The 144,179-nt window shown below is 44.7% G+C and overlaps 2 protein-coding genes and 2 pseudogenes across 2 annotated transcripts; all 4 read right to left on the reverse strand.

The window, feature by feature from the left end:
* Positions 1–14,504: 14,504 nt before the first annotated feature.
* LOC126030807 (ferritin light chain-like) lies at positions 14,505–15,567 on the reverse strand (annotated as a pseudogene).
* A 1,988-nt stretch (positions 15,568–17,555) lies between these two features.
* LOC126029793 (dnaJ homolog subfamily C member 25-like) lies at positions 17,556–37,791 on the reverse strand. The gene is given in 7 exon segments (XM_049788088.1): positions 17,556–18,250; positions 18,252–18,328; positions 18,331–18,699; positions 18,702–18,732; positions 35,339–35,449; positions 36,090–36,138; positions 37,673–37,791. Coding segments are annotated over 7 exon segments (1,140 nt in total). The 3' UTR covers positions 17,556–17,866.
* A 12,513-nt stretch (positions 37,792–50,304) lies between these two features.
* Positions 50,305–92,365, reverse strand: RNF185 (ring finger protein 185). Its single transcript, XM_049789022.1, has 7 exons — positions 92,287–92,365; positions 71,974–72,189; positions 66,466–66,484; positions 64,212–64,324; positions 61,995–62,049; positions 56,815–56,932; positions 50,305–52,644 (listed from the first exon to the last, which is right to left on the reverse strand). Exons 2-7 carry the CDS (start codon positions 72,141–72,143, stop codon positions 52,547–52,549), a joined length of 573 nt encoding a protein of 190 aa, XP_049644979.1. The 5' UTR covers positions 72,144–72,189; positions 92,287–92,365; the 3' UTR covers positions 50,305–52,546.
* Positions 92,366–98,912: 6,547 nt separating this feature from the next.
* Positions 98,913–99,637, reverse strand: LOC126030767 (40S ribosomal protein S6-like; annotated as a pseudogene).
* Between the last annotated feature and the right edge of the window lie 44,542 nt (positions 99,638–144,179).

Below are 144,179 nucleotides of genomic sequence, written 5' to 3' on the forward strand. Positions count from 1 at the left end.
CTAATGCCCTTAAATGCTGTTTTTCACATTGATTATGACTTTCTGCATAATATAAGTGCCAATCAGAAATTTTTTGCAAGAGTGGAAATATTTGAATATCTCCTTCTAAGACACAGCTATCCCAGAATCAGATTCTTTTTGGAACAGATTCTTATGTCTCACTGCAAAAACTACTTGTGAAACTCCCCTGCAGAGAAATATTAAGTTCATAGAGAATATGAGCAATGTCTACCAAATACACAAGCTTAGCTACCCATTCCTTGTCCAACTGGGGCTGTACAAAGTCAGAGTTCTGCTCTCACAGGAACTGCACTACTCCTTCCCTCTTGCCAACAAGGCGAGAGAGCACCCTTCCCCTGAACAGCCACTTCACTTCTTCATGGAGAAGATGCTAGTAGTGGGCACCCATACTCTCACCTAGGGTGGTGAATAGCCTAGATTTGATCACAATTGTGAATTTAACAAATTATCTTTACTGTGTCATCTGTCACAGAGTTTAGTTCAGCAGGGAGTTTTTTTTTTTTAATCCAGTCTATCATACAATGAGTGGATACAATGTATGGGTGTGCAACTTCTGTTTCTTGTGACTACACAAAAACACTGAGCCATGCACAATGCATCATCTGTACATACATCAACACATTAGATTATTATTCTGAGTAAAAATGAGTCAGAAGGAGAGGTGTAGACACAGAATAATCATTGTGGCATATAAGAATAATAAATGGCAATATGGTAATATCTAGAGAAAATAGGGATGAGGGACAGGAGGACTAGTCCATGATAGGATGCTTGCCATAAAAAGTGGTGAGTTCAGTTAGAATAGAGAAAGGTACATTATGAAGTTGGAACTTATCACTCTGGACAAGAACTGGATGCTGAAATGGATAAATGACATGTATGGTACCCTTTAATTAATAATATTGCAAACCACGGTGTCATAAAGGAAATTTTGCAAGCCTCAGTGTCATAAAGAAAAAGAGAGAAAAAAGGGGCCGGGCGGTGGCGCTAAAGGTAAGGTGCGCCTGCCTTGCCTGCGCTAGCCTTGGACGCGGTTCGATCCCCCGGTGTCCCATATGGTCCCCCAAGCCAGGAGCAACTTCTGAGTGCATAGCCAGGAGTAACCTCTGAGTGTTACCGGGTGTGGCCCAAAAAACCAAAAAAAAAAAAAAAAAAAGAAAAGAGAGAAGAAAGCAAAATGCCTGCCCCTGACATAGGCAGAGGAAGGTGAAGGGGAAGGAAACAAGGGACATTGGTGGTGGGGAAAGTGCACTGGTGAAGGGTGGTGTACATTCTATGATTGAAATACAAGTATGAATAATTTTGTAACAAATATGCTTAAATAAAAATTATTTTTAAAATGTTTCAGGCACTCTATCATAATTTCTTTATGATATGTCATATGCCTTTAACAAAGTGCCGTTTTTGTTTTTGTGTGTGTTTTAGTTTGGTTTCTTGCAGGACACACTAAAGTGTCAATAGATTTTTTTTTCTTTTCAGTGAAATCATTACTTTTCTCTGGAACACTGTTCTTGCTTTTAAAAATTGTTAAAAGGTTTTTCTCTTTACCTGTTTCATCTCCATATGATTTTAAATTCTCAGGACATTTTGGTTATCAAGAGGAAATGTTTTGAAACGTTTTGCTTCCTTATTATCAGAAATCAAAGCATTTTTCCTTGAGAAGGGTGTTCACTATCCAGAATTAACAGTGAATTCAAAAACTGTATTTCATGGTGGATGTTACTTCACATTTAAATCAGCTTAATCATAAACTACAGGGGAAAGGAAACACAATGTTTTCGATGTTAGAAGAAGTTATTTGGTTTGAAAATTATCTGTTTTTGCTCAAGATTTTGACAGAGAAATTTTGATTTACTTTTCTTTTTTTTTTTTTTTTATGGGCCACAACTGTTTGACGCTCAGGGGTTACTCCTGGCTATGTGCTCAGAAATCGCCCCTGGCTTGGGGGGACCATATGGGACGCCGGGGGATCGAACCGCGGTCCGTTCCTTGGCTAGCGCTTGTAAGGCAGACACCTTACCTCTAGCGCCACCTTCCCGGCCCCTTGATTTACTTTTCAAGCCTGTTGACACATCGCCAAGAAAACAATTCTGATATTGACATTACCTATTTTAAAACAGCACTTTTAAATATGAGGGAAGCTTTTCTCAAGAGGTTTCAGGATTTCAGAAACAGCAAAGCGATGTTGGCCTTTGTTAAAAAACCTCTGGATGCCACTGTAAAGGAATTACATTTTTCTCCCTTTAAAATCGACATTGGCGGGCCCGGAGAGATAGCACAGCGGTGTTTGCCTTGCAATCAGCTGATCCAGGACCTAAGGTGGTTGGTTCGAATCCCGGTGTCCCATATGGTCCCCTTTGCCTGCCAGGAGCTATTTCTGAGCAGACAGCCAGGAGTAACCCCTGAGCACCGCCGGGTGTGGCCCCCCCCAAAAAGAAAGAAAGAAAGAAGGAAGAAGGAAGGAAGGAAGGAAGGAAGGAAGGAAGGAAGGAAGGAAGGAAGGAAGGAAGGAAGGAAGGAAGGAAGGAAGGAAGGAAGGAAGGAAGGAAGGAAGGAAGGAAAGAAAGAAAGAAAGAAAGAAAGAAAGAAAGAAAGAAAGAAAGAAAGAAAGAAAGAAAGAAAGAAAGAAAGAAAGAAAGAAAGAAAGAAAGGAAGGAAGGATGTAAGGAAGGTAGGAAGGAAGGAAGGAATGAAAGGAAAGAAAAAAAGAAAGGAAAGAAAGGAAAGACAGGAAAGGAAAGAAAGGAAAGAAAGGAAAGAAAAGAAAGGAAAGAAAGGAAAGAAAGGAAAGAAAAGAAAGGAAAGAAAGGAAAGAAAAGAAAGGAAAGAAAGAAAAGAAAGAAAGAAAAAAAGAAAGAAAGAAAGAAAGAAAGAAAGGAAAGAAAGAAAGAAAGGAAAGAAAGAAAGAAAGAAAGAAAATAAAATCGACATTGGCAACTTTAAAATGCAATTGCTGGGTTTAAAAAACAAGAACTGTGGAGCTCTAAATTTGAATGTCTTTGTGCTAATTTAGAAAGATTGGAGAAACGCAAATGTGAACTTAGTTCACAGCAAAAGTGGTCTACTTTGAAAGACCTGGAGAAGGAAGATATGTTGATTTTTAACACCTGGAATAGTATTCCTGACTCATTTAATCAACTAAAAAAGCTAATGTTTGCTGTTCTTTTTTTTTGGGGGGGGGGGTTTTGGGCCACACCCGGTAACGCTCAGGGGTTACTCCTGGCTATGTGCTCAGAAGTTGCTCCTGGCTTGGGGGACCATATGGGACACCGGGGGATCAAACCGCGGTCCATCCAAGGCTAGCGCAGGCAAGGCAGGCACCTTACCTTTAGCACCACCGCCCAGCCCCATGTTTGCTGTTCTTTCCTTGTTAGGGTCTACATGTTTATGCGAACAATCATTTTCAAGCATAAATCTTATCAAGAGTAAATTGAGAAAAAAATAAAAGAGTAAATTGAGAAATTGTCTCATTGATGAGAACCTGGAATTGTGCCTAAAATTAAAAACAACAACATACAAACCTGACGTACTCAAACTATCCAAGGAAATGCAAGGCCAATGTTCACATTAGTGTTTGTGACTTTGTTAGTCATTGTCAGGTTGTAATTGTCTCTACATTGTAAGGCAAATTTTATGGAATTTAACGTTATTGGTAAATAATATTGTTTTAAAGTTTTTGTCTTATTAGTTGTGTTATTTGTATCCTCCTGACCTATGTGGATACTTGCATGCAGACTATTCTCAATAAAAATTTATTGAAACTAAAAATAGTGTACCATCCTATGTATTTTCGGTTTTAAAAATGTGGCTCTCAAAAAATTCAATCGTGGTTTTGGTGAGATTTGGCTCAGTTGAATAAAAAGGTTGCCCACCACTGCCCTAGCCTGCCTGGAGTGATTTCTGAGCATAGAGCCAAGAGTAACTCCAAGAGCACTGCCGGGTGTGACCCAAAAAACAAAACAGAAAACAAACAAACAAACAAACAAAAACAAGATAGCAGCCCAAAGGGTAAAGGAGGGAGATATGAGATGCATGCTGGAACAGGGGTGGATGGAGGACAACATTGGTGGTGAGAATACCCCTGATTCAATGTCGCTATGTACCCATGCACTTCCAAGGACTGAACTTGATTTAACCATGTGCAAAGCAAGCACCTTATCCCCTATCCCAGTGATGGGCAACCTTTTTTTTCAACTGAGTCACATCTTGCCAAAGCCACGATTGAAATTTTATTTTGAGAGGCACATTTTTAGAGACTCTTTTTTTTTTTTTTATTTCAATTATGACAACAAAGATGCAAGGAAAGAGGACAGGGTAAAGTTACAGTGGAAGCACAATCACCCATAAACAGAATTCTCGGTAGTCCCATCGATGATATCGCAGCCTTGAACTTTCAACCAAAGAACATTAAGAAAAACAAAACTGAACCCAGGTACAATACAATTACTTTGTCCCTCAAATCCCCAGTTGAAAATACATAGGATGGTATACTGTTTTTAGTTTCAATAAGTTTTTATTGAGAATAGTCTGCATGCAAGTATCCACATAGGTCGGGAGGATACAAATAACACAACTAATAAGACAAAAACTTTAGAACGATATTATTTATCAATAACGTTAAATTCTGTAAAATTTGCCTTACACTGTAGAGACAGTTACATCCTGACAATGACTGACCAAAGTCACAAAAACTAATGTGAACCATTGGCCTTGGTTATGATCAGAGCTGTGTAGAGCCGGCCGCCGTGGCTGCACACAGGCGCGCACTGACAAAGGCTAGTAAGCTGAGTCCTGACTCCCTAGAGCGGCCACCCAGCACACCAGAAGAGGGCCCCATTAAAAAGTGGTAAAGAGCTTCCTGGGAGCCAGGAGTCTAGCAGGAGGAGGTTTGGCAGGCCCCCGCCATGCCGGAGGGCCTGCTTGACCAGGCCCTAGTGGGGTGCGGACTTGGGTAACCCCCAGCACCCCCTCTACCGCCTTGCTCCAGATCTCCAGGGCTTCCCCTGGGGCCACACGCCTGGGCAAGCCGGTGAGTTGGGTCCCTTGGTGGAGCTTGAAGGTACCCTAGGCCCTTCACCCCACTATCCATGCAGCTCCTTAGGGAGGGTCTGGGTGGGGCTCTGAACTTCAGGTCTCCCAGCTTCTTGAAGGATCTCTCCTTCCTGGGAGCCAGGAGTCTAGCAGGAGGAGGTTTGGCAGGCCCCCCGCCATGCTGGAGGCCTGCTTGACCCAGGCCTAGTGGGGGTTGCGGGACTTGGGTAACCCCAGCACCCCTCTTCCCGCCTTGCTTCCAGATCTCCAGGGCTTCCCTGGGCCACACGCCTGGGCAAGCCGGTGAGTTGGGTCCTTGGTGGAGCTTGAAGGTACCCCTAGGCCTTAGCCCCCACTATCCATGCAGCTCCTTAGGGTGGGTCTGGGTGGGGCTCTGAACTTCTGGTCCTCCAGCTTCTTGAAGGATCTCTCCTTCCTGGGAGCCGGGAGTCTAGCAGGAGGAGGTTTGGCTGGCACTGGTAATCTCTGTCTAGTCTATATTTTTCAAAATCGCACGGGGGCAATAGCCCCCGCTGCGCACAAAAACATTAATAGTACTCTCACAAGAAACATTAATAGTACTCTCACAAGAAACATTAATTGTACTCTCACAAGAAACATTAATAGTACTCACTATCATTGAATTATGTTTTATGCATGCAGAATGTCCATTTTGTACTCTGCCCTTTTGCATACCCCTTCATAAGTTTATATTTCTCTTTAACTTCTTTAACTCCTATCATCATTACTCCTTTTTTACCCTTTCTAACTTTAGTACTGTGGAGTCCTAAGTCACAGACCAAAGTGGTGCCCTAGAGTTAACACCCACCCAACTATTTTTAAAAGGCATAAAAAGGACACATATCTTTTCAACATTTTATGGGTGTTTTCTTTGACGGCTATAACTTTTGCTAAATACTTTCTTATACAGTAATGATCCCCCCCCCCCATGTTTTTATCTTCTCTTTGTGAACTGCTCAATATGGAATTTGGTGTGTAAGAATCCCTCAGTTTAATACTTATGTTTTGAACCAAGTCATGGGTTCTTGTTGGAAATGTTCTTACGCCCCCATATATCTGATAGCACCACGTGGCTTTATATCTTGTTTGCGTAGGCACACTAACATGGGAAAATACTATACATACCAATAAGTTCTTATCTAATAGAAATAGGAACACACAAATCTTGTAGTGCAATGAGACCTTACACCCTGAGCATTGACATAAAGACCTGGCACAGGCCTCAGAAGAATGGGCATTTTCCATTTACCCCTTGATCTACAGAAGACATTTACAAAACATCCAAGGTTGTATATAACATCACCCGGAGGCATTCCTGTACCAGGGACGACCCTACAGCTGCTCTGACATCGATCTACTCAAAAGAGACACCCCTTAACACTGAGAAGACAACAAGAATAATGACCTGCTTACTGGACAGGGCTTGCTGTATTGCCCCTTAATGGTGAGGTTTGTCTATAACATCACCTGGAAGCAATCCTCTACCACGGAAGACCCTACCACTGCTCAGACATCGTCCTGCTCAAAAGAGACTTCCCTTAACACTGAGAAGACTTAACAACAACAACCTGCTTACAGGACAGGGCTTCCTGCATTGCCCTTTCATGGTGAGGTGAAACGAGAAGGCACTCCACATCATGACTTCAATGTAGGACATGCAGATTCCAGAATCTTTAATACAGAAACATGAGACCAACAAACAGAGACTGTGTGATAAGTGTGTTGGCGCTACGGACAATGTCTTGGAATCGAACAATAACTTGCCTGAGGCCTAGAGCTGGTCTTATGCCAGGAAACTTCAGGGGTAGGATCTCTTTGTATTTAGGCCAAGGTTATTCCTTCCCATGCCTCTCATATTTTGGTGGGCCTATGCAAACAATTGCCACTCTAACACCGTTTTTACTGTGCTCCTTTGACTCTAATCCTTAAAACGCACACCACTTAAAATTTGAGGTTAACTTAAGCTAATATGCATGTACATGGAAACGTAAAAAAATACTATGCCTCTAATGTTTAAGGAGTTACGTAAGTTTGATGGCTTTAGATTGCCTTGTGTGCTGTTAAGAAATATTATAATGTGCTACAATCTGGGAACTTGAGGGACAAAGTAATTGCACATGGATTCTGTTTTATTTATCTTAACTTTCTTTGGTGAAAGTTCAAAGTTAAGATATCAGCAAGGGGACTTCTTCTGATAATTATGTTATGGGTGATTGTCCTTACACTGTAACTTTACCTTATCCTCTTTCTTTGCATCTTTTGTTCTCATAATTCAAAATAAAAAAATTATAAAAAAAAGTGTAAAGAGCCGCACGCGGCTTGCAGACCACTGTTTTAGAGCTTTGAGCATCTCATTGTTTCCAGGGTTAGGACTCTGTTCTGAACAAACATTATGATTTCTGGCATTTAACCTACATTTTCTACTCCTCCATTTTTACCACATTTATTCCTATTAACTACATTTACTAATACTTTTGGCTAGTCCAGCACTAAAGGAGGAACAACACATTTGATCCTAGCATCTCATTTTACTTTTCTCTTTTCTTCCGTTCAGATAAAAATTGGTGACAGAGGTGAAGTTTGTTAGGCCTGCCATTAACACCTGATGAACAGAGATCATTGCCCTTCCTTTCTAAGAAATCAGATCTTCTCTTGTGATGAAGCACTCCAGCGCTTCTCTTTGTATCTAAAACTTCATACAAGTAGAACCACTGGGAACCTGCCATTTCTAGGAACAGCCTGTTATTGTGGAAAGCCGGGACCTCATCAAGAAACTCAGAGTATAAAACACAAATGTTAGTCTTTTTTTTTTTAATTTCATAATCCAGGCTAAGACTATTATCGTTGTTCATTTGATTACCCACTCTCGTGATTGATAGTCATGGTAAATTGAGAAAAGAAAAGCTTAAATTGAGGGGGAAAGCCATTCTTTCAGAACTTATTAAATGATTGTGTGTGTGTGTGTGTGTGTGTGTGTGTGTGTGTGTATATGAGATTCACTGGCTAAAGTATGTAAGGGGAAAAAAAGGATGTAAGGGGACATATAACCAAGTTCTCTCAAACATAATCTGCTCAGGAATGTTATCATGCTCACAATTGTCCCCACAAAGGAATACCCCTTATGCACACAGTAACCTATACAGAACACCCCTTGGAGCACAATGAAAATTACATACATTTTCATCATTTAATTTTTAAAACAGTCTTAGAGCATTTTTTATTAATCAACTTTACTCCCCACCAGCTGTTTTCTTCTATTTTTATGGGGTTTTTTTGCATGTAAAAAAGATCCTGTGAATGTGTATAACTGCTCCAGGAGGTGGAGAATGACTAACTTCAGCGAAATTCCCATGCTCTGTAAAATCTTTAAGAGTTTGGTAGAGAGAGGGCAGAGTTTTCAATCTGTTTATCCAGGCTTTTTTTTTTTTTTTTTTTGGTTTTTGGGCCACACCCGGCGGTGCTCAGGGGTTACTCCTGGCCGTCTGCTCAGAAATAGCTCCTGGCAGGCATAGGGGACCATATGGGACACCGGGATTTGAACCAACCACCTTAGGTTCTGGATCGGCTGCTTGCAAGGCAAGCATGGCTGTGCTATCTCTCCGGGCCCTATCCAGGCTATTTCTAAGGCAAAATATGACATTTTGTACTGTAAAAAATCACTTCACTGTGCTGTTTTTGGCCATGGGAAGAGATGGCGATATATTTAATCCCACAAAGATTCCTTTTATATAATGAATTGGGATTCTATCACAGATAGTACATCTCTGCAGGAAGATGAAGCCAGGAGAATTCTTCCCAGTGAGAGAGCTTGAGGGTCCTTTAATGGCTACAGTAACAATAAGATGGGATAAAAAGTCATTATCACTGTCATTATTTTGCTAGTCTACTGGTAAATGATTGAACTTTATAAAAACTTAAGACCAAGAGGGATCTTCTTTATGACTCAGAAGAGCCATTTTTCACTGGAGGTGAAATACACCCTGGAAAAGAAAAGCACCAGAATAAGGATAGGAGTCTTTCTGCCACCCCAATTGGATGTGAATCAGCTGCACAAACCTAATAAACTGAGGCAGACAGAAACAACAGTGGAGGTGCTTTCTTTGTGACTCATGGAGCATTTATTACTCCAGGTCCATATCCCCAAGAAGTTCATGGCTACTCCACTTCACTCTGTGGCCACACATTTCTTCTGTCAATGAGCTTCACAACAACACATTAAAAATGCCACTGCACTGCAAATGTCACAATGGGAAATAACCCCACCACTCTTAGCATATAAAGATGATAGTCCGGGGCCCGGAGAGATAGCACAGCGGTGTTTGCCTTGCAAGCAGCCGATCCAGGACCAAAGGTGGTTGGTTCGAATCCCGGTGTCCCATATGGTCCCCCATGCCTGCCAGGAGCTATTTCTGAGCAGACAGCCAGGAGTAACCCCTGAGCTCTGCCGGGTGTGGCCCCAAAACAAAACAAAATAAATAAATAAATAAATAAATATATAAATAAATAAATATGATAGTCCTGTCCACCCAACTAGCCCCAGACACTTATATAACTCTTTAGAGAGGAAATATTGAGAATATTCTTGGAACTCAAAGAAACCATCAAATTAACAGCCAATAAAATTCAAGAGGATATGAGAAAATTTCACACAGAAATGACAGAACAGAAAAACTTGGTAGACTAAATTTAAAAAGAACTCACTGGAAGGCCTCATGAGCAGAGTAACATCTTCTGAGAACAGATTCAGTGAGCTAGAAGATGAGCTGCATAACTCCTGAAGACTACAGCAGAAGACAGAAAAGACTTTTAAACAAACAGAAGATGAAAAAAAAATCCTAAAAGCTATTGAACGGATACAATAGAATTTTGGATAAATTCAACAGAAACCATCTTAGACTCACTGAGGTCCCAGAGAGCCATGTGAAGAAAAACCCTATGAAGAAACAGTAGTCAAAGACATCATTTCTAAAAAGTTCTGAAGAGTACTTGCACCCACATCCTGGATGCCCAAAGAATTCTAGGTAAATGACACCCAAATGACACATCCTAGTCACAGTGAAGAAAATCACAGATGGAGATAGATTATTGAAAGTGGCAAGAACAAAAGGAAATTACATACAAAGCAGCATCCTTAAGATTTACAGTAGATTTATCACAAGAAACCTTTCAGGTCCATAGGCAGTTATAGTATATAGTGAAAGACTCTTAAAGAATTGGATGCCTCACCAAAATACTTCATTAAACCAGACATTTATTCAGGTTTGAAGGAATAATACACAGCTTCACAGATAAAGGTCAGGAACTGTACAGACTCCAAAACAATTTTTTATCCCTAGCATCTTTTCATTTTCATTTTTCTTTTATTTTTATAACATCTTTATTTAAGCAACATGGTTACAAACATGTTTATAGTGGGTTTTCAGTATACCCCCCATCACCAATGCAACCTTCTTGCCACCAGTGCCCCCCATCTCCCTTCTACCCCACCTGTCTTTGAGACAGGTATTCTATTTCTCTCATTCACTACAATTGTCATGATAGTTGTTGGTATAGTTATTTCTCTAACTGCAGTCACCAATCTTTGTGATAAGCTTCATATCATGGGCTTGTCTTCCAGCCCTCATCTCTATTTTCTTGGGTATTATTATCAGGCTGTCTTTTATTTTTCTTAAATCCCACAGCTGTGTGAGACTATACTGTGTCTATCTCTCTCCCTCTGATTCCAAAACAATTTTGAAATAAGATAGTATAAGGTAAGATAAACCCCACAAAACCACCAAACTTCTAGAAAAAGAGGACACAAAATTTCATGATAATCATCTCAATGTCAATGAATAAATACACCAAGTAAAAGACACATAGTGGCAAAATGAATCACAAAATTGGCTCCAACATTCTGCTGACTGCAAGAAACACTTAGAGTTAGAGCAAACACAGACTCAAAGTCAAAGATTAGAAGATTGAGGTGGCCATACTAATATCTGACGACATAGACTTCAGGTTTAAAAAGTTATATGAGGGGCCAGAGCAAAAGCATAGTGGTAGGGCGTTTGCCTTGCATGAGGCTGAGCCAGGACAGACCTCGGTTCGATCCCAGGCGTCCCATATGGTCCTCCAAGCCAGGAGCGATTTCTGAGAGCATAGCCAGAAGGAACCCCTTAGCATTACTGGGTGTGGCCCCAAAACAAATGAACAAACAAAAGTTATATAAGAAAAAAAGGGTTATATATATATATATATTTTTTTTTTTGTTTTTTCGGGCCACACTCGTTTGATGCTCAGGGGTTACTCCTGGCTAAGTGCTCAGAAATTGCCCCTGGCTTGGGGGGGACCATATGGGACGCCAGGGGATCAAACCTCGGTCCTTCCTTGGCTAGCGCTTGCAAGGCAAACACCTTACCTCTAGCGCCACCTCGCCGGCCCCAAGAGGGTCATATTTTAATAATTAAGGGATATGTACATTTGAAATAAATTACAATCTTAAACATATATGCACCCAATGAGTTTCCAGAAAAATACTTAAAACAACTGCTAAAAAATACTTGAAGAAAGACACCAATAGTAATAAATATTAGCACACAATAGTACTTGGAGGGGTCTGAGCGGTGGCACAGCGGTAGGGCATTTGCCTTGCACGCTGCTCAGCTCGGATGAACAGCAATTCCATCCCTCGGCACCCCATATGGTCCCCAAAGCCAGGAGAAATTTCTGAGCTCATAGCCAGGAGTAAACCCTAAGCGTCACAGGGAGTGCCCCCCCCCCCCCAATAGTACTTGGAGCAGCACACTGTAGTACTTGGGAATTTCAGCACTTCTCTGCACCTATTGATAGATTAAATCAGGCTAAAACTCAACAAGGATATACTGGTTTTGAAGGAGGAAATAGATAAAAGGGGCTTAGTAAATATACATAGGGAGTTTTATTGCCCAATGCCAAATATAGGGACCAGAGAGAAAGCACAGTAGGGAGGGCATTTGCCTTGCACACAGCTGACCAGGATTTGATCTCCAGCATCCCTTACTGCCTCCAAGTCTGCCAAGAGTAAATTTTGAGCACAAAGCCAGGATTAATTCCTTTGTACCATCTGTTGTGACCCCAAACAAACAAACAAATAAAAACAAGCAAACAAAAGCAAATGCCAAATGCATATTCTTCTCTAATGCAAATGGGACATTCTCCAAGATAGATCACATGCTGGGTCATAAAACACACCTCCATAAAATCAAGAGGATAAATTGTATCAACTACCTTCTCAGATAATGATGCACTGAAAATAAAAGTGAATTACAAACAGAAATGGAGAAATAACTAATATCTAGAAATTAAACAGCTCACAACTGGACAACCATTGGACCAGAGAGGAAATCAAAAGATCCCTGGAAAAATATGAGAATTAGTGTACAAATTATCAGAAATAGTGGGAGGGAGCAAAAGAAATATTAAGAAGAAAATGTATAGTTTGGCCAGCATTCATCAGGAAGGAGAGCCTAGTTAGCTTAATGGCACAATATAAGAAATTTAACAATGACCAGAACAATGAGCCAAAAGCAGTCAGAAGGAAGACAATGACAAAACTTAGAGCAGATATCAATGAAATGGAAATACCAAAAATTCAAAAGATCAATGACAGCAAGAGTTGGTTCTTTAAAAAAAAAAAAATCAGCAAGACTTGCAAAGAAAGAGAGAGAAACCTAGTAAATTGTATCAGAAAGAAAAGAGGGAAATCACAACATCTTAGAAATTCAAAGGATCCTCAGATATTATTTTGAGGATTGTTATGTCAGAAAACAAGATAATCGGGCCGGGCGGTGGCGCTGAAGGTAAGGTGCCTGCCTTGCCTGCGCTAGCCTTGGACGGACCGCGGTTCGATCCCCCCGGTGTCCCATATGGTCCCCCAAGTCAGGAGCAACTTCTGAGCACATAGCCAGGAGTAACCCCTGAGCGTTACCGGGTGTGGCCCAAAACCCCCTCCGCCCCCCCAAAAAAAAAAAAAAGAAAACAAGATAATCTAGAAAACACAGACAAATTCTTAGACTCCTATAACTTCCAGGTTTGAACCAAAATGATTTGGAATACCTGGACAGATCAGATCTATCACTATCAAGAAAATGAAATGGTAATCAAAAGGTTTCCCCTAAAACAAAATTGCAAGCCCAGATGGATTCACTAGTGAATTCTGTCAAGCCTTGAAAGAGGATCAACTGCCAATCCTTTTCAGACTTTTCCAGAAAATTGAAGAAACAGAAACACTCCCAAACAGTTTCTGTAAAGCTAATATAGATACCCAAAAGAGAGACACCACAAAGAAAGAGAATCATAACTGATATCCTTGATGAACACAGATGCAAAGATTCTCCACATATTACTAGCAAATAGAATCCAACAATTTATTATAAAGTTCAAACACCATGACAATGTAGGAATCTTTCCAGGTATCCAAGATTGATTTAACATACTTACATCAATCAACATAATACACCATAAAAATAAAAAGATAAAAATCAATAGATGTAGAGAAAGCATTTCACAAAACTAGCACCCATTTATGATCATTCTTAATAAGATGGGAATTGAAGGTACTCTGTTCAATATAGTCAAGGTCATTTACCACAAGCCTACAGCAACTATTATACTCAAAGGGAAAAAACTAAAAGCCTTTCCTCTAAGATTAAGCACAAGAGGGGCCGGAGAGATAGCATGGAGGTAAGGTGTTTGCCTTTCATGCAAAGGACTGGTTGTTCGAATCCTGTCATCCCATATGGTCCCCAGTGCCTGCTAAGAGTGATTTCTGAGCGTGGAGCCAGAGTCGACCCCTGAGCACTGCTGGGTGTGACCGAAAACAAACACAAAAGAAGATTAAGCACAAGAAAGACTAGGTTGCCACCTCTTGTCCCTGTTATTCAATACATGGAATTTCATATCTGAAATATATTTTATTCAATAATGGAAGCACTTGCCCATTGAATTAGGCAAGAAAAAGATATCAAGGAAATACTAATAGATAAGAAGTCAAGCTTCCCACTTTTTGCCAATGACAAGTTTACTGTGTTTAGAAATCCTAAAGACAACAGAAAAGCTCCTAGAAACAATAAATGTATATAATAAAGTGGCAGGCTACAATATTATACACAAAAGTCCATTGCTTTTCTATATATAAATTAATGAGAGAGAAGAAAGAGATACTACAAAAATCCCATTCAGAAAATCAAGTATCTCAGGGGCTGGAGTGGTGGTGTAAGTGGTAGGGCGTTTGCCTTGCACGTGCTGACCTAGGTTGAACCATGGCTCGATCCCCCAACGTCCCATATGGTCCCCCAAGCCAGACGTGATTTCTGAGCACATAGCCAGGAGTAACCCCTAAGCATCACCAGATGTGGCCCAAAACCAACCAACCAAACAAACAAACAAAAAAAAACAAGTATCTTTTTTTTCTTTCTTTCTTTCGCTGCAAGAACTTTAATGGTGATTTGGTCCACACATCAGAGGCTGCTCTGGAAACAGCCGGGAGGACTCAGGCCTGACCAGGGGCACCATTCAGAAAAGTCAAAGGCCACAGGGGTTCGGATGCTCCTAGTCGTGTTTGAGAGTGAGCCTTTCGAAGAGGTATTCGCCCAGACCGGCCTGGGGGTTCGCCAGCCTGCAGATGTTGGTCAGGTGGTCGCCCATCTTCTTGATCAGCTTCACCTCCTCGTCCAAGGAAGTCACAGAGGTGGGGGTCAGTGCAAGCAGAGCCCAAGGCATGCAGATCCAACAGGGCCTGGTTCAGGTCCTTCTCCAGGACCAGGACAGCTTCCATGACATCCTGCGTTTTTAGCCCACTTCATCCCGGGAAGGTTTCTGCACGTCCAGGAAGAGGGCGGGGGCCGCTGCGCTGGTTTTGCATATTTTTTTTTTTTTTTTTTTTTTTTTGGGGCCACACCCGGTAACGCTCAGGGGTTACTCCTGGCTATGCGCTCAGAAGTCGCTCCTGGCTTGGGGGACCATATGGGACGCCGGGGGATCGAACCGCCGGTCCGTCCAAGGCTAGCGCAGGCAAGGGCAGGCACCTTACCTCTTTGTGCCACCGCCCGGCCCCTGGTTTTGCATCTTAAGGAGGTGCTCGGCGCCCTCGCGCTTCTCCTCGGCCAGCTCTCGGAAGAAGTGGCCCACGCCCTCCAGGGCCACATCGTCGCGGCTGAAATAGAAGCCCAGAGAGAGGTAAGTGTAGGAGGCCCGCAGGTGCATGTTCACCAGGCGGTTGACGGCGGCCTCCACGTCGGTGGAATAATTCTGGCGGATCTGGGAGCTCATGGCTGGGCTTGGTCGGCAGTGACAGCTGGAGCCTCAAAAATCGACGCTGGGTGATCCCGGTGGGAAGAGGGTGGCCGAGGTGTTGGTCCCTAAGTTTGCAACTGAAAATAATAAAGGCTGGAAAAAGGAAGGTGGAGGGGCTCGGTGGGGCGTCCCGGGTCTGTTCCGTCCAAACACTGTTGAAGCAAGACACAGAGCCGCGGGAGCGCCCTAGCACTTCTGCCAAAAACAAAACAAAACAAAACAAAACAAAAAAAACAAAAACCCAAGTATCTTAGAATCAACTTAACTAAATAAGTGGTTTTATTGGTTGGTTGGTTTTTATTGTTGGTTTTTTTTGGGGGGGAGGGGGGGCTGCACCTGGTAGTACTCAGGGGTTACTCCTGGCTCAACACTCAGAAATTACTCCTAGCAGGCTCATGGGACCATATGGGATGCCAGAGATCAAACCAAGGTCGCTCGCATGCAAGGCAAACACCTTTCTCACTGAGCTCTAGCCTCAGATTTTCAGTTTTTGGTACCTGAACTCAGAACCAGAAGGCATTCATAGATATTGCTGATTTCTAATTTCATAGCATGGTCTTTGATGTTTCATACAGAGATTTAGTGGGGCTGATTTGTTCTTTCTGCCTACGGCAGATGCCATCAGTATCTTCAATTTGACAAGGCAGTTTTCTACCTAGATCTAGGTATGGCAACAGTATGACATCATGTTTTTCTCATTTAAAGATACTCTTTGCTGGGTGCTCTTATGTGTTCATTTGAATGGCTGAGAGTAATAGTCAAACTTTTAATAAATAAAACTGTTCTCTTTATTGTGAGTGGGTCGCAGTCAATCAGTTTACGGCCTGATGAAGCAAACAAGCAAACAACAATTTTCTTAAGCAAGAGGAAATAGTACAACAACAGATGGCTTTCAGACTTAATCCGCATCCTTAACTCTCTTGGGACTCAAATTGCTATTGCACTATGTAGACATCGACATCATAATTTCATGACTAACTCTCTCTCTGTATATATTGGTATATATATTGGGGCCATACCTGGTGATGCTCAGTCGTTGCTCCTGGGTATGTGCTCAGAAATCACTCCTGGCTTGGGGGGACCATATGGGATGCCAGGGGATCAAACCGCGGTCCGTCCTAGGATAGATGCCTTACAGTTTACATGCCACCGTCCCAGCAACATTCACCCCCCCCCCCAAACAAAAAAAATACCACACTATCACCAAAACCCAATTTAATTTCCAAGGAGAAAAATTTTAGGATTGTCCATAGAATTGTCAAATAAATAATCTTCAAACCTGTTTACATTTATTTTTAAATTCTTGGCATGTATAGAGTAAAATAAATCTAATAGGGTCAATTTATTCTCATATCTGAGTTAATATTATAAAAAATATTAATGTCAATGAGAAGGAGCAGAACGTGAGTTTAGGACCTGACTATAGTTCCCCATATATACTGATGCCCTGGAACCATGGAAGAGCATCCTCCTACTTAAAGTTTGCTTCTTTTGACATCAGAGCTGATTCTGTCTAGAGTGACAGAAGAATCCACAGCACCAATGAAAACATGAAATTAGGGTTGTTCATCCAGCAGGTACTTGAATGCATGGATTGGGACAAGTACCATGCTCAGGTAGTCAGTCTTCCCACCTTCACAAAGCTTATGGGTCAAATAATCTTTTTTTTTTTTTCTGCTCCGACATTTTCTTTAATTTGAAATTGAATGGGACAAGGGGAAAGAAGAGAAAGCATTATTATGGTATACGCAAGGTCTTTTCTCAAGATCTCTTCTGGAGAAATATTTGAGGATACAATTATAGTCCTATAATGACTGTAACCAGGCTCATCCTACAAGGACATGAAGGCAGATTCACTCTCCTGGAGAGTTTCTGATCTTATTTAAGAATTTCATGACTGGTGGGGGAAGAGTAAAAGATATTCTAGCAGAAAACTCTCCCAGAGAGAGATTTTTGAAGATATTTCAATCCTAGATTGACTGGAATAAAGATGGCTTGATAGTCAAAATCATTTGAGGAAGAAGTTTGTGTCTAAAAAGACACAATCACATCATTAAAAGCTGCTATAATTTATGTTCTGTGAAAATATTAGAGGCTATGAAAGCAAAAAAATAATGTTGTACTATAACAAAGAATTAAGGAAACATTTCGGAAGAATACCTTAACACGAAGAAATTTTAAATGGTATCTAATCAAATTTTTTTGTCAAATCTTTAAATTAAACATAAAAAATTTTTAATGGCAACTGAAAAATCTTCATGTCAAATCTTTTAACAATATCCACAAATTGATTATAAAAACTGGATAATCATAAATGTCTTAGAAATTTTAAGTGTAAATTTACAATTTTATGTTCTTTTGTTTTAATCAGACTTGAGGAACTTTCATTCCTTGCTGAGGAGCAGTTGGTACATGTCTAAGAGAGCTGAGTAATGAAAGGAATGACAAGGAAGGCCTGGCCCAGCACTCCCCTAACCTCTCAGTCATCCACAAAAGTTAGCCGGCCTGGCCCTTCATTCTTCATCCACCGTCTGTATCTCTTCCAGCGAGGGTCATTTGCTAATTTTTTCTTAAGTTCTTCTTCTTGTTCTTGTTTGTAAATCTCATAATTCTCCTTTATCCAGAGCTCCCATTTAAGGAAAGTTTTTTTCTGATGATCTTCTAGACTATCAAACTGAGACTTTGACATCTTCATAGATTTACGTATAATATATAGTCTTTCTTCTTCTCCATATTCTTTGCCTTTGATGTTAAAGTTGTAGATCCACCGGCAATACCACACTATATATGAGCATACGTGGAAGGGGGCTAAGAGAATCTGAAACAGCAGAAGGTCACGGATCTGGGGTTTCTGGTAGCCCCCCCTTTATATCTATTTTACTTTTGATAATGTTCTTTATGATGTTCTCCTCCTCCCCACGAATCTCCTCTTTGGACTTTTCTTGCCTTTCTCTTTGGCTTTTCTCAGCAATCCCTGTTGCTTGGCAATCTCCATGGCTTGGATGCGATACTTAGGCACTGTGGCTAGGTAGCTGATGGCCTTATCGTAGCTATTCCACCAGCTGAAAAACTGAAACAAGGATATGGCACACACGCTGATCACAATCACCACGCTGACGTCCACCTCGGGGGCCAAGCGCCAGCTGTAGTAGTGGTAGTAATGTCGAAAGTATTCTTCCGGGTGATCCAGCATGTAGTCATAATCACGCCGTGCATCTTCATCCTTGAGCGTCTCGTAGGCGGTGGCCACGAGCAGGAAAGCCTCCTCGGCGCTCTGTGGCGTCCCGACGGGGCCCTCGTCGCCGGGCTCGCCCGGTAACGATCGGGGTGGTAGCGCTGGGCCAGCTCGGGTCAAATAATCTTATGAAGGATAACTGTGATGCTGTCTACTACGGAAGAGCAGCAAAGAACATGTAATCTGTTCTGGTGCTTGCTTGATAAATGATGTGTCAGAGATACCTTAAAAATGTGGAAAATTGGGCCCGGAGAGATAGCACAGCGGCGTTTGCCTTCCAAGCAGCCGATCCAGGACCAAAGGTGGTTGGTTCGAATCCCGGTGTCCCATATGGTCCCCCGTGCCTGCCAGGAGCTATTTCTGAGCAGATACCCAGGAGTAACCCCTGAGCACCGCCGGGTGTGGCCCAAAAACCAAAAAAAAAAAAAAAAAAAGTGGAAAATTGGGGCCGGCGAGGTGGCGCTAGAAGTAAGGTCTGCCTTGCAAGCGCTAGCCAAGGAAGGACGGCGGTTCGATCCCCCGGCGTCCCATATGGTCCCCCCCAAGCCAGGGGCAATTTCTTTTTTTTTTTTTTTTTTTTGGTTTTTTGGGCCACACCCGTTTGACGCTCAGGGGTTACTCCTGGCTATGTGCTCAGAAATCGCCCCTGGCTTGGGGGGACCATATGGGACGCCGGGGGATCGAACCGCTGTCCGTTCCTTGGCTAGCGCTTGTAAGGCAGGCACCTTACCTCCAGCGCCACCGCCCGGCCCCGCCAGGGGCAATTTCTGAGCGCTTAGTCAGGAGTAACCCCTGAGCATCAAAACGGGTGTAGCCTCCCCCCCCCCCCAAATGTGGAAAAGTGGGGCCGGAGAGATAGCATGGAGTAAGGCCTTTGCCTTTCATGCAAGAGGTCATTGGTTCGAATCCCGGTGTCCCATATGGTCCCCCGTGCCTGCCAGGAGCAATTTCTGAGCCTGGAGCCAGGAATAACCCCTAAGCACTGCTGGGTGTGACCCAAAAACCACAAAAAAAAAAAAAAAAAGTGGAAAATTAACCCAAACAACTTTCTGAAAGCTTCCTGAGGGAACATTACATAGGAACCTTGAGACAGGAGAAAGTGGGCAGAAGGTAATGTGGAATAGCAAAAGATTGTGTGTTTGAGAGAGTTAGTGTGTGAGAGAGAGAGGAGAGAAGAAAAAGAGATAGAAAAGAGACACACAGGGGGCCGGAGAGATAGCATGGAGGTAAGGCGTTTGCCTTTCATGCAGGAGGTCATCGGTTCGAATCCCGGCGCCCCATATGGTCCCCTGTGCCTGCCAGGAGCAATTTCTGAGCATGGAGCCAGGAAAAACCCCTGAGCACTGCCGGGTGTGACCCAAAAACCAAAAAAAAAAAAAAAAAAAAAAAAAAAAAAGAAAAGAGACACACAGAAAGAGGCAGAGAAAGAACCAGAAAGATAGATAGTAGCCAATATATTATGTTAAGAATTTTAGACTTGGGCCTGGAGAGATAGCACAGCGGCGTTTGTCTTGCAAACAGCCGATCCAGGACCAAAGGTGGTTGGTTCGAATCCCGGTGTCCCATATGGTCCCCCGTGCCTGCCAGGAGCTGTTTCTGAGCAGACAGCCAGGATTAACCCCTGAGCACCGCCGGGTGTGGCCCAAAAAAAAAAAAAAAAAAAAAAAGAATTTTAGACTTGAGCAGAGTCTATTACTCAAAACTGTCCCAGAACATTTAGAACCCCATTGGCATCCCCTACAGACTTCCCAGTACCATTGAGTGTGATTTCTGTAGAATCACATTCTCTAGGAGTTTGAGGTTAGATTCCCACAGAGCTCCCAGGGAGGGAAGGTGCTTCCCATTCCTCTGTCCACCTGAGACAGGAAAAGCTATTCCAGTTAAATAAATCCATGGTAGATAATCCACACAGACAGAAAGGTAAGAAGAGGCAGGAAGGTAGGACAACAAATCCTTTTCCAGCTGCCAGCTGCTCCAAAACTCCTTGGCCAAATGTGTTGACTCTGGCAAGACCAGACACAGACACCTCCACCTCAGGGACCCATTCATTATTTTTGAAAGGGGCCATACCTGGAGGTGCCAGGCTCTGTGCTCAGGGGTCACTTGGGAGGCCATAAGCAGTGCCAAGGATCTAACAGGAGCCTCTTGAGTGCAAGGCAAGAGGGCCTTAACCCTTAGACAATGTGTCCAGTCCAGGATTTATATTCATTAAGCTGGTTCCATGTGCGAGGATCTGAGCGAGACATCTTCAATTCCAGATCTGTCCTAAGCCCTTCACTTCTACAAAAGAGCTAAAAGGGCTCATCCTATGATTGGAACAAATTCCTTAGCCTCTCTGAGTCTCAGAATCTTTAGCCTTAATCATGTCACTCTGTGATAGATGCTGCAGCTGGCTCTTAAGACTTGGCATTCATTCTCCACTAGACCCTTTACAGGAGCCTGCTGAAAACAAGCCTCGAACCTCTCCATGTTGGCACTGGTGACCTCTAGATGCTCGGTCCAAGTAGCATCACATGACCATGCTGGGCTAAATATCACTGAGAGTGGTACCCAAGCCCCCTAAATACAGATTGAGAGGTATTCACAGCTTCCTATCATCATTAAGGTATATGGACTAGACCTAATTAGGTATATAAAAAGTTTGCTGAAAAATGAACTGCAAGTGCAAGAAAGCATAAAAAGTTTGATCTGGGGCCTGAGTGATAGCGCAGCAGTAGGGCGTTTGCCTTGCACACGGCTGACCCAGGACAACCATTGGTTCAATCTCCAGCATCTCATATGGTTCCCCAAGCCAGGAGTGCATTTCTGAGTGCATAGCCAGGAGTAATCTTTGAGTATCACTCGGTGTGACCATAAAAATAAGGGGGGGGACAGAGAGAAGAAAAATGTATGCCACAGAAACAGGAAGGGGACAGGGTATTGGAAGAGTGAGGGGAAAACTGTGGAATTGGTGGTGGGAAACGTGCACTGGTGAAGGTTGTTGCACATTGAATGACTGTAAGTCAATCATGAACAACTTTATCTGTGGGGGAAATAAAACTATTATGAACAACCTTGTAACCATAGTATTAAACAATAATAAATAAAAAGAAAAAAGAAAATATTCATCTAGTTGATAGAAGTATGGACCAGTTTAGCTCTTTTTTTTTTTTTTTACCATTTATTGTTTAGAAAGATTAGTGGTCATATGTTTTATTCAGAACCTGTCCTCCTCTTAATTTGTATGTTCAGATGCTCACTAAACTTGTTACAGCCATGGATTGGGAGAAATTCTTTACTCACCAACCATCTGATAAGGGGTCAATATCAAAGATATAGAAGGCACAGTCACATTTCTCCTCTGTGCTACTTCCCATGAACACTCTGGTGACATGCTGTCTTGATAAGGGGATGGGCTGTGTTGGGTTACACCTTATTTTACCCAGAACAAAGATCATCCCTGTTTCTTTGTATATTTGTTTACAACTTGGATTTACCCCCAAACAGAGATTGTCTTACTTGTAAGACAAGTGGGTGGGTTTACTGCCCCATCCAAGGTGGTCCCTGTACTCAATAAAAAAACGGTAGTTCTAGCAGGCAGGAGGAGCTCCTACTAAGTAGAAGACTGCCAGGCTACACGGGTTTCACCCTCAGCCTGGTTTGGATTATTTCATGCGCAGCCTGATTCAGACACATTCACCTGGGCTTACAGCATGTGAGGTGATTTTACAGGGCTGTCATAATGGGCCTTAGAATCACATGATGATGTCACAAAAAGACAAGTGATAAACAGCAGGTGCAGGTCCTGCTCAGACTCATTCTTTCATTAGCACTAGCACATACTCTAGTCACGTCAGAGAAAATCTCCTGAAACCCTCTTTTCTTACCTTCTTTATCCCCCTCCTAACCTGCCACTCACTACCCTACAACAGCCTCAACAACCCTCAACCACACACTTACAAACCTAAACTCAACTACCTTTCCCCAACTAATTCCCTTATTGTCCCACATTTGTCACCTCTCACAGTACATCCTCCCCAGGGAGTTCAGTATTTCCATCTATTGCCAGACCTTCCTCTAAGAGATCTAATCAGCCTGAAGGGTGACACTTTCCCGGAGGCTTACCCACCTACAATCCCCACCCTGTCCTTCCCCTTCTTCCAAATAGTTCCCCCAGCTCTAGCTCTCTCTTAGTCGCTGCGTCACTGAAATGGGTAAGTCAATCTGCAGCCTGGGGAGGTGGTTTCACCCCTAGACTGACAGTTGAGTAGACACTGCTATTGCCAGGACTTAGTGGAGTCAAGTGTTTATTGAGCTGGGGGTGGTCTGCCAGGGCACAAAGATCACATTCTCCTCTCATCCTCGAGACTCTTTGCAGTTAGCAGTATTTATATTTGTATGTTTATATTTGGCCAGTGAAATCATGCCTTTGAACAAAGGCAATTAAAAGGGGGTGAGCCTATTCGGCTTTGTTTTCCAAGGGAGAGCCCTGATATAGGAAAAAATTTTAAAAAGACTTCTTAGGAGTAAAAACAAGATGACTAGATTAAGCTAATGATATTTTTGTGTCATAGCAGTTACCACTAAGAAGAGGAGCTAGCCGAAAGGCCCCTGTACTGAACACTAGGGCAGGGGACTGAGACCCCACCATGCCAGAGCAGCCTTCAGGGCAAGACCAGGCAGCTGGGTCTCTGGGGGGTTGAGGGGTGTGTGATCAAACCCCTCCCCTTTGCATAAACAACAGGGAGAGGCTGGAACCTGGCTCAGAAGCCCCACATGCCAGGACTTCACCTTTACCGTTGCTCTTTCAACTGGTAAGTGGGTGGTCACTGAGCGGGGGGAGTGAACAGAAAGGCGCCCTGTACTAAAATCTAGGGCAGGGGACTGAGACCCCCACAAGTCATACCAGCCTTCAGGGCAAAGGCGAGCAGCTGGGTCTCTGGGGGGATTGAGGGATGGGTGATCAAACCCCTCCCCTATGAATAAACAACAGGGAGAAGCTGGAGCCGGGTTAAGCAAAACTCACATGCCAGGACTTCATTCCTCTTTCAGCTGGTATGTGAGGTCACTGAGCGGGGAAGCTTGCCAAAAAGGCCCCAGTATTGAACACCAGGGCTGGGGACTGAGACCCCCCACGCCAGACCAGCCTTCAGGGCAAGGTGGGAAGCTGGATCTCTGGGGGATTGGGGGTGGGTAATCAAACACCTCCCTATGCAAAAACAACAGGGAGAGGCTGGAGACGGGATCAGTAGACTGACATGCCAGGACTTCACTGTTCCTCCATCAACTGGTATGTGGGGTCACTGAGTGGGGGAGCTAGCCAAAAGGCCCCTAGTACTGAACAGTAGGTCAGGGGACTGAGAAACCCCCACGCGAGAACAGAATATAGGGAAGCCCGGGGAGCTGGGTGTCTAGGGGGGGGTTGAAGGGTGGGTGATCAAACCGCTCCTCTCTATATATACAACAGGGAAAGGCTGGAGCCAGGTTTGATAGACCTCACATGCTAGGACTTCACAGTTCCTCTTTCAACTGGTATGTGGGGGTCACTGAGTGGGGGAGCTAGCCAAAATGCCCACTGTACTGAACACTAGGGCAGGAGACTGAGACACACCCAAACCAGAGAGCCTTCAGGGCAAGGCTGGGAAACTGGGTCTCTGGGGGGGTTCAGGGGTGAGTGATCAAATACTCCCTTATGCATAAACAACAGGGTTAGGCTGGAGCATGGCTCAGCCAACCCCACATGCCAGGAATACACCGTTCCTCTTTCAACTTGTACGTGGGGATCACTGAGCAGGGGAGCTAACCGAAAGGCCCCTGTACTGAACACTGAGACCCCCCCATGCCAGACAAGCCTTCAGGGCAAGGCCGGAAATTGGGTCTCTGGGGGATTGAGGAGTGGGTAATCAAACCCTTCCCCTATGCATAAACTACATGGAGAGGCTGGAGACAGGATCAACATACCCCACATGAGGCCAGAGATATAGCATGGATGTGAAGCTTTTGCCTCGCATGCAGAAGGTCAGTGGTTCAAATCCCAGCATCCCATATGGTCCCCTGAGCCTGCCAGGAGCAATTTCTCAGCGTAGAGCCAGGAGAAACCCCTGAGCGCTGCCGGGTGTGACCCAAAAAACAAACAAAAAACCCAAAAAATAAAAAACAAAAACACCCATACCCCACATTCCAAGCCTTCACCATTCCTCTTTCAACTGGTATGTGGGGGTCACTGAGTAGGAGAACTAGCCGAAAGGCCCCCTGTACAGAACACTAGAAAAAGGAAATGAGACCTCCCCCAAGCCAGACCAACCATCAGGGCAATGCTGGGAATTGGGTCTCTGGAGGGTCGAGGGATGTGTGATCAAACCCTCCCCTTATGCATAAACAACAGGAAGAGACTGGAGCTTCGCTCAGCAGACCCCACATGCCAGGACTACACCGTTCCTCTTTCAACTGGTATGTGAGGGTCACAGAGCGGACGGAGGAGCTAGCCGAAAGGCCCCCTTTACTGAACACTAGGGCAGGGAATTGAGATTCCCCCCCCCCCCACACACACACACACACACACACACGCCAGACCAGCCTTCAGGGCTAGGCCAGGAAGCTGGGTCTCTGGGGTTTGAGGAGTGGGTGACCATCCCCTCCCCTATGCAAAACCACTAGGAGAGGCTGGAGCCGGGCTCAGCAGACCCCACATGCTAGGACTTCACTGTTCTTTCTACTGGTAAGTGGGGGTCATTAAGCAGTGGAGCTAGCCAAAATGGCCCCTGTACTTAACACTAGGGAAAGGAACTGAGACCCTCCATGCGAGACCAGCCTTCAGGGTAAGGCTGGGAAGTTGGGTCTCTGGGGGTTGAGGGGTGGATGATCAAACTCCTCCCCTATGAATAAATCACAGGGAAAGGCTGGAGCCAAACTCAGGGACCCCCACATGCCCAAACTACACTGTTCCTCTTTCAACTGGATGTGGGTGTCATGAAGCGGGGGAGCTAGCCGATAGGACCTTGTACTGAACACGAGGGCAGGGGACTGAGACCCCCCCACCCCCATGCCAGATGAGACTTCAGGGGAAGCTCATGCACCTGGGTCTCTAGGGTGTTGATGTGTGGGTGATCAAACGCTACCCTAGGCATAAACAGCAGGGAGAAGTTGCTCTGGAGCCGTGCTCTGGAGTCCTCACATGCCTGGACATGCATAAACAACAGGGAGAGGCTGGAGCCAGGCTCAGCAGACCCCACATGCCAAGACTTCACTTTCACCGTTCCTCTTTCAACAGGTATGTGGGGTCACTAGGCAGGGGAGATCGCCGAAAGGCCCCCTGTACTGAACACTAGGGCAAGGGACTGAGCCCCCCCCCAACGCCAGACAAGCCTTCAAGGCAAGGGGCAAGCAGCTGGGTCTCTGGGGGGTTGATGGGTCGGTGATCAAACCCCTCCACTATGCATATGCAACAGGGAGAGGCTGGAGCCAGGCTCAGCAGACCCCATGTGCCAGGACTTCACCTTCACCATTCCTCTTTCAACAGGTATGTGTGGTCACTGAGTGGGAGAGGTAGCCAAAAGGCCCCCTGTACTGAACACTAGGGCAGGAGACTGAGACCCCCCCCACACCAGACCAGCCTTCAGAGCAAGGCCAGACAGCTAGGTCTCCTGAAAGTTTAAGATTGGGCAATCAAATCCCTCTCCTTTGCATAAACAACAGGGAGAGGCTAGATCCAGGCTCAACAGACCCCACAGGCCAGGACTTCAACTGTTCCTCTTTCAACTGGTATGTGGAGGTCACTGAGCAGGGGAGCTGCCCAACAGACCCCTGTACTGAGCATTAGGGCAGGAGACCAAGAGCCCCCTGACACCAGACCATACTTAGGGCAAGGCCGGGCATAATGGGTCTGTGGGGGGTGAGGGATGGGTGATCAAACCTCTCCTCTTTGCATAAACAACAGGGAGAGGCTGGAGCCAGGCTCAGCAGATTTCACATGCCAGGACTTCAAGGTTGTTTTTTCAAATGGTATGTGGGGGTCACTGAGTGGGGGAGCTAGCCAAAAATGCCCCCTATACTGAACACTAGGGCAGGGGATGGAGAACCGCCGATGCCAGACAAGCCTTCAAGGTAAGGAGAGGCAGCTGGGTCTCTGGGGGGTGGATGGGTGGGTGATCAAAACCCTCCACTATGCACAAAAAGCAGGGAGAGGCTGGAGCAGGGCTCGGCACACCGCACATGCCAGGACTTCACCTTCACTGGTCCTCTTTCAGCAGGTATGTAGGGGTCACTGTGCTGGGAAGCAAGCAGAAAGGCCTCCTGTACTGAACACTAGGGCAGGGGACTTGAGACCCCCAATGCCAGACCTGCCTTCAGGGCAAGCCGGGCTGCTGAGTCTCTGGAAGGTTGAGAGGTGGGTGAGCAAACCCCTCCCCTTTGCATACACAACAGGGAGAGGCTGACGCCGGGCTCAGCAGACCCCACATGCCAGGACTTCACGGTTCCTCTTTCAAATGGTATGTGGGAGTCACTGAGTGCGGGAGCTAACCAAAAATACCCCTGTACTGAACACTAGGGCAGAAGACAGAGACTCCCCACACCAGACAGCCTTCAGGGCTAGGCTGGGAAGCTGGGTCTCTGGGAGTTGAGGGGTGGGTGATCAAACACCTCCACTATGCATTAACAACAGGGAGAGGCTGGAGCAGCACTCAGCAGACCCCACATGCCAGGACTTCACTGTTCCTCTTTCAACTGGTATGTGGGGGTCACATATAGGGGGAGCTAGCTGAAAGGCTCCCTTTACAGAACACTAGGGAAAGGGACTGGAAACCCTCCCCCCCCACGCAATATTGAAAGATCCGGACGTCCTAATCTAGCTGCCCGATGCAGAGAAATGAAGAGGCTGAGGCCCCAGCAAATGCTCCAGTAAGTCCTTTATTTCTGACCGGATCGGTCAGGGTCAATGCGTGCCCAGAATAAGACAGAGGCAAAGACCTCGTGGCTTTCTACATCCCTCCTTATATACTGTAGAGGAGAAGGGGTAGTGACGACTTCCTTAGGGGCGGGACATCCGCCAAGGTTGACTTCCCTTTTCAATATCAGCCTTCAGGGGGTTTGAGGGGTGATTAAACCCCTCCCTTATGCATAAATAACAGGGAGACGCTGGAGCAGTGCTCAGCACACCCCACATGCCAGGACTTCACCTCACCATTTCTCTTTCAACAGGTATGTGTGGTCACTGAGTGAGGGAGTCATCCAAAAGGCCCCCTGTACTGAACACTAGGGCAGGGGACTGAGACCCTCCCCCCAACATGAGACCAGACTTAGGGCAAAGCCAGCCATGTGGGTCTGTGGAAGTTTGAGGGTCTGGGTGATCACACTCCTTCCCTTTGCATACACAACAGGAAGAGGCTGGAACCCGGCTCAGCAGATCCCAAATGTCAGGACTTCACGGTTCCTTTTTCAAATGGTATGTGGGGGTCTCTGAGAGGGAGAGCTAGCCAAAATACCTCCTGTACTGCACACTAGGGCAGAAGACAGAGACTCCTCCACACCAGACAGCCTTCAGGGCTAGGCTGAGAAGCTGGGTCTCTGGGTGGGTGGGGGGATTGATGGGTGGCTGATTAAATCCATCCCCTATGCATAAACAGCAGGGTGAGGCTGGAGCATGGCTCAGCAGACACCAGATGTCAAGACTTTACCGTTCCTCTTCAACTGGTATGTGGGGATCACTGAGCGGTGGAGCTAGCCTAAAGGTCCCCCCCTACTAGTTCAGGGGACTGAGACCCCCCCCAAGCCAGACCAGCCTTCAGGGCAAGCTGAGGAAGCTGGGTCTCTGGGTGGTTGGAAGGAAACCATATCCTTCCATGGCCATAAAAGGATCTATTTGGTGGACCACCTTGCATGGGTGGTCCTTTCTTACTAGTTTCATTTTCAAAAGCGTGCGGGTGCTTACATTTTAACCTTTATCCAACATTGTCCCTAATTTTAGAATGGAATGCCCAAGATTCATAGTTTAACACTCGAATAGATCTCTTTTTTTTTTTTTTTTATAAATCAGTCTATATATGGGCGTGAGTTTCTATACAGTGGTTATCTCTGATTGCCAAACCTAAACCATAAACAATCCTTCTATATAGGGCATATAGCCCCTCTTATATATTTCCCTTCCCCCCTTCAGAATCCCTTCTACCCCCTTTACCCCCATTCCTGATTTGTTATCCCTCCTTATTTAACTCTCTTTACCCTCAGTCCTTAATTCATTAGACACCAAGACCAACCTCCTGCCCAACAAACCACCACTCAACTCTTCAATGAAAAGACACCCTCTCAGTCCACCATCTCGTGCCCCGGCAAAAAAACTACAACCAACACGTCTGCTGACTCATGCTATGTGGCCCTTCTCAACCCCCTCAAATCATGGACTGTTGCATGGTACCAGATTCAGCTTCAGAAAGACCCCCAGCTCAAGGACACTACATGATTCCGTAATGCTGCAAATCATGTCTCAAACTCAAGATCAATATGTGTGATAAAAAAGGGCCTTGGATTTTACCCCCCACAAGAATATCACAGAAGACCTAATTGGGAGGCCTTTATTGCCTTTGTATGTTTAATATCTTTATAATAATGCATCTTAGGATGTTTATTCCTAAATATAAAGGTAACCTCCTCCACTTGTTTTCTTCAATTACTATTTTTTAAACTCAGATTTATTTATTCTATTTTATATATATACATATATCTTTATTCTCACCAGTTTTGGTGCTGCTTGGTACAAAAACCAAGAAAAAGTCTTGCCTGGGATAAAAGCTCAGGTCAAAACCCAAGCACAGAGACTGTAGCCTGTCATTCTTACCCAGAATAGCACCAGCAATACAATATGACACCATACGCTTTTGTATAGACAAAGTAAAAAAAGGGGAAACCATATACACAGAAACAAGATCTTATCTTCTAGGGATAAGAACTCATACTTTTTATAACACGGGGTGCCTCCCACCTTGAACATGTGTCATGGGGATACAACTCAGTCTCCATGAGATGGACAGTGTTAGTCCAACCTTGAACCCCAGGTCCCAGGCGTAGAACTGCAACAACACCAGGAACCAAACTCCGCTGGGAAATTTCTAACACCACTCTGGCACCAACTCGCGCCAGTTCTGATATGACATCCCGACAATGAGGAAACGACAATGTTATCTAAAACCAGGTTGTCCTAGCACATCACCTAACGGTAAGAGGAAATCAGAGATGTATCATCCTTTGATCTGTGTAAAAACCAAGAGTGCTAACTACAGAAAACTGACTTTGACAACCATGACTGGGCAGAACTTACCTTGGGACCAATAAGAAAAACCCTACCCCAGGCTGTAGCCTAGGACTTGTGCAAAAATCAAGATCTCTAATTGCAGAGGCTCGACTTTGACAACAGAGTCTGAGCAGAACTTTTGGAACCATAATGAAGACTTTGTCCTAGGCTTTGGCCTAAGATCTGAGCAAAAACAAAGAACATTTATTACACAAGACTGATTAGGGGCCAGAGAGATAGCATGGAGATAGGGCATTTGCCTTACATGCAGAAGGATGGTAGTTCGAATTCCAGCGTCCCATATAGTCCCCCGAGCCTGCCAGGAGCAATTTCTGAGTGTAGAGCCAGGAGTAACCCCTGAGCGCTGTCAGGTGTGACCTAAAAATCAAAAAAAAAAAAAAAAAGACTGACCACAACAATGTTCTTAGAACCATAAAGACTCTGTCCTAGACCTTGTCCTATGACCTGCTCAAATACCAAGATCTCTAGCTACAGTGGCCTGATTTTATCATCCACAACTGAGGAAAGTTTCCTGGCACCACAAAAAAGCCCTTGGGATGTGGTAATGAGCATGTATGGAGCCAGTAGTTGTTCCCATGACGGTATGCTTCAAGGGTGAAGAAACCTTGAATCTCTTAGGCCAAGGAATTCCCTTTCTTCCATTATACTTACTGTGCCTATGCAAAAGAAAAAAGAAAAAAAGGGGGGTGGTGGTGTCACAAAATCTTGCCACACCAGCACTTCTTGTTTTGGGCTTTTTGTTGGTGGTTGTTGTTTATTTTGTTTTCCCTCTTTTTCCTTCCATGTTTTTCTTGCCTTTTCACTCTTGTGGTTATTATTTGGTGGGGTTTTTTTTTTTGTTTCTGGGTGCATTTTTTTGGTAGTTGCTATTTTTTGTTTGTTTTTGTTTTTTTGTTTTGTTTTGTTTTTTTCTTTGTCTTCCAGAAGAACCACACAACTTGAATCACCTTGTTCTGCCTCATGAATTGAGGGAGAAAATAAAAATATACGGTACCAAGACCAAACAGCCGTATGAACATTGAGTGGAATTAAAAAATGATCTGCTTAAACATCAAACCTAAAGTCAACAACAGAATAGATACCCTATCTACAATAAGCTATACCAGGGGGTCTCAAACTTGCGGCCCGCGGGCTGTTTGCGGCCCTTTGTCCAACATTCTGTGGCCCTGCCCTAGAGGAATCTTTGTTTTGTTTTGTTTTAGTTGTTTGGGTCACACCCCCCAATGTTCAAGGCTTACTACTGACTTTGCACTCAAGGATCACCCGACTTTGCCTCCTGCAGCCCCCAGGTAAATTGAGTTTGAGACCCCTGAGGGAACATTTTCACTAGCACTCCAGGGGATAAAGGGGAGATATGGGACACATGCTGGGAAATGAGGTGGAGCGAGGACAGCCCTGATGGTGGGAATGGCCCTGATTCATTGTCACTATGTACCATAAATACTACTGTGAAAGATTTGTTATTCACTCTTTGGTCACAATAAACATTATTTAAAAAAAAAGAAAAAGGGGCCGGGCGGTGGCGCTAGAGGTAAGGTGCCTGCCTTGCCTGCGCTAGCCTAGGACGGACCGCGGTTCGATCCCCCGGTGTCCCATATGGTCCCCCAAGCCAGGAGCGACTCCTGAGCGCATAGCCAAGGAGTAACCCCTGAGCGTCAAATGGGTGTGGCCCAAAAACCAAAAACATTTTGTAGATGATTTAGATACATAAATGCTTAAAATGAAATATATAAAGCAACTTAAAATTTGAATAGGATCATGATTGGAAACACAACGATAAAAAAAGTGGGCTAGAGGAGGGGCCGGAGAGATAACATGGAGGTAGGGCATTTGCCTTGCACACAGAGCATTGGTCCCCATCTGGTCCCCCGAGCCTGCAAGGAGCGATTTCTGAGCATAGAGGCAGGAGTAACCCCTGAGCGCTGCCGGGTGAGACTCAAAACAAAAAACAAACAACAAACAAAACGTGGGCTACAGGAGCTAGAGAGATGCTACAATGGGTAAGGCGCTCTGACCCAAGTTTGATTCCCCGCATCCCATCTAGTCCCCTGAGCACTGCAAGGAACAATTCCTGAGTGCAGAGTCAGAGTAACCCCTGAGCACCACCAGATATGGCCCAAAAACTTAAAAAAAAAAAAAAAAAAAAGGAGAAGAAGAATTGAGGCCAGAAACTGCAACTCCTCATTCTCCCCACCACCATCTTGCCCCATTCACTTTCTCACTTTCTGTAGAAAGAATAAACATAGTCCTGGAGGGGGGGGGCAAGATTACTTGTAAGTAGTAAGAGTCAGAAACCACTTGGGGTGCAGTTTAGATGTCCCTTCCGACCTGAAGCCATTATAGGGCCAGCCCTTGAGTGCTCGTGCCTACTCAGAGAAGCCCTGCAGGTGAGGGAGGGTAGGCTGGTGCTTTCTCCAAGTCATACATGAACTTGGTGCTGCTGTCCAATGGGCCAGCCTGGAGGGAGTAGGACCCAGTCTGCCCTCATCCAGTTGGAAAGTGTGACTCAGCCATGACAGTTGTTCTAAGTTGCCTGCTGTTTGGCCTGTCAGTGGGGCAGCTAGAGCCCTGAGCTGTGAGCCCTGGTGTAAACAATGGCTATAAGGTCTCCAGAAAAGATATTGAGTGTGGGAGGAATCTCCACATTGGGAGAGGGAGGCTGGGATCCCAGGGAGATAGCCACAGCTGGAAAAAAACTGCAGAGAGAGCCTCAGGAAAAGCATTCACAAGGGGTGGGAGGCCCAGCACACTCTCACTCCTCTGAATGCATCCTAGACCTCAAAGGAGACACACAGAGGATGACTGGCTAGACTGTAGATCAAAGGAAGAGTAAACTGAGTCACCAAACAGAGGAGGGCTTTGTCATGCTTTGGATGCCATCATGGCTGGTGAAGATTAGAGAATGGCCTCAAACAGGTCTCCTGCCTCCCTGGCTTTCCTAAAGCAGTCACAGTCTTGGTGAGCCAGGAGGAGACACTTGCAGCCTTCTGTGGGCAACGTGGGAGGAACAAAGATGGAAGGAACAAGGTGGAAGGAACAAGATGATGGGAGGTCATGCCAGACCCTGGATGTCTGGTAACAGGAAAACTTCCTGCCGTGCGGGTGTCCTGTAAGCCCCCCGAAGGGGCCCAGCCAGCGGAGAGTGGACAAGAGGCTCACGAACAACCGCACCTTTATTTTGCAAAGCTCAGATCACACAACCACACCTTGAAAAAATCTAAGAGAGGTTAATAATAAGGCCCAGGACAGGATTTCCGTTCAAAGGCGTTTTAATGTGACCCTGCATTTTCTTATATAGACAAGGTAAAAAGGGGCAGGCATAGGTAATGCCAATCACTCTTTTTGGTGCACAGACCATCTCATTATTCCAAATAAGGTATAAACACAGGACAGGTAGGGTGGAACAAGGAACATAACATCATTCCCCAAATATGGAAAGTGGGCAGTGGGGCAGGGGGCAGTCATGCTAGATAAGCAGTTTCCTGGGTAGAGTCTGTTTGACCACATTCCCAGGCTCTTAACAGATTTATGGTGGGGCAAAGTTCTTAAGGAATAGCTTTGTAAAAACCCAATGTTGCACAAAAGAGTACCTTGTTAACTCAAGAATGTGGGCTAGGGGAATCTAGCTTCATTCCAGGCTGTGTTCCTCTCCCCTGGGCTAAGAAATTATTTATTACTTTTGTTTCCTGCTGGCCCAGGGGCTTTGTAGCAAACAGCACGTAGGACTGGAAAATGGCAGAGAGGTTTTTGCAAAAGTGGCCACTGTCAGGTCACGGTAGCCAACACTGCCCTTCTGTCTTCCCCACCCAAGGAAACTTGCCACTCCTGCCTGGAGCATTTCCTCATGGCAGATGGCTGGGGACAGGCAGAATGGCCTGCTCTGAGACAGGAGGGGACATGGAGGCAGGGAGCAAACTCCAGCTTTAGGGCCCTGGGGCTTGCAGAAACTTAGAAACAGCAGCTACTGACTCTAGAGTTCCGACAGGCATCAAAACCCTGTGTTGGGGGTGTGTTTTCTTAGTATGGGGAAGGCAGTCCCTAAGCAGTGCAGTTTGAAACAAATGACTGTGTTTGGTGATTCAATTTCCAGGTTATACTCTGAAAGCTAGTTGTGACCGAAGTGTTGTGTAGATAGCTCCAGTGTATCAACTAAGACCTCTTCTGCATCCCCTGCTGTACTCAAGTGGGTTTAATTTGAAACCTCCCCCCCCAAAATTCCCTTATACACACACAACTCTTTTTGTCTACTAGGGCAAGGACAGGGGTGACTGTCCTCTGCAAGAAGGTCCCAGGCAAGGCAGCTGGCTGATAACCTGACGCCCAAAGACTCACTGCTGCAGGCAAGAGCTACTTGAAGTAAAGGTCCTGGGGTGCAAAAAAACTAGCTTTGAGGTGGTGCCATGCCAGGTGACCAGGACGTGGTGCTCCAGAGAGGCCTGGAGCAAGGACCTTCCCGGGACTAGAAAGAGACCCAGGCCCATCCTGGTCTAAAAGAGCCTTTGCTGTTCCAGCCACAGTGTGGGCCTCCTACCCACCCCACCCCTCAGCGGTGCCTCCAGGCTTGAGTGGGGCTTGGGGTTTTCTGCCTTCCTGGTAGGCTTTGTACCCCGGAGGCGGTTCGAGTGGAGTTTATGGAAGACCAGCCACCCATGGCCATGGGAAAGACCTTGGAGGAGAGGGTTACCTCGAGAGGGGAGCCAGAGCTGACCTCCCTCATGCCCCATTCTGCAGGATACAGAAGTTTAAAGTATGGCAGTACTATCATTTGATACTTTCTGGCTATTGTAGCCTGGCCTGGTGAGCGTGACATTACCGAGGATCAATGGTCCACCCACCACCCAGGTTAGCCGTTACCACCACTCTGGGAGGGACTGCAGTGTGAGATCAAAACCAGGGTCATCAATGCAGAGCCTTCAGGACCCCGGACATTTCGAGTTCCGGGCTCAACCAAGAGGAGGGAGAAGAGAGCGTGAGAGGGGCCCCCAACTGCTTCAGATCACGGAGTTTAGTGTATGGCAATGCTGCCATTTGATAAATCCTGACTGTTGTAGCCCAGCCTGGTGAGTGCGTCATTAGCCAGGGCCAAGGGTCTCCCCATCCAGCCAGGTGAGCCAGGTTCCCACACTCTGGGAGGGACTGCAGTGTGGGATCAAGCCCAAGGCCATCAGCACAGATACCACAGAGGACCCCAGACGTTCACAGTCCTGGGTTCAACCAGAAGAGGGAGGAGAGGCCTAGTAAGGGGCCCCACATGCTTCCTATCCGGGTCCCGGTCTCAACTAAGAGGAGGGAGGAGAGGGCGAGAGAGGGGCCCCAACTGCTTCAGATCACGGAGTTTAGTGTATGGCAGTGCTGCCATTTGATAAATTCCGGCTATTGTAGCCCGGCCTGGTGAGTGCGTCATCAGTGAGGTGCAAGGGTGCCCCACCCACCCAGGTGAGCCAGGCCCCAACACCCTGAGAGTTACTGCAGTGTGAGATCAAGCTCAAGGCCATCAGCGCAGATACCTCGGGACCCCGGACATTCCAGGTCCCGGGTTCAAACTAAAGGGGGAGGAGAGGCCTAGTAAGGGGCCCCACTTGCTTCCGATCACAGAACTTAGACTAGAGTATGGAGTGCTGCCACGTGATACATTCTGGCTATTGTAGCCCGGCATGGTGAGAGCCTCATCAGCGAGGCCAAGGGCCCCTCCATCCAACCAGGTGAGCCCAGGTCCTGCCACTGCGGGAGCAATTGCAACGAGGAGCCATCAGTTCAGGGCCATCAGCTCAGACCCCACAAGACTCCGGTAATTCTCGGTCCAGGTTCAAAGAAGGGCGAGGAGAGTCCAAGATAGAAGCCCCCAACTGCTTCCTATTGCAGAGTATGGCAGTCTTTCACGTGATATTTTCCGACTTTTTGAGCCTGGCCTAGTGAGCATCTCATTAGCGAAGGACAAGAGTCTCCCCATCCACCCGGGTGAGCCCAGGTCCCACCACTCCAGGATGCACTGCAGCATGAGATGGAGCCCAAGGCCATCAGGGCAGACCACTCATGACCCGGGACATTTCGGGTCCCAGAATCCACCAACAAGAGGGAGCCGAGCCAAGAAACGGGCCACCCAACTCTCCTGATCACCAGTTTAGAGGTGAGTGTTTTGTGCCCATGTGGCAAAGGGGGGGCTTTTCAATGCCCAGTGCTCACCTGGTGGGGGCCCTGGCTCTTATTAATGTGACACTCATGCAGCCGGTCACTAGAGCCAGAAAATAACAAGAGTGTGCTTAGGGGACCGGTGAAGGGCAGAGTGGGTGGGGAGCCCTGATGACAAACATGGAAGGGGGAAAGTGCGCCCCCTCCCCCGTGCATGCTGCGGTCACAGTTCAGGACCCCAGAGAGCCTCTGGGTAGGCTGGCTGGCTGGGTGGTGGGCGGGCATGGGCTGCTGTCCTGGTTTCCTGGCCCTGATCCCACCTTCACAAGACACTGATTCTGAGAGCACAAGCAGGGGAAGAAGTCTCATGTCTCCCTAGATATGAGGTCCAGCAGGCCCAAAGACCAGGTAAGTTTCGTGTCTAAGCCGCATAGCATGAGGACAAGGTCCTTTTTCCTTGGAGAGGAAGCTCTAGAATGAAAAGCACAAGGGCTTAGTAAGGCACTTGCCTTGCTCCTCAGCACCTCATACAGTCTCCCCAAGGACTGCTCTGAGTCACCACTGAGCAGGGCCAGGAGTAAGCCTGGAGCACCCTGGCTATGCACACATACCCTCCCTATATAGTGTAATAGAATACTATTTTAAATAGTATAAGAAATAGTGAGTTCTTTGAAGCACTCCAAAGGCAGTACTTGGTGTTGTGATTCTGCAGACCCCAAAACGAGGTTCTAGGACTGATAAGTTCGGGAATTCCACAAGCACCCCTCTAATGACTCCAAGAGGCAGAGACCATGCAAAAGCAACGGGTTTTATTATACAAGCATATGCAGGGGCTCTCAATGTGGCCTATCATAAGCCAGAGGATGAGGGCCCCGAACCAGATTTAACAAGCCTTTATATAGCTTTTCAGACAGTGGAAAATTACAGTATGGTGGTCCATTTCAGGAAGTACATGACACTTGACATTTGCTCAATTACATTTTGGCAAGATTTAGATATCCACAACTCACAAGGTTTGCAACAGTTAAAATGTATCTTTTGGTCAAGGGCAAGTTCTTGGAATTTAGAAAGGGGTGGGGTCCAGGGCATCAAGGGCGAGTCCTCGGGAAGCTGCAGAGAAAAATTATTTTATTTCTTTTACCTTTCAGGACTAGGTTTGAGTTGAAAGCCATCATAAGCTGTGTCAGCCCCCACAAGCACGGTGGGTGGGGGAGGGCCTCCCTGTGGCTGTCAGGTGCCTCGGGACAGGCACTGCTCAGAACTCTCAGGTGTGGGGGCAGCCTTCAGTTGCCTTCCAGACCACCTGCTCGAAGCCTAGTACCCTATGGTGGCTGGCTGTGCAGTGGGACACCCGTAGGCTCGTCCTCTAGGGAGAGAAAAGTAGGCTCTGGTTCCCCAGCCAAGGCCCTGCGAGGAGTATGGCATTCCCAGGCTGGGAACTAGATGGCGCCCTGGGCGCAGTGTATCCCATTCCTATCTCTCCCATTCCTGAAAGTATCCCTCCCACTGCTGACCCTCATTTCGTGAGGGGGGATTTGGTGTCATTGGGGGAGGAGGAGACTATGGTCATAGACCCTGCCACTCATGTAGCTTTGCCTTTCGGGAATGTTCCATGCATAGGCTTGTTCCAAAGTCACCTTGCCAGCCCCTTCCCTGGAGCTTGGGGGTCCATGCTGCTGCCAGGGGGCATGTGGGCCCCCGCATGGACCCCAACTCTTGAGAGGCCTGTGGGCAGGTGCTGCCGGGGCAGCCCCATGGCTGGCCTGGGCCTGGGGCCATGGCCCTGTGGGAGTGCCAGACCACGCCCCCCCTCCCCCGCGTTCCTGATCCAGAGGCAGGACTTGGGGTGGGCCAGTCAGTCCCAGGGCACTGGGATCCTGCAAGCAGCTCCAGGTGTAAGCATCTGAGGCTTCTACATCCTTTTTTTGGTTTTGATTTTGGTTTCTGGGCCACACCAGCAGAGCTCAGGGATTACTTCTGGCTATGTGCTCAGAAATTGCTCCTGGCTCGGGGGACCATATGGGAAGCTGGGGATCGAACCCAGGTCAGTCCTGGGTCAGCCACGTGCAAGGCAAACACCCTACTGATATTCTATTGTTCGGACCCCCTTCTACAAGTTCTGGGTGGGTATGCTGAGCTACAGTGGAGGGTGAGGGAGTTGAGCCCTGGCTGCCCTGTTCTTTCCAGTACTACTCAGATGACCGCCAAAACGAAGGGGAACCCGGTGCTCTGGAATTGAACATGTGAGGCAGCGACCATTCCAGGTGGCTGTGGGTCCCCTGGGCTCCAGCTGTCCAGAAAAGGCCATAGCGACTTCTGCTTCTCTTGCAGTCAGGAAGAGGGGCATGTCTGGGCCCAAGGGCCCCGGAGCCACGGGAAACCGTGGCAGCACCTATGTACTTCCAGTTTTACCATCAGCTAGGGGCCAGTGGGGGACCTGAGCACCAGCAGATGACTGAGGATGATCTCGTCCTGTCCTGTGCTGCCATCAGACAGCTGGGTGAGGTCTGAGTGGGCTCAGGGATCTCCCGGTGTGGGGACCAGCCATCCAGGTATGGCAGCTTTTCTCGGCAGGCTCTGCTTGTAGGAATCGGTGGTGTCCAGCTGTGACCTCCATGTGGCCATCCCAGGTTTGATCCCAGGCATCCCATATGGATCCCCAAGCCTGCCAGGAATACCCCAAGTGCCGCTGGTGTGATCAAAAACCAAATAAATTTTAAATAAAATAGAGTATATTTTGGAAGTTGACAGTTTCCACTGTTCAACCATTTTACACTGTAACCTTCTAAGTACACGAAGGTTCATATATTTGTTATTTAAAATACTGCCACTTATAAAACTATATTTCTAAGTAAGTTGAGACCAGTTCAAACATTTTTTTCAATATCCAAAAACTTTTCATCCATCTTAATTTCAGGTGTTCTCTACATATATGCTGATTATGGAGTCGGAGAGATAGCATGGAGGTAAGGTGTTTGCCTTGCATGCAGAAGGTCAGTGGTTCAAATTCTGGCATCTCATATAGTCCCCTGAGCCTGCCGGGAGCAATTTCTGAGCATAGAGCCAGGAGTAACCCCTGAGCACTGCCGGGTGTGACCCAAAAACCAAAAATAAATAAATAAATAAATAAATAAATAAATAAATAAATAAATAAATAAATAAATAAATAAATAAATGCTGATTATGTGGTTAGGAGCAGTAGAACAAGGTAGGGTGTTTGCCTTGCATGCGGCCAACCAGGGTTCAATCCCAGCATCCCATATTGCCATGCCATGCATAAGGCACCTCCATTTTAGAGTAATTCAGCAGGCCCACCAGATGTATCTCTGGATTTTCCGGAGTAGATAGCTGTTAATTCCTCAAGAAATATTTGTCCAAGCAGGCCCATTTGTGGATGTTAGTTATACCCCCTATGTGGATTAATGGTAATATTTCTGAAATTCATGCCATGATAGTGACATTACAATTTCATATTATCTGGCATATTCTCTCCCTTGTAAATCACAGGCTGAAAGACTGCCTCAAACTCTGTTGCTCAGAGAAATGCAGCAACCAAAGATTACTAAGAAAAGTTTTCCCTCTGGCCAACAAATAATTTACATCTCTAAAGCAAGTCCGCCAACTGCTTGCAAATCCTGCCTTTCTGGGTTCAGCTTCTAAGTAGTAAGCAAACAATTTCTTTTCTTTTCTTTTTTTTTTTTTTTTTTTTTTCGGTTTTTCGGGCCACATCCGTTTGATGCTCAGGGATTACTCCTGGCTAAGAGCTCAGAAACTGCCCCTGGCTTGGGGGGACCATATGGGACGCCGGGGGATCGAACCACAGTCCGTTCCTTGGCTAGTGCTTGCAAGGCAGACACCTTACCTCTAGCGCCATCTCACTGGCCCCACAGTTTCTTCACTATCATCTACCACCCCACAGATCCCCAAATTGTTTTGGGTCACACCCTGCAGCAAACACGTTTTTCATCTTTTGTCATAAAATCCTCCTTTCTAATCTAGCTATACCCCCTTCTCTTTGTTATGCTACTTCCTCCTTCCTAACTCAGGATTTCTTAGTCAATTCTTTTCACCTGTACTGGCTAGTTTTGATATGTACATTTTAGCAGAGCCTGCTGTTATTATTTCTGTTTTTCTATGACTCCTGCCTTTTGTCAACACAGAAATTCCTTTCATGCCTAAGATTGGATTTGCCATGAATATATACAACCAATATAGAAGAGTAAAATTATCTCACATCTGCCATAAGATGAGGGACCCCACATACAATTATTTTTGTGTAGTCTCATCATTTCTTCAATATTATTCTGCCTGGCCACTCGTGTTTATCCGCTTTTCTCTCATGAAAGATATTTTCCCCCACTAAGTTACTGAGATGCAAGACACCATATAGTCCCCCAAGCACAGCCAAGAATGACCCCTAAGCATAGAGCCAGCAGTAAACCCTGGGCAATGTTGGGTACGACCCCAAAACAAAAAAAATTTTTTGATTGTTTTGGGAAAGAGGGAGATTCTATAAATCTTAGCTTTCTCAAAGTATTTCCAATAATTGGCTAAATGTTATAATTATCAAATCAATACTGATAAAAAAAAAATCGAGGTTGGGGCCGGGCGGTGGCGCTAGAGATAAGGTGCCTGCCTTGCCTGCGCTAGCCTTGGACGGACTGCGGTTCGATCCCCCGGCGTCCCATATGGTCCCCCAAGCCAGGAGCAACTTCTGAGCGCATAGCCAGGAGTAACCCCTGAGCATTACCGGGTGTGGCCCAAAAAAAAAACAAAAAAAAACAAAAAAAAAAATCGAGGTTAACTATGGTTTTTTGTTTGTTTATTTGTTTTTGGTTTTTGGGTCACACCCTGCGGCAACACTCAGGGATTACCCCAGGCTCAGAAATAGCTCCTCTAGGCTCAGGGAATCATATGGGACGCTGGAATTTGAACCACCATCCTTCTGCATGCAAGGCAAACGCCCTACCTCCATGCTATCTCCTTGGCCCCAAGGTTAACTATGCTATTAGATGAAACCTACTTTCATCGCTGCTTTAACTCACCTCTACATGCATGCTGCTAATTATCTTTGGATTTAGTTGCCATTCAGAAGACAGCATGACTGACAGGAATGTTTAAGACAACAGGCATCAGACGGATCACATTCAGTGAAAATACATTCCCATGTAATAGTGAAAACACAAACGGCAGAGGCAAAATAAATAAATAAATAAATAAACTTTAAGAAAACACCTTCAATGACATTTTATTTTTGTTTTGTTTTATTCTGGAGTCATACCTGGCTGTGTTTGTTGGGACCACTCCTAGGTATGCCTTAATTGTATCTGGGTCAGGCATATGGGCAGCATGAAGAGCAAGGGATACTGAGGACTCAATCGAGAGCCTCAAAGATGCAAGGCATGAGCTCTACCCCCTGCACCATATCCCCTCCCCATCCAACAGCTTTTAGTTGTTGGTGTTTTTTGTTTGTTTGTTTGTTTGTTTGGATTTTTGGGCCACACTCAGCAGCACTCAGGAGTTACTCCTGGCTCTACACTCAGAAATTGTTTCTGGCAGTCTCGGAAGACCATAGGGATGTCGGGGATGGAACCCAAGTCCTTTCCAGGTCGTCTGCATGCCACGCAAATGCCCTTCTTCTGTGTTATCCCTCTGGCTCCATGTTGTTTTCATTTTTATTTAGACACTGTGATTAACAGAGTTTCAGACAAAATGCGCCAACTCCAATCCTGATAGTATCCTCCAATGATCCCAGGTTCCCTCCGACCCTCCAAACTCTCATCAGCAGGCACATTTTGTTTAAACATTGCAGTTTGGGGCCTATGCTTATGGTAATATTGGGTCTACTGGTTTCAATATATATAGCTACATCACATCTATACCACAGAGGAGCCCAAGAGCCCTGCACCATGTCCTCATGTTATCATTTGACCTCTTCTCCCCTCACCCTCCGTTTCTCTCCTTCCCTGGCATATTTGTTCCTAGAGCCATTGGTCCGCCCCATTTTTTATACCTTGCCCCGCCTCTTGAGCCCAGCCCCGCCCCCGGCCGAATTAGACCTCGTCTCTTGGCACCCCGTCCGGATTAGGCCACGCCTATTGGCGCTCGGCCCCGCCCCTTGGTGGGGCTCCTTGGTGGCCCGAGCGCCCCCTGCCGGGCTCTCGAGAGGAGGCATCGCCTGCTGGAGGTGACATTTCAACCCTCACCCCCAAAGGCCCATTCCACAGATGGGGAAAGACAAAACTCCGAGAAAACGAGTTTGAGTACCTGCATTGGCTTTAGCATCTTCGAAACTGACCTGGGCTAGGTTCTCCAGCACCCAAGTTTCCCGACTCTCAGTAGAAACGTTTATATTCTTTTGTTTTCTTTTTTTTTACTTTTATTGTGGCCAAAGTGAATTACAAATCTTTCACAGTGATATTTAAGTTACATAGTGACAATAAATGAGGGGAAATCTCACCACCAGTGTTGTCGTCCCTCCTCCCAGTTTTTTCTTTTATCTTTTTTTTTTTTTTTTTTTTTTTATCTCCAACAGAAAGAACCATGTAACTTGAATCATCTTCAGCATCCTAAATTGAGGGGGGAAATGGATGGTACCAAGAACAGTCATATGAACATTTAGTGGAAATAAAAAATGATCAAACATTAACACCAAACCCAAAGACAACAACAGAATCGATACCCAATCTACAACAAGGTGTGTAAGTGGGAACCAGTTACACTAGCATTCTGGCGGATAAAAAATTTTTTTGAGTGTGGGACTGGAGATATTCGGGGGCCCTTGTGACTGGTCTCGAACCGTGGTTTGTTGCAGGCAAGGCAAACACTTTCAGCACTGTGCTAGCCTTCTGGTTCTAAGCTGTTTTCATAGTGTGGAATCAAGAAAATCAGCATGGAGAAGCCAGATCTACCATCAGTTTTTAGGGAATGGAAACAGAGGGCTAGCTCTGGGGCCGGAGAGATAGCATGAAGGTAAGGCGTTTGCCTTTCATGCAGAAGGACGGTGGTTCGAATCCCGACATCCCATATGGTCGCCCTGCCAGGGGCGATTTCTGAGCATAGAGCCAGGAGTAACCCCTGAACGCTGCCAGGTGTGACCCAAAAACAAACAAACAAACAAAAAAAAAACTTCTAGCTCAGAAATTCTACTGCTTCTCTGCACAGTATGAGTTATCTGATAGATAGTAGTTAATCTTTAGGTCAAAGATGAGAGATGTGGTGTCACCAGCATTCCAGGGCCCAGGTCAAGAGAACCCACAATCCATCTTTCAAGACAAGACAAAAATTCAGGTATTTATTTAGATGAAATTTCCTCTCCTTTGAAAATGGATAATGCATGATGGTATTCCAAAATTAAAGGCATACCATGTAGATGATTTGCAATTTGCCCTGTGAACTCTGGAAAAGAAAAAAATTCAAGGAGCGAGGTCAGCCAGTTGGTTTCAGGCAGTGGCCAGCTGGCTGAAATGGTGGAAACCCAGGCAAGGCAAGCCTGGATGAGAGAGTGGACTGGGTTCTCCCTGGGATGAAGGGCCCTCACATCAGCTGGTCCCCGAGGTCCCTCCCATCTGACTCTCTTGTACTGGATCTTTGGCACTATCATTTTTTAATTTTTTTTATTTTATTTTTTGTTTTGTTTTTTTTTGGGGGACACACCCGGCGTTGCTCAGGGGTTACTCCTGGCTGTCTGCTCAGAAATAGCTCCTGGCAGGCACGGGGGACCATATGGGACACCGGGATTCAAACCAACCACCTTTGGTCCTGGGTCGGCTGCTTGCAAGGCAAACGCCACTGTGCTATCTCTCCGGGCCCGGCACTATCATTTTTTAAGATCAGATTTAGGTTGTGGGAAAGTGTCCAAATGACCAGGAAGAGACTGGGATGGGGCTCAAGAAAATGGATCATGACACCCCATCAAGGACAAAGTTCAAACCAACTACCTCTGGTGCCAGCTCTTGTGTAAGCAAAGGTGATTACAACAATTATCTTTCTCTCAGTCCTGTGCAGCTCAGTGTAGACACAGTTCAGATTTTTCTCTTCTGGGTGTATCAGGCAGCTTCAGATGTATGTCCGAATGTGTAGAAAGACTGGACACAGAGAAGGTGTAGTGGATGGGCCTGACGTCTGTTTCCTAAGAATATCCTTTTTGTTTGTTTGTTTTTGTTTGGGGGTCACACTCAGCAGCACTCAGGGGTTACTCCTGGCTCTGTGCTCAGAAATCGCTCCTGGCAGGCTCGGGGGACCATATGGGATGCCAGGAATCAAACCAGGATCCATCCAGTGTTGGCCACGTGCAAGGCAAACACCCTACTGCTGTGCTATTGCTCCAGCCCCTCCTGGGTATATTCTTTAGCAACAAGTTTTACAATATCTAGGAAAATATCTACTCTGATTATAGCAACCACCAGATTGTGTACTGTATTGAATGTGCAGGGCTGAAACAATAAATAGTACAGAGGGTAGGTGCTTGTCTTGCATCCAGCCAACCTGGTTTTGATCCCTCATACCACAATAGAGGGTGTGGCCCCAGGGCCCCACCAGGAGTGGTCCCTGCACAGAACCAGGAATAAGCCTTGAGTACTTCAGGTATAGCCCTCAAATAAATACATTTTAAAAATAAACTGAACTGCCGGAAGATAACAAAGCACTACGGCATTTGCCTTGCATGCGGCCGACCAGGAAGGGACCTGATTTGATTGCTGACATCCCATATGGTCCCCCAGCCTGCCAGGGGTGATTTCTTAGTGCAGAGCCAAGAGTAGCCCCTGAATGCTACCAGGTGTGGCCCAACACCAATCAATCAATAAAGTTAAAAAAAGAAAAAATAAACTGTATGGTAATGAAGACTCCTATCAAACCATTTTATGGTTAGCAAAAAGGGGACAGAGATTTTATTTACACTACCACACGACTTAGGGAAAGAAATGACAAATTACATTGTTTTCTCAGACTCCACTTACTGGCAGCTCTGAACAAAGTCCTCTCATCTCTCTCTGCGCCAGGTCTATCTCATCTCTCTCTTCACTCTCATTCTACTCCTTCCCCAAACACAAAAACAAAAGGAAGTTAACTCGGACTCACCTTATAGCCTTGTTGACTCTCTTCATTCCAGAGCTCTTGATCCTAAATATATTCCTCCCTGTGCCAATCTGCCTTTTTTCCAACCACCAGCCTCTCCCACACCATGTTGTTTCTTGGTTTCTGGTTAAAGTAACTGGAAATATAGTCATTGCTAAACCCTTAACATTAAATTATGTTTTGCAACCCCTATTAATTCATCTAAGGAGCTCTCTCATCCTGTGTGGCTATGAATGAGCATTTGACACTGGCATCTACTACTAGAGGCTCACACCTGGATGTTCAATGACCACTGGTGGCTCACATTTTGGGTAACATTTTTAGACTATACTACCAAATATGAACAATAGTTTCTTAGAATGATTTTCTTCCTCAGTTCTCTAGACGTATTTCACATTCTTTGTTTGTTTGGTTTTTTAGGGGGCTACACTCGGTGATACTTATGGGTTACTCCTGGCTCTGTGCTCAGAATTCGCTCCTATCTCTGGGGATCATATGGGATACTTGGGATCAAACCCGAGTCCATCCCAGGTCAGCCGCGTGCAAGGCAAACAGCAGTAGTAACACTGTGCTACCAATCCAGCCCCCCATATTTCACATTCATGATAGCTTCATGTGGCTAGTGGGACTACAATGGACAGTGTGGATAAAGATGACTCTTCATGGCCAGATAGTACAGTAGATAAGGTAATTGCTTTGCAAGAGGTCAACCTGGGATGTTCCCTGACCTCTCCCCTCTAAGAGTGATCCCTGAATAGATTGCTAGAATTAAGTCCTGCACAGCAGTAGGATGTGTCTCCAAACCCAAATACATCATCATTAGTGTAGAAATACCGACTGGACAGATCTTTGTTTGGGTGTTACACCTGGAGGTACTCCTAGTTTATTCCTGGTCTATGCTCAGGTGTGATCCCGGGCAGTGCTGGGGGTCATATGTGGGATCAGAGATCAAAGAGAAGTCGGTTACAAGGCAAATGCCTTACCTCCTATAAGACATTACTCTCTATCCTGAGCTATCCTATTTTAGACAATTATCAGTTATGGCTCTTAACATCACAAAGAGGGACTGACTTCCAGATTGTATGCCAGTGGACATGATACAACAAACAACATACACTTCCACTTATAATAGCTTGACTTAAAAAAAAAGAAACAAAGCCTCTGGATATAACAAGCAATCTACTTTAAGAGTATGAGGAACTTATTAGGCACCACAGTTTTGCAAGTCGCAAAACTGATTTGGACAACTCAATGGGATAAATAACATGGGCTAGAAAACTACAAACTACCAAAAGAAATAGTTAAGTGGAACTTGACACAACCAAAGAGACTCTGAATCTGGATTTTTTTTTTCTTTTATTTGGCAGGGAGAGGTGGTTTGGGCCAGACCTGGTCATGCTCTGGGCTTACTTCTGACTTGGTGCTTAGGGATCACTCCTGGCAAGCATAGGAAGCCAATATGGAATGTCGGAAATGAAACCCAGAAAGGCTGCAAGCAGGCAAGCACCCTGCCCACCCACGGTACTCACTCTGGCCCTCATTTGTATTTTAATTCAAACTGCACAAAATAATTAAGACAAGAGCAATTATCAGAAATATATCATTAAGGTTGGAGAGATAGCATGGAGGTAAGGCGTTTGCCTTGCATGCAGAAGGTCATTGGTTCAAATCCCAGCATCCCATATGGTCCTCCAAGCCTGCCAGGAGTGATTTCTGAGCGTGGAGCCAGGAGTAACCCCTGAGCGCTGCCGGGTGTGACCCAAAAACCAAAACCAAAAAACAAAAACAAACAAACAAACAAAAAAAAAAAAACACCAAAAAACCAGGAGCCAGGGGCCCAGAGAGATAGCACAGTGGAATTTGCCTTGCAAGCAGCCGATCCAGGACCAAAGGTGGTTGGTTCGAATCCCGGTGTCCCATATGGTCCCCCGTGCCTGCCAGGAGCTATTTCTGAGCAGACAGCCAGGAGTAACCCCTGAGCAACACCGGGTGTGGCCCAAAAACCAAAAAAAAAAAAAGAAGCCGGAGAGATAGCATGGAGATAGGGCATTTGCCTGGCATGCAGGACAGTGGTTCGAATCCTGGTATCCCATATGGTCCTCCAAGCCTGCCAGGAGTGATTTCTGAGTGTAGAGCCAGGAGTAACCCCTGAGTGCTACCAAGTGTGACCCAAATACAAACAAAAAACCAACAACAAAAAAAACCAATAACAAAAAACCAGAAATATGACATTAAGGAATTACTATTTAAGGTATATAAAATACGGCTGGAACATAGCACAGTGGTAAGGTGTTTGCCTTGCACACTACCAACATAGGACAGATCGCGATTCAAATCCTGACATCCCATATGGTTCCCCGAGCCTGCCAGGAGCGACTTCTGAATACAGAGCCAGAAATAATTTCAGAGCACCGCCTGGTGTGACGAAAAGAAAAAAATGAAAAAGAAAAAAGGTATATAAAATACAACATTTTTTTTTCTGTGAAGCAAGATAGCTTTTTTTTTTGGTTTGATTTTGGTTTTAGGGCCACATCCAGTGACGCTCAGGGGGTTACTTCTAGCTATGTGCTCAGAAATTGCTCCTGGTTTGGGGGACCATATGGAGCGCTGAGGGATTGAACTGTGGTCCCTCCTACGTCTGCGCTTGCAAAACAGCTTACCACTTGCGCCACCGCTCTGACCTCGCAGGATAGCTTTTATTGAAAGAAATTTATTTAGAAAGATGGGGTAGAATGATAATGAAGCAGATAGGGTGCTTTTCTTTTGCTTTTTTTTTTTTTTTCTTTCTTTCTTTTTTGGAACATCCAGTGACGTTCAGAGGTTTTTCTTTCTTTTTTTTTTTTTTGGTTTTTGGGCCACACTCGGCGGTGCTCAGGGATTATTCCTGGCTGTTTGCTCAGAAATAGCTCCTGGCAGGCACAGGGGAACCATATGGGACACTGGGATTCGAACCAACCACCTTTGGTCCTGGATCGGCTGCTTGCAAGGCAAAGGCCGCTGTGCTATCTCTCCGGGCCCCAGAAGTTTTTCATAGAGGATCATATGAGATGCTGGGAATCGAACCTGCATCAGCCATGTGCAAGGCAAAAACCTACCTATACTATCACTCAGGCCCCAAGGTAGGATGCCTTTTTTTGGTTTTTGGGCTACACCAGGCAGCGCTCAAGGGTTACTCCTGGCTCTGTGCTCAGATATTGCTCCTGGCAGGGCACTATATGGGATGCCGGGAATCGAACCAACATCAGTCCTGGGTTGGCTGCTTCAAAGGCAAATGCCCTACTGCTGTGCTATCACTCCGGCCCGAGGTAGGATGTTTTTTTTGTTTATTTATATATCTTTTGGACAACCGCCGACACTCAGGGGCTACTCCTGACTCTCTGCTCAGAAATCATTCCTGGCAGGCACGGGAGACCATATGGGATGCCAGGATTTGAACCATCATTGGTCCTGGGTCAGTGCTTGCAAGGCAAACGCACTACCGCTGTGCTATCTCTCAGGCCCCACATGATTTTCTTGAATGTGGCTGACTTGGGTTTGATCCCTAGAACCCCATATGGTCCTGAATTCCAACAGGAGTGATCCCTCAGCTCATAGCCACAAGCCATGAGTTCCACTGAGTATGGCAGGAAAAGAATATAGTACGAAGGAAGGAATGCGGGAGTGAAGGAAGGAAGGGAGGAGGGAAGGAAGGAAGGAAGGAAGGGAGGGAGGGAGGGAGGGAGGGAGGGAGGGAGGGAAGAAAGGAAGGAAGGAAGGAAGGAAGGAAGGAAGGAAGGAAGGAAGGAAGGAAGGAAGGAAGGAAGGAAGGAAGGAAGGAAGGAAGGGAAGGAGGGAGGAAAAATAACAAAAAAACATAAGCCTACTATGTTGAGCCCAGTATGTTCTCTCTGGCCCCACCTACACTATCCTAGAGTTATTTAGCCTGATAAATATTATGTCCAAATTAAGAGCACTTTTTTCCCTGTTTTTTGGGGCCACACCCAATGACAATCAGGGGTTACTCCTGGCTATGTGCTCAGAAACCGCTCCTGGCTTGGGGGACCTATGGGACACCGGAGGATCGACCTCAGTCCATTCTAGGTCAGCACATGCAAGGCAGCCAACTTACCAGTGTGCCACCGCTCTGGCCCCTAAGAGTTCATTTTAGAGTAATGACCAGCCTTGGTTTGCTGGGGAGCTGGAGGAAGGACCAAATTTATAACCTCAACATCATCTTTTCTCTTGATTGGAGAGATAGTAAAGAGACAGTATAGGGCACAAGCTTATCTTGCATGTAACTGACTCATTACAATAGCTGGCACCTAGTCCTTCAGCCTAACAACAGAGATCCCTGAGTGTAGAGTCAGGAGTTAGCCTTGAGCACCACTGTGTATGGCCCCAAAACAAATCAAACAAAAAATCTCCATTTCAGGAGCCAGAGCCTGAGGGGCTCCATTTTCAGGGGCCAGAGAGATAGCACAGAGGTAGGGTGTTGCCTTGCATGTGGCCAATCCAGGAAGAACCTGGGTTTGATTCCAGGCATCCCATATGGTCCCCCAAGCCTGCCAGGAGCAATTACTGAGTGCAGAGCCAGGAGTAACCTTTGAACAACACTGGATGTGCCACCCCCCAAAAAAAATTTCCCTTTGGGCCTGAAGAGATAGCACAGCGGCGTTTGCTTGCAAGCAGCCGATCCAGGAACAAAGGTTGTTGGTTTGTTGCTTCGAATTCCGGTGTCCCATATGGTCCCTCGTGCCTGCCAGGAGCTATTTCTGTCTGAGCAGACAGCCAGGAATAACCCCTGAGCACCGCCGGGTGTGGCCCCCCCCCAAAAAAAAATCTCCCTTTTATACTGAGAAACCTCAAGTACTCTCACAGACCTAATTGACCTCGAAGTTGTAGTTTGTAATTTTAGGTATTCCATATACTGAGGGGGACTGGGCTGCTTATCCAACAAATCATATGCAGGGCAAGGTTAAGTTCTCAGTCTCTACTAAAACTCTAATTAGCAAGCATTAGTGCTTCTCATTATTGTTTTGGGGCCATACCTGGTAGTAGTCAGGGGACCATTTTCATTGCTGAGAATTGATTTCAAGTCAGCAGTGTTTGCCAAGGAATGCATTGTACTTCCCAGAGGCCAAACTAATGTAACTGCCCACCAGCCATTCTCCACACACCTTTGCCCTCTCCCCAACACAGACAAGATCAGAGCTCACAGTAATGTAAAACCATTTAATTCTAAATCAAATCACTTTCACAACAGTGAAAATTAGTGACTGGTTAAGGTGTGTCACTATACATGGTGCCATTTTCTGACGGGTTGGGATCTGGTCCTGATCCACAAATGTGGCAGGAGGAAGGTGAAGACCAAGAGCATAGAAACATGTATGAAAGGAAAACTGCCTCGGCAGGGGGTTAGCCTGTGGGAGGGGGGGAAGGGGGCTCCCAATTGGAGCTGGGCCAGCAGCTCCAAGTGGGATCCCTGCTTCGACTCCTGGCAGGGTTGAGTGGGGATATAGAAAGTTTAAAATCAGAGGGCACATTGGCTCACTTGGCTCTACTAACTGGTTCTGGAGATGCTTTCTCTCGTGGAGTTCTCTGGGCTCACTCCATTTAATTAATGAGTCCAAAGAATTTGATTTTCTATCTGTTCTATAACCTTTCTGGAAACCCAAGTGTCTGTTGGGCCTATCTGACTGACATCTTTTTTTATCATCACTAGGGGTCAGCACTGTACTGAGCCATCTCACCAATGTTCTTAGAGATGAAAAACTATAGGGACACTCCATGTTGGGATTTTCAGATGATAAAAAACACTCTCAAGCAGGTGTCTCAAGAGTGTTTAAAATCCAGCAGTATACTGAAAGCTGGTGGCTTATTCCTATGAAATGGATTCGGCAAACGAACCACCTATTCAATACTTATATTTCATCAATTTAAACACTGACAGGCGCAAAGGGGTAAGGTAGGCCATATGAAGAGAAGAGAAGGGCTTTCCTCATTTTTCTCAAGGTCTTGGTTTCCTCTTGCTCTAAAGAGCCATTTTTCAAAAGTATAAATGAAAGGGCTTTCTATGATGGGTTATTGCTTTGGGTGACCCAGAACCAATATAAACAAGCCAGGTAGCTATGGATCTTGGAGAGGTAATTTCTTTCTTCCTACTCCAGGTCTCTGGGAAAGGCTGGATTTCTATGAGGCCTGACTGGTGAGTGAGAATCAGTCCACCAAGTAAACTGTCCTTCTCACCTGGTATCACATTCCCTCAGAATCAGAGGAAGAGGCTTACAAAGTTGAAAAAAACAATCAGTGTGGAAGAATAAATCCGTCTGGGAATTTCCAGGGGAAAGACTCTTACAGGAAGATCATATCATTATTTTCAGGTTGAGGCTGCACGGGCCTTGTTGACAATCAACAGGAGTTGCCTGTTCTCAAATTTCATTCTTCCCGGGTCGTAGAATACAGATAAAGAGTTTTCAGGGGAATCCATCAAGCATTAACAAATTCAGGGTAACATAGGGGTGTCCCCACTCTCTGCTTCTGCATACAGGACAACGTGGCATTTGAAGAGGATAGACAAACATGCAATTGGGCTGACTTGAGAGGAAGATGAACCAGAGCTTCTATAGTGTGCAGAACAGGGTTTTTGCAGCTGTTTCTGCATCCAAGTCCCAAATCTCACAGGAGTCATTTATGTAGCTCTTTCCACAGGTACAGCAGCCAGTTCCACATCAGGACAGAGAGAGGAAGATGCAGTTTGGAACGAAGGTCAGTCAGCAATCTGTGAATAAAGCCATGGCCTGTGGGACTAATCTATGCCTTCAAGTCAGAGACCGTTGGAGCTCTCTTGATTTCATGAAGCAACACCAGTTTCAGCCATTGCAGTTATGATTTTTAAAGGACATTACAATGTCTTACATTTCCATTGAGAAGGAGAAAGAGGAGGAAGAAAAGATCAGAGAATGGTACTGAGATCTGGAAGGAGAGCTTCACTATTGTGGAGTGCTGACTTCGAAGGCAGATGATAAAGGAATATCTTGAGAGGAAAGGAAGTTTTTGTAAATATCATTTGGTGCATCCCTTGTCTTTGTGCTTCATTATAAAGCTCGGGTAAAATGTACCAACGGTCTCCCCCTTCCTGCCTCTTCCCTGTGCAGTCTGGAACTACTGATATGGCTGGAACAAGATTTCATGAAGTCACCCATGAAAGACAATGCAATGCCAAGGCCTGAGGTTTTTAGCAGGGCATTTACAGCAGAGATCATGTTCCACAGTCCTCACCACCTGGTCTTGCTTGAGTCCCAAAGCTCTGATGGAGAAGCAACTCCTTGATGTGTTACTGCCCCCACTGATTCCAGGGATCAGATTAGCCAGAAAGCCAACACCAAAGAGTGTGTGGGGTAGTATGTTACTAGTCCAGAGGCGCCATCACAAATGTAGGCTAGGAACCCAACATGTTAGGCAATCAGGAGCCAGAACATGATTACCAGGGCCACAAACAGGAAGAGACGTGACAGGAACTGTTCATCCACATACTGAGGTGTTCCAGGGACAGCTGGAAAGACAGAAGGAAGAAAGGCTTTCAGAATGCTGCAGCTGGTACACAATGTTCATTTGGGTCAGAAGTCAAAAGCATTCATCTTTTAATAGACTATGCAATATTCCCGCACATTAAAAGATTTTCAAGTCCCAAATGATCTCAGGTCAAAAAATAATTATTTTCATAATGTGTAGTTAATAAATAAATATTAACTAAAATCGAAGAAGTTTTTGCTTGCAAGCACAGATAACACAGGAAACAGAGGAAATAATAAAAGACAATTTTCTTGGCATCCCTCATGTGCTAGGTACTATGTATAATTAATGCATGGCAGGTATTATTATTACCATTTTGTGGTCAGATGAAAACAATATTAGGTGACCTACCCAAATCATAAGGTTCACAGATTGATAGCAAACCCTCTAGTCTTCAGTCGTGCTCCAGCCTCTTAGCACACTGCCACCTAGGCTTGAGTGTATTCTGTCTCTATTGAGCCAGGAAGGATTTCATAGGGCACTCTACGGAATGCCAATCTTTTCCAAAGAATAGAACTGAAGTCCATGCAGGTGATATGACCTCCACTACTCACAATATGTAAACTAAAGACAGAAATGGGCTAAAATTCTGGGTCTTCACTCCTCTATTTTAAGAAAAAAATACCTATTGAGCTGGAGAAATAGTATAGGGGATAAGGAGCTTGCCTTAACCATGGCCAATCCAGGCTCGATCCCTGGCACCATGTCGTTCCTCAGTGCCACCACAAATGAACCCTGAGCACAAATGAACCATGAGCCTACTAGATATGATCAAACCAAAAAACCTAAACACAGGCCAGAGAAATAGCACCATGCTTTCCTTGCACTTGGATAAACCAGCTTCTATTCCTGGCACCACATATGGTACTGTGAGTACTAGGCTCTAGAAACAAGTCCTAAGTACCAGTTGGTATGACTCAAAACCAAACCAAACCAAACCAAACCAAAAACCCCTACTATTTAGAGATCACTGCTCTAGTTTTGGGGATAAGGGGGAAGAATACAAAAAGCTGTACTTATCCTGGAATGGGCAAACTGCCAAACATGATGAGAAAACTGTGATTATAAATAATTAAAATGATTAGTGTTGGGCCGGAGCGATAACACATTGTAGAGCCTTGCATGTGGCCAACCTGGCACAGACCTGAACTTGATTCCCGGCATCTCACATGGTCCCCCAAGCCTGTCAGGAGAGATTTCTGAACACAGAGCTAGGAATAACCCCTGAGCGCTGCCAGGTGTGGCCCCCAAAAAACTAACTAACTAACTAACTAACTAACTAAATAAATAAATAAATAAATAAATAAATAAGAAAATGATTTGTGTTCGACCTGATTGTTGGAAGTGTGTTTCACGGGGGGATCCAGAATGAGCCCTATATAAAGTTAGAGACAAGTAAATTTCCAGCTAAAATCTGTGGGATCTACCCTTCCTTCAGAGTAGAATACAACCAGTCTTCTGAAGTCATCTATCTCTGAGAACAACATATAAACAGGAGACACTAAGACAGATAAGGCAAGTAGGCGTTCCCAAGATATCCTGGTACAGCAGTATTCCTCAATGAGCTCTGATGAATCCAGGCAGGCAGGCATTGACATAGACTTACTGACTGCCTGCTATAGGCTATGCATCTAGCAGGACAAAGAAAAACTGGGATCTAGGACTGAAGTACCCAAATTTATTCGATCTATGGGCTCACTGAAACAAACAAACACTCTTGTTGCTGGAGCAATAGCACAGTGGGTAGGGTGTTTGCCTTGCATGTGGCCAACCAGTGTCCAATCCCTGGTATCTCATATGGTCCTCCAAGCACTGGCAGGAATGACCCGAGTGCAGAGCCAGGAGTGATCCTAGAGCACTGCTGCGTGTGTCCCCAAATGCCGCTCCCCCCAAAAAAATCACTGAGAACCTCCCTGGAAATCCACCTTCTTTAACTGAACAAAGTGAATCCCAATTACAATCAAATATACTACTGCCTCTGCTTGTTTCACAGTTTGGGAAATACTGACCCAACAGCAACTTTCTATTGTTTGAGCAGTGTTTTGTTTTGTTTTGCTTCTTGGCCACATCCGGTGATGCTCAAGGATTACTCCTGGCTATGTGCTCAGAAATTGCTACCGAATTGGGGGACCATATAGGACACTGAGGATCAAATCAAGGTCTATCCTGGGTCAGCCGTGTGCAAGGCAAATGCCCTACCACTGTGCTATCATTCTGACCCCACTTTATTCTTTTTTTTTTTTTTTTGTGGTTTTTGGGTCACACCCGGCAGTGCTCAGGGGTTATTCCTGGCTCCAGGCTTAGAAATTGTTCCTGGCAGGCACGGGGGACCATATGGGGTGCCGGGATTCGAACTGATGATCTCCTGCATGAAAGGCAAACGCCTTACCTCCATGCTATCTCTCCGGCCCCCACTTTATTCTTTATTTTAGAAAATTTACTTATTTGGGGCCAGAGAGATAGCACAGCGGTAGGGCGTTTGCCTAGCAAGCAGCCGATCCAGGACAGATGGTGGTTTGAATCCTGACATCCCATATGGTCCCCCTAGCCTGCCAGGAGTGATTTCTGAGCACAGAGCCAGGCATAGCGCTGCTGGGTGTGACCCCCACAAAAAAAAATTTACTTATTTTTGGTTTGGGGGCCATATACAGCAATGCTCATAGATAATTCCAGGTGGGCTCAGAGAATCATATAAAAGGTCAGGAATAGAAGTCAAGTTGGCTTCATGCAAAGTAGCTCTCTATATGCTCTACTATCTCTCCAGCCCAAATTTTGTTTTGTTTATTTTGTTCTGTCTATTAGCCACACCGGATGACGCTCAGGAATTACTCCTGGCTATCTACTCAGAAACTGCTCCTGGCTTGGGGGACCATATGGGACGCCAGGGATTAAACCTAGGTCCAACCTCGGTCAGCCTTGTGCAAGGCAAACGCCCTACTACTACACTATCGCTCCGGCCCCATAGCCCAATTTTTAAAATTTTTTTCTTTTCTTTTCTTTTCTTTTTTTTTTTTTTTTGGTTTTTGGGCAACAGCCAGTGATGCTCTGGAGTTACTCCAGGCTATGTGGTCAGAAATATCTCCTGGTTTGGGGGACCATATAGGACGCCGGGGATCAAACTAAGATCTGTCCTGGATCAGCCACATGAAAGGCAAACAAACACCCTACTGCTGCACTATAGCTCTAGCTCCCAATGTTTTTTTTTTCAGTGCTGGTGACTGAGTACATGTCCCTCACACACACCAGGTATATACTCTACTGCTATGCCAACACCCCTGGTCTATACCTACATATTTTTGTTTTGTTTTTTTAAACAGTTTATTGACTGGTTTTTGGGCCATACCCAGTGATGCTCAGGGGTTACTCCTGGCGCTGCTCTCAGAAATCACCCCTGGAAGGCTCGGGGGAACCATATGGAATGCCAGGAACCGAACCGGGTCCATCCCGGTCGGCCACATGCAAGACAAATGCCCTACTGCTGTGATATCTCTCCGGCCCCCATATTTTTGTTTTGTCACACTCAGCACTGCTCAGGGCTTACTTCTGGCTCTGTACTCCGGGATGACTCTTGGTGGGATTAGGCATCCATATGGAGATAAAACCTGGGTAGGCCATATACAAAGCAAGCACTCTATTGGTTGTACTAGAGCTCCAGCCAACAGGTCCTATAGTTTTTATGGGTCTGGCATAGTTTTGGGAAAACATTTCTGAGCATTTCCTCATTTGTAAAATACAGCTAATCACATATTTATCCCATAGGATGTTTTTGGGTTATTTTTTTTTTCTTTTCAGTTTTTTGATCACACGCAGGGGTTCATCTGGCTCTACACTCAGGAATTACTTATGGTGGTGCTCAAGGGACCACATGGGATATTGGGAGCGAACCCAGGGAGGGCACATTCAAGGCAAGTGTATTACATGATATACTATTCCAGCCCCTAATAAGAGTTGTAAAAATACCTAGATTATAATGGAAAGTGACTTAAATGAGCCTAAAACTTGCTAAGCATGTGCTATCATTAGCATGACAACTAGCAAACTGCACAGTTTGGCATATTTTGAAAAGCTAGCCATGTGGTAGCAATGGTCATTATGTATATATCTAATTCCAAAGGAATTCCCAGTACAGTTCCCAGAAATAGGGTCTTACCAGGAGGAGGCCGTCCATCATTTATGTTAAATGCTGTTGCAAATATCCCAAAGGGAAAGGCCCCAATTCCAAAAGACATCTGGAAACCACCATCTCCAAATCCAAATCCTTGAAATCCCTGTATGGGACAAGAACAATTATGAACAACAACAATCAGTACTGTAAACTATGATACCACAATCTCTCTCTCTCTCTCTCTCTTTTGTTTTTTTTGGTTTATCGGGCCACACTCATTTGATGCTCAGGGGTTACTCCTGGCTAAGCTCTCAGGAATTGCTCCTGGCTTGAGGGGACCTAAAGGGACGCTGGGGAATCGAACCGCGATCCTTCCTTGGCTAGCGCTTGCAAGGCAGACACCTTACCTCTAGCGCCACCTCGCCGGCCCCACCACAATCTCTTTTAAAAGGAACGAAAGAAAACAGGTTTTCCTTACATTTGTCAAACACATGGTTTTGACTATAGCAGTCATTTCCACTTAAGGGGGAAATTTTTACTCCCATCTGGTCATCAAATCAAAGATTCCTCTTTCCTTCAAGCTTTAGAGGGTTCCAATTAAGGAGCTGTGCATGACAGAAAAGGACTGACTCTGACCCAAAGTAAAATATCTCTGCTGACTTTTATCAAGGTTCTTTGAGCTCCAAGTTTTGTCCCCAAAGTCCCACACTAGCTAATAAAATTTTCTACATGCTTTACACAGCAATAGCAAGAGTGGAAACAGCAGTTAATGAGCTACACGGCACTGTGAAATTCTAATTAGCCAACAACAGAAATCACTATAGAAACCATATATGTTCTTAAAAATTACCATATGGTAATAGAAAAACTTCTGACCACTTACAGGACCAAACTGTTCAACAGAGTCATGAGTACATAACGACATACAAGTATATAGTGAAGCCTTTTCCTTTTTCTTCCTTTCTTTTACTTTCCTCTCCCCTTACTGACAAGGGCTTAAATAGAATCTGGGTATGATGCTTCTATGAAGCTGTGGTGCTTGCACACTTGGCCAGACCTGCATTCCTTTATATGTACTGCTTTATACTCTTAATTGAGGCAGACAAGTTAAGGTGGGTGCTGCTTATTAGAGCTGGCTGTGGAGCTCACACATCTTTTTAGTTGCAATTCGCTTTTATTGTTTTGTTCTTGAGCCACACCAATGATGTTCAGGTATCCTGGCTCTACATTCAGGAATCACTAAGTGGTACTTCAGTTACCATATGGAACGCCAGGGATCGAACATAGGTAGGCTGTGTTCAGAGCAAGCACCTTACCCACAAAACTATCTCTCTGGCCCCTATTTTTTGGTTTTGTTTTAATTGGTTGAGTTTTGTTGACTTGTATGTTTTAATTTTTTGGAACACACCTAGCAGTTTTCAGAGTTTACTCCTGGCTCTGTGTTCAGAGATCACTCCTGGTGGCATTTGGAGAACATACGAGGTGCAGGAATCAAACTCAGGTCAGATGTGCACCTTAACACTGTGCTATCTTTCCAGACTTCTGTCCAATTTGTTGCTGGACAGTACAACCTATAAAGGCTAATTGCTAAGTTAATAAGAAAGAAAACCGACAAGGAAGAAAGCAATGGCTTCCATTTCCGCACTGCAAAAATGCTTCCTTCCTTCAGCATAGCTGAGTCTTCAGGACTCTTGGGAGTGCACCTGCCTTACCTAGGAAGGTGCAATTGTTTCATCAGTGAAGTAACCCTTGACTCCCTCCCATGAAAACCTGTACCATCCCACAGGACCTCATTTTTGGTGGATTCATGTTCCATAGGCAAAGTATGCAAAAAGGCACTTTCCAATGCCTATAAACAGCCAGATTCTGGCCTCCCAGGGTCTCATTCTCATTCCCAGGTTAAGACCTATCGTTTCAGTGGGAACCAGATTCTGGGAACTGAAAGTATTTCTCCTGTAGCTATGAGAAAGAACTTTAATTTCAGCAAGATATAAGTTTCAGCCCTGTCCATATGACTATGATTAGTCACTGATCTAGGTCTCTCACAGAATTTAATTAGATTAAAAATATGAGAAGGCTCTTAATATATAACTCATTCAACAGCACTTAATGCTATTATTATTATTATTATTTTTGGTTTTTGGTTTTTGGGCCACACCCGGCGTTCCTCAGGGGTTACTCCTGGCTGTCTGCTCAGAAATAGCTCCTGGCAGACATGGGGGACCATATGGGACACCGGGATTTGAACCAACCACCTTTGGTCCTGGATCGGCTGTTTGCAAGGCAAACACCGCTGTGCTATCTCTCCGGGCCCTTAATGCTATTATTTTAAGAGTGATTTGGAGGGGCAAGGAGATGGCTTGGTGGCTTCGATGCCCGGCTTGAAAGTCTAAGGCCATGAGTTCCCTGAGTACCGCCAGGTGTGGCCCCCAAACTAAACCTCCCTCAAAAAAAAACAAAAACAAAAACAAAAACAACCCTGAAATAAATGTTGGCCTTTAAAAATCATGGTAGGGGGACAGAGACAGTACAGCAGGCACTGTCTCACATGTAGTCAACCAAGGTTCGATCCCTAGCATCCCATCTGGTCCCTCGAACCTGCCAGGAGTAACCCCTGAGCATCACTAAGTGTGGCTCCAAAATAAAAAACGAAAGAAAGAAATCATGAGGGGTAGGGCTAGAACACTAATACAATGGATAGCACTTGTCCTGCATGCAGCCAATCCGAGTTCAATCCTCAAATAATCCCAAACCCTCCAGGAGTTATATCCTAAGCACAGAGCCAGAGTAAGCCCTGAGCATCACCAGATATGACACAAAACAAAACAAAAAACAATCTGAGCACTGGTCTTGCAAACTTTTGGTCAGAAGTTCAAATTCCCAGTATCTCACCTGTACTAAATTCTATCCTAGTAGTTCTACTGTCCATGATCCTTGGTGCTGCAACTCCCAGGAAGTAACACAGCTAAAAAAATATGTGAACATGATGTCTAGGAAGTGAAAGCCCTGGTGAGCACTACTCAAAACTCATGTGCTTGACTAAGAGCACCTTCCCTGGCAAGTATGTGGACGATCATAGCAATCATAACATGTGCATAAGCATCACAACTGTGTGCATGCAGTGCAACCTAAAGGGAGATCCCTCATGAACCTACACTAGCCTAACAGAGTATGAGCACTATGCAACCACACCCATCCATGTGCACAACAGTCACTGTAACATTAGCATAACATCACCATCAGATGAAGGGAAGGGAAAACAGGAAATAAAACAAAAAATTTTTTTTATTTTTATTTTTTTTTTGATTTTTGGTTTTTTGGGTCACACCCAGCAGCTCTCAGGAGTTACTCCTGGCTCTGGGCTCATAAATCACTCCTGGCAGGCTCACAGAATTATACGGGATGCTGGGATTTGAACCGGGGTCCATCCTGTGTTGGCCACATGCAAGGTCTTATGGCTGTGCTATCACTCAAGCCCCGAAACAAAAATTTTAATTAAAAAATGGAGCCAAAAAAATAAAAAAAGAGGGGCCAAGAAGGTGGCACTAGAGGTAAGGTGTCTGCCTTGCAAGCGATAGTGTAGGATGGACCTCGGTTCGATCCCCCGGCGTCCCATCATATGGTCCCCCCAAGCAAGGGGCAATTTCTGAGCACATAGCCAGGAGTAACCCCTGAGCGTCAAACGGGTGTGGCAAAGAGAGAGAGAGAGAGAGAGAGAGAGAGAGAGAGAGAGAGAGAGAGAGAGAGAGAGAGAGAGAGAGAGAGAGAGAGAGAGAGAGAGAGAAAGGCCAGAGCGGTGGCGCTAGAGGTAAGGTGTCTGCCTTGCAAGCGCTAGCCTAGGACAGACCATGGTTCAATCCCCCGACATCCCATATGCTCCCCCAAGCCAGGAGTGATTTCTGAGCACATAGCCAGGAGTAACCCCTGAGCGTCAGCAGGTGTGGCCCAAAAATTAAAAAAAAGCGAAGAAAAATATGGCCAGAGCAATAGCACAGCAAGTAGGGCATCTGCCTGCCTGCTTCTCCTGAGTCTGCCAGGAGTAATGTCTTAGCACTGCCGGGTATGGCCCAAAAACAAAAAAAAAATTGAAAAAAAAATATTAAGACACTAAAACACAACATAACAAGTACTGGAAAGGGACCAAAGTAACAGGACAGTGGGTAGGCCAATTGCCTTGCACACAGCCAACCTGGATTCAATTCCCAGCATTCATTCTGGTCACCTGAGCACCACAATGTCAGGAGTGATCCCTAAGCAGAGAGCTAGGAGTAAGCTCTGAGAACCACTAGGTGAGAACAAAAAAACAGGGGACCGAAGAGATAGCATGGAGGTAGGGTGTTTGTCTTGCATGCAGGACAGTGGTTCGAATTCCAGCATCCCATATGGTCCCCTGTGCCTGCCAGGGGCGATTTCTGAGCGTAGAGCCAGGAGTAACCCCTGAGTGCTGGCGGGCAGGACCCAAAAACCAAAAACCAAAAAAAAAAAAAAAAAAAAAAAAAAAAACACTGGAGAATGTAAATTCCAGTAAGGGTCTTAGCTATGTTCACTGTAATATTACCAGTGACTAGAATAACACCCTAACATAGAAAGGTATTTAGTATAGAATAAATATTTGAAGAGCTATAATCTAGGAGTCACCTATTATAAAATAATAACTAATATCTCAATGAAATGAACACAAGCTTTGCATGTAGGGTTTGAGCCCTAGCACCAAAGTCCCCTCAGCACCACCAGAAGCAACCCCCAAGCACTGAACCAGGTGTGACTTCACACACCACCAGATATGCTCCCAACAAAAAACAAAATTCACACATACAACAGATCTTTAAAATCTGCCAGGATTATGGCTCAATAGAAAAGAGCATGGTTCAAAATATATGAAGGACTAAGTCATCCCTGGCACTACAAAACTATTTGACAGAGGTATTTCCAGTGCTCTGATAGGTATGATTAATCAGTAATTATTAATTAGTGGTGGGGCCAGGATGATAGTACACTGAATAGGGCGCTTGCCTTACACATAGCTGACCTGGATTCAATTTCTGGTATACCACATGGTCTCCCGAGCAGCTCCAGGGGTAATTTCTAAGTGCAGAGCCAGGAATATAACTCCTGAGCATCACCAGGTATGACCCCCCCCAATTAATAAGTAATGGCATGATTAACCATCATTTTACTTTCTATAGTTGAAACATCTCTACAAGTTTCCCTAAAATGTTCCTTACCCCTCTGTTCTCTGGCTCTGGCCTTTGTCCTTGAGGACGGGGAGGAGTCTTCTCTCTGAAACAAAAACAGTATAAAATAAGTCCATTATGGGAGTTGGAGAGCTAGCACTGCGGTAGGGCGTTTGACTTGCACGCAGTCAATCCAGGACTGACAGTGGTTCGAATCCTGGAATCCCATATAGTCCCTCAAGCCTGCCAGGAGTGATTTTTGAGTGCAGAGCCAGGAGTAACCCCTGAGTGCTGCTGGGTGTGACCCCCCCCAAAAAAAACAAAAACAAAAACAAAAATATGTCCATTACAAAATGCTTTGAGCTAGTCCCCAGGTGAAATGAAAGTTCTCTACCAGCAGGCCATAGTCCCCTTTTCTGCCCACACATGAACCAAGTGAAACCAAATATAAAGTCTTCATTTTCCCAGCAATTAACATTTTCTCAACTATAGAGAAAGCCAGGGAAGAAACCAGCTTGCTGTGAGATTTACTAGATTGCCCTCCAGTCTATTCCTCTCATAGGCATCTTAATCCAGACAAGAAAACAGCTAGCTGTTTTCCCAAGGCTTTATTTATTTTTTTTTTTTTTGGTTTTTGGGTCACATCCGGCAGTGCTCAGGGGTTACTCCTGGCTGTCTGCTCAGAAATAGCTCCTGGCAGGCACGGGGGACCATATGGGACACCGGGATTCGAACCAACCACCTTTGGTCCTGGATCGGCTGCTTGCAAGGCAAACACCGCTGTGCTATCTCTCCGGGCCCTTTTTTTTTTTTTTTTTTTTTTTTGGTCCCAAGGCTTTATTATAGAAGTCACTGATAATAGGAGAAAATTCCTAAATCCAAATTCAAACAGGGTTTGTTAGCTGGAGAGCAGAAACTCAGGATCTCTTTGATCTGTCCTATAACTCAGCTATACCTCTTACTACTTTGTTTTGGGGCCATACCAGCATGCATGCTCAGGGATACTGCACTCAGAAATCAGTCCTGTTGTCAAAACAATGGTACAACGGGTAGGATGTTTGTCTTGCATGCAGCAGAACTGGGTTTGATCCCTGGCATTCCATATGGTCCCCTTAGTACTGCCAGAAGTGATTTCTGAGTGCAGAGCTAGGAGTAACTTCTGAGCACTGCTGGGTGTGGCCCAAAAACAAAAACAAAAAAAACAAAAAAAACAAAAAAAGGAAAATTTAGCAGAAGTATAAGGAACTGAACAGAAGTTGAGCTCTCCCTTTTGGCTAAATAGGAGTTGAGCTCTCCCTCTTCTGGGTAATAGCAGAAAAGCCAAAAGGGAAAACAAATACAAAGGGATCATGAATATGAAGGGACTAATTAAGTCCCTTTAAAAGAAATCCAATACTTGGGGCTGGAGTGATAGCAAAGCGGTATGACATATGCCTTGTACCCTGCCGACCCAGGACAAACTGGGTTTGATCACCACCGGTATCCCATATGGGCCCCCAAGCCTGCCAGGGGCAGAAGTAACCCCTGAGTGGCACCACATATGGCCCAAAAACAAACAAATATATAAATTTAAAAAAAGAAGAAGAAAAAGAAAAGAAATCTAATATATGGGGGCAAGAGAGAGTACAGAGAGTAAGGTGCTTGCCTTGCACAAAGCTGATCAGGATTCCATCCCTGACATCCCATGGGAACCTTCAAGCACTGCCAGTATTGATTCCTTAGTGCAAAATCAGGAGTTACCCCCTGAGCATCACCAGGTGTGAACTCAAAAGCAAAACAAACAAAAGAAATCCAATATATGTGGGATGTCAATTATCTGTAAGGGAATGCCGGAGTGGGGTGGAAAAGGTATGTGATGTTGCCAGGTTTTGTTGTTTTCCTTCTTTTTTCATCTTTTTGGGGAGATGTCAGACCATCCAAAAAAGGCTGTTACAGTAGGTTTCTTCCTTCCTTGCCCCCAATCCCCTAGATTCTCCTGCTGCCCACTCTGCTCCCAGACTACTTCCTCAGACCAATTTGTATATTTGCCACTGTGGTGACTTATATGCTGCCAAAGCACACTGCCTGCCCACTGGCAGAGGCCAGTGGCTATCAGTGATGAAATCCAGAGCTCAGCTTCCCCTGACTCTCCCTTGCTCACTCCTATATGGATGCTCTGAACTGAGGACTGAAAGAAGTAGGAAAGACTATGGAAAAAGGTGATAAATGGAATAAAATTCACGTTGAAGGGAAGGGAAGTAGTGTGTAAGAGATACTCCAAGGCCTCACCTGGGATCCTGCTGCCCCGTGCTGCCCCTGCCATACAGGGGGATGACCTTGTCTCGACTGATGCCGGCTTTGCAGACTGGACACACTTGCCTGTTAGGTCTGGTCTCTAACCACTAAAAGCAGGAGAGAAAAAGGGATAAATGGCCCAAACCAAAACCAAACAGTCCTTCAGAACAACATTGACAGAGCCCTCAAAATGGAACACCTCAAGGAACCCAGCTCTGACTCTTGCCCCTGACAAATAATAAGTATTTACTAGTGGTGAAATCAAAATTGGCTTTAAACACCATTATAATTACACAGGCGTCTTCACAATTCATTCTTTCTAGGGGTTCCCAGCAATAGTACAAAGAAAAAGCATGCCAAGGAATCTGACACTAACAGATGCAGCTTCAGTTTGGGCTCTGGTGCATTTGTGTAGCATTTTCCCAACAATTCTGGATATAAGCTGACCATTTTCTGGTGACTTATTGTTTTGCTTATTGTCTAAATCCACCTGATTCAGCTAATTTCTTTTTCTTTTTTTTTTTTAATTCAGCTAATTTTTAAAATATACTTTCATTGACATTTGCATTGTTATCGCTTTCAATATGAAAAAGACCACAGAGGCTGGAATGACAGCATAGTGGGTAGAGTGTTGGCCTTGGATGCGGCTGACCCAGGTTCAATCCCCAGCATCCCATATGGTCCTGACCCTGCAGGAGCGATTTCTGAGCACAGAGCAAGGAGTAACCCTTTGACACTGGGTTTGATCCAAAACAAACAAACAAAAAACCTCTAAAGGTTCCACAAACTTTTTACTAGTTGTATAAAAAATACTTTTTTATCCTGTATTTTTGGACCACACATGGCAGTGTTCATGGCTTACTCTGGGTTCTGTGCTTGTGAAATCACTCCTGGTGGAGCTCAAGGAACCTAGCCTGGGGTGCTAGGGACAGAACCCAAGTCAATCAAGCACTATACTACTATCTTTCTGGCTTCCTACTGTAATATCTTTATAGACCTTAATTACCTGTATTTTTCTCTACAGAAATTGATTCCTTGAGCCCAGTAAGGCTAAATTTATTACATAAATGTGAACCTAGGACTTCAATGCTGTGAAGGCAACATTTTTTGTTCCACATCCAGGAAGTGCTCAGGGGTCACCAAGGCTACATTTGATGGTAATGAAGGGAACAGTGGGGGCACAACCATGACATGAGAAGCCAGGGATCAAACCTAGGACCTCACATGTTCAAGAAGTGTACAACTACTTGAACTAAAATTCTGATCCTTCTATTCCTGAAAGCATAAAAATGTATGTATTTTGTGCTGCCTGTAAATGTGCTCTACTGGGCTCCACTGATACTAGAAATGCAACCCATAACAAACCAGAAATACCTCTTTCTCTCCTCTTTCATCCAGGTTTGGAGATTCTATTGGTCTGCAACTTTGTCCTGCTCCCACATTTTTATTTTTTTTTTGGTTTTTGGTTTTTGGTTTTTTGGGCCACACCCTGCTATGCTCAGGGGTTACTCCTGGCTGTCTGCTCAGAAATAGCTCCTGGCAGGCACGGGGGACCATATGGGACACCGGGATTCGAACCAACCACCTTTGGTCCTGGATCGGCTGCTTGCAAGGCAAACACCGCTGTGCTATCTCTCCGGGCCCTGCTCCCACATTTTTGTCCTCCTAACCACCTAATGCTGTGGGGGTGTCTACTACAGACAGCAGTGGACATAGACAGCTGTAAATCCCAGGCCTTGTTCCATCCCAGCAGGCAGGTGCCTGGTCCTAGGAAATACTGACTAATTTTCATAGTGATCTAAAGTGGGCAAAAGACACTTCCCTGCTCATAAAAGCTTTTTTTTTTTTTGGTATTAAACATGTTTCCCCTTCTAACACTTACAAGATCTATAAAGATGGAGGGAGTAGTGATGTGATTCTTCCTATACTGGCAAAATCTCAAAAACAAAAGCCTACCAAACTATCAAATCCAACACAATTTCCGAATGAGGAATGGGGATCCCAGAGGTACTGGCCTGCTAAGGCCAGAGAGGCTCTACATAACAGGAGTATCCTGGGAATTACATTAACCAACTCACTAGTTTCATCAAGTTCTGTCAGTAGGCAGATAGATTGGGGGGGGGGGGGGACAAGCAAATGAATCCACAAGCAAGAGAGATTGCAGTTTCTGACAGCAGTCTCCTGAGACCAGGAGTGTATTGTGCAACGACAGCTGATGAAAGACAAAGTAAAGTGAAAAGCATCTTACCTGATGTAAACATGGCCAACTGCCAGAGTCCCCCAGGGCAATCAGTCATCAAGGAGAAAGAAAACGGGGAAAGAAGAAAAATGCTTTTATTAGCAGAAACACTGAAGGTGGTAGGCGAAGAAAAATGGGGGAAAACAATCACTACAATCCACTGAGCACCTGTGGGGATCACTAGTGCTAGCAACAGTAAAGACACTGATGTTAGAAAATAATCAATAAAAACCATGAGGCCATGGAAACAAAAATACCAGCCACCACCCTGGGACTCCACTACTTGAGAAGACCTCCGGGATCCCAGATTCACACACACCCAGGTTCTTTACTTCAACAAGTAAATCACTGAAGTGTTATGGCATCTGAATTATATAAAAGTTAAGGACTCTACAAGGAAAAACAGCTGGGAGCACATGCATGCACTTAGTCTCTGAGGGCTCTTAAGTTTCTTTATAGGCTTCATAGTGCATGTGTAAGTTTACATCTACATCTAGTTTAATAAAATATTCAGGATGTCCTCAACTGAGAATTCTGCTGGCAGGAAGTGGCATGGATGTTCAGGTTTATGTAAAAGCATCTTTATGTAATGGAAAAGATGGGGATGGTAGAAAAGCTTGTAGTAAATCTCAGATTAGTGAGTTATAAGACAGAGGCTGCTGTCCAATCTTTTTATAAAAGACTCATTTTATTTATTTGGCTTTTTAGCTTCCCAAGCAGTATTCTGGAAAGCTGGGAGCTACTCAGCCTGGTTCTGAAGGCCAGAAAGTTCAGTGCTTACCAGCATTGCTGAAGATTAAAATCAGTGTTCCTGCATGTATGGCAAGTGCTCTAGTCCTTAGAGCTATCTCTCAAGTCCTAAAGTCTCTAGTTTTTCAAATGAGGAAATGAAATTCAGGAACATGAAATAACTGGCCTCAAGTACCAAGACTAAAAAATTAAATCTATGGGGCTGGAGAGATAGCACAACAGTAGGGCATTTGCATTCCACGCAGCTGACACAGGAAGATCTGGGTTCGATTCCAAACATCCCATATGGTCCCTCAAGCATGCCAGGAGCAATTTCTGACCGCAGAGCCGGGAGTAACCACTGAGTGCCGCCACGTGTAGCCTCCCCAAAAAGTCTGTTGATCTTTCAGTTTATTAATCCTTCTCTAACCTAGCACTGAGTACAAAAATATTTATTGCAGACTGAGAGATAGTATCATGGGTACGGCATTTGCCTTGCACACGGCCAACCTCGGTTTGATCCCCGGCACCCCATATGGTCATCCAGGACTGCTAAGAGTGATTCCTGAGTGCAGAGCCAGGAGTATGTCCTGAGCACCACCGGGTATGACTCAAAAAACAAAACAAAACAGAATCTGTTGTTTTAACACTATAGATATTGGGGGCCTGAGTGATACACAGTGGTAGGGCATTTGCCTTGCACGCTGCTGATCTGGGATGGACCCAGGTTTGATCCCCGGTATCCCATATGGTCCCCTGAGCCTTCCAGGAGCTTTTTCTGAGCAGAGTCAGGACTAACCCCTGAGTGCCGCCAGGTGCCCCCCCCCCCCAAAAAAAAAAACAAAAAAAAAAACCCAAAAAAACAAAAAAACACTATAGATATTTTTGGGGATCTGGAAGGTCCCTCCCAAGCAGTGCTCAAGGCCAAGAGGCATCTCCCAGAGAAATTCAGTCTGTGTAGGCCTGCTGGCTCAGTGTTGGCCTGGTGATGCAGTGCCACTCATGTCCAGCAAGACTAAGAGCCATTAAGGCCTCACTGGCAGTGCTTGGGATCACTCGTGTGGGGCTGGGATTAAATTTTGCATCTTGAGAATAAAAGGAATGCATTCCAGCACTTCATGCTATCTTCTGGCCTTAACAACAGATTTTCTGGTCTCTCTTAATTGATTCCTTCATACAATCATTCACTCACTCATCTAAAAGTGTACATACTGTACATGCCAGGATAGTGGAAAATGTAGTAAGATTTCTGTTTCATCAACTGCCTCTCCTTCTGTGTCAAGTTTTATCTCAGAGGATCTTAATTCTTTTTTTTTTGGGGGGGGGGGGCCACACTTGGCAGTGCTCAGGGGTTACTTCAGGCTCTGTGCTCAGAAATCGTCCCTGGCAGGCTCAGGCTATCAAATGGGACACCGGGAATCAAACCCGGGTCTGTCCTGGGCCTGTGTCAGCCATGTACAAGGCAAATGCCCTACCACTGTGCTATTGCTCCAGCCCCAGGATCTTAATTCTTAAACAAGTCAGCCTCAAAATTTAAAAGTACAAACTCACTAAATATAAAAAATATCTGGTATCTACCTCCAAATGAACCTTGCAATACTATTATACACTGAGTTAAGGAACCCCAAAGGATGGCAAATCTCCATCTTCTGTGGGAGAAGCAGAAGTGACTTTCCTGGGGCCGGAGAGATAGCATGGAGGTAAGGCATTTGCCTTTAATGCAGAAGGTCATTGATTCGAATCCCGGCGTCCCATATGGTCCCCTGAGCCTGCCAGGAGTGATTTCTGTGCAGAGCCAGGAGTAACCCCTGAGCGCTGCCAGGTGTGACCCAAAAACCAAAAAAACAAAACAAAACAAAACAAAAAAAGTGACTTTCCTGTAGAGAAAACTTAAGGATTCAACAATGATGATAATTATTGTCATTTCCCCCCTATTTTGGTGAAGGTGTTGGGGGCAGGAAAGGGCCAATTAGAATGATACTTAAAGGGGCCCGGAGAGATAGCACAGCGGCGTTTGCCTTGCAAGCAGCCGATCCAGAACCAAAGGTGGTTGGTTCGAATCCTGGTGTCCCATATGGTCCCCCGTGCCTGCCAGGAGCTATTTCTGAGCAGACAGCCAGGAGTAACCCCCGAGCACCGCCGGGTGTGGCCCAAAAAACAAACAAACAAAAAAAAAAAAAGAATGATACTTAAAGATCACCAAGTACCAAAGATCAAACCCAGTGCCTCACAAATGCAAGACATATGCATATGCTCTACCACTTAAGTCATGTCTCCAGTTTGCTGTCATTTGTGCAAAGTGTTGTCAAATGACTTTTTATTAAAGCTACTGAATGAGGGAGGACAATTATTTCCATTTTAAATATGTGAGGCACAGAAAGGCTAACAGATTTCCCCCCCAAAAAAGCTGACTGAAAGCATTTGTTTCATTTTTTAGTCTATGATCATTCCAATTGTATTCTAAGTCTGATTTTGGAGCCACACCCAGAGAACTCTGAAGCTATTCCTGGCTCTAGGCTCAGAAATGACCTTTGGTGATGCCTATAGGCCATATACAGGACTGGGGATCAAACCAGAATCGAAAGCATGCATAGCAAGTTCTTTACTTCCGGTTCTTACTCTGGCTGTCCCCTAATTCTTAATTTTGTCACTTGCATTAAGTCCCAGGTTATGATACTCCGGATAATCACCAATTTTCAGGAGGGCTGATAATAATTTTCTAAATCAAAGTAATCAGAGTCAGATAAATAGTTCAAAGGATTGGGTGCAAGCTTTACATGAGGGAAGCCTGGGAGTGATCCCTGCACCACCAGCAGCAATCTTCCAGCACTGTCAAAAAGAGCCCAAATACTGCAAGTGTGGCCCAAACCTTTCCCTCAAAATAATCAAAATTCAAAAATTACTCCCCATTCTACTCATTCACCAATTTCTTATCTTATATATGTTAACTAGTGTAATTTAAATAATCACAATAAAATTACCTTTCCATAAGTTTTTTATTCTAGTACCCAACTTAAACGTTTTAAATATTGCCTATAAGTAACCTTTTCTTTTTTTTTTTTTTTTTTTTTTTTTTTTTTTGGTTTTTGGGCCACACCCGGTAACGCTCAGGGGTTACTCCTGGCTATGTGCTCAGAAGTTGCTCCTGGCTTGGGGGACCATATGGGACACCGGGGGATCGAACCACGGTCCGTCCAAGGCTAGCGCAGGCAAGGCAGGCACCTTACCTTTAGCGCCACCGCCCGGCCCCAAGTAACCTTTTCTTAATAGCACTTCCCTGATGAAAAATATTCAACAGTGTTATATTCTATTCAGTCAAATTTGGGTTTACTAATCTGGCATAGTCTCCCATAACTATTCTTGTTTTCTTTTTTTTTCTTTTTTTTTTTTTTTTTTTTTTTTTTTTTTTTTTTTGGTTTTTGGGCCACACCCTGTGACGCTCAGGGGTTACTCCTGGCTATGCGCTCAGAAGTTGCTCCTGGCTTCTTGGGGGACCATATGGGATGCCGGGGGATCGAACCGCGGTCCGTCCTAGGCTAGCGCAGGCAAGGCAGGCACCTTACCTCCAGCGCCACCGCCCGGCCCAACTATTCTTGTTTTCAAATACTCTCCAGCCCCCATCCAGGATACTATTAATCAGATAGTAGACTCCATGTCTTGGAAGAATACAATAACATATATGCTTGTCCCTGGCAATTATCTGCCCTGAGTGGGGCCCAGACTCCTTTCCTTAACTATAATTTATTCCTTAATTCACTTCTCAAGGCCTAGTTTAAAATCAAGAAGGGAAAAAAAGTTAATATTCACCCAGAATTTGAGCCAGGAGAGAACTTCTGGAAGCATGGTACTTCATTCTCACAGATGTTGAAATATTGTGATCATTATTAGAACCATAGCTAACATACTCTATTTACTGGATGCTATTTACTGGATGCTATGTGTTGTTCTAAATTTTTTACATATTTTAAGTGACTACTTTTCTTTTTTTTTTTGGTTTTTGGGCCACACCCGTTTGACGCTCAGGGGTTACTCCTGGCAATGTGCTCAGAAATCGCCCCTGGCTTGGGGGGACCATATGGGACGCCGGGGGATCGAACCGAGGTCCGTTCCTTGGCTAGCGCTTGTAAGGCAGACACCTTACCTCTAGCGCCACCTTCCCGGCCCCCAAGTGACTACTTTTCACAAAATACCCTGATAAAAGGGGCCAAGTACTGTTTACGTTTTTGTCCAAGGTTCATCCTGTGAAGTAGCAGAGTGAGGATTTAGAACAAGGCAGTCTGGCTTTTCTTGCTCCTAACCACTGTGCATACCACCTCTTTTTTTGTTGTTGTTTTTTGGTTTTTTTTTGGGTCACACCCGGCATCCCTCAGGGGTTACTCCTGGCTCTACACTCAGAAATTGCTCCTGGCAGGCTCAGGGGACCCATATGGGATGCTAGGATTTGAACCACTGACCTTCTGCATGCAAGGCAAATGCCTTACCTCCATGCTATCTCTCCAGCCCCTCATACCACCTCTTAGTTCAGCACAGTAAGTGGCACAGTGATCACTAAATAGTAAGTATAAATTTAGAGAAGCAAAATGGAGCTCAAGGTGAGGACATGATTTGCAAAGGTCACTCAGGTCATGAGCAGCAGATCTGGTTAGAGTATCCAGACCTCCTGTCTCTTGGGTCTGAATTTATCGGGAACCAACGTGGGTAGAAAAACACCTGTCCCATGGTAGTCCAGGGCCCCTGATTTTCAAAACTAGGCAATGTCTCCTCTGGGATGGTGGTGAAGATACTGACCAGAAGAGGTGGCCACACAGGCTAATAACTGCATCCTTGGCTGTGTCCAAGCAGATGTTACACTCGAAGGTGCTGTCCTGCCCTCCACTCTCACCAGCACCATTTCCACTAGGACCCCCTGCACTGGAGTTCTCAGGTGATGCTGAGGTTGAGGGTCCCTTGCTTGCCATCCTGGAACGTCAGAAGGTCTTAGTGAAGATCTTATCCAAGCAAATCCTGAAAAGCAAGGAATCCATAACTGCCCATTTCTGCAGAATAGCCTCACCCTACCTCCAGGCTAATGTCCCTATCTGCTCTCAGTTTCAGAATGCAGATTATGACTGAACCCCTAAGCACACATGCCACAGGCTTTGGAGGACAACAGCATGGGACCCATCAAGAGAACAGTGATTTAAAAACCCATGAAAATAACCCAGAAGATACTACTAACTGCACAAATTACAACACTTTCCAGTTATCCAGAACAACCAAGTTCCTGTCTCAATGTGCAATTTATATTATCCCAGGATCAACCAGCTCAATCAAAAAAAAAATTTTTTCTTCTGGTGGTCCTTGGTACTGCAGGGTCCAAAGCAGCACTACATCCTTGGACCCTAGGGTTGGACTGAACCACCAAGTTGGCTTATATTGCTGGTGGTGGTTTCTAGATCTCCTGAGAACAGTGGTGAGGCCCTTCCCCCAAGGTGAACTTCAAAATTATTTCTTGGAGTTTTGGAAGTCTTAAGATTCTGACAGACTTGGAGGATTTTTTTTTCATATTATTGTAAAATTTTGTTTTTACATTTTTAGGTCCATTTTGAATTGCTTCTGATGGTGTGAGATATAGTTCAACATTATTTTATTACACGTATGTATATAATAATTCCAACCATTTGTTGAAAAGACATTTATTTCTCCTTCAAAATTCTCTTTTGTCTTTGTAAAAATAAAGCAGTTGTTTATGGGAAAAAAAAAAAAAAAAAAATTTTTTTTTTGATTTTGGGCCACAACCGGCGATGCTCAGGGGTTACTCCTGGCTGTCTGCTCAGAAATAGCTCCTGGCAGGCACGGGGGACCATATGGGACACCGGGATTCGAACCAATCACCTTTGATCCCGGATCAGCTGCTTGCAAGGCAAATGCCGCTGTGCTATCTCTCCGGGCCCTGCTCAATCAAATTTAACATTCATTTGGCCAGTAAGTCTGTGATTGGTACACTCCAAAATATCTGCCATAGAAGCAGATTGGGGGTAATGAGGTGGGGCAGGAGGAAAACTGGGGACACTGACAGCAGGAAATGTGTACTGGTAAGGGGATGGGTGCTGGAACATAGTATGACTAAAACTTAATTATGAACAACTTTGTAATTGTATCTCATGCTGATTCAATTAAAAAATTATTAAAATAGGGCTGGAGCGATGGCGCTGTGGTAGGGCATTTGCCTTGCATGCTTCTGACCTAGGATGGACCTCAGTTCAATCCCCCAGCATCCCATATAGCCCCCAAGCCAGGAGTGATTTCTGAGCACAAAGCCAGGAGTAACTCTTAAGTGTCACTGAGTGTGGACCAAAACAAAACAAAACAAAACAAAATTAAAATAAAATTAAAAAACTTTGGCGCCAGAGAAATAGTATGGTGGGTAAGAGGCTTCTTACCTTACACACAGCTCACCCATGCCTGCCAAGAGTGATTCCTGATGCAAAGCCAGGAGTAAATCCCATACACTGTAGGATGTGGCCCAAAATATCAAGAAGACAGACTTCCAGTATAGTACCACTGAATGCCTCCCCATATAGGTCAAATAAATTTGGGTTTTGTTTTGGTTTTGATTTTGGGTCACACCCAGCAGGGCTCAGGGATTACTCCTGGCAGGCACTGGGGACCACATGGGATGTAGGGATTCAAATCACTATCTGGGATTCAAACCACCATCTGTCCTGAAATAGCTGCATGCAAAGCAAATGCCCTACCATTGTGCTATCTCTCCAGCCCCTCAAGTAAATTTGGGAACCTCTGGAAATAATCAGCTTTTTAGTTGTAACACTCATTTGGGGGGGGGGGGTGGTGGTGGGAGGGGTTACACTTGCCAATAGGTTTTGTTTTTTGTTTTTTTGGTCACACCTGGCAGCACTCAGGGGTAATTCCTGGCTCCACACTCAGAAATCTCTCCTGACAGGCTCGGGGGGACCATATGGGATGCCAGGATTCGAACCAATGACCTTCTGCATGAAAGGCAAAGGCCTTACCTTCATGCTATCTCTCTAGCCCCCTTGCCAGTAGGTTTATTCCTAACTCTAGTGATCACTTCTGGTGGGATTTAGGTGACTATATAACAGGGGTCTCAAACTCGAAGTCTGCAGGCTGTTTGCGGCCCTCCAAACATTTTGTGGCCCTGCCCTAGAGGAATCTTTTTTTGTTTTGTTTTGTTTTAGTTGTTTGGGTCACACCCCCCCAATGTTCAAGGCTTACTACTGACTTTGCACTCAAGGATCACCCCGACTTTGCCTCCTGCGGCCCCCAGGTAAATTGAGTTTGAGACCCCTGCATAAGATGCCAGGGATTGAAACCCTCGTTAGCTAGGTACAAAAGAAATACGGCATTTGCTGTATTAATACAAGCAACAGCATTACTTTTTTTTTTTTTTTTTTTTTTTTGGTTTTTGAGTCACACCCGGCAGTGCTCAGGGATTATTCCTAGCTGTCTGCTCAGAAATTGCTCCTGGCAGGCACGGGGGACCATATGGGGCGCCGGGATTTGAACCAATGACCTTAGCAAACGCCTTACCTCCATGCTATCTCTCCGTCCCCCAGCATTACATTTTTTAAAAAAATGACCTTTCATCTCTGTTGTAAAGTGAAAACTATTACAATAAGTGAAAATAATTAAAAATATAACTGTGAGGGGCCAGAGCAATAGTGCAGCAGTAGTGTGTTTGCCTTGCATGTGGCTGACCCAGGACATCCCATATGGTCCCCCAAACCAGGAGTGATTTCTGAGCGAAAAGCCAGAAATAAACCCTGAGTGTCACCGGGTGTGGCCCAACACCCCCTCTCCCAATAACTGTGAAAAACTTTTTCTTAATAGCCCTGAAAATCATCAGGCACACTCAGACCATGCTTTGAGCAACAGGATCTAGCCCAGCCATGTATGAAACTAACATGGTAACTAATTTAATGTAGGAGTATAGTACAGTGGAGTGCAGTATAGTATGGTAACTAATGTAGTTACTACTGTAGTGTGGAAACTAGCTTCTGGCTTACTTGGTGGTTTGAGGAGCCTCTATCTCTCTGGCTACAGTCTTCTTGTTTGTAAATGGACTACTGCCCCTCTCCTGCTCTGAGAATGTGTCATGTCCCATATCCTTTCACCCACTCTCCAAAGCAGGCAGCCCCTCAAAGGACTCAGACTCACCAGTGGAGCACAGAAGTTTCTCTGATTGCCGCTTCCAAAACACAGAGATGAGGAAAAAGCGTGAGTATTCTCACACCAAGAAGCTATCCTACACACGACCAACCCCAATCTCTGGACTGACGAGCATCCCTCACAAAAGTGGCTCACAGACTTGAGTAGGGAAAGAAGAGCTGCTCGCTGCCACTTTTTCACTCAGTTACATCATTTTACGTAATGTCCCAGAAGGGCAGCTGGCCGCCAGCAGCACCAGTGCCTTCAGCATTTAATTCTAGGATGTTTCCCTTAACCCGGTCCTCCTTTCGCTTTCTCTCTTTTCTTTTCTTTTCTTTTCTTTCTTTCATCCTTCATTTCTTTTCCTTCTTCCTCCTCCTCCTCCTCTTCTTCTTCCCCCCTCAACATACACTCTGGTTTCTTCTAAAATTCATGCTAAGGTTTTCCTTGCTTTGGTTCAAGTACCTAACATTTCTCTTAAAAGGGGAAAAATTAGAAAATTAAAGACTGTGGGGTAGGCCAGAAAGAAAGCACTGCAGTGGGGCATTTGCCTTGCATGTGGCCAACCTGGAACTGGTTTGATTCCCAGCATCCCATAAGGTTCCCCAGGCTATTAGGGGCGATTTCTGAATGCAGAGCCAAGAGTAACCCCTGAGAGCTTCTGGAGTTAATCAATAAATAAAAGTTTGTTTGTTTGTTTGTTTTTTTAAAAAAAAGACTATGGGGTCAGGAAGATGGCTCAAATGGCTCGAGTGCATGCTTTTCATGTGGGATCCCCAGTCTAAAAGCTAGCACCACCTGGCTCCAGCAACAAGTGATCCTGGTACACTATTGGCTGTGACCCAAACTACCCCCTCCCAAATAATTTCATCTTTTTATTTCTATTTGAATTTGGGGTTGACATCAAGGGTCACTCAGGGCTTTTCTCTGGTGGGGTATAGTGGACTCTAGAAGATGCTAGGGTTCGAACCCAAGCCCAGTTGTGTGCAAAGCAAGCACTCTACCCACTGTACCATTACTCTAGCCCACAAATTACTTTAAAATTATATATACAGATGTGGAAAGACAGCCATAAACATAACATAAAGACAGTCATGTTCACTGAGCAATCTTAATGACAGACTCTTGATGTGATTCAGTAAGTACAAGGGTACTTATTGACAGCAGTAAGGTGCTTGCCTTGTATACAGCTCACTCAGGCTCAATCATATATACAGGTACTGCAATAGAGTCCCCAGTACTACAAGTGATGATCCCTAAGTACAGAACCTAAGTACAGAATAAGTCCTGAGCACAAATGAGTGTATCCCAAAAACCAAACAAACAAAAGGTATCTAGATTTCTTTTCATTTTTTTTGTTTTGTTTTGGATTGTTTTTAGGTAGCGCTCAGGGCATTCCTGGAAGTGTCTGGAGGGATATGCAGTACTGTAACTGATTAGGAGCAGTACTGTAACTGATCAGGAGCATGCACTAAAACCTGAGCCACCTCTGTGGTCCCAAGAACCTACCTTGCAGGGGTAGGGGGGGACTTCCAAAATGATGCTCAAGAGGCCTAGGGACTCCAAACTAATTCTGAGCCAACTAAGCCAGTGATTCAATGGAAGATGGAGGACCCTGCTTGGGCCCTGCAGTCCTGGTGCCAGGAACAAACCCAGATGGGGCACATGCCAAGCATGTATCCTAACCCATTATACTATCTTCTAACACCAATAATTTTTTTTTAACTTGTTTGATTAGTATTTGGGGTTTCTAGTCATACCTGGCAGTGCTCAGGTATTAGTCCTAACAGGACTCATGGGACCATACGGTGCTAGGGACTGACAGGGTTGGAAGCACTATGGTTCTGGTCCAAGAATCTGGTGGGTTTTTTTTTTTTGGGGGGGGGGTCACACCCAGTGGCACTCAGGGGTTACTCCTAGCTCTGTACTCTGAAATCGTTCAGGGGACCATATGGGATGCCAGGATTTGAACCTACCCATCGTCCTGGATTGGCTGCGTGGAAGGCAAACGCCCTACGACTGTGCTATCTCTCTGGCCCTAGAAGCTGTTTTTAATCCTCCAATTCAGATTTCTCTACTAAAAAATTTTCGAAACTCAACTCTCTAACAGAAAACCTCTAACAGTAATCAACCTAAAGAGTTATCCAACAGACTGCATACTCTCCAGCTATAGTTTACCAGGGATTCTAGGGGACAGAAAAGTAGGGAGGTAGGGAGAGCTAAGTTGGCTGCCACCTCAAACCACCTAGCATCTGGTCTACCTGGGACAGAGATGGTTATTTAAGATACAAGCTCACACCTAGTTTTCAAAGATATTCCTAAATTTGAGGTATCCAGAGAGGCATGTGGCGATGGGAATAAGGCAGAATTGCAATATATGCTAATGTATTAATAATGCAATAACTCCTTAGGAACGCAGAGCCTAGCAGCTAGAAAATTGACTTCTTAGCAGCCTCACTTCTATTACCTTCCCAGCGCTGTCCTGGCCCACCTCACAGGAAATGAGCAAGGAAGAGAATGCCAGAGCTGAGTAATCCTTCAGGAACCACCATGGAACGTGAACCTATGAAGAAATCTCCTTGTAGCATTCTTGTTTTAGGTTTTCAGTTTCTAGAGAATGCAGGTATTATCTGCCTTCTTTGTTACTTTAACGATATCCAAAAGCACCTAGATATATTAATCTTGGTTCTGAAGATTATAAATTCGGGTGATAAGAAACTATCATGGTCCAAGAAGGATTCCAGCAGAGGTCTTGTTCTTGTGGGCACATTTGTTAATACAAATGAAACTTTCTGCCAGGAACTGTGGTATACCTTAGCCTGTCTGTGCTGTTCATTAGGCTGTGCCTGGACCACATGTAGTCAGACAATTCCTGCATTCCATGAACATTACATCACACTCACAGAAGGTGAGTGGGAAGAATCTGAGTACATTCACTGGAACATGGAACACACAGAAATCTGTTTTATTTTATTTTATTTTTGGCTTTTAAATATTTAATTAATGTATTCATTTTCTTTTTATTAAGGCACCATAATTTACAATATTATTCCTAGTTGGGTTTTAGGCATACCAAGTTTGAATTCCAGAGTTAGTTTCTCTCTACCATTATTCCCATGTTGCCTTCCATGCCCTACCTGGCACATTGATAGGTACTTTTAATTTTTGGAGCCACATCTCAAGGGTTATTCCTAGCTCTGAGCTCATAAATCACTCCTGGAAGGCTCAACGGACCATGTGGGATGCCAGAGATCGAACCTGGGTTGGCTGCATGCAAGGCACACACCCTACCTGCTGTGCTATCACTTTGGTCCCTGATAAGTACATTTTTTGGGGGGGGCCACACCCGTTTGACACTCAGGGGTTACTCCTGGCTATGCGCTCAGAAATCGCCCCTGGCTTGGGGGGACCATATGGGACGCCGGGGGATCGAACTGCGGTCCGTCCTACACTAGCGCTTGCAAGGCAGAAACCTTACCTCTAGCGCCACCTTCCCGGCCCCTGATAAGTACATTTTTTAAAAATAATTTTATTTTTACCACAGTGGATTATAAATCTTTCACAGTTATATTTTAGGTACATAGTGACATTGAATCAGGGGCATTTCCACCACCAATGTTGTCCTCCCTCCACCCCTGTTCCCAGCATGCATCCCATATCCCCCTCCCTTGTCTCCATATTTTATTTTATTTTATTTTGATTTTTGGGCCACACCTGCTGGCATTCAGGGGTTACTCCTGGCTCTGCACTCAGTAATCTCTCCTGACAGGCTCAGGGAACCATATGAAATGCCAAGGATCAATCCTGGGTCTGTCCCAGGTCGGTCGCATGCAAGGCAAATGTCCTACCGCTGTCCTATTACTCCAGCCAAGTACTAAAATTTAGAGGCTCAGAAGAGTTTAATTTTAAGCTCAGAGAAACCTGGCTCTCAAAGGCCCAAGCACAACAGCTCCAGAAGCAGGAGGCCCACTAAGGTTATACTGGTACTTTCCTCTATTACTATCTCTTCTCCCTATCTAGGCAACCAAAACCTACACTGACTTAGCAATTCTATATGTCAAAAGTTCAGGCTACAGAGGATGGAGTAACAGTGCAGCAAGTAGGGCACCTGTATGTGGCAAACCTAGGTTGGATTCCCAGAATCACTTACAGTTGGCTAATCGCTGCCAAGAGTGAACCCTGGGCACAAAGCAGGGGTAAGCCCTGAAGAGAGCTGGGTGTGCCTCCCACCCAAAAAAAAAAAAGTTGTTTAGGATACAAAAGGGATTTCAGACTAAAGAGAGGGACAGAACTCAGTCTGCAGCTTATTTGTAAAGAGCTTGCCTTACATGTGTGAAGTCCTAAATTCAATCCTCAGCACCCCTCTGCCCCAAATAAAAATAAAGGAAACACATAAAACAAACTCTGCTCCCAAGACAGAAGGTCAACTTTACCAGAGAGAAGTGCAGATAAAACCATGGGTCATATGGAGTTGGCACGGTAGCAAGAGCCGATTTCAGGCAGAAAGAAAGGCTTTGGATTTCTTGAGCCCTTCAGATCTGGCCTGGCAGGCTTATACCCTTCTGAGGTACCTAACTACCAGAGCTTCAATAATTCCAGCATTCCTTTCTCCTTCCAGCTCCCATGATTGGATTAAAAAAAAACTAATGTAGGAAAAAAAAAAAAAAACTAATGTAGGGAGCCAGAGCAGTAGAATAGTGAGTAGGGCATTTGCCTTGCAGATGGCTAATCCATAATGGACCAGGGTTCTATCCCTAGGGTCCCATATGGTCTCCCAAGTCAGGAGCGATTTCTGAGTGCATAGCCAGAAGTAACCCCTGAGCATCACTGGGTGTGGCCCAAAAACCAAAAAAAAAAAAAAAAAAAAAAAAAAAACTAATGTAGGGGACCAGAGCGACAGTATAGTTAGTAAGGCATTTGCCTTTTATGCAGCTGATCCAGGTTTAATTCCCAGCATGCTATATGGTCCCCCGAGCCTGCCAGGAGTAATTTCTGAGAGCAGAGCCAGGATTAACTCCTGAGAAGGCAGAATAATAACATCAGGAGACATTTATTTCATTTCCTATCACTATGGATGACATTCTTATTCTTTTTAATACAAACTATTTAATCTTTAGAGTCTATATTTAAGGTAAGCCCTTGTATCACTGCTAGCATCACCCTCTGAAATGTTAAGGTTCAAAGTAATTAGGTCATTTGTATAGGGTCACAGAAACAGTCAGAACCAAACCTCTCCAACATGCTTACCAGATATGCTTAGTAATGTGTTGGCACATTTGGTCTCAAGTCTGAACTCAAGTTCCAGGTGCCCTACTCAGCACAGGACTAGGCACCACACAAATGTATGTGGGCTGATAGATCTGAAGCCCAAGGAATGCTAAGAACTGTACAATGCAATAGGAATCAACCTAGTCAACTAGGAAAATCAGTATCCTAAAAGAATTCAAGAATGACTGTAAGATATTCATTAGAATAGGCAATGTTGAGACCAGAGCATAGCACAGCGGTAAGGCATTGGCCTTGCACGCAACCAACACAGGAAGGAACCTGGTTCAAATTCCAGTATCCCACATGGTCCCTCGAGCCTGCCAAGAGCAATTTCTGAGCACAGATCCAGCAGTAACTCCAGAGTAAGGCCAGGTGTGACCCAAAAACAAAACAAATAAACGAACAAAAAAGAATAGGCAATGTTATGGAACTGGATAGTACAGAGGGTAGGGCATCCTTGTATATGGCCTTGCTGGGTTTGATCCCTTGTATTCCATATGCTCCCCCAGGTAGAACAGGAGTAACTCTAGCATTATCAGGTGTTGGCGCCCCACAAAAAGAACAGAAAACATCACTTTTTTTTTTTTTTAGGGTCACACCCGGCAGTGCTCAGGGGTTACTCCTGGCTCCATGCTCAGAAATTGCTCCTGGCAGGCACGGGGGACCATATGGGATGCCGGGATTCGAACCAATGAACTTCTGCATGAAAGGCAAATGCCTTACCTCCATGCTATCTCTCCGGTCCCAGAAAACATCACTTTTAAAAATAGGAGTGGAAGGGGCCGGTGAGGTGGCGCTAGAGGTATGGTGTCTGCCTTGCAAGCGCTAGCCAAGAAAGGACCGCGGTTCGATTCCCCTGGCGTCCCATAAGGTCCCCCCAAGCCAGGGGCAATTTCTGAGCATTTAGCCAGGAGTAACCCCTGAGCATCAAATGGGTGTGGCCCCAAAAACAAAACAAAACAAAAAAGATAGGAGTGGAAAGGCGGGAGATATAGCACAGTGGTAGGGCATTTGCCTTGCACCAGGGCGACCCGGGACAGACCCGGGTTCAATTCCCAGAGTCTGCCAGGTGCGATTTCTGAGTACAGAGCCAGGAGTAACCCCTGAGTGCCACCTGGTTTGACCCCAAAACACAAATAAATACTCAATATTAAATTTAAAAAATTACGAGTGGAGTTTGTTTGTTTTGGTTTTTAAGACACATCCCAATGATGCTAAGGGCTTAATCCTGGTTCTGCACTCTGGAATCATTCAAAGGACCTTATGGAGTGCTGGCATCAAACTCAAGTTGACTTCATGCAGAAAAAGCACCCTACCAGTTGTCCTATCTTTCCAACCCCTAATAAGAAGGGTTTTTTTTGTTTGTTTGTTTGTTTTTGTGGGTTTTGGGTCACACCCGGTTGTGCTCAGGGGTTATTCCTGGCTCCAGGCTCAGAAATTGCTCCTGGCAGGCATGGGGGACCATATGGGACACCGGGATTCGAACCGATGACCTCCTGCATGAAAGGCAAACACCTTACCTCCATGCTATCTCTCCGGCCCCTAATAAGAAGTTTTTTAAAAGTAGATATTGGGGGGCCGGGCGGTGGCGCTAAAGGTAAGGTGCCTGCCTTGCCTGCGCTAGCCTTGGACGGACCGCGGTTCGATCCCCCGGTGTCCCATATGGTCCCCCAAGCCAGGAGCAACTTCTGAGCACATAGCCAGGAGTAACCCCTGAGCGTTACCGGGTGTGGCCCAAAAACCAAAAAAAAAAAAAAAAAAGTAGATATTGGGTGGGAGAGATAATATAGAGGTGAAGGACTTCTATGTGGTCGACTGTGGTTCTCAATGACTAGTTCCATATATGAGCCCCCTTGTATTAAAGGACTGACCCCTGAGCACTAGAGTCAGGAGTAAGACCTGAGCACTACTATCTGTGGAAGGAAGAAAAGAAAGAAGAAAAGGAAAAACAGATGAATGGCTTTTGTTTGGCCCTTCACACACAGCAAAGTGGGCAATCTCGGTATATCAGGTGTGCCTGAGCAACACAACAGAAAAATGTGCAAACATTTTGGTCAGTAGTTTGACCTCTTGTTAAGCACAAGTCTGGGCATCACAGTAACTTTGTTTTTGGTTTTTTGGGACCACATTCAATGATGTTCAGAAATTACTTCTGGCAGGCTCAGGAAACCATATAGGATGCCAGGGATTGAACCCAAGTCAGCTGCGTCAAGGCAAACACCCTACCTGCTGTGCTATCACTTCAGCCCCAACCCAGTAACTCTTGATGATCACAACAACCAGAATGTGCATGCACAAGTAAAGAGAGTGCAAACCCACTCTAGTACAACAAGCACAAGTGCCTTTGGTTACTTAAGAGCAACAACAAGAGGGAAGAAAGATGGACAAAGGATTCTAAGAGAAAGCTCAATAGACTGAGCTCAGCATGTGGGAAGCTTGGATTTGATCCCTGGCATTATAATTCTCCAAGCAGCACCAGGAGTGGCCCCCACCCAGCATTGAACCAGGAAGTAACCCTGAACAATGTCAAAACGACCCCTCCAAATAAATAAATAAATAAATAAATAAATAAAACAAAAATGATTCAGACATTTCCCCAAAGATGTGCAAATGGGACTAATAATACAATGATATTCAACATCCCTATTAGCAAAATATAATAAAACCTATGAGAAACTAACAGGCTGGTTAGTTGTCTACTCTCAAAATAAAGCTTTTTTCCTAATAAAGCAACACTTTTAAGTGTATAGGCTCTGGACTGTAGGTACTGACCTACGTTTGATTCCTGGCACCCCACATTGTTCTCTGAGTTTGGCAGACTGATCCCTAAGTGCAGAGACATGATTAAATCCTGAGCACCAATGGATATGGTGCAGTTGTAGGGGAAAACAGTGAGATAGCCCTCTAAATAATAAGAAACAGAGAGCTTGTCAACAGGCTGAATACATGTTTTGCATGCAGGCAGCCTGAAGTTGATCCCCAGCATAGGTTTCCCAGAGAATTGATGTGAGTGACCCCCCAAGCTGAGAGAAGACCTTGACCACTGTCAGGTGTGGTTTAAAAAACAAAAAAGTGGGATGGAAAGATAGCATGGAGGTAAGGCATTTGCCTTGCATGCAGAAGGTCATTGGTTCAAATCCCGGCATCCCATATGGTTCCCCGAGCCTGCCAGGAGCGATTTCTGAGCGTAGAGTCAGGAGTAACCCCTGAGCGCTGCTGGGTGTGACCCAAAAAAACAAAAAAAATTAATTAATTAAATTAAATTAAAAGCCCCATAAATAAGTTAATGATATAACTATCATGTGATTAAACAATTCATTTTTGGGTCGACAAACTAGTTAAAAATGGCAAAATGGCATCAAATATCTAACCATTTCATAATTGTATTATGCATAATTGTTAAAATGTAAAAGCAATCCAAGGTTCTAATAACTAATGAATGAATAACCAAAATGTGGTATATGAGGTAAATAGATATAATGGAGTACTATTCAGACTTCAAAAGGAAATTATGGGGCCGGAGCAATAGTACAATGGGTAGAATATTTACCATATATGCGGCCAACCTGTGTTCAATCCCTAGCACCCCATGCTGTCCCCTAAACACTGCCAGGAGTAATTCCTGAGTGAAGAGCCAGGAGTTAACCCCTAAACATTGCCACATGTGGTCCAAAAACCAAACAAAAAAGATAATAAGTAAAAAGGAAGTTAATTCTGAACAAAGCTGAGAACACATTGCTAAGAAAAATAAGCCAGTCACATAAAGACCAGTACTAGATGATACCACTTATGCATTAACAGTGTAGTCAATATCATAGACAGGAAGTAAAATTTTTGTCAGTAGTTGAAGGGAAGAAGGAAAAGGCTATTAGTGTTTACTAGAAAGTTTCAGTTTTGCAAATAAAAAATTTTGGAGGTAGATAGCTGTGCAATAATATGAATGTGTTTAATTCCACTAAACACATTTTGGGGGGAGCACACTTGGCAGATCTCAGGTGTTACTACTGCCTCTGCACTTAGGAATCACTTTTTTTTTGTTATTGTTTTTTGGGCCACACCCGGCGGCGCTCAAGGGTTATTCCTGGCTCTCTGCTCAGAAATCATTCCTGGGGGACCATATGGGATGCCAGGATTTGAACCACTGTTGGTCCTTGCAAGGCAAACCACTGTGCTATCTCTCTGGTCCCAGAATCACTCTTGATGCTCAGGGGACCATATAGGATGCCGGGGATCAAACTGGGGACTGAACCCAGGTCAGTCACATGCAAGGCAGGCACTCTACTTGCTGTACTAGCTCTCTGGCTCCTAAATTGTACCTTTTTTTTTTTTTTTTTTTTGGTTTTTGGGTCACACCCGGCAATGCTCAGGGGTTACTCCTGGAGAAAACGCTCCTGGCAGGCTCGGGGGACCATATGGGATGCTGAAATTTGAACCACTGTCCTTCTGTGGCTAAGGCAAACACCTTACCACTGTGCTATCTCTCCGGCCCCTAAATTGTACATTTTTAAAAATAACCAATAGGCAAAGAAATAGTATAGTGGCTAGGGTGCCTTGTACATGATTGATCCAAGATTCAATCTCTGACCCCAGCTCTTCAAGGAGTAATCCCTGAACACAGCTGGGATAGGTCTCACACACACACACACACACACACACACACACACACACACACACACACACACACACACAGAGTTACATGTAATGTATTTTTTACTACAAAAATTTTAATTGGTGGAAAAAATGCCTTTATTTTTACAAAACTCAAATTTACCATGTTTTTCTTGTAAAAAAATATCTATAATATGTAAGCTCTAAGACTGGAAGCGGATTAGAGGTTATCAGAAACTAGGAGGAAGGGAAAATAAGCTATTGCTTAATGGGTACAGAGTTTCTATTGAGAGATAGTTTTGGAAATTTAGTGGAGATAGTTGCACAACATTGTGAATGTACTTAATGCTACTGAACTGTATACTTAAAACTGTTACACAGGGCCCGGAGAGATAGCACACTGGTGTTTGCCTTGCAAGCAGTTGATCCAGGACCAAAGGTAGTTGGTTCGAATCCCGGTGTCCCATATGGTCCCCCATGCCTGCCAGGAGCTATTTCTGAGCAGACAGCCAGGAGTAACCCCTGAGCAATGCCGGGTGTGGCCCAAAAACCGAAAAAAAAAAAACAAAAACAAAAAAAATAACCTGTTACACAGGGACTGGAGAGATAGCATGGAGATAAGGCATTTGCCTTGCATGCAGCAGGTCGGTGATTCAAATCCCAGCATCCCATATGGTCCCCCCAGCCTGCCAGGAGAGATTTCTGAGCATAGAGCCAGGAGTAACCCCTGAGTGCTGCTGGGTGTGACCCATAAACAAAACAAAACAAAACAAAAAGTTCTACAAAGCCAGAGAAAGTATAGTGGGTAAGATGCTTGCCTTGAAGACCCAAGTTTATATATATGTTTGGGGTTTTTTCGGTTTTTGGGCCACACCCGGTGACGCTCAGAGATTACTCCTGGCTATGTGCTCAGAAATCACTCCTGGCTTGGGGGGACCACAGGGGACACCAGGGGATCAAACCAGTCTGTCCTAGGCTAGCGTGGGCAAGGCAGATGCCTTACCACTCCGGCCCCCCAAGTTTACATTTTAATATTTTTACTTAAGCACCATGGTTACAAACATATTTGTAGTTGGGTTCAGTCATAAAAAACAACACTCCCTTCATCAGTGCAACCTTCCCACCACCAATACCCCCCTCATCTCTCTCCTCCCCCACCCCCTGCCTGTCTTCGAGAGAGGCATTCTATTTCACTCACTCACTACCATTGTCATAATAGTTGTTGGTGTAGTTATTTCTCTAACTGTACTCACCGCTCTATGAGCAGTAAGCTTCAAAAGGGCTGGTCCTTCCCAATCTCATCTCTTTGGTCTCTGGGTAGTATTACCATACTGTCTTTTTTTTTTTCTTTCTTTTTTTTGGTTTTTGGGCCACACCCGGCGGTGCTCAGGGGTTACTCCTGGCTGTCTGCTCAGAAATAGCTCCTGGCAGGCACGGGAGACCATATGGGACACCGGGATTCGAACCAACCACCTTTGGTCCTGGATCGGCTGCTTGCAAGGCAAACGCCTCTGTGCTATCTCTCCGGGCCCTACCATACTGTCTTTTATTTTTCTTAAATCCCACAGATGAGTGAGACTATTCTATATCTATCTCTCTCCCTCTGACTCATTTCACTCAGCATAATAGTTTCCATATCTATGACCCAAGTTTAATCCTCAGCACCTCAAACAATACTCTAAACACTACCAGGAGTAAACCTTGAGCACAGAGCCAGAAATAAGCACAGACCACTGCCAAGTGTGGCTTTCATTACCTCCCCTCCATAGTAATGTTGGGTCTGGAAGGATAGACGGGGAAGGTGTTCCCCTAGTATTCAGATAATCTGATCTTTAGCACCCCATTTGGTCCCTTGAACCCCACTAGGAGTGATTCCCAAAGCCCAGAATAAGAAATAAGCCCTAAGCTCAACCGGATATAGCCTCTCAAATAAACAAAACTAATGTAGTATGGATGCTACAACATGAATAACCACGAAGATATTATGTTTAAAATTTATATCACATGTGATTCCATTTTAGTGGTTGCCAGGGGAAATGCTAATGAAGTACTAGGAAGTTACTGCTTATATGTCCAAGATTTCTTTTCTTTTTTTGGCTTTTGGGTTATACCCAGCGATGCTCAGGGATTGCTCCTGGCTCTACATCAGGAATTATTCCTGGCAAACTTGGGAACCTGAGCCATGTGTAAGGCAACTGGTATACTCGCACTAATATTGTTCCAGTTCATTGTTGGGTTTGTTTTTTAAAACTTTTTATATTACAGGCCCTAGTAGAGGGTAGGGCACAGAGGGTAGGACATTTGCCTTGACCGAGGCCTACCCGGGTTCTATCCCCGGCATCCCATCTGGTCACCTGATTATTGCCAGAAGTAACTGCTGAGTGTAGAGCCAGGAGTTACCCCTGAGTATCACCAGGTGTGGCCCAAAAACAAACATTTCATATTGAGAAATATTAAAGATATTACCAAATTAAGGTCATCCTGCCTAGAATCTGGATAATATCTACCTAAACATTTCCTAACTTTAAAAAGAAGTCCTAGAGCTTACTAAACTTTCTGCTGGTGCTTCAATGAATTCATTGTAAGTCAATAGTTCTCAAAAATATTCTTCCTTTTTCTTCCATCTCTTTAGATTATTCTTTCCACTTTCTATTTAAAAAAAAAAAAAAAAACATGTGGGCCCGGAGAGATAGCACAACGGTGTTTGTCTTGCAAGCAGCCGATCCAGGACCAAAGGTGGTTGGTTCGAATCCCGGTGTCCCATATGGTCCCCCATGCCTGCCAGGAGTTATTTCTGAGCAGACAGCCAGGAGTAACCCCTGAGCACCGCCGGGTGTGACCCAAAAACCAAAAAAAAAAAAAAAAAAAAAAAACATGTTGCTTTTGGTCTTTCTAAAAAAAATGTATTATGTTTTGTCAACTATGTAATGCATTTTCTTTAAGTAAATTAAATTAAAAGAAAAAAAGATATCCTATGAAGCAGATATGTAAATAAACACTGATAGGTAGTCCTAACTCAAACCCATCAGTTTGGGGGAGGTATTGGGGGGGTGGAGGGGAAGACGGCCCATCAGTAGACCTGGGTCATGAAATTTCTGGCCATAAAAATACTATAGCAGGTTTTGAAAATATTATTTATTTGGAATTTTGCAAATCACAAAATAAGCAGCAGCTCTGATGTTTGTTGTTTTGGTTTGGTTTGGTTTTGGCTTTTGAGCCACACCTGGTGATGCTCAGGGGTTACTCCTGGCTATGTGCTCAGAAATCGCTCCTGGCTTGGGGGATCATATGGGACACCAGGGGATAGAATCGCAGTCTGTCCTAGGTTAGTCGCGTGCAAGGCAAACACCCTACCACTTGCACCACCGCTCTGGCCCCTGATGTTTTTTTTCTTATCAGAAATATTCTAATATTCTAGAAGCATCATCCACAAATTACATATAAGTAATAATACACTGGCAAGTCAAGTCCATAAAGGTCTGGTTTTTGTTGTTTTGTGTCACACTTGGCAGTGCTTAGGGCTAACTCCTGACTCTACACTCAAGGATCACTCTTGACAGGGACCATCTTGGGTGCTGTGAATCAAAACCGGGTTGGCCTTGCACAAAACAAAGGCTACAAAGATCTATTTTTTGTTTGTTTGTTTGTGGCTTTTGGGCCACAACTGGTGATGCTCAGGGGTTACTCTTGGCTAGGGGGACAATATGGGATGCCGAGGATCGAACTGAAGTCCGTCCTGGGACAGTCACGTGCAAGGCAAACAAACGCCCTACCACTGTGCTATCACTCCGGCCCCATAAGATCTAATTTTTAATGCCCATGGGGAAGTCAGTGAATAGACTGCAAAAATTCTTGGCAGACCACACATCTATATACAAAAAATTGAAAATAGGATGAAAGAGTGATTTATGTATCAGGAAAGAAAGGCTGGTCTGAAAAACCTCCAAGGAGTTCTCCAAAGACTCCTCAATTCTATGATCCGAAGAGATCACCAGAGTCTGAACAAACCAAGTCTGCGGAGGCATTTCCTCAAATTGTCTAAGGGGGAAAAAATAGCTTCAAATCCATGGGTGGGGAACCTGTTTTGCTATTTCTTCAACAAACATTTAAGAACCTTTACCAGACCAAACCTTTCCAAAGACTTAGAAAAGAAGTACTAGGCACAACCCAGAAGATGATCTAATCATATCCACAGGCATAGAGGATGCAGCATGGGAGGATGGAGATGTGATAAAAAGAAAGCAAAGGGGCCGAGAGATAGTATGGAAGTAGGGCATTTGCCTTGCATGCAGAAGAATAGTTGTTCTAATCCCGGCATCCGATATGGTCCCCCGAGCCTGCCGGGAGCGATTTCTGAGCGCAGAGCCAGGAGTAACTCCTGAGCGCTGCCGGTTGTGACCCCCCCCCCCGGAAAAAAAAAAGGCAGAGGGGAAACAGTAAAGTGGGTAGGCACTTGCCTTTCATGTGACCAATTCAGGGTTCAATCCCTGGCACCACATATGGCCACCTGAACCCTGCCAGGAGGGATCTCTGAGTACAGAGTAACAAGTAAGTCCTGAGCATAGTAGAGTGTGACCCGAAAATTTGAAAAAAGTAAGAAAAAAAGAGGGACCAGAGGACTAGACTAGCACAGAGGTAGAGTGTTTGCCTTGCATGCAGCTGATCCAGGATGGAAGGTGGTTCTAATCCCAGTGTCCCATATGATCCCCAAAGTCAGGAGCAATTTCTGAACATATTGCCAGGAGTAACCCCTGAGCATCACCGAGTATGACCCCCCCCCCCAAAAAAAAAAAGAAGAAAGGAAGGAAGGAAGGGGAGGGAGGGAGGGAGGGAGGGAGGGAGAGGGAGAGGGAGAGAGAAGGAAGGGAGAAAGAAAGAAAGAAAGAAAGAAAGAAAGAAAGAAAGAAAGAAAGAAAGAAAGAAAGAAAGAAAGAAAGAAAGAAAGAAAGAAAGAAAGAAAGAAAGAAAGAAAGAAAGAAAGAAAAAGAAAGAAATGGAATGAAGTCTCGGTTACTGGGAGGGCAGAGGCAGCACCAGAAGACTCAAAGTAACTACTAAGAATCCAATACTTTCCGGAGATATAGCACAGCAGCGTTTGCCTAGCAAGCAGCCGATTTGGTTCGAATCCCAGTGTCCCATATGGTCCCCTGTGCCTGCCAGGGGCTATTTCTGAGCAGATAGCCAGGAGTAACCTCTGAGCACCGCCGGGTGTGGCCCAAAAACCATCCAATACCATGGGAAAGGAACTTCATCTAATATCTATTCATTATCCTACCTTTGAAAGTACTCCATTTCATTTCTGGAATCACGTTTGTCCATCATTATATTATTCTACCATGCACACAGGGCTAAGAGCACTCTAGTTCGATCAGAACCCGGAATCGCACATGGTCCTTTTGGGCAACAGAAGGAAGATCCCCAGGGCACTGAGTGTTAAGTCCCACCGCGCCAGTGGGTGTGGCCATATAATAACACATTCTTGTTAAGCCAAATCTTGGCTTCCTGTACGAAACCAACCACCTGCAGGTCCTAGCTCTGCCTCTTTCATTCAGTCCCAAACATGAAGTTAAAAGACGTTTCCACCATAACAATCCTACACAAACCACCTCCACCACCAGTTTTGGAAAAACCCATCTAACTCCGGGGTTCCCTTTTGGGCAAACCATCCCGGTTCTTCCAAACAGCCCGAACTCCTCGGAACCCAGCTGCTAGTGCTTATCAGAGGGAAACTCAGGCTTCAAAGTACAAAAGTCTCGGGCTTCCGGGACCGAACAATCGAAAAGCAACTTCCGCGGGTGGGGCGTTTGCCTAGCACACCCGGGTTCGAATCCCGGCTTCCCGTGAGTGCCTGCCAGGAGCGATTTCTGGGCGCAGAGCCAGAAAGTAACTGAGCGCCGCCGGGCGTGACCCAAACACCAAAACCCAACGAACACCAAAGAGCAACTTCCCTGGTTCCGACCCAAACTCTAAGTTAGGTGTTTGTGTGACCAAACTCTAAGTTGGGTGTGTTTGTGTCTAAGTTAGGTGTGTGTGTGTCCAAACTCTAAGTTGGATGGGTGTGTGTGTGTCCAAACTCTAAGATGAATGTGTGTGTCTAAGTTAGGTGTGTGTGTGTCCAAACTCTGTTGGATGTGTGTGTGTCTAAGTTAGGTGTGTGTCTAAACTCTAAGATGAATGTGTGTGTCTAAGTTAGGTGTGTGTGTCCAAACTCTAAGTTGTGTGTGTGTGTCCAAACTCTAAGTTGGGTGTGTGTATGTGTCTAAGTTGGGTGTGTGTGTGTGTCTAAGTTGGGTGTGTGTGTTCAAACTCTTAAGTTGGATGTATATGTGTGTCTGTGTGTGTGTGTGTGTCCATGGCGACCCAAACTCTAAGTTGGGTGTGTGTGTCTGTGTCTAAGTTGGGTGCGTGTGTCCAAACTCTAAGTTGGATGTGTATATGTGTCTGTGTGTGTGTGTGTCCACGGCGACCCAAACTCTAAGTTGGGTGTGTGTGTGTGTGTGTGTGTGTCTGTGTCTAAGTTGGGGGTGTGTGTGTGTGTGTGTCCGAACTCTAAGTTGTGTGTGTGTGTCTAAGTTAGGGGTATGTGTGTATGTGTGTGTGTGTGTGTGTGTGTGTGTGTCCCTCCACGGGCAATGCAAGGTCGGTGGCATGTCAGAAGACGCACAGCCCGGCTTTCCAGACGAGGACACCGAAGCCCGGCACAGGGGAACCTCCTAAGCCCCGAACGCACCCTCCGCGGTCGATGGCCGGATCTCGAACCCGCGTCTTGAACCGCGTCTGTCCTCTTCCCCCAAGCCCAGCGCTGCCCACCAGACTCCCCGGCCTCTACCTCCCCGCGCTGCGAGTTCTAGGGAAGCGCAGGGCAGGCGAGGGGCGGCGGGCGAGTTCGGAGGAGCCTTTCTCGCCCTTCGCGTCTGCAGCCCGGGGAAAGGCCTCCCCAGCCCGCCGCCCAAACCCTGCTCCGGGACTCACGGCCCGGGGATCGGGGGTCGTTTCCTCAACCCCAGGGCCCCCCGAACCCTCGCCCGGGCCCACCATCTCCAGCCCCCGGCGTACCTGCTCCGTCGTCGCCTCGCCTACGCGCGTCAGCTGCCAGGAACGTCCGCGGCCGGACCGTCGGACCTCGGAACCTGCCTACGCCGATTCGGTCACCTGACACGGGCCCGCCCCCTCCCGGGACTTCCGGTCGAGACCGGAAGTGGGCGGTGCGTGGCTCTGTCCTCCGGCTCGGAGCAACGACTGCTGCGCTGAGGTTCCGCCTGGGTGGGGCCAGAGGAAAGGGAAGGACTTGGGAAGCCTTGGTAGAAGAAGCCAAAGAGCCTTGGTAGAGAAGGGGAATTTACATGAAATCTATCATGCTGAGTGAACTGTGTCAGAGGGAGAGAGCTAGACGCAGAATAGTCTCACTCACCTATGGGTTTTAAGAAAAATAAAAGACATTTTTGCAACAATCCTCAGAGACAAAGAGAGGAGGGCTGAGGCCAGCTCGTGCCAGGTATGGGGTTTGTGGAGGTCCCATGCCGGAGGCCTTCTCCCTAGCCTGGGGAGTGCTGGGAGGTTTGGCAGTCCCCCAGCCGTCCCCCTCTTTTTTCCCTGGACTCCAGGCCCTCCCTGGGTGCCGGCTCTGATGGCCAGAAGTGGGTTCAGGTGGATTCTTAGGGGTCCTCAGGCTTCCCTCCTCCTTTCATACTCCAGGAGGGAGGTGCATGAGGAGGAGGGCGGGAAAATATCTGGCTTCCAGTTTCCCCTTTGATTCTGGAAGCCAGCTCTTGCCAGGTATGGGGTTTGGGGAGTCCCCATGCCAGAGGTCTTCTCCCTAGCCTGAGGAGTGCTGGGATGCTTGGCAGGCCCCCATCCGTCCCTCTCTTTTTCCCCTGACTCCAGGCCTTTCCTGGGCGCCAGTCCAGGTGGGCTCTATAGGGGTCATCAGGCTTTCCCCCTACCTCTCCCTACAGTAATGGGAATGTGCTTTGGGAGGAGGGCGGGTCATTCTAGCACTGGTTTATGTTGGGACAGTCACTGGAAATTTTTTCTCCTTGGTCTTCTACTGACAGTATTGTATGCATATAGTTTATATATGCATAATATCCAACTTGTATTGTGACCTTGATACTGCCCTACAAAGCTCATATCTAATCTTTTACTGCCTCGGTCCCAACCCTTATTTCCCCCCATCTTCCCATGTAGGTGCAGCTCATGACATGAAGTTCAACACATAGAGTGATGAGTGCAGTTAGAGAAATAACTACACTGAAAACTATCATAACAATGTGAATGAATGAGGGAAACAGAAAGCCTGTCTTGAATACAGGTGTGGGTGGGGTGGGGAGGAGGGAGATCTGGGAAATTGATGGTGGGAATCTTGCACTGGTGAAGGGGGGTGTTCTTTGTATGACTGTTATCATACAACTACAATCATATTTGTAATCACAGTGTTTAAATAAAGATAATTTAAAAAAAGAAAAAAGAATGAGGAGGGCTGGAAGTTCCAGCTCTCTTCATGAAGCTCTTCACAAAGAGTGGTGAGTGCAGATAAAGAAATAACTACATTAAAAACTATCATAACCATGTGAATGAATGAGGGAAGTAGAAAGCCTAGAGTACAGGCAGGGGTGGGATGGGGAGGAGGGAGAATTGGGACATTAGTGATGGGAATGTTGCACTGGTGAAGGGGGGTGTTCTTTACATGACTAAAATCCAACTACCATCATGTTTGTAATCAAGGTGTTTAAATAAAGATATTAATAAAAAAAAGAAGATTTACAATAGGCTTGAGATTGTTTGTGGCACCAAAATGTAAGAGTATACATGTAGGGGGCCGGAATGATAGCACAGCAAGTAGGGCCAATCCGGGTTCCATTCCTGGCACCCCCATAGGCAGTGTTTTTCAACTTTTTTGTGCCAAGGCACACTTTTTTCATGAAAAAGAAAAAAATCACAAGGCACACCAGCATTAGAAAATGTTAAAAATTGGGCCCGGAGAGATAGCACAGCGGCATTTGCCTTGCAAGCAGCCGATCCAGGACCAAAGGTGGTTGGTTCGAATCCCGGTGTCCCATATGGTCCCCCATGCCTGCCAGGAGCTATTTCTGAGCACACAGCCAGGAGTAACCCCTGAGCACCGCCGGGTGTGGCCCAAAAACCAAAAAAAAAAAAAAAAAAGTTAAAAATAAATTTAGGGGCCGGAGAGATAGCATGGACGTAGGGGGTTTGCCTTGCATCCAGAAGGATGGTAGTTCAAATCCCAGCATCCCATATGGTCCCCTGAGCCTGCCAGGAGCGATTTCTGAGCATAGAGCTGGGAGTAACCCCTGAGCATCACCGGGTGTGACCCAAAAACCAAACAAACAAAAAAAAAATAGACTAAAAATGGGGCTGGAGGGGCCGGAGAGATAGCATGGAGGTAAGGCGTTTGCCTTTCATGCAGGAGGTCATCGGTTCGAATCCCGGCGCCCCATATGGTCCCCTGTGCCTGCCAGGAGCAATTTCTGAGCCTGGAGCCAGGAATAACCCCTGAGCACTGCCAGGTGTGACCCAAAAACCAAAAAAAAAAAAAAAAAAAAAAAATGGGGCTGGAGTTGTAGCACAGCAGTAGGGCATTTGCCTTGCTCGTGGCTGACCCAGACGGACGCATATTTGATCCCAGGCATCCCATATGGTCTCCCAAGCCTGGAGCGATTTCTGAGCATAGAGCCAGGAGTAACCACTGAGCACTGCCAGATGTGTCCCCCCCCCCCCCAAAAAAAAAGCCTCTAAAAATGACTAGTGAGTTGCTTATTTAGGCCTGTGAGAGGAGAACAAAGAGTAAAAAGAGAAGGAAAAGGATCTGAACTAGGAGAGGCTGGAGAAACCCAGGAGTCTGACTGAGTCCATGAGGGCCTCAAGAAAAAGCAGAGGTTGCAGTGCAAGAAGTTGCAACTGCAGAAGAAAAGACTGCAACATCCAGAGGAGGGGAGAAGAATGTCAGGTCACTGGGTGCCGAGAGGAGAGCACAAACGTATGTCTTGAGTTGCAGAGGCAAGAAGGGGAGGCAGCAGACACCAGCAAAGAGGGTCTGAAGACAGCATAAAACAAATTGAAAAACAAAAGAAGGGACTGGAGCGGTGGCGCAGCTGTAGGGTGTTTGCCTTGCCCGCAGGTGACCCAGGACAGACCTGGGTTCGATCCTCCGGCGTCCCATATGGTCCCCCAAGCCAGGAGCAATTTCTGAGCACATAGCCAGGAATAACCGTTGAGTGTCACTGGGTGTGGCCCAAAAAAGATAAACAAAAGAAGAATCGGTAAGAGACTGAGGTCAGATCACAGCAGGGCCTAATGTATTCATATGGAGGCACTGAAGCCTCAAAGATCTTAGTCCAGGGGTCTCAAACTCAATTTACCTGAGGGCCGCAGGAAGCAAAGTCGGGGTGAGGCAGGGCCACATAAGAGATTTCGATTACTGAATATTCGCAATAAAAAATCGCATTAGTAAGAAAAAAATCGCAAAAAATATCGTATTAAACATTTGCATACCCCAAACGGAACTTTAAATATAAGAATCTGATACCGGGGCCGGAGAGATAGCATGGAGGTAAGGCATTTACCTTTCATGCAGAAGGTCATCGGTTCGAATCCCGGCGTCCCATATGGTCCCCCATGCCTGCCAGGAGCAATTTCTGAGCATGGAGCCAGGAATAACCCTTGAGCACTGCCGGGTGTGACCCCCCCCAAAAAAAAAAAAAAAAAAAACCACCAAAAAAAAAAAAAAGAATCTGATACCAACAATAGCTAAAGTGTGAAAAAGTTTCACCAGGACCATGGAGAATGACTCAGGTGGACAGACTGGTATGCCTGGAACCCCGAGTCTGTCTTATGCCAATAAACTTCTGGGGTGAGGCCTTTTTGTAATCAGGTCAAGGATCTTTTTCCATTTTCCCCATTTTTCTGGACCTATGCAAACAACGGCGATTGTCACTATCACAACTTTACTATATTTTTTTACTTTTATTCTTTAAGGAAAAAAAAATACAATTTACTGAACTTAAATAACTGTAGTAGAATGCCTGTCTCGAATACAGGCAGGGGATGGGAAGGGGGAGAGGGGAATGTTACACTGGTAAAGGGGGGTGTTCTGTTTGTGACTGTAACCCAACTATGATCATGTTACTTAGATAAAAAAATATATTTAAAAAAAAAGACTAAGGAAAATGGGGCCAGAGAGATAGCACAGCGGCATTTGCCTTGCAAGCAGCTGATCCAGGACCTAAGGTGGTTGGTTCGAATCCCGGTGTCCCATATGGTCCCCCGTGCCTGCCAGGAGCTATTTCTGAGCAGATAGCCAGGACTAACCCCTGAGAACTGCCGGGTGTGCCCCCCCCCCAAAAAAAAAGACTAAGGAAAACATGCAAATTTAATTTTCATGAGCTGAATTTATTTATTTTTGGGTTTGGGGTCACACCTAGTTTACTTTTGGCTCTGTCTTCATGTGTGAATTCTGGAGTGCTTGCTTAACTATATGGGACTCCAGGGATTGAACTCCAGTCAGATGTGTGCTCTACCCACTCTACTATGAATTTAGCACCTGAATTGCCTATTTCTAACACTGTTATCAAATAATTGATTATACTTCAGCTTAGGTCCCAGGTCCATGTATAAAAAAGAGAAAAGGTAAGGATAATAGGAATGGACATGATAGAAAGAAAGAAAGAAAGAAAATGTAAATGTGATGTGATGTGAGAGATGAGTGACCTGAATTATAAAGTTATAGAAAGTTACTCAATATTTTTTTTTTTTTTGGTTTTTGGGTCACACACGGCGGTGCTCAGGGGTTACCTCTGGCTGTGTGCTCAGAAATAGCTCCTGGCAGGCATGGGGTACCATATGGGACACCGGGATTTGAACCAACCACCTTTGGTCCTGGAACGGCTGCTTGCAAGGCAAACACTGCTGTGCTATCTCTCCGGGCCCAAGTTACTCAATATTTTTTAAAATATTTTTAAACTTTATTTATTGATTGATTTGTTGTTGGGCCACACCCAGCATTGCTCAGGGGTCACTCCTGGCTCTGCACTCAGAAATCACTCCTGGTAGGCTGGGGGACCACATGGGATGCCGAGAATTGAATGGGGTCCATCCTGGGTCAGTCACATGCAAGGTAAATGCCCTACCTCTGTGCTATCTTTCCATCCCCGAAAGTTACTCAATTAAAAAAAATAAAGAATGTTCTTTTGGGCTGGAGCAATAGCACAGTGGGTAGGATGTTTGTCTTATATGCAATCAACCCAGGTTCGATCCCCAGCACTCCATATGGTCGCCTGAGAATTGCCAGGAGTAATTTCTAAGTGCAGAGCCAGAAGTAACTCCTGAGCACCAATAGGTGTGACCCCCCCAAAAACAAACAATAAAAAGGGTCTTTTGCAGAACTCACCACTTCTTTGAAGTTAGCCCTGTTTTATTTATTTTTTTTTTTTTTGGTTTTTGGGCCACACCCGTTTGACGCTCAGGGGTTACTCCAGGCTATGTGCTCAGAAATCGCCCCTGGCTTGGGGGGACCATATGGGACGCCGGGGGATCGAACCGCGGTCCGTTCCTTGGCTAGCGCTTGTAAGGCAGACACCTTAGCTCTAGCGCCACCTTCCCGGCCCAGCCCTGTTTTATTTATGTATTACATTTTATTATTGTCAAGAGAGTTAATAGTTATAGATATTAAATACTCCAAGAAGCTGGGCTGGAGTGATAGCACAACATTTGGGTGTTTGCCTTGCACACGGATAATTTCCAGCTCCAATAGACATTTATACAACACTTTTGAGTAGAATTCATAGCCACTTGCACCATCACAGTTTACAATTGTCATGGCAATCCCTTTAAATGATCACATATTGTTAGAGTCTGAAGTATACCTTGACTGCTGGAACTCTCCAGCCCAGATGCTTCCTATTTCAAATGGCCTTAATTTCTACCCCTTCTTAATTTTCTCTATTCTCTGCCTATAGAGCTTGGAAAGTTGCAGACAGCTGGGGTGTTCATTCTTTGGGTATGACTTACCATGACTCAATTATATATTATTACTTAATAAATTTTCCTATTCTTTATTTTTCTAACTCATTATTGAATTCTCCAGATAAAATAAATCTGGCACCCAATTTGGGACTTAACTGCCATGTTATTCCAACCAGAAACAATGCAACTATAGGATATGTCTGAGGACACAGGAGATCATGACTGAGATGGCCAAATTTGAGCAATTTTTTTTTTTTTTTTTTGGTTTTTGGGTCACACCCGGCAGTGCTCAGGGGTTATTCCTGGCTCCAGACTCAGAAATTGCTCCTGGCAGGCACGGGGGACCATATGGGATGCCGGGATTCGAACCAATGACCTCCTGCATGAAAGGCAAACACCTTACCTCCATGCTATCTCTCCGGCCCCAAATTTGAGCAATTTTGATATCAAAATACAAATGATAGTGGGATCAAGAGATAAGACATTATGTGTTTGACCTAGGTTCAACTCCTGGCACCACATTGTTTCCTGAGCATCAGCATTGGAGGCTCCTGCACCAATAAATGGTTCAATAAATGGTTCAACATATACCCCCAAATGGATTGGGGGATTAACATAATTAAAATGGCAATACTTCCCAAAGAATTGTGTAGATTCTTTTAAAGATGTGTCTGGCTTTATTTATTCATTACTCAGAAAACTCATTTTTCACTAGATTCAGACTTAGAAGTAGAAGCTCTCAAAGAAGACATCCTCCGTTTCTTGGCGATCTGCTCCTGGTGTTTCTCTTTTACCTCCTTCATTCTCTTCGCCAATAGTTTAGCATACTCTGCAGCCTCTTCCTTGTTTTTCTTGGCACACTGTTTCTTCAATGCAATACACCTAAATTTATGTTGCAGGACATGTGGTGTAACAAGACGCTGAGTCTTGGGTGCTTTGGTCCAAGGTTTCTTACCTTCTTTTCTTACTTTCTTTATGTTCTTCACAATATACTAGAGGACATCCTCTTCTTTAGAGAGATGGACAAGTTTGCAGATTCTGCTAGCTCTTTTTGGGTCCAAGACTCTGAGGCACAGTAGTACCAGTGAGTCCAGGAATATCTTTCTCCCCTTTCTTTACAATGACCAAATTGAGAACACTCAAATCAGCACCCCACAATGCAACCACGAACAGACTTGCATGGTCTATAGCAGGAGTACTCAGCAGTAGTCGGACCTGACCATTGGTCAAGACCTCTTGCTTCTTGGGGAAACCTTGCTTATCATTCCTGCCACTGATACGGACCACATAACCTTCCATTCTTTTCCCAGAGCATAAGCAGCAACTTTGGTTGCCATTCGCTTCACATAAAAGATACCAATGTGTTCATCTTCCACTTCAAGAGTTTCTGGCTGCCCGTGGCTGGGTAAGAGATGTTCAGCTTCATGTCCAGACAGCCTCTTAGCCACCACGAAAAAGAGTGCATTCTATAGATTTAATGTAATCCCTTTAAAGATGCCCATGACATTTTTTTCTAGAAAAGTGGATCAAATACTTCCGAATTCATTTGGAACAATAAATGCCCACAAATAGCTAAAGCAATCCTTATGAAAAAGAAGATGAGAGGCACCACTTTCCCCAATTTTAAACTGTACTATAAGGCATGGGGCCGGAGAGATAGTACGGTGGTAGGGCATTTGCCTTACATGCAGCTGATTCAGGAAAGATAGTGGTTTGAATCCCAACATCCCATATGGTCTCCTATGCCTGCCAGGAGTTATTTCTGAGCACAGAGCCAGGAGTGACTCCTGAGTGCTGCCGGGAGTGACCCAAAAACCAAAACAGCATTTTTTGTACTATAAGGCAATAGTTATTAAAATACTATAGCACTGGAATAAAGACAGATCCTCAAATCAATGACATAGACTTGAGTATAGTGAGACTGACCCTCAGACATACAATCAATTAATCTTTGATAAGGGGGCAAGTAATAAAAAATGGAGTGAGGAAAGTCTCTTCAATAAGTGGTGTTGGGGGCTCGGAGAGATAGCACAGCAGTGTTTGCCTTGCAAGCAGCCGATCCAGGACCAAAGGTGGTTGGTTCGAATCCCGGTGTCCCATATGGTCCCCCCTGCCTGCCAGGAGCTATTTCTGAGCAGACAGCCAGGAGTAACCCCTGAGCACTGCCGGGTGTGGCCCAAAAACCAAAAAAAAAAAAAAAAAAAAAAAAAGGTGGAAAAGTGAACTCAGACCTCTCTTTAACACCAAGCATGAAGGTCAAATCAAATGTATTAAAGACCTTGATATCAGACTTGAAATCATAAGGTGCATAGAGGAAAGCATAGGCAAAACATTCAATGACATTGAGATTAACAGCATCTCAAGGAGGAAAAACCACTGTACAAGCAAGTGGATGCAACGATAAACAAACGGGACTACTTTAAACTGAGAAGTTCTGCACCTCAAAAGAAATAGTGACTAGGATAGAAAGACTACCCACGAAATGGGAGAAACTATTTGCCAAATACCTATCTGATAAGGTGTTAATAACTAAGATATAAAAGACACTGTAGAGCTTAGCAAGAAAAAAATCTAACCCCATCCAAAAATGAGGAGAAGAAATTAACAGACATTCCCTCAAAGAAGAAATACAGATGGCTAAAAGGCATATGAAAAAAATACTCCATATCACTGATCATCAGGAAGATGCAAATCAAAACAATAATGAGGTAACATTTCAGACCACAGAGACTGGCACATATCACAAAGAACAACAACAACAACAACAAAAAAAACAGTGTTGGCATGGATATGGGGAGAAAGGAACTCTCATCCACTGCTGGTGGAAATGTCAGATAGTTCAGCCTTTCTGGAAAGCAATATAGATATTTCTCAAAAAAAAAAAAAAAACCCTGAAAATTGAGCTCTATACCATTCCTAAGGATATACTCTAGGAACACAAAAACACAATACAAAAATGCCTTCTGCACTTCTATGTTCATCACAGCATTATTTACAATAACCAGAATTTGAAAATAACCCAGGTACCTGACAACAGATGAGTGGCTAAAGAAACTATAGTTCTACATCTACATAATGAAGTAATTAATGTGCAGCTATTAGGAAAAATGAAGTCATTAAATTTGCTTATATGTGTATGGATATGGAGATTATTATGCTGAATGAAATGAGTCAGTGGGGGTAACATAGAATAATCTCACTCATTTGTGGGATATAAAAAAAAATAAACGACAATATGGTAATAATATTCAGGGTCAATAAAGTTGAGGGTCAGGAGGAACAGCCCGAGATAGAAAGCTGGCCACAAAAAGGAGTGCGTGCAGTTAAAGTAGCGAAGGGACTATGACAATGATAGTTGGAACTGATCACTTTGGACAAGAACTGGGTTCTGAAAGGGGACAAAGTGACATCCATGGCATCCTTTCATTAACAATGAAGTGTCAAAAAGGAAAGAGAAAAGAGAGGGGCTGGAGAGATAGCACAGCGGTAGGGCTTTTGCCTTACATACAGCTGATCTAGGATGGACGGTGGTTCAAGCCCCAGCATCTCATATGGTCCCCCGTGTCTGCCAGGAATGATTTCTGAGCACAGAGCCAGGAGTAACCCCTGAGCACTGCTGGGTGTGACCCAAAATCAAGGACAAAAATAAATAAAGGAGAAGCCAGAGAAGTGGCACTAGAGGTAAGGTGGATGGACCACTGTTCAATCCCCCGATGTCCCATACGGTCCCCTCAAGCCAGGAGCGATTTCTGAGTGCATAGCCAGGAGTAACCCCTGAGCGTCAATGGGTATGGCCCTAAAACAAAAAAATAGGGGGGGGGGGGCAGAGAGATAGCATGGAAGTAAGGTGTTTGCCTTTCATGCAGAAGGTCGGTGGTTCGAATCCCGGCATCCCATATGGTCCCCCGAGCCTGCCAGGAGCGATTTCTGAGCATAGAGCCAGGAGTAACCCCTGAGTTCTGCCAGGTGTGACCCCCCCAAAAAAAGAAGGAAAAAGAGAGAGAGAAAATTAAAATGACTGCTCCAAAGACAGGCAAGGATCAGGGGGTGGGAGCAGGGGATAATGGTGGTGGGACAGGTGCACTAGTGAAGGGTAATGCACATTCTATGACTTAAACCCAACTATACACAATTTTATAACCATGGTTCTTAAATAAAGCATTTATATTTTTAAAAATATTAAAAAGATATTTGTGGGCCGGAGAGATAGCATGGAGGTAAGGTGTTTGCCTTGCATGCAGAAGGACAGTGGTTCGGATCCCAGCATCCCATATGGTCCCCCAGAGTCTGCCAGGAGTGATTTCTGAGCCTAGAGCCAGGAGTAACCCCTGAGCACTGCTGGGTGTGACCCCCCAAAATAAATAAAAATATATTTGTGAGGGCCAGAAGGACTAGCCTATGGTAGGAAACTTGCCACAAATAGCATGGGAGTGCATCTAGGCAGCGAAGGAACTACTATGACAGTGATAGTTGGAAATGATCCTCTGAACAAACATTGGATACTAAAAGGAAATAAAGTGATGTGCATTGTAAAGTGAATCTAGGTAAAAGCTTAAACAAAGGTGTTCTCTCAACTTCCTTTTTCCCTAATCTCTTCTTTTTTGGGGTGGTTGGTTTTTGGGCCACATCCAGTGACGCTCAGGGGTTACTCCTGACTATTTGCTCAGAAATCACTTCTGACTTGGGGGACCATATGGGACGCCAGGGGATCGAACTGAGGTCCGTCCTCGGTCGGTCAACCACGTGCAAGGCAAATGCCCTACAGCTGCACCATCGCTCCGGCCCTCTAAAGCTCATTGGATACTTGCTTTTGTATCTGACTTGACCTCCCCCCTCTCTGGATTTGGGAGTTCGTTTGAATAAAGAAAGGGTCTGGCTTTGGACTCAAGACAGAGAGCAAGGAGAAGAGAGAGTACATGGCAGAGAGAGCTGACTCCAAATAATATCTTTTCTGATAGTTTGGCATTATTTCTCCACCACTACCCTGTTTCAGCAGATCCGTCGCCTAAGAGGTTAGAAACACAGTGCCTGGGGTGGTCTCACTAACTCTGGGATTTTTGTTTTGTTTTCTTTGTTTTTGGGGGTTTTTTGGGTCACACCCGGCAGCACTCAGGGGTTACTCCTGGCTCTACGCTCAGAAATCGCCCCTGGCAGGCTCGGGGGACCATATGGGATGTCAGGATTTGAACCACCGTTCTTCAGCGTCTAAGGCAAATGCCCTACCGCTGCACTATCTCTCCGGCCCCTAACTCTCGGGTTTCAATTTTTATTTTACAATGCATGATACCTATTCAGTAACAATATTACAAACCACAGTTTCTTTTTTTTGTTTGTTTGGTTGGTTGGTTGGTTTTTGGGTCACACCCGGCAGTGCTCAGGGGTTACTCCTGGCTGTCTGCTCAGAAATAACTCCTGGCAGGCACGGGAGACCCTATGGGACACCGGGATTCGAACCAACCACCTTTTGGTCCTGGATTGGCTGCTTGCAAGGCAAACGCCGCTGTGCTATCTCTCCGGGCCCTGTTTTGTTTTGTTTTGTTTTGTTTTGTTTTGTTTTTGGAGGGGGCACACTCATCTGATGCTCTGGAGTTACTCTTGGCTATGCACTCAGAAATTGCCCCTGGCTTGGGGGGACCATATGGGACGCCCGGGGATCGAACTTCGATCCTTCCTCCTTCCTTGGCTAGCGCTTGCAAGGCAGACACCTTCCCTCTAGCGCCACCTCACCAGCCCCACAAATCACAGTTTCTTAAAGGATAAAAAGAAGAGAGAGTGGGGCCGGGTGGTGGCGCTAGAGGTAAGGTGCCTGCCTTGCCTGCGCTAGCCTTGGACGGACCGCGGTTCGATCCCCTGGAGTCCCATATGGTCCCCCAAGCCAGGAGTGACTTCTGAGCTCATAGCCAGGAGTAACCCCTGAGCGTCACCGGGTGTGGCCCAAAAACCAAAAAAAAAAAAAAAAAAAAAAGAAGAGAGAGTGGGAGAGAGAGAGAAGAAAAACGCCACAGAATCAGGCAGGGGAGAGGGTAGGGGGTAGGGTCTGAGGGAAACTGAGGACGTTGGTACAAGAAATGTGCACTGGTGAAGGCTGTTGGATGTTGTATGACTGAAACTCAATCATGAACAACTTTGTAACTGTATCTTTTTTTATTTGTTTGTTTGTTTTTTGGGCCACACCCAGCTGAGCTCTGGGGTTCCTCCTGGCTCTCTGCTCACAAATTGCTCCTGGCAGGCTGGGGGGACCATATGGGATGTCGGGATTTGAACCACCGTCCTTCTGCATGCAAAGCAAACGCCTTACTTTCATGCTATCTCTCCAGCCCCGTAACTGTATCTTATAGTGATTCAATTAAAAATTTTATCTAAATAAAAAAGAAGAAACAAATGGTCTAAGTATTCTCCAGGATAGCAAGGCCAGAATGCTGTACCCTCAGCATCTTTTTTTTTTTTTTTTTTTTTTTTTTAGTTTTTGGGTCACACCCGGCAGTGCTCAGGGGTTACTCCTGGCTGTCTGCTCAGAAATAGCTCCTGGCAGGCACGGGGGACCATATGGGACACCGGGATTCGAACCAACCACCTTTGGTCCTGTATCGGCTGCTTGCAAGGCAAACGCCGCTGTGCTATCTCTCCGGGCCCACCCTCAGCATCTTGTACTGAATGGCTGATGCCCCGTTGGCCTAGAATCACCCATAGATCTCCAGATTTTCTAAGGACCGGTTGGGAACTCAACCCACATATAATGATAATAGTAGTACAACATTGAGTAGAATGGTAATCCATGACCTTTTGCTGACAAGTGAATAAAATGTTAGGGAGATTTTTTTGGGGGGTGTTTTGGGTCACATCCGGCAGCACTCAGGGATTAATCCTGTGTCTATGCTCAGAAATCACTCCTGGCAGGCTCGGGGGATCATATGGGATGCTGGGATTCGAACCACCATCCTTCTACATGCAAAGCAAACGCCTTACCTCCATGCTATCTCTCCAGCCCTGAGATATTTTAAGGGGAATTTGGGCGGGGGAAGGGGTGGGCCACACCAGGCAGCACTCAGGGGTTACTCCTGGATCTGCACTCATAAATCACTCCTGGCAGACTCGGGACCATATGGGATGCTGGAATAGAATCTGGGTTCATCCGAGGTCAGCAGCATGCAAAGCAAACGTTCTACCACTGTGCTGTCACTCCAGCCTCTAGGGGAATTTTTTTTTTTGGTTTTTGGGGCACACCCGTTTGACGCTCAGGGGTTACTCCTGGCTATGCACTCAGAAATCACTCCTGGCTTGGGGGGACCATATGGGACGCTGGGGGATCGAACCTCGGTCCATCCTATGCTAGCGCTTGCAAGGCAAGACACCTTACCTCTAGTGTCACCTTCCCGGCCCCGAGGGGAATATTCTTATAGTAGAATAGCAACTAATAAACATGATGGAGTTAGATAAGTAGTGGCAAAGGGGCCAGAGTATAATGGGTAGGGTGATTTTCTTGTATGTGGCCAGCTTAGGTTTGGTCCCCAATATCCCATATAGTTGATGGCAACTCAAGTCCCGCCAGGTGTTATCCCTAAGTGAAAAGCCAGGAGTAAGCCCTGAGCATTTCCAGCTGTTGTTCCAAAATTACAACAACAACAAATTATCTATCACAAAGAAAAACCAATAATTTCATGGAATTATCATTTCACAGAACAAATTAACCCAAGTGATCTAAGTTAACATCCTCAGTAGTAGATCTAATGGAAGCAGGTGCCTTCTAAAAGGACTAGGAAATACAGTTCTCTTCTGTCCTATTTCTTTTCCTTCTTGGACTCCTCCTCCTCTCCCTCTACTTTCTTCTTTTCTTTCCCTTTCACCTCCTTCTGCTCTTTGGGCCACACCTGAAAATGCTCAGGGATTATTCCTATCTCTGTGCTCAGGAGCCACTCCTGGTGGTGCTCAGAGGGTCAAACTGGGCTGAGCCACATGTGAGGCAAGCACATTAACTCCCACACTGTCATTTTGCCCCATCAAGTTATGTAATTTTAAAAGAAACATCACAGAAGATGCAAAAGATAATAGTGTGTAATCTAAGAGGCACCAAACACCAATACAGTCAGGGGTTACCCCTGAATAGAGAGTCAGGAATAGCCTCTGAGTACCATTGGTGCACTCTTCACACCAACAACATACAGAACCCAAATCTCAAGAGGGGGCTTTATGGGCCCGGAGAGATAGCACAGCGGAGTTTGCCTTGCAAGCAGCCAATCCAGGACCAAAGGTGGTTGGTTCGAATCCCGGTGTCCCATATGGTCCCCCGTGCCTGCCAGGAGCTATTTCTGAGCAAAAACCAAAAAAAAAAAAAAAAAAGAGGGGGGGCTTTAAATAAACCCAAATTGAGGGCAACTCTACAAATTAGCTGTCCAAGTCATAAAAGACTTTGGATCTACTCCAGGTTAAAGGCAACTGGAGTAACTGATTCACAAAGTGTGGTGATTCTGAACTGGGCCTTGGACTAGAGAAAAGGGCAAAATAAGTAATGGACAATATTGGGAAACACTGAACTTTGTTTATTTGTTTTTTATTTGTGGGCTCAGGATTTTCTTCTTGCTCTATGCTCAGGGATCACTCCTGGCACTTTTTAGGAGACCATATATGGGTCAGGAATCAGACCGAGGTCTCCATGTACAAGGCAAGGGCGTACTATCTCTTGTACTATCTCTCCAGCCCACTGAACTTTAATAGCCAGAGGCTATTTCTGAGCATAGAGCCAGGAGTAACCCCTGAGTGCTGCCAGGTGTGACCCAAAAACCAAAAAAAAAAAAAAATTTAAAATTAAAAGGAAGCAATAACTGCAACTTCATTGATGATTATTTTTTTCTCTGTGTGTGTTTTGTTTTGTTTTGGGGCCACATCCAGCAGAACTCAGGGGTTACTCCTGGCTCTGTGCTCAGAAATCAGACTCAGGTGCTGGGAATCAATCCTGGGTCTGTCCCAGTTTGGCCTTGTTCAAGATAAATGCCCTCCCACTGTGCTATTGTTCTGTCTCTGATGATTAATTATTAATTACCAAATCCTTCAGAAAAATATATATGCGTGTGTAATAGAGAATAAGCAAAAAAGCAAAATATAAATAACTGCTAAATCTAGAGAGAGGCTAGATGAGGTTTTTTTCCCCTTTTATTTATTTATTTTAGCCACATCTGGCAATACTCAGGGGTTACTCCTGTCAATGCTTTCAGGAATTATTCCTGGCAGTGCTCGGGAAACCATATGGGATGCCAGAAATCGAATCCAGGTTGGCTTCGTGCAAGGCAAGCACCCTATCCTACCCTACTCTACCTGCTCCTAGCTCATATGCGATTTTCTTATATAAGCCGTGTAGTTTTTCTTCAAGCATTTTAATCATTTGTTATTGTTGTTGTTGTTTGTTTGTTTCAATCTTTTAGTTTTTGGATCACATTTGGCAATGCTCAATGCTCAGGGGTTACTTCTGGCTCTGTATTCAGGAATTACTTTTTTTGTTGTTATTGTTACTGTTTTATGGGCCACACTTGGCTTTCAGGGATTACTCCTGGTTTTGCATTGAGAAATCACTCCTGACAGGGTTAGGGGACAATATGGGATGCTGGGGATTGAACCTGGGTCTGTCCCAGATCAGCCCAAGGCAATAAACACCCTATCTGCTGTGCTATTGCTGCAGTTCCATAGAAATTACTTCTGGTGGTGTTCAGGAAACCATACAGGATGTCAGGGATCAAACTCTGTTTGGCTTGTGCCAAGCAAGATCCTTACCCACTATACTATCTCTCCAGCCCCAGTTCAAGTTTATTATTTGGAGGGGGTTTGGGCCATGTCCAGAGGTGCTCAGGGGTTACTTCTGGCTCTGTGCTCAGAAATCGTTTCTGGGGGTCCAGAGCAATAGCACACTGGTAGAGCATTTGCCTTGCACAGGATGGACCATAGTTCAAATCCCAACACCACATATGGTCGCCCGGACTGCCAGGAGTGATTTCTGAGCACAGAGCCAGGAGTAACTCCTGAGCGCCGCTGGGTGTGACTAAAAAAACGAAAAACAAAGACAGAAAAAAAAAAAAAGAAAAGAAAAGAAAGAAACCACTCCTGACAGGCTTGGGAGACCATATGGGATGCCGGGAATTGAACCCAGGTTAGTCCTACCTAGGTCAGCCACTTACAAGGCAAATGCCCTACTGCTGTGCTATCGCTCAGCCCCTCAAGTGTATGTTTTTTGTTTTGTTTTGTCTTGTTTTTTGGTTTTTGGGTCACACCTGGCGGCTCAGGGGTTACTCCTGGCTCTGTGCTCAGAAATTGCTCCTGACAGGCTCAGGGAACCATATGGGATGCCAGGATTCGAACAACTATTCTTCCTTGATCGGCTGTATGCAAGCAAATGCCTTACTGCTGTGCTATCTCTTGTGCTATCAAGTGTGTTTTTTGTGTGTGTGTGTGTGTGATTTTTGGGTCACACCCGGCAGTGCTCAGGGGTTATTCCTGGCTCCAGGCTCAGAAATTGCTCCTGGCAGGCACGAGGGACCAGATGGGACGCCGGGATTCGAACCGATGACCTCCTGCATGAAAGGCAAACGCCTTACCTCCATGCTATCTCTCCGGCCTTCAAGTGTATTTTTGACACCTCTTTCTTACCATCAGAATCACAGAACTCAAGTGGATGCATTGATTGTAACTGTAAGGATGATAGCTTACCTGCAACCTGAGCTTTTATTTCACTGTAATATAATCAGAATGAATTTACTGTAAATCCCTCCTCTCTCTCAACATGCATCTCTCACCATGACAGTTCCTAAAATATCTTATGTGTTTTGAAAACATGGGTGTGGTGTTCTCAGGGCTGAGAGATCTCTACCCAAAGGGCCAACTCTTCTGGAAAAATCCCTCCTTTCTCATGAATCTCCAGCCCCAAGCTCAGAGAAATCTTTGAAATACTCAAACTCTGTCTCTTGAAACAGTTCTTCTTTAAATCTATATGCCATGCTCTGTCTCCTTTAGAGCTTGTACTAAGAAAGTGTCCTTTGAATTTCTCTATGTCCTCTCCTGAAATTCCTTTCTGTAATGAATGCAAAGAATCTGAATCCCAAAGAAGGTGAGGAGTTAATAGTTGACTTGTCCTTCAAAGAGTCTTGCCTTCCCCCAGTCTGAGGACCACAGCTCCCCCAAATCGAGGTGGCAGAAATTGATTCCTAAGTTGAACAAATCAGATGAAAGTCTGAAGCAGCTTGATGATTACCTAGTGGGACAGGCAGGACTTTACTTAGTGTCCACGCTGGGTTGGAGCACCTGTAGATTGGGTAAGTCTTGATCTCCCTCTCCCCTGGAACTCACCCCAACAACAATACTTAGTGAGTTAAGTTAGACCAGTGCTTGTCAAATAGTGGGGCTCGAGGCTCCATAAAGGAGGGCACGTTTGACCTCGGCAAACACTGTCATAACAAGCTAAGCCCCGTGTTTATGTCTCTGTATGTCTTTGGAGCTGAGAGTTGCTGTGCCCTGCTTCAAACCCTGCTTCAAAAAACTATGCATTGCAAAATGTGCTCATTGTAGCCATTAATCCAGACATCACCTCTGATTAAAAAATCAGCTCAAATTATTATTATTATTATTATTATTATTATTATTATTATTTATTTTGTTTTTTTGGGCCACACCCGGCGGTGCTCAGGAGTTACTCCTGGCAATCTGCTCAGAAATGGCTCCTGGAAGGCACGGGGGACCATATGGGACGCCAGGATTCAAACCAACCACCTTTGGTCCTGGATCAGCTGGTTGCAAGGCAAACACAGCTATGCTATCTCTCCGGCCCCTCAAATTATTTTATATATTTTTGTTTTGCAGGTTAAAGTTTATTCTAATAAAGATACTATTTACAGTCTCACGGGAGTGCAAAAACTGTTTTCTTCTTCCTAGGGGGTATGACAGAAAATACTTGAGAAGAACTGAGTTAGACAAAGACGGGGGCCAAAGAGATAGCACAGCAGTAGGGCATTTGCCTTGCACATGGCTGACCCAGGACAGATGGTGGTTCAATTCCTGGTATCCCATATGGTTCACCGAGCCTGCCAGGAGCAATTTCTGAATGCAGAGTCAGGAGTAACTCCTGAGTGTCAACAGGTGTGACACCCCCCCCAAAAAAAATTAGACAAAGACATTGTGTGATTTTACTCATATGTGCTAAGTAGAGAAACCAAACACACAGATGAACTAAATAGAACAAAAATAAACTGGGGGCTGTGGGGTCATATGGGCAATATTGGGGAATGCTCAGGGGACCAGATAATACTAGTGAATGAACCATGGCCTCCAGCATGTGCTCCAGTCCTTTTATCTCTTTCTCAAAAAAATAAACTTTTAGATTTAAGACAAATTAGTGGTTAGCAAAAGTAAAGGAGAAAAGATGTGGAAAATTGGGTGAAAAAGATTAATTATAGGGGGCCAGAGCTAGGGCATTTGCCTTGCACACAGCCAATCCAGGATGGATGGTGGTTCGAATTTTGGTGTCCCATATGGTCCTCAAAACCAGGAGCGATTTCTGTGCGCATAGCCAGGAATAACCCCTGAGTATCACCAGGTGTGGCCCACAAATAAAAAATAAAATAAAAAGAATTAATTACATATAAAGAAGGATAGAATTGGATTTAGGGGGTGAATATAATGGTACATGTACATGTTAATATTTTTGTTTGAGGGTCGGGGCCAGAGAGATAGCATGGAGTTAGGGCGTTGCCTTGCATGCAGAAGGATGGTGGTTCGAATTCCAGCAGCCCATATGGTCCCCCGAGCCTGCCAGGAGTGATTTCTGAGCATGAGCCAGGAGTAGCCCCTGAGCGATGCCAGGTGTGACCCAAAAACCAAACAAAACCAAAAACAAAAAACAAAAAAAAAAACACTTTTGTTTGGGGGAGTCTCACCTAGCAGTGCTTAGGTTCCATGCTTAGGGATTGCTCCCAGAGGAGCTGAGGGTAGAAACCTGGCCCCCATATATTTGATTTTTAACTATGCACTTCTGAACCCTATAAGATGTTAATGAAATGTTTCTTCAATTACATCATACATATCTTTTTTGTGGTGATTGGTTAAGTAATCCAGTGGCACACAGGGTTATTCTTGGCTTTTTGCCGAGGGCTCACTCCTGGAGATTCTCGGGGGCCAGGGATGAAATTGAGGTCAATCACATGCAAGGCTAGTTTCCTTTTTGGGGTTGTATTTGGCTCACAGTGGTGCTCAGGGGTTACTCCTGGTTCAGGAATTAGTCCTGGCAGTCTTTGTGGGACCATATGGGATGCCAGAAGTTGAATCCAGGTCCGGATACGCAAGGAAAACATCTTACCCACTGAACTATCTGTTCTACCTCAAGGCTGGTTTCTTAATCCCTATCCTATCACTTTGACCTAAGAACAATTCTTTTTCCATGCTGAGGATCACATGCTGTGATCCTGTAATCATGCTGTGAGGACTTCACAATACAAGACAAAAATTCTATACCAGCTCAATTTTATACCCAGCTCTCCAGGGGCCGGAGAGATAGCATAGAGGTAGGTTATTTCCCTTGCATGCAGAAGGACCGTGGTTCGAATCCTGGCACCCTATATGGTCCCCCAAGCCTGCCAGGAGCCATTTCTGAGCGCAGAGCCAGTAGTAATCCCTGAGCGCTGCTGGGTGTGACCCAAAAACCAAATAAATAAATAAATAAATAAATAAATAAATAAATAAATAAACAAACAAAAGTAATACAGATCACAGAGATAGCTCAATGAGCTGAGTGTATGCATCATATGTAGGATGCTGAAGTTCCACCTCTGACACCAAAAGGTCCTCCTGAGAACCTACAAGAATAATTCCAAAATACAGAGCCAGGAGTAGCTCCCTGAATACCAGATGTGGCAAACAACAAGAAGAACAACAAGAAATATGAAATCACACACTAATGAACTATTTATATTCTGGTGGAGGGTCTTCCCAACAAGTGCTGGTGGGAATTTGAGGGTAGCTTCTTTTGGTATTATTCCCAGCTGTGCAGGTTCTGACAGTTCAGTGCTCAGGCCTGGTGAGCAGGGGCTGCCTGCGCCCACAAGTGCTGCTGTGCCTACCAAGGTCATCATAGTAGTAACGCTTGGGGGAAGATGGGTCATCTGATGCCAGGGATCAAACTCTAGGCCTCATGCATTCAATATGTGTGTTCTGGCCATTTACACTAGCTCCCTAGCCCTTGAACTATTTATTTTTACAAATAATAATACAATGCAAAGTACAGGAGTTAAGATGGGTGCAGCCTACTTCTGTTTATCCGTGGCACCAACCACCATCAGGAATGGTCCCCCAGCATTGAGCTGAGAGTAGTTCTTCTGACTGTGGATGTCAATTCAAAATAATAATAATAATAATAATAATAATAATAATAATAATAATAATAATAATAATAAATTGACTTGACAGCCACAATAATAATAACAATAAGGTATTAACTAATAATTTTATTTAATTGTTTAGGTTATTACTATTATTAGTATAAAGTCATGGGATGGAGAGATAGATCACTAAGCTGGGGTGATCTGTCTTTGTATTCTGAGACCTGGTTCCATCCCTGTGATAATAGTGTGATCCCCTGAATACCACTGAAGATGATTCTGCTGAGTACTGTGGATGTTTCCTACTAAAATGGTTAATATCTGCTGATGTTATTCAGCAGATGTTATTCTGCTAAGCAGAATTTACTGAGTTTTTAGGGTTTTTTTTTTCTTTTGATTTTGGGCCTATATGGGCAGTACTCCTGGCTCTGTGCTCAGGGATCGCTCTGGGGACCATATACAGTTTTGCAGACCAAATCAGGGTCAGTCAGATGCAAAGCAAGCTCCTTCACCCTAGTATTATATCTCTAGTTTAGTTTACTGAGTCTTTACTATGAAAACTTTCACACCAAAGTTCAGCTGATCCTCACCACAGTCCTGTGAACAGTTTTGATGATGATATTCATTTATAAAGTTATATCAGTCAATGAGAAGATATTTTCAAATCACATATTGGCAGGTGGTGGAACTGCGAAGTACGAGCCTAGAGTTTTCCCAGGCTTGGGGGCTGAGTTGGGTTTGAGGAGCAGATGAAGGAAATAAACTCAGCTCACAGCAATTTCCTCACCTGCCAGCCTTCTCGGGTTCCTGCCAATGGGGAGTAACCACAGGGAATGCTCCAGTTACACAATACCTGATTTGAGACCAGCCTCTGAGAAAAAGAAAACAGTGCCAGAGCCAGGACTGGGCTGGCATCCATGGGTAGGGCTGGGTATTTTCCTGTTGAAAGCAAAACCTTCCCAGAACAAACAACACAAGGCTCTTCTGAGGCCAGGATTGATCTCGACAAGATCAAGATCCCACTTTGATGATCATACCTGAAGCAAACCAACTGGTCTGTATCCAAACTACGAAGTCACAAACAAACCTGGCCAAACATCTCCCTATCCTGGCTCATAAAACGGCCAGTGCTTCTCTCTGATTAAGAGCTTTAGTCTTGGGCCCGGAGAGATAGCACAGCGGCGTTTGCCTTGCAAGCAGCCGATCCAGGACCAAAGGTGGTTGGTTCGAATCCCGGTGTCCATATGGTCCCCCGTGCCTGCCAGGAGCTATTTCTGAGCAGACAGCCAGGAGTAACCCCTGAGCATCGCCGGGTGTGGCAAAAAAAAAAAAAAAAAAAAAGAGCTTTAGTCTTGTTAGGCTTCTTTCCTCAAATTTAGATATCAGGCTTCCAAAAGGATAGTACAGAGGGTAAAGCACTTGCCTTTGGCTAACTCTAGTTTGATCCCCTGCATTGCATTTGATCCCTGAGCACAGAGACAGGAGTAGCTCTGAACACTGCTGGGTGTTCTCCAAGACCAAATAAAACAAAGCAAATATATTGAGCTATTCAATCAGGCAATATCTGATCCAAAGTTGAAGTCCTGCTTCTTTAAATCCTGCTTCAGGGTTCAGAGAGCAGGGTAAAGTGCCAACCTTGTGTATGGCCAACCAGGGTTTGATTCCTTCACCCCGTATGGTCCCTCTAGCCCATTAAAAGTGTGATTCCTAAGCTCAGAACCAGGAACAAGCCCTGAGCATATCCAGGTCTGACTCACACACACACACACACACACACACACACACACACACACACACACACACCAATTAAATAAACCCTGTCCCAAATCACCAAACACAAGTCCAAATTCTATTCTTTCCAAGTATCTGTTATGAGATAATCCATTGGTTTTCCTTGTTCCCACCTCACCAGCCCCACCCCATCCCTACTTTGTTTATTCAACCATGGAAATGTTCCTGGTGTTCTCAGATTAGAGGACATTGAAATTTCCAAGTCTACTAGTGATTTTAATTTTTTTTATTTTGGGAGAGGTTTGGATAAGCTCAGGGACTTCTCCTGGCTCAATGCTCAGGGGTTAATTCTGCTGGTCCTTGGGAAAACATACAGTGCTAGGGATTGAACCTGGGCCCCTCACATGCTAAGAATATACTTCATTTCTTTGAGTCTCTCCAACCCTTAGCTAGTGATTCTAGATAGCAACTTCATTTACAGAAATCTCTGCTTGCTTATCATTTAAAATGGAAATATTACCTACATCAGAAAACTGTTGTGAAGACATGCAACGGATTTTGCTCTAATTGAGCTCTCAATATATTTATTATTTGGGGGTGATATTGGAGCACATTCAGTGATGTTCAGGAACTATTCCAGGTTCTATGCCCAAGAGTTGACCCTGGTAAGGCTCAGAAAACCATAGTTAGAGCTGTGGACTCAAATCATGATCAGCGGGATGCAAGGCAAGCACCTTAATCCTTGAACTCTATTATTATTGTTATTTGACTTACTACTTTATTTGACAAAGCACCATCATTATGAAAAGTACTGAGGCCATCAGCTTTGTTCAGATAAGTTTGTAAAAATATTTTCCTATGCATTTTTTGTTAGTTTTGGAGTAAGTTCAACTTTTTCATTGTCAGAAATGAGATACTTCACAGCTTTACAATTAATCTCAGAAGTGATGCCAAATCAAGTCAGTGCAACTCATGGGTACAGTGGTCTTTGGCTTAAAAATTCTGAGACCCCCTCCAGACAGGGGTGGGCCAAAAATCATCCTAGTTCTATAGATCCTGGAGCTCCACAGGACTGACAGCCCAGTAAGAACACAGCAAGTTAGATGGGAAAGTAACAATAAGAATTTTTAAAGGGACAAAAGAAAACGAGGTACTTCTCATGGTCTCTTCTGGAAAGTAATGACCAACCACATTTCTGATAATTTAATGTTAGAAAACAAACTCTGTTTATTTCTTAACATTCTTGTTATTAAAAAAAGCACGCCCGGGGCGAGAGCGGTGGCACAGACAGTAGGGCGTTTGCTTTGCACGCGCTAACCTAGGACAGACCACGGTTCCATCCCCTGGCATCCCATATGGTCCCCCAAGCCAGGGGCGATTTCTGAGCACATAGCCAGGAGTAATCCCTGAGCGTCACTGACTGTGGCCCAAAACCAAAGAAACAAAACCAAAAAAAAAAAAAAAAAAAACACTCCCAAGAGACAATTCAATTAGGGGGAAAGCCTACTCTTCCAGCAAGCTCTAAAAGAAAATAATGGCCGCCAATCTTTCCCAAGTAGATCGATTCTGGCTGATAACTCTATGGCATTCTCAGAAAGCTGGGGGGTAGCAGATTCCCCTTTCTACGTGAACTACAGCAGCCCAGCACCAGCCCCTACTATCTCCCACAGAAATGGCTCAGCTTATTAAACTTTCTTTTCTTTTTTTCTTTCTTTCTTCTTTAAAATTTTTTTTTTTTTTTGGTTTTGAGCCACACCTGGTGGCGCTCAGGTGTTACTCTTAGTTCTGCACTCAGAAATCACTACTGGCAGGCTTGGGAGACCACATGGGATACTGGATATCAAACCTGGGTTTGACCTGGCCACAACCTTATCAAACTTTCAAACCACCAATTTTTTTCTTTTGCATATTTAAATCCTGGACCTCAATATCTTATAGTGGTGTTACAGGGAATCTGATGGGAAAGTTACATAGAGATCTTCTATGAACGATTAGAAAGGCCCAACTGGCACCAACTACAGTCAAGTAAAACCTTAGACACTGATTTTAGTAACACCATGAAAAGATATATACAACCATTTCAAACTGACCAGTATTGATTTAAGGTTTGATAATTTTATTTTCATTTGTGTTGTAACAAGCAATATTAAGTAAACTTGTTTGTGTCTGAAATGAGGCAGGCTGTGGTGTTGGGTGGGAGATTAGGGACACTGGTGAAGAGAGGTCATACTGGGTGATGAGATCACTGTTTGAATATTTAACGCTTGAAAACACTGTATTATGAACATCTTGGTAAATCATGGGGTTATAATAAAGATTAAGGGAAAAAAGAAATAACACATTTGAGTTCAAGAGATAATACAATGTGCTTGCCGTACACGTGCTGACCTCAGTGGATCCCTGACACCTCATTTGATCCCCCAATAATCACCAAGAGTGGTCCCTGAACTCAGTCAGATGTACCCGCCTCCGTTTCTGCCCTTTAATGGAAGAGACTCCGGCCAGCAGCTTTCTTTTTTTTTTTTTTTTTTGGTTTTTGGGCCACACCCTGTGACGCTCAGGGGTTACTCCTGGCTATGCGCTCAGAAGTTGCTCCTGGCTTCTTGGGGGACCATATGGGACGCCGGGGGATCGAACCGCGGTCCGTGCTGCGCAGGCAAGGCAGGCACCTTAGCTCCAGCGCCACCGCCCGGCCCCTGGCCAGCAGCTTTCTCTCAACCAGGACAGAAGGTAGAAGGCGAATACAAATAATTCGCAAGTGTTAAGCTCTTTTGTGAACACCTAGAAAATTAAGCCATAGAAGTTAATAATAAAAAGCTCAAGCTGAATTCCTGTCAAGAGGTTTATTGAGAGAACAAGCAGAGTTTTTATAGCCTGCTTCAGTGGGAGGAGCAAAAACACAGGATTGAAACTTAAACCAATCAGATTTGTACAGGTACAATGATTTTTAACCAATGGGAGCAGACACATTTTGATGGCGGGAAGGATAAGGAGAAACCTGGCAGGATGGGGGGAGGGGAAGCAAATCCTTAAACAAATAGATCTTTCTTTTGTGCAAGCAAATAAGGATTACAATTTAAACCTTACAAAAACCTATCTATAACTATGCTTGAGAGCAGTTACAAAAAACAGGTTCCATGGAAGGGTTTAAGGAATCTAGTTAGGCCAGATTCTCTGTGGTGAACTAAATTTATTTGCAGGGTTCTTTTGGCTCAGGGCTATGCAAACTTTTGGCTTGAATCAGGCAGCGGTGAAAAATCCATTCAGAGTTCCATTAAACATGTGGGTGCTCGGTCGCTCACAGTCAGAGTCAAGAGTAAGTCCTGAGCACATTTGGGTTGAGAGATAGAGGGGGGGAGAGAGAGAGAGAGAGAAAGAGAGAGAGAGAGAAAGGGAGACAGACAAAGACAGAGAGACGAGACAGACACAGAGACAGAGAGAGACAGAGAGAGTGGGAAGAGAGAGACAGAGAGAGAGAGGTGCAAGGAGTTATGACTTGGTTCAGTGGTAGAATTCATGTCCTTGTGGGGTCTTAATTAGACCTGTGTGGGGTCTGTGTGGGCTCCTACCACACACACCAATGACATCTAATGACATTTACTCCACGTTAGCACACTAAGGCAATTATAGATCTGCAAGTCCTGTTGGTGGTGTTTGCATTGATCATGCTAGCACCCAGCATGAATTGACTATTATTTGAAAGTTACAGCAAGTTATTCTAAATAAAAAATATTCATTCAAGTGGGATATAATAATACCAATATAAATGTGGTGGTTTCTTTGTCTGCATGCTCTGAATAACTCAAGGACTGGGGGGGTTTGTGTGTGTGTGTGTGTGTGTGTGTGTGTGTGTGTGTGTGTGTGTGTATGTGTGTGTGTATTTGTAGAATCAGTGCCAGCCTGTGCCATCTACCACCAAATCACATCCTTTTTATTGTTGGTTTTGGGGCCATCACCAGCAATGCTCAGGGTTTACTACTGGCTCTATCTACACTTAGGGATCACTCATGGCAGACATGGTAAACCATATGGGATGCCAGAGATTAAATCTTGGTTGGCTGCATGCAAAGCAAAAGTCTTGTACTATTGCTCCAGTTCCTCAAAGGTCTTTAAATTTTTTTCTTGCTCTTGTTTCCAGCATCTCTTTCAGCAGTGATCAGCCTAGCAGATCTCAGAGGCCACCTTGGTAATACCTGCTGGGGCTTAGGGTACCATGTGGTGCCAGGGCACAAACTCCAGGATCTCCAAGATGGCTGGCATTTGCACTTGTACCTTCCTACTTGTTTCATACTTATAGGTTTTCAGAGGTCCCTTTATTTTTAGGGAGAGAGCATAACAGTGCTCAGAGCTTACTCCTAACTCTTTGCTCAGGAATTACTCCTTATGGTGTCCAGGGGAACACATGCAGTGCCAGGGATCAAAAACAAGTATCTTATCATCTGTATTACATCTGCAGCCTTCAAGTGTTCTTGTTTAATTTTGTGTATTATTATATTGGTTTGGGGGCACCTTTTTAGTGGTGCTCAGATGCATTCCCAAATTACTAACAAGGAATAACTCCCAACAGTGCTCAAGTACTATAAAATGACCAGGATTAAGTGCAGGGTTTCTGAAAAATATGCATCCAAACCCTTTGAGCTATTTCCTAAACCCTCAACTTTTTCCTGCTCCTCATTCCCCACTTACTATTTTAATACTAATAATGGCAGCTAAGAGCTTTCTTTATTCACTTTATTTTTTTCTTTTTTTTTTTTTTTTTTTTTTTTTGGTTTTTGGGCCACACCCTGTGACACTCAGGGGTTACTCCTGGCTATGCGCTCAGAAGTTGCTCCTGGCTTCTTGGGGGACCATATGGGACGCCGGGGGATCGAACCGCGGTCCGTCCTAGGCTAGCGCAGGCAAGGCAGGCACCTTACCTCCAGCGCCACCGCCCGGCCCCTATTTTTTTTTCTTTTCTGCTCAGGGCAATGCTCTGAGTAAAAAGTAACCCCAGGAGTGCTCAGGAATTAATCTTGGCCCTGCAATCAAGAATTACTATCCGTCGTGCTTGAGAAACCATATGGATTTCCCCAACTTTAAACTTTACTACAAAGCAATAGTTATCAAAACAGCATGGTATTGGAATAAGGATAGGCCCTCAGATCAGTGGAATAGGCTTGAATACTCAGAAAATGTTCCCCAGACATACAATCACCTAATTTTTAATAAAGGAGCAGGAAATCCTAAATGGAGCAGGGAAAGCCTCTTTAATAAGTGGTGTTGGCACAACTGGATAGCCACTTGCAAAAAATTGAACTTAGACCCCCAGGTAACATCATGTCCGAAGGTAAAATCCAAATGGATTAAAGACCTCAATATCAGACCCAAAACCATAAGATATATAGAACAACACATAGGCAAAACACTCCAGGACATTGAGAGAAACCATATGGGGTGCTGGGGATTAAACCGAGTTCTCCTGCGTGCAAGGAATTCACACAAGCCCTAGACTCGCCCATCCAGGACAGGGTTATCTCTCCTCATGAGCACAGGGTGATATGAGGAGACCATGTGTGCAGACAGTAGTGAGAATAAGCCAGTTCAAATCCTTCGGTAGAGAAAATGCACTGAGGAGCCGCCTCACTGCTGACCAGATCCCATCAAATGTAAGTAAGTTTTCTTGCCGACGCCTCAACATGCTAACCCTGGACTTTAGGCTTCTCTTGTTCATTCTCAGATTGGGCACTCTGAGTTGAGACAGTCCGGCCTTCCAGCCCTTGTCTGGGACAACCCAGGTTTGTCCATTCATCTTTCTGTTAGGCCTGGCTGAGTTCGGCCCTTAGGAGTGAATCGGTTCGACGTCCCGAGATCAGGTCTGGATAGGGTGATTTCTTTTTTTTTTGTTTGTTTTAATTTTGTTTGGGGGCCACACCTGGCAGTGTTCTGGGAGGGATTACTCCTGGCTCTGTGCTCAGGAATTACCAACAGTGCTTAAGGGACCAGAGTACCGGGGATCTGTCCAGTCAAGGATGAAGTTTTTCAGGATATGACCACCAGGGGGCATCAGGGCTACATGCTAGACTGAGATCTAGGAGGTCAGGAGGAACCAACCTAGTTGTGGGCGTTAGACCCTACCCAGAGGAACCAGGGATAAACCCAGCTCATTTGGCGCTGGACAGGTCTGGGAAGGGAGGATGGAAAAGCACTGGAAAGCACTGAGAAAGTCTGGGGTCCAACCCCTAGATAGTGTGAGGATAGATGGGATTCTTATAGCAGTTCTGGTCTGTGCCTTTTGGATGCTGGGCAAAAATAAACAACTATTTGCTCAGAATTTACTACATGCTTGAGTTGTTGTTGGTAGTGGTATTTCTATAAGGGGCCACACCGAGCAGCGCTCAGGGGTTACTACTGGCTCTGTGCTTAGAAGTCGCTCCTGACAGGCTCAGGGGACCATACGGGATGCCAGGATCAAACCAGGGTCCATCCGGGGTCAGCCACATGCAAGACAAACACCCTACCGCTGAGCTACCACTCTGGCCCTACATTCTTGAGTTGTGGAGAGTACTTTTCTTTCTCTTTTTTGGTTTTTGGTCCACACCCTGCAGCGCTTAGGGGTTACTCCTGGCTCAGCACTCAGAAATTGCTCATGTCGGGGCCGGGAAGGTGGCGCTAGAGGTAAGGTGTCTGCCTTGCAAGCGCTAGCGTAGGACGGACCTCGGTTCGATCCCCCGGTGTCCCATATGGTCCCCCCAAGCCAGGGGCAATTTCTGAGCACATAGCCAGGAGTAACTCCTGAGTGTCAAACGGGTGTGGCCCAAAAACAAACAAACAAACAAAAAAAAAAGAAATTGCTCATGTCAGGCTTGGGGGATGCTGGTATTGAACCCAGGTCAGCCATGTGCAAGGCAAACCCTACCTGCTGTGCTATCACTCTGACTCCCCAAGTACTTTTCTTGTAATATGTTTTTCTCCAGTGTGTTCTCCACATACATAACTGAAGAGAGAAGTATTGTCCATTCTCAGAGGAGAAAGATAAAGCTGATAAAAAAGGAAAAATGTGACCAATGGCACACAACAAAGTTGTTGAGCTGCATTCAGTTGTCCCAAGTGCTGGAATCTGAGCTGGAAGTGGAGTTGCCAAATATAGGGTACTGGTTAAATCTGAATTTCACATACAAAATGAATGGTCAGTAACTTTTATTATTGATGAAATTTGGAAGGAGGAGGAGAAGGGTAAGGAGGGGAAGGAGGAAGAGGAAAGGGAAGAGGAAAAAGAAGAGAAGAAAATGGGGCCGGGCGGTGGCGCTGGAGGTAAGGTGCCTGCCTTGCCTGCGCTAGCCTAGGACGGACTGTGGTTCGATCCCCCGGCGTCCCATATGGCCCCCCAAGAAGCCAGGAGCAACTTCTGAGCGCATAGCCAGGAGTAACCCCTGAGCATCACAGGGTGTGGCCCAAAAACCAAAAAAAAAAAAAAAAAAAACAGAAGAGAAGAAAAAGGAGGAAGAAAACGAAGAGGAAGAAGACAAGGGGGAAGAAGATGAAGAGAAGTGGAGGAGGAGGAGGAGGAGGAGGAAGAAGAAGAAGAAGAAGAAGAAGAAGAAGAAGAAGAAGAAGAAGAAGAAGAAGAAGAAGAAGAGGGAGGGGAGGAGGAGGGAGGGAGGAAGGGGGAGGAGAAGAAGAAAGAGGAGGAGGGAGGAGGAAGGAGGAGAAGAAAGAAGGAGGAAGAAGAAGAAAGAGAAGATGAGGAGGAAGAGGAAGAGGAGGACAGTTCCTGGCTCTGTTCGCAGCCCAGGGCTCAAACCATCCCACATACCTGCAGTTTCAGCAGCCCTGTTTGTCCCTTAGGTGAAGTTGGGACACATGTGTTGGGGGTTCAGATGATTTCCCCAGTGCCCCAGAAGGAACCATCTGTGTGTTGACGGTGACTGGATGCTTTGGGGAGAAGGGAGAGAGGGACCCAAGCACCCAGGCGGAAGCTCTGATAGTGAGTCACACAGTTCCAGGAAAACCCATCTGGGAAAATGTTGAGGTCTCTGTGGGACCTGGGACCGGGTGGGGCATGGGCTGGATAAACGCCTCCTTGGGGTACAGGGTAGCAGCCAGTTCACAGCTGGGCTGTTTGCTGCAGGCCTGGTCACCTGTGAGAATCTTGGCAGGAGAAGACTTGGGGCCACCACGGTCGCAGCTGGCCAGGGCCAAGTCCTGTTGGGGCTTGTCAGGCCGAAGAACTGTCATCCCCTCAGGCACCAAGCCAAGCCTAAAAGCAGACAAGTTTCTCCTGCAGGAGATGGTACGTTTTGTGTGCGAGCCTGTGTGTGTGTGTGTGTGTGTGTGTGTGTGTGTGTGTGTGTGTGTGTGTTTAATTCTGGAATAAATTTAATTCTAATTTCACCGACTTTGGGGAAGGAAACATCTGTGTAATGAGTTAAACAACGGGTTTAAAATAGCGGAGCATCTGCCTGACGTCTAAGCAGGCCACCCCGAGGATGTGTCTGAAGGCCCCCGATTGACAATTTTTAGGGAAGCAAATAAGACAGAATTGAAGAGAAAAGGTTGAGGAATGAGAAGGCAGCACCCTGGACTCCCTTCTGCAGTTCACCCTTCTTTCCTCTGCAGAAGAGAGAGGAGGGGTCCAAACCATGCCGAAGACCCCAGGCCCATGCAAAGTAAAGAAGAGAGACATTTTTCAGTGATCATATTGCAAACCACGGGAGGGGATATAGGGGAGGGGAAAGAGTGGAGAGAGAGTAGGAGGAGAGAGACAGAGAGGGGAGAAAGGAGAGAGAGACAGAGAGAGAGTGGGGGAGAGAGAGACAGAGAGAGGAGAGACAGAGGACAGAGACAGAGAGACAGAAACAGAGAGACAGAGACAGAGGACAGAGGGAAACTGCAGACATTGGCTAGTGAAGCTGTTGGACATCCTCTGACTGAAACTTAATCATGAACAAATTTGTAACTGTCTCTTACAGTGATTCCTTTTGTTTTTACATTATTACATAAATAAATAAATAAATAAATAAATAAATAAATAAAGGAAGGAAGGAAGGAAGGAAGAAAGGAAGAAAGACAGAAATTGAGGGGAGCTGGAGAGATTGTATAGCAGGGAGGGTGCTTGCCTCACAGGCAGCTGGCTAGAATTTGACCCCCGTCAACCCATAGTGGAGTTCCCTGAGCACTGGCAGGAATGATCCCTGAGCTCAGAGCCAGGAGTCAGCCCTGAGTACTGCTGGGTGTGGCTCCCAAACCAAAATTAACCAATCAATTACATTTTCTTATTTTGCTTTTTGAGCACACCCAGCAGTGCTCAGGGGTTCCTCCTGGCTCTCAGCTCAGAAATCGCTCCTGGCAGACTCGGGGGACCATATGGGATGCCGGGATTCGAACCACCATCCTTCTGCATGCAAGGCAAACGCCCTATTTCCATGCTATCTTTCCAGCCCCGAAGCCAGAAATTTTAATTTTTTTCAAAAGTTATAATATGGGGCGGGGTGGGGGGTAGGGACTTGACTGGATTTTCTTTGGTGGAGATAAAATGTTTTGGAAAGAGAGAAACGGCATATGAGTTGAGCAGGAACCAAAGGCAACTGAATTTGTTCATTTGGTGTATACTGTCCATTTTCTGGTTGGTCCATTTCACCTCCATAAAAAATAAAAACAAGGGCCGGAGAGATAGAATGGAGGTAAGGCGTTTGCCTTGCATGCAGAAGGACGGCGGTTCGAATCCCGGCATCCCATATGGTCCCCTGAGCCTGCCAGGAGCGATTACTGAACGTAGAGCCAGGAGTAACCCCTGAGCACTGCCAGGTGTGACCCAAAAACCAAAACAAAAGAAAAACAAACAAAAAATGAAATTACGAATTTGCAATGCCCCTGTAATCATCTGACCAAAATACGGCAAAGACAGGGTGGTGGTGGGGTTATAGTACGGGGAAGATGTTTGCTTTGCATGCAGCTGAGCCGGGTTCAATTCCTGGCATCCCATAGGGTCCCCCCAGCATTGCCAAGAGCCATCCCTGAGCACAGAGCCAGGAGTCACAGAGCCTTGAGCACCTCTGGGTATGACCCAAAGGACAATTAATAAATAAATAAAAAGTCAAAGATATTGAGTTCTGCTAAGTTCTACCCTACCGCCTGAGGTCATGCATTACCCCATATATACTTCTCAGGCCAGGTTCCCCTCTGCAGTGGCGCATTCTCCAGGCTTCCAAGACTTTCTCCCAACAGCAAGTCTCGAAAAACTCCTCTTGCTTAGCTCACTCTCCCAGAGCCCAGGGCATGTGGACCTCTCTGGGTTAGCAACAGACTCCCAGGGTTGGTTGGAGTCTCCCTTTGTTCAGACCCTGGGACTCAGTGCCCGCCCTTCTGGGGAGCCTGGTAAATTTCTAATCATTTGATGCCTGAGGTTTACAAAAACAAAGGTGGGTGGGTCTCCCTGCCTGTCTGAAAAGGGGCAGTAGAGGGGTGATCTTGGGGCCCAAGTGGAAGCCGGTGACACTTCCAGCCGTCCCCAATGTCTGTGTTTCCTTTATCCCTGTCCTGTCTCTCCATCCTGTCCCAGGGCCTATGCTGAGCCAGTTTCTTTCCACCTGGCTTTCTCCTTCCTGTTCCCACAATTCTCCTGTTCTGCTGGTTTTTCATTGTTTTTTGTTCAGCTCACAGCTCTAAGGTCAATCTCTCGATCTGTCCAGGAGAAGGCGTATTGCAGGTTCAGAAGGGATGGGAGTGATTGTTGGGCAGAGCTGGGCACGACAGAGATGGGTCGGGCACCCCCTCAGGGCTGAGATGTGAGTTGTCTGTATGTGTATGTGTATGTGCTGGTTGGGGGGACCCTGTCCACTCCCCTCTTACCCACTGAGCAGTTTCTTGCTCATCAGAGACACAGGAAATGCTTTCCTCTGCTGGTGACAACTTTGGCAAAATACAATTCCTCCAACTTTTTGCTGCACACAAAAAAATAAAAAAACAAACAAACAAACAAAAAAAAACATGTCCATCAAAAGCATCCCCACAGAAGGTTTTTTTTTGGTTTTTTTTTTTTTTTTTTTTTTTTTTTTTTTGGTTTTTTGGGCCACACCCGGTGACGCTCAGGGGTTACTCCTGGCTATGCGCTCAGAAGTTGCTCCTGGCTTGGGGGACCATATGGGACGCCGGGGGATCAAACCGCGGTCCGTCCTAGGCTAGCGCAGGTAAGGCAGGCACCTTACCTTTAGCGCCACCGCCCGGCCCCCCCCACAGAAGTTTTAAGAATGGAAGGTGGCTGGAACAGGTTCGAGGATGGTGGTAGGAGCTCCTGGACAATGCAAACTCTCTCTCTCTCTCTCTCTCTCTCTCTCTCTCTCTCTCTCTCTCTCTCTCTCTCTCTCTCTCTCTCTCTCTCTCTCTCTCTCCCCCTCTCTCTCCCCCTCTCCCTCTCCCTCTCCCTCTCCCTTCCTCCCTCTTCTCTCTCTGCCTTTAAAACACATCATCATTAAAAAGAATCTTTAAAATTATAATACAATTGTGACTGTTTTGCTGTGTGCCTGCTGTCTGCATCCATCCACTATTCACACCAGTGCAGTCTCCCCAGTTCAGTTGGAAATGCTGAGCCCAGAGAGTTCACACAGCAGACACTTCTGCAAAGAGAGCCTTGAAGTGCACTACATCACATACTGAGGGCAGCAGGCATGGGACAGCAGCCATTGTCCCTGTCCCCTCTACCCTAGGCCCCGGCAGTGAGCATGCTACCTCTGTGCTGTGCAACTTGAAGCCAAGTGCTTGACTTCTCTGTGCCTCTATTCTCCTGGTAATTCAAAGAAGGGATGAGGGGCCAGAGAGATAGCACACAGGAAAGCATCCAACCTGGGGTTGATCCCTGGGGTAAAGCCTGAACCCCCTAAAAGATAATAGTAAAATAATGCAAAAGGAATTCCCCAAACATGAGAATGTTAGGTTCATGCTATCAGCTCAGTGATGACAGAGACCAACCAGAAATGCAAGTCACAAAGCAGGGTTTTATAGGCTTAGCTAGCTAAGATGTCCAAGACTTCCACCTGGGAATAGGCTTCTAGTCAAAGACCTCAAGTCTAGGACAGAGAGGATATATATATAAGCCATGCCAAGCATGCCCATGCATTAGAGCTGAATGTACAGCTCTAGGAAGCAGATAAAAGGAATACACAATTCAAATGCCACAAGATACATAATTCAGATGTTACAAGGCTGATCTGTTAAGGCCTATCCCGACTGCATGAACATGGTTGCCATGTTCCAGGTCTGTGTCTCCCTTTATCTTCAACTCTTATCTGAAGGCCACATTTCCACAAACTGACAAGGGGGTTATACAGGGCCAGAGCTGTGGCGAAACTATAAGGTGTCTGCCTTGTGAGCGCTAGCCTAGGAGAGACCATGGTTTGATCCCGCCCCAGCCCCACATCCCATATGGTCCCCCAGGTTAGGAGTGATTTCTTTTTTTTTCTTTCTTTGTTTTTTTCTTTCTTTTTTTTTTTTTTTTTTTTTTTATTTATTTCTTTTTTTATTTCTTTATTTTTTTTTTTTTTTTTTTTTTTTTGGTTTTTGGGTCACACTGTGCAATGCTCAGGGGTTACTCCTGGCTCTATGCTCAGAAATCGCTCCTGGCAGGCTCAGGGGATCATATGGGAAACCTGGATTCAAACCACCATCCTTCTGCATGCAAGGCAAACACCTTACCTCCCTACTATCTCTCCAGTCCCCTAGGAGTGATGTCTGAGTGCATAGCCAGGAGTATCCCCTGAACCTCACTGGGTGTGGGCCAAAACAAAACAAAAAAAATAAGGGGGGATTATACAGAAGCAGTTTAGAAAAAGCAAAAGCTTTCATGGGGGAACTTCAAGATCCTACAATGATGATATACTCTTTGTAAATAGATGATAGTAATTTGGATGTCTACTTCTCATTGATTCCAAGAATTGAATTATACCTTAAGAACTCAAGAAAATGATCAACAAATGGAGCCAAAAATAAGTTGGCAGAAGGAAATAAAAAGCTTAGAGCAGAAATCAGTGAAGTGGAAATCAAAAGAACAATTCAAAAAATCAATGAAAGCAAAAGTTGGTTCTTTGAAAAATAAACAAGATTGATAAACCATTAGCAAAACTCACAAAAAAATGAAGTGAGAGAAACTTAATAAACTGAATTAGAAATAAAAAGGGGGAGATCACTACAGATACTGCAGATATCCAAAGGGTAATCAGAGACTACTTTGAGAAACTCTATGCCACGAAACACGAGAATCTGAAATAAATGGATGAATTCTTGGACTCTTATAATCATCCACAGTTAAACCAGGCTGATCTAGCATATCCAAACAGACCCATCACTACAAAGAAAATTAAAATGGTCATCAAAAGTCTCCCCTAAAGGGGCTGGAGAGATAGCGCAGTAGTAAGGCATTTGCCTTGCACGCAGTTGATTCAAACAGATGGTTCGAATCCCGGCATCCCATATGGTCTCTGGAGCCTGCCAGGAGCAACTTCTGAGTGCAAAAGCCAGGAGTAACCCCTGAGCGCCGCCAGGTATAACCCAAAAAACAAAAACGAAAACAAAAAAATCTCCCCTAAAACAAAAGGCCAGGCCCAGATGGACTCACAAATTCTTTTAAACCTTTTTAGAGAAACTACTACCAATGCTTTTCAGGCTCTTTCATGAAATTGGAGAAACAGGAACACTCCCAAACAGTTTTTATGAAGTTAACATCACTCTGATACCAAAACCAGACAGAAATGCTGCCAAAAAAAAGAAAACTACAGACCAAGACCAAGAACGAACACAGATGCAAAGATCCTTAACAAAATTCTGGCGAATAGGAATCCAGTGCCTCATCAAGAAAGTCATATTGGGGGCTGGAGAGATAGCCTGGAGGTAAGGCATCTGCCTTCCAAGCAGAAGGACAGTGGTTTAAATACCAGTATTCCATATGGTCCCCTGTGCCTGCCAGGGGTGATTTCTGAGCATAGAGCCAGGAATAACCCCTGAGCGCTGCCGGGTGTGACCCGAAAACCAAAAACCAAAAAAAAAAAAAAAATAATGAAAAAAGAAGGTCATATTGGGGCCGGAGTGATAGCACAGCTGTAGAGTGTTTGCCTTACACCGAGCCTTACACGAACCCTGGTTCAAATCCTGGCATCCCTATGGTCCCCGAGCCTGCCAAGAGAGCCTTCTGAGCACAGAGCTAAAAGTAACTCCTGAGCACCACTGGGTGTGACCAAAAAACAAAAAAATAAAGAAGGTCTTACACCACAACCAAGTAGGTTTCATTCCAGGAATGCAAGGATGGCTTAACATACGTACATCAATCAACATAATACACCATATAAACAAAAATAAAAATAAAAACCATATGGTCATATTAATAGAAGCAGAGAAAGCATTTGAAAGCATTTCTCAATGGAGATAAACTAAAAGATTTTCCTCTAAAATCTGGTATGAGACAAGACTGCCCTCTCTCACCACTCCTAGTCAACATAGTGCTGAAAGTTCTTGCCATAGCGATTAGGCAAGGAAAAGATATCAAGGGCATCCATATAGGAAAGGAAGAAGTCAAGCTCTCACTGCTTGTAAATGACATGGTATTATCCTTAGAAAACCCTAAAGTCTACCAAAAAGCTTCTAGAAACAATGTTTCATTTAGCAAAGTGGCAGGTTACAAAATTAACATGCAAAAATCAATGGCTTTCTTATACTAGTAATTATAGAGAAGAAATAGACATTAAAAATAATCCTATTTACATTAGTGTCACACAAACTCAAATATCTTGGAGTCAACTTAACTAAAGATGTAAAGGACCTGTACAAAGAAAACTACAAAACCCTGCTTCAAGAAATAAAAAAAGGACACAAGGAAATGAAGACACATACCCTGCTCATGGATTGGGAGAATAAACATAATTAAAATGAGAATACTTCCCAAAGCATTGTACAGCTTTAATACAATCTCTCTAAGAATACTCATGATATTCTTCAAAGAAGTGGATCAAATACTCCTGAAATTCATATGGAACAATAAACACCCATGAATAGCTAGAACAACCCTTGGAAAGAAATATGGGGGGCATCACTTTTCCCAACTTTAAATTGTATTACAAGCTATAGTCATTAAAATATCATGGTATTGGAATAAAGATAGATCCTCAGATCAGTGGAATAGACTTGAGTATTCAGAGAATGTTACCCAGACATACAATCAATTAATCTTTGATAAAGGGGCAAGAAATGCAAAATGGAGCAACGAAAGCCTCTTCAACAAGTGGTGTTGGCACAATTAGCCAGCCACTTGCAAAAAAAAGTGAACTCAGACCTCCATCTAACACCATGCATGAAGGTCAATTCCAAATGGATTAAAGACCTTGATTTCCAACCTGAAACCATAAGTTATATAGAATAACATGTAAGTAAAACACTCCACAATATTGAGACGAAAGGCAGCTTTTAAGAGGAAACAGCACTCTTCAAACAAGTGGAAATAGAGATACACAAGTGGGACTATATTAAGCTGCAAAACTTCTGCACCTCAAAGAAAATAGTGCCCAGGATACAAAACCCACCCACAGAATGGGAGAAACTATTCACCCAATACCCATCAGACAAGGGGCTAATATCTAAGATAAACAAGGTAATGACAGAACTCAACAAGAAAAAAGTCTAACCCCATCAAAAAATGGGGAGAAGAAATGAACTTTGTCAAAGAAGAAATACAAATGGCCAAAAGGCACATGAAAAAATGTTCCACATCACTACTTATCAGGGAGATGAAAATCAAAACAACAATGAGGTACCATCTCACACCGTAGAGACCGGCACACATCAGAAAGTACAAGAACAATCAGTGCTGGCAGGGATGTGGGAAGAAAGGAACTCTCATTCACTGCTGGTGGTAATGCCATCTAGTCCTCCTTATTCATAGACTTCTCTTTGGTCATACACTGGATTGCCATCAAAGTAGTAGTAGACATACAATAAGGGGCAGTAGATACCAGTGGAAGGCATAGGCTGAGCATTTGCACTCTCAATCTTGTTAATAAAAGAAGGGGATAGAGAGAGATGAAGATAACAAACATACTCAGAATAGTGACAACACTATGCCCATAAAATATAGACTCCAGATAACCAAGTAAAGACATGGAGTGACACAAGTTTAGGAGGATGATAGATATAATACTATGATCATAATAGTTTCTTCACCTAGCCTGTAGACTCTATCAGAGAAAAGCAGAATCATAACTAGGCTTCAAGCTAAACTATTCTGGAGTCTCTTACTAGGCAACAACAGTACTTATTCGGCTCATTTGGAAGCTTTTGCATCTGCAGAAAGGAAAACTCAGTGAGAATCGATTCCAATGTGAACACTTATTTAAGTCCCTGGTCTTCTCTCCTGAGGTAAAATTAAAGATGTCCATTGAGGATAAAAAGTACAATAGAGGATGAATAGTAACTTGCTATGTCTCTCCAAGTATATTTAAAGGAGCACTTCCTTTTCTCAATGTAGTTTGGAAGCAAATGCACAGGAAAGATCCTGGCTTAATCTTCTGTACCACATGGGGCTCCAAGCACCCCAGGAAGCAAACCTCAAGTTAGAGCAGCACAAAATGTTGAGCAAATCTAAGGTGGTCCCATTAGCTAAAATAAATATAGATATGGACAATTATGTTTCTCTTATTTCAAGGGGTGGGAGCATTGCTTTGGAGAAGTTTTACACTCAGTTTATGATGAGACTCTCTCTCTCTCTCTCTCTGTCTCTCTCTCTCTCTCTCTCTCTCTCTCTCTCTTTCTCTCTCCCCCCCCCCAGAAAGTGTAAGAAAACAAAAGAAGCTAAGTCAGATGTGTCTAGATGTGTCTAAGGGGTGGGAGCATGGAGAAGTTTTACACTCCAGTTTATGATGAGACACTCTCTCTCTCTCTCTCTCTCTCTCTCTCCCCCCCCCCCCAGAAAGTGTAAGAAAACAAAAGAAGCTAGGTCAGATGTGTCTAGATGTGTCTACAGTTCAAGGGTTTGGTCTGTTATGGGGTGGGCTCTGAGCCTGTCCTGTGACATTCAGGCCTTACTCCTGACTTTGCATTTCAGGAATTACTACTGTTGATACTCAGGGGACTATACAGGATGCGTGGGATCGAACCTAGATCTGCTGCCTGAATGGCAAGAGCCCTACCCACTGTACGATCTTTCTAGCCCAGGGTTCATTCTAATTGGGGGGGGGGGGGGCGAGGGGAACCATGCCCAGCTACGTGCTCAGAAATCACTCCTGGCTTTGGCGACCATATGGGATCGCCAAATCAAGACAAATGCCCTACCGCTATCCTATCGCTCTGCCCGAATCATTCTACTTTTAAGTCGCAGTATGAAGGGCAGCATGGAGAAGCATTAAGGGTTAGTCATATCTGACTTATTCCTATCTGCTAGGTACAGGCCTAATGTCTCACTTCCTGTGCCCCAGAGGCAGATAGAGAGACAAGGAAATAGCAAAGGGTTTCTTGGTAGGATTTGGGTTAGTTTGTTGGGTTTTTTGTTTGTTTGTTTTTAAAGATTTCAAGCTTTATTGTGCAGTATGAGAGTAGATTAGCAACATATGCAGTGACCAAAAGAAGTTAGTCATTTGTGTGTCTTGGGAAATCACAATTTTTTTTCTGATTAAAAACACAAATTATTTTTTCCATAATGGCTTACATATCTTTCACAGTAGTATTGTAGGTACATATTTACATTGAATCAGGGGAATACCCATCACCAAATATGTCTTCCCCCCATTCCAGTTTCCTTTCTACAACCCATATACCCCACCATCACTCCCCCCCCCCCCACCCCTGGCTGCTAGAGTAGGTGGACCCCTCTTTGTCTGGCTTACTATTAGTGATCACATATCTGTTTGGTCCTGAAACCCTCCCTTGTTTCCCCCCTCTATTTAAGAGGCAGAGCTAGATAAATCGAGGTATGTGGTTTTGTTTGAAGGAAAGAAAAGCAATAGATTGGGGTACAAAATAAGAGGAAAATTTTTTTATTCAATGTATCTGGCATTCCTTGTTCTTGCCTCCACTAGCCCTTCCCCTTCTTACCCCACTCCACCATTTCTCTTAATTGCCTTCTGTCTTTCCCCCAGGTTTTTCTTATAGCAAATTTACAAAAGAAAAAGTTGTTGCCAAATGTTAAGTTGCTAGGAGAGAATCCATGGGCCAGGACATCACCAGTCACAGTGCAACACAGCACTATTTCCTTCCTGGTCCTTTTGGTCACAGAACACAGAACACAGAATACAGCTTATGCTGTATGAGGATATAGCTGCATGAGAAATGTAGTTTACTTTAAACTTTTGGCCACTGTTTCAGATGCCATAGAGTTCCATTATTGGCTATCTTGGTGGTTTCAGACTTATGAAGAGAGGTAGATTGAAAAAGCTAGGAAGAGGTTCTGGGGAACTGTGCTGATCAGAGTTCTCACTGCGGTATGGTAAAAGAATGATTCCAGCTCTGTCCACTTAATTTTTTTTATAGTTTGTTGTTAAATGAGCTCTTTATATTGCTTTTTAGTTTGTATGTTAGAGAAACACACACAGCAGTGTCACAGGTTACTCCTGGCATGCTAGGGGGACCATATGGGATACTGGAGATTGAACCCATGTCAGCAGCATAAAAGGCAAGTGCCCTACCCTCTGTGCTACTTCTCTGGCCCCTAGGTAGCTTTAATTTTAAAAATTAAACCACTGTAATGTATAGACTTACAAAGCAATTGGTAGGTGAATTTCAGTTGTATAATATTCCAACACCTATCCCTTTACTAGTCTTCATTTCCTGCCACCACCAATTTCCCCTGCCCCGCCAAACATGCACCCAGACTGCTTCTGTGGAAGACATTTTGTTCTCTCTAATCTCTTTCCTTTTATGCACATGAGTGCAAGCATTCATATCTTTCCCTTCTCTCTCTGACTCAATTCACTCAGCATGGTACTCTACATGTCTATCTATGTATAGATAAATTCCATGACATAATTTTTCTAACAGCTCTATAGTATTTCATGCTTTCTTTACCCCTTCAGTTCTCAGGTACCTTAGGTTGTTTCCATGCTTTCTTTACCCCTTCAGTTCTCAGGTACCTTAGGTTGTTTCCAGATTCTGACTATTCAGAATAGTGCTGCAATGAATGTAATGAATGCCTTTTCTGAATTGTGTTTTTTTTTCCCCCTACAATATCCCAAGAATAGTTATTGCTGGGTTAAATGGAAGCTCAATTGCCATGTATTAGAGGAATGTCCATTTATTTTCCCAAAAGTTGAACAAATATACATTCCTCCAGCAGTGAATTAAAATCACTTTCTCCCTCTATCTTCAGCAGCACTGGTTGTTCTTGTTCTTTTTTGATGTGTGCCCATCTCTATGGTATGAGAATATCATTGTTTAATTTGCATCTCCCTGATGATTAATGATGTGGAGCATCTTTTCATGCACCTTTTGACCCATCTTTATGTCTTGAGGGAATTTCTATTCATTCCTCCTACCAATTTTTTTCGATGGGATTCAATGTTTTTTTTTTTCCACATGGTATTGCAATAAAGACAGAACACTGAAATAAAACTGAATTTGTGAGACACATCTCCAGGCATATGATAAGTTAAATTTTGTTTTGTTTTGTTTTTGGGCTATACCCGGCAGCGTTCAGGGGTGACTCCTGGCTGTCTGCTCAGAAATAGCTCCTGGCAGGCTCGGGGGATCATATGGGACACCAGGATTCGAACCAACCACCTTTGGTCCGGGATCGGCTGCTTGCAAGGCAAATGCCGCTGTGCTATCTCTCTGGGCCCCTGATAAGTTAAATTTTGATTTAAAAAAAAGCAAATAAAACTGAAGAGAAGCAAGGAAAGCCTCTTTAACAAGTGGTACTTGGCAAACTTGTCAGCTATGTGCTGGAAAAGGAATCAGACCCTTTTCTAACACCATGTACAAAAGTCAGAATAAAATGAAGTCAAGACCTTGATATCAGACTATTTATCTTTAATTATAATTACTTTGTAATTTAATTTTTGAGTCAGGTAACATGATGCCTTGATTTTTAGTCTGCTACCAATGCCTCCCTATCACCTAAGGAAGCTTTAAATGCTTTACTTATTTAGACACCACAGTTTACAAAACACTCATAATAGAGTTGTTTCTGGTATTCAATGTTTTGACACCAGTATCCCACTATCAGTGTCACATTCCCTCCTTCACCATTACCCCCAATTTTCCACTCACCTGTTAACCTGCCCCTGAAAGGCCCCAAATAATTTTTTGTTTGTTTGTTTTTTGGGCCACGCCCATTTAATGCTCAGGGGTTACTCCTGGCTAAGCTCTCAGAAATTGCTCCTGGCTTGAGGGAACCATATGGGACGCAGGGGGATCGAACTGAGGTCCTTCCTTGGCTGGCACTTGCAAGGCAGACACCTTACTTCTAGCGCCACCTCACCGGCCCCAAGGCCCCAAATAATTTATTTTATATTGAATGTTTTATCTAAGTGACTGTAGCTTCAGGAGGGTGGGGACTCAGCCTATACCCTTCCCAAAGTGTCCCAAAGTTTTCAGCCAGATGATAGTGTTCCCATGAATTTTAGAGGCTTGGTGGCATCTCTTCCAAGATTCACCACAAAAACAAACTACCCAAAGTTACCGTATTCACCAGGATACACTCTTGTCATACTCTCATGGAATATTCTCCAGACAGATAGTACTATGAACTATGAAACACAACATTATGAATTTAAATAAATATAAATCAGACAAAGGGAAATAGATGCCCTGAACAGGTCCCTATCAAGTAAAGGAATATCATAAATAATTAATGTTTACCCCAAATTGTTGCAAACGCAGATGGTTTCACTTGAGACTTGTACCAAATTCTAGCAAAATAGTCTTATATAATCTACCAAAGTTATTATGCATTTACTGAGCTAATCAGAATAAATATCTTTACAAAGGATCTTGTTCAGAAGTGTTATCCAGTCTTGTCCAGAAGGGCGATTTAAAAGCAGAAAGACATACCAAGCAATACGTTTTTTTAGTTGGGCCAAAGAGGTCGTACAGGCTGTAAGGTTGCTTGCATTGCATATGGTCCCTCCAGTCCCTCTAGGATTGACCCCTGAGCACTGCCGGGTATCACCCAAAAGGCAAAAAAAAAAAATAATAATTATTCCAATATAAAATAACTATGCCATCTAGTCACTAAAAGGTTATTAATGAACATCAAGTGTCCTCCAGGATGAATGCTGGGGATAGAACCCAGGACAGTTGCATGCAAGGCATGCATTCTATCCACTGTACTATCACTCCAGTTCTTTTTGGGTTTTAGACTGCACCAGGCAGTGCTCAATGAGCTTAAGAATAACTCCTGGAAGCCACCTACGAGACATCCAACATTGTCTATAACATCACCTGGAAGCAATCCTCTACCTGGGAAGACCCTACCGCTGCTCTGACATCGATCTACTCAAAAGAGACTTCCCTTAACACTGAGAAGACTTAACAACAATAATGTCCTGCTTACTGGACAGTGCTCTCTGCATTGCCCTTTAATTGTGAGGTGAAACTAGAGAATGCTCAACACCAGCCTGACTTCAATGTAGGATATGCAGATTCCAGGATCTTTTGCCAACAACAGAGACTGTTTGAAAAATAAAACTGTATTGGCACTACAGACAAGGACTTGGATTAGACAAACTATTTTGCCAGAGCCTAGAGCTGGTCTTATGCCAGGAAACTTCAGGGGTAGGGTTTCCTTGTATTTAGGCCAAGGCTTTTCCTTTCCATGTCACCCATATTTTGGTGGGCCTATGCAAACAATAACTGCCACTCTAACACCGTTTTTACTTTGCTCCTTTGACTCTAAACCTTAAAAAAAAAACCCTACTTAAACTTTTGAGGTTAACATAAACTAATATGCATATGCATAGAAATGTAAAATACTATGCCAAAAAAAAAGAATAACTCCTGGAAAAAATAAAGAATAACTCCTGGGGGCCAGAGAGATAATACAGAGGTAGGGCGTTTGCCTTGCATGCAGAAGGATGGTGGTTTGAATCCCGGCATCCCATATGATCCCCCGAGACTGCCAGGAGCGATTTCTGAGCATAGAGCCAGGAGTAATCCCTGAGCACAGCTGGGTGTGACCCAAAAAACAAAGAAAGAAAAAGAATAACTCCTGGTGGTGTTCAAGGAACTATATGTGGTGTTGGATTGAACCTGGGTCAACTGCTTGCAAGGAAAGATTTTCGTTTTGTTTTGTTTTTTTGGGCCATACCCATTTGATGCTCAGGGGTTACTTCTGGCTAAGCACTCAGAAATTGCCCCTGGCTTGGGGGGACCATATGGGACACCAGGGGATCGAACTGAGGTCCTTCCTTGGCTAGCGCTTGCAAGGCAGACACCTTACCTCTAGCACCACCTCACCGGCCCAACAAGGAAAGATTTTCAACCCCTGTATAATCCATCTAGCTTAGGAGATATTTTGTTATGGGAACATTCTATATGTTTCTGGGTCACACCGTGCAGAGCTAAGGGGTTACTCCTGGCTCTGTGCTCAGAATTCACTCTTTGCAGGCTTGGGGGACCATATGAAATGCTGGGATTTAAACCATAGATCATCCTGGATTGGCCGCTTGTAAGGCAAAAGCCCTACCACTGTGCTATCTCTCTGGCCCTTCTAAGAAACATTTCTAGGGACTTGTGAGAGCCAGGCCATTGGCTGCAAGACCTGCATTTTGGCTGTCTCAAAACAGACAGAAGTAACAGATGCATACATTGGAAAAGACAAAGGAATGTCTTAACTGTGCCCTGCTTGGGGACTGAAAGGAGTTATCAGGGACAATAGAGATGCAAAAATCTATAACAATCTATCCCTGTGTGATAAGGGAGCACATTTGTCTTACTTTTGTTTGTTCAAAATAGGAAATTGTGTTGATAATAAAAGAAACTGAAATAAATCCCATCAGAGATAAAGAGGAGATACTACAGAGGATATCTTACAAATATAATACAAATCCTAAGAGGCTAGCAACTGAATAATTAAGTTGAAGAACCTAGGAAAATAGGCAAAATAAAAACAAACAAACAAAAATAAAACAGATAGCTTGATAGAGGCTAATTAGTTAACATAACATAGCCCAGGGGCTGGAGCAGTGGCACAACTGGTAGGGCATTTGCCTTGCACACGCTAACCTAGGACAGACAGTGGTGTGATCCCCCGGTGTCCCATATGGTCCCTCAAGCCAGGAGTGATTTATGAGCCATAGCCAGGAGTAACCCCTGAGCATCACCAGGTGTGGTCCAAAAACCAATAAATAAATAAATAAACAAATAAAAGTAAAATGGGGGCTGGAGAGATAGCATGGAAGTAGGGCATTTGCCTTGCATGCAGAAGGACAGTGGTTCGAATCCCGGCATCCCATATTGTTCCCTGAGCCTTCCAGGAACAATTTCTAAGCGTAGAGTCAGGAGTAACCCCCGAGCGCTGCCAGGTGTGACCCCCCCCCAAAAAAAGTAAAATAAAGAATAAATAAATCGGAACTTCTGGCCTCCCAGCTTCTTTAAGGATCTCTCCTTTCTTGGAGCCGGGAGTCTAGCAGGAGGAGGTTTGGCAGGCCCCCACCATGCCTGAGGCCTGCTTGACCAGGCCTAGTGGGGGTGCGGGACTTGGGTAACCCCAGCACCCCTCTACCGCCTTGCTCCAGATATCCAGGGCTTTCCCGAGCCACATGCCTGGGCAAGCCGGTGAGTTGGGTCCCTTGGTGTAGCTTGAAGGTACCCTAGGCCTTCCCCCATTATCCATTCAGCTCCTTAGGGAGGGTCTGGGTGGGGCTCTGAACTTCTGGCCTCCCAGCTTCTTGAAGTCACTGGTAATCTCTGTCCAGTCTATATTTTCAGAAACATTAATAGTACTCACACAAGAAACATTAATAGTACTCACACAAGAAACATTAATAGTACTCACACAAGAAACATTAATAGTACTCACACAAGAAACATTAATAGTACTCACACAAGAAACATTAATAGTACTCACACAAGAAACATTAATAGTACTCACTATCATTGAATTATGTTTTTATGTATGCAGAATGTCCATTTTGTACTCTGCCCTTTTGCATACCCCTTCATAAGTTCATATTTCTCTTTAACTTCTTTAATTCCTATCCTCATTACTCCTCATTTACCCTTTCTAACTTAAGTACTGTAGAGTCCTAAGTCACAGACCAAAGTGGTGCCCTGGAGTTAACACCCACCCAACTATTTTAAAAGGCATAAAAAAGACACTTATATGTTTTCAACATTTTATGGGTGTTTTCTTTGACGTCTATAAACTTTTGCTGAATATTTTCTTATACAGTGACGATCCCCCCTGCCACATCCCACTCAGGAGCGGCACACACCAGTAAGTGTAAGTGCTCTCCTGAAAAGGAATTATTTGCCAAAAAGGCCCACTTAGAGCAGTCAAAATCACTTGACCCTTTGTGTGGATTGTTTGGCCATAATTCCAATAGTGGCTGTAACTATCTCTCTCTTTATTTTTAACCAATATTAGAAATCAGGCCTTAGTAAATTCTTTCTAACAGAGGAGGACAGTACAAATCCCGCCAAAAGTATCCCACTTAACAGCTCCCTGTAATTTTTGCTACTTTGGCGCCAAGATCAGGTTTTTCCTAAAACTTAGCTCATAGTAAAACAATTTTCAGTTTTCTCCCTAAAACTCTAAAACATTCCTCTCTCTTCCCACTTCCCTGAAAATTACCTGGTTTCTTCTGCTTACCCAAAAACAAAGCGAACCCAAAACAAACTGCCTTTTCACCTTCAGTATCGGTTCTTTAATATGCTAATTTTAGCCAGGGTCCTCCATTCTTTTCCCAGTTTCTTTGATGTCAAGAATTTGCACCCTGTTTTCCAAGCCTCCACCTTTTAAAAGCAGCCAGCTCAAAAATAAATTTGTCTTCATCTTTTTAGACGCGAGTCCCCATACATTCTGTGTGGTTTCATTCATTTATACAATATTGTTCCGTCTATTCGCCATTCCGTGTGCCCACTCTCTCCCCATGGAATTTTTTCCCGATCTCCACGAAGGATCTGTTTGCAGGCGCTGAAGATTTGCAACAGAATTGGCTCACAGCATCCCCCTATGTTTTTTATCTTCTCTTTGTGAACTGCTCAATATGGAATTTGGTGTGAAAGAATCCCTCAGTTTAATACTTATGTTTGAACCAAGTCATGGGTCTTGTTGGAAATATTCTTACGCCCCCATATATCTGATAGCACCACGTGGCTTTATTTCTTGTTTGCTTAGGCACACTAAAATGGGAAAATACTATACATACCAATAGGTTCTTATCTAATAGAGATGGGAACACACAAATCTGGTAGTGCAATGAGACCTTACACCCTGAACATTGACATAAAGACCAGGCACAGGCCTCAGAAGAATGGGCATTCTCCATTCACCCCTTGATCTACAGAAGACATTTACAAAACATCCATGGTTGTATATAACATCACCTGGTGGCATTCCTGTACCAGGGAAGACCCTACAGCTGCTCTGACATCTATCTACTCAAAAGAAACACCCCTTAACACTGAGAAGACAACAAGAACAATAACCTGCTTACTGGACAGGGCTTGCTGTATTGCCCCTTAATTGTGAGGTTTGTCTATAACATCACCTGGAAGCAATCCTCTACCACGGAAGACCCCACCACTGCTCAGACATCATCCTGCTCAAAAGAGACTTCCCTTAACACTGAGAAGACTTAACAACAACAACCTGCTTACAGGAAAGGGCTTTCTGCATTGCCCTTTCATGGTGAGGTGAAACGAGAAGACACTCCACATCATGACTTCAATGTAGGACATGCAGATTCCAGAATCTTTAATACAGAAACATGATACCAACAACAGAGAAAAGTGTGAAAAGTGTGTTGGCACTACGGACAATGTCTTTGATCGGACGATAACTTGCCTGAAGCCTAGAGCTGGTCTTATGCCAGGAAACTTCAGGGGTAGGATCTCTTTGTATTTAGGCCAAGGTTATTCCTTTCCATGCCTCTCATATTTTGGTGGGCCTATGCAAACAACAATTGCCACTCTAACAACGTTTTTACTGTGCTCCTTTGACTCTAATCCTTAAAACGCACCCACTTAAAATTTGAGGTTAACTGGGCCCGGAGAGATAGCACAGTGGCGTTTGCCTTGCAAGCAGCCGATCCAGGACCAAAGGTGGTTGGTTCGAATCCCGGTGTCCCATATGGTCCCCCGTGCCTGCCAGGAGCTATTTCTGAGCAGACAGCCAGGAGTAACCCCTGAGCACTGCTGGGTGTGGCCCAAAAACCAAAAAAAAAAAAAAAAAAAAAAAAATTTGAGGTTAACTTAAGCTAATATTCATGTAAATGGAAATGTAAAAAATTCTATGCCTCTAATGTTAAAGGAGTTACGTAAGTTTGATGGCTTTAGATTGCCTTGTGTGCTCTTAAGAAATATTATAATGTGCTACAATCTGGGGACTCGAGGGTCAAAATAATCGCACATGGATTCTGTTTTATTTTATCTTAACGTTCTTTGGCTGAAAGTTCAAAGTTAAGATATTAGCAAGGGGACTTCTTCTGAGAATTATGTTATGGGTGATTGTCCTTCCACTGTAACTTTACCTTGTCCTCTTTCTTTGCATCTTTTGTTCTCATAATTCAAAATAAAAAATTTAAAAAAAAGAATAAATAAATCATATCTTTCTGAGGAACAGCATAGTCTTGCACACTTACACCACACTACTTTGGCCACTGGGGTCAGGATAGAGTACAGTGGTCCACTGGAAAATGTAGCTCCTTTACTCTCTGGCATCTCTGTCCAGTTTTTCTCAGGACACACACAGGGTCGCAAACCCCAGCCTTTTGGAAACCATAAGTCTTTCCACCTACTGCCTGTCTCCCTATAGACAGCTTGAATGTCAGCTGATTCAGTGTATAGCAGGGCATGGATGGGAATGCCCATTTGTCATTAAACGATGCCTAATCCAAGATCCTTACCAAAGAGTTTGTGCCGGGTGATGTGGTCAAATAGGGTGCTTTTGTGCTCACCAGAGCCTGTGTACACTGGGCATGTTATTTAGTACAGAAAGAATCCTCATGTTCCTGACCAGAACTTACACTCTTGGTTAGTGGTTTTAAGCTGTTGATCAGTGGACCAGTGCCAGTACACAGTAATTTTCTGTTGGCCCACAACAGTTATAGCCACTTCACTGTCAGTGGTTTGCAACTGCCAGTCTACAGACATGTGTAATCACACAGGGGTAAAGATTAAAAAAAAAAAAAAAAAGCACTGGGGGCTGGAGCGATAGCACAGTGGTAAAACGTTTGCCTTGCATGCAGTTGACCTAGGACAGATGTAGTTCTATCCCCCGGTGTCCCATATGATCCCCCAAGCCAGGAGCAATTTCTGAGTGTATATCCAGGAGTAGCCCCTGAGCATCACCAGGTGTGCCAAAAAACAAAACAAAACAAAACAAAAAACAAACAAACAAAAAATAAACACTGCTCAAAAAATAGAAACTTGCTGTTGGGTCAGTATTTGCCAAACTGTGAAATAAGCAGAGGCAGTAGTATACTTGATTGTAATTGGGATTCACTTCGTTTGTTTAGTTAAAGACAATGGATTTCCAGGGAGGTTCTCAGTAATTTTTTGAGGGGGAGTCTGGGGGGGACACACGCAGCAGTGCTCTAGGATCACTCCTGGCTCTGCACTCAGGTCATTCCTGCCAGTGCTTGGAGGACCATATGAGATACCAGGGATTGGACAGTGGTTGGCCACATGCAAGGCAAACACCCTACCCGCAGTGCTATTGCTCCAGCAACAAGAGTGTGTGTTTGTTTCAGTGAGCCCATAGGTCGAATAAATTTGGGTACTTCAGTCCTAGATCCCAGTTGTTCTTTGTCCTGCTAGATGCATAGCCTGTATCAGGCAGGCAGTAAGTCTATGTCAATGCCTGCCTGCCTGGATTCATCAGAGCTCATTGAGAAATACTGCTGCACCAGGATATCTTGGGAATGCCTACTTGCCTTATCTGTCTCAGTGTCTCCTGTTTATATGTTGTTCTCAGAGATAGATGACTTCAGAAGGCTGGATGTATTCTACTCTGAAGGAAGGGTAGATCCCACAGATTTTAGCTGGAAATTTACTTGTCTCTAACTTTATATAGGGCTCACTTTGGATCCCTCAGTGAAACACACTTCCACAATCAGGCTGAACACTAATCATTTTCTTTTATTTTTATAAAACGTATGTTTATTTATTTTGTTTTTTTGGGCCACACCCGACAGTGCTCAGGGGTTACTTCTAGCTCTGTGCTCAGAAAATGCTCCTTTCAGAGGGAGAAAGATAAACACAGAATAGTCTAACTCATCTATGGGTTTTAAGAAAAATAAAAGACATTTTTGCAATAATCCTCAGAGACAAAGAGAGGAGGGCTGGAAGTTCCAGCTCACAACATGAAGTTCACCACAAAGAGTGATGAGTGCAGTTAGGGAAATGACTGCACTGAGAACTATCATAACAATGTGAATGAATGAGGGAAGTGGAAAGCCTGACGAAAGTACAGGTGGGGTGGGGTGGGCAGGAGGGAGATTTGGGACATTGGTGATGGGAATGTTGCACCGGTGAAGGGGAGGTGTTCTTTACATGACTGAAATTCAACTACAATCATGTTTGTAATCAAGGTGTTTAAATAAAGATATTTTAAAAAAAAGTAATCCCTCCTGACAGTCTCGGGGGACCATGTGGGATGCCGGGAATCAAATTCAGGTATGTGCCAGGTTGGCCACATGCAAGGCTCTATCATTGTGCTATCGCTTTGGCCCAACACTAATCATTTTAATGATTCATAATCACAGTTTTCTCATTTGTTTGGCAGTTTGCCCATTCCAGGATAAGTACAGCTTTTTGTACTCTTCCCCCTTATCCCCAAAGTTAAGTCAGGGATCTCTAAATAATAGGAATTTTTTGTTGGATTTGGATTGGTTTGGTTTGGGTTTGGTATTGAGCCAAACCAAATGGTACTTAGGGCTTGTATCTAGATCCTAGTACTCACAGCACCATATGTGGTGACAGGAATAGAAGTTGGGTTATCCATGTGCAAGGAAGCACCTAACCCCTATGGTGCTATTTCTCTGGCCTGTGTTTAGGTTTTTGGTTTGATCATATCTAGCAGGCTCATGGTTTACTTCTGGCTCTGTACTCAGGGTTCATTTGTGGTGGCACTAAGAAACGACATGGTGCCAGGGATCGAGCCTGAATTAGCCATGTTTAAGGCAAGCTCCTTATCCCCTATACTATTTCTCCAGCTCAATAGGTATTTTTTCTTAAAATAGAGGAGTGAAGACCCAGGATTTTAGCCCATTTCTGTCATTAGTTTACATACAGTGAATAGTGGAGGTCATATCACTTGCATGAACTTCAGTTCTTTTCTTTGGAAAAGATTGGCATCCAGTAGAGTGCCCTATGAAATCCTTCCTGGTTCAATAGAGACAGAATTCATAGATACACTCAAGCCTAGGTGGCAGTGTGCTAAGAGGCTGGAGCACGACTGAAGACTAGAGGGTTTGCTATCAATTTGTGAACCTTATGATTTGGGTAGGTCATCTAATATTGTTTTCATCTGAACACAAAATGGTAATAATAATACCTGCCATGCATTGTACATAGTACCTAGCACATGAGGGATGCCAAGAAAATTGTCTTTTATTATTTCCTCTAAGTTTCCTGTGTTATCTGTGCTTGCAAGCGAAAACTTCTTCGATTTTAGTTAATATTTATTTATTAACTACACATTATGAAAATAATTATTTTTTTGACCTGAGATTATTTGGGATTTGGAAATCTTTTAATTGTGGGAATATTGCAAGATCTATT

This window comes from Suncus etruscus, chromosome 15 (assembly GCF_024139225.1).
Source record: "Suncus etruscus isolate mSunEtr1 chromosome 15, mSunEtr1.pri.cur, whole genome shotgun sequence".
Classification (NCBI taxonomy): Eukaryota; Metazoa; Chordata; class Mammalia; order Eulipotyphla; family Soricidae; genus Suncus; species Suncus etruscus.

Coding starts and splice junctions, on each gene's coding strand:
- RNF185 (XM_049789022.1), bottom strand. CDS start 72,143: ATGGCAAGCAAGGGACCCTCAACCTCAGCATCACCTGAGAACTCCAGT. Junction 56,933..61,994: donor CAGAGCCAGAGAACAGAGGG/GTAAGGAACATT, acceptor TGTCCCATACAG/GGATTTCAAGGATTTGGATT. Junction 52,645..56,814: donor TGATGGACGGCCTCCTCCTG/GTAAGACCCTAT, acceptor CTGTCTTTCCAG/CTGTCCCTGGAACACCTCAG.